This window comes from Zootoca vivipara, chromosome 17 (assembly GCF_963506605.1).
Source record: "Zootoca vivipara chromosome 17, rZooViv1.1, whole genome shotgun sequence".
NCBI lineage: Eukaryota > Metazoa > Chordata > Lepidosauria > Squamata > Lacertidae > Zootoca > Zootoca vivipara.
Genome location: NC_083292.1, coordinates 34,551,292 through 34,669,497, shown reverse-complemented (window position 1 = coordinate 34,669,497; position 118,206 = coordinate 34,551,292). Strand labels below are relative to the sequence as shown.

Below are 118,206 nucleotides of genomic sequence, written 5' to 3'. Positions count from 1 at the left end.
AGCTGAGAGCCAGCTGTAAGTTAGCTGTGAGGTTGTTGTTGTTGTTTTTTGGGGGGGGATAAAACTATGGCTCTCCAAATGTTGGCCAGAAAGGAATGTGGCCCTCAGATTACAGCATGTAGTTCTCCGTTTGTGGCACCTCGACATCAAACGGATGACAAAGTAGCACACCCCACGCGCAAAAATCTGCTTGTGTTTAAGACACAACAGAAGTTCTCTCTTTTTAGTCCGCAACACTGGGTGAAGCCACCCGCTTTTTCCTCTTTCTGCCACCTGCCTCTCTCTCCCGCTTTCATTCCAAGGAAGCCCTGAAACAATACAAGAACAACACACATTAGGCGGGGGGGGGTGCTTCGGGTTCCCTGTCCCTGCATTAAAGGTGCAGGAGCCCTCCTAAAATTAAAAGCTGGCCACCTTCAGGCAGACCATTGATAAAGCCAAGAGAATCCTAATCTAGGCTCAAGCAAGAGTTGTTAACCGCCCAACCCACCAAAGAAGAGTAGCTTCTTGGTCCAGTATACCTGAAGGAGCAGCAAGAAAGCCAGAAGACGCATCGTGGCTAAAGAAGAGGTTACCCTTGCTTCAGCCTTGAAAGAGGCCACCGCCACGGAGAATTATGAAAGAGAGGAGCTTGATGCCAGTCGCAAGGCCACTAAGCCACAGATAGAAGTTGCGCATGCCATGGACGAGCTAGAGGCTACTCCGAGCCAGAGCCCAGTCCGTGGGGTCGAGTCGGTGCGTCAGGCCTGCACAGTGCACAGAGATCGCCGAGGCAGTTGCCCAGGTTGTGGCGGAAACCATGAAAGGAAGAGTTGTCGTTTCAGGGATGCTATCTGCCGGACGTGCGGAAAGACGGGTCACATCGCCAGGGTCTGTAGATCGGCGGCGTCGGGAGCGACAGGAGCACCTAGACTGGAGCATCGCAGACCGCCCACAGCAACTCGTTTTCTAAAGGACTGCCACTACGTAACGGAGATCAACGGGAGGGCCGTGCAGTTTCCAGCGCAAGGCAAGGCACACGTCAAGGTGAAGATTGAGGGTCAGCAGTGCGACATGGAGGTGGACTCCGGATCCGCATTCACCATCGTGTCGGACCAGACCGCGAAGACATTCTTCCCCAGGGGTAAGTTGCCCCCTCTGGAGCCCTTTCCGGCAACCTTGCAGTCGTACTCAGCAGGCCGCATCCATGTTATGGGAATGTGTGCCGTGAGAGTACAGTTCCGGGACAAACAGGCTGTACTCAAACTGGTGATTGCGAAGGGCAGTCGCCCCAGTCTCCTGGGCACTGACTGGTTCCCTGCCCTGGGACTGAGTATCTCAGGGCTTAATTCAATCCAAACCTGCCCTGAGATGAGTGAGGTATTATGCAAGGAATTTGCTGGTCTCTTTAATGGAAAACTGGGTTGTTATAAAGGGCCCCCAGTTGACTTCGAGTTGGACCCCGGGGTGGCTCCAATCCGACTCAAACCAAGGCGAGTGCCATTTGCACTGCAACCCAAGATCGAGGCAGAGCTGGATAAATTGGTCAAGCAGGGAGTTCTCTCACCCGTGGACTCTGCTAAGTGGGAGACTCCAATCGTCACACCCCTTAAAGCAAATGGGGAAGTCAGGATATGTGCAGATTACAAATGTACTATCAATAAGGCACTCAGGGGAAACTCATACCCCATTCCAGTCGTATCACATCTGTTGGCTAAACTGGCTGGGGGCAAGGTGTTCGCCAAAATTGACCTGGCACAAGCTTACCAACAGCTGCCAGTAACCCCACAATCAGCGGAAGCACAGACTATTGTCACACATAAAGGGGCGTTCAGAGTTAACAGATTACAGTTCGGAGTTTGTGTGGCCCCAGGGATTTTTCAAGGGCTCATGGAACGCCTGTTAAGAGGTCTGCCGGGGGTCTTGCCATTTTTTGATGATGTTTTGATTGCTGGAAAAGACCCACAGGAACTGGTTGCGCGTGTCCGTGCAGTGTTGCTCAAGTTCAAGGAGGTGGGGTTGCAACTGAAAAAAGAAAAATGCAGTTTTGGGGTGCCAACTGTGGATTTCTTGGGGTTTAAAATTGATGCATCAGGCATCCACCCCACAGATGCTAAGATTAAGGCCATCATCGAGGCACCACGACCACAGAACAAGACGGAGTTGCAGTCATTCCTGGGACTTATTAACTTTTATCATTCGTTCTTACCCCAGAAAGCTTCGGTAGCTGAACCATTACATAGACTATTGCAGAAAAAGAATGTGTGGCGATGGGGGCGGGAGCAGCAGAAGGCTTTTGACTCCTTGCGAGGAATGCTGAGTAGCAGGAGCGTCCTTGCTCATTATGATGAGTCAAAGCCGCTGGTCCTGGCATGTGATGCCTCTCAATACGGTCTGGGGGCTGTGCTGAGTCATAGGGAACCGGATGGGTCGGAAAAGCCCATCTCTTTCTATTCCCGTACGTTGTCGCCCACAGAGCGCAACTATGCTCAAATTGATAAAGAGGCACTGGCTATTGTGTCCGGAATCAAAAGGTTCTATGATTATTTGTACGGTCGCCATTTCTCCATTGAAACGGACCACAAACCACTGTTAGGGTTGTTCAACCCAAACAAACAAACACCACAAATTCTCTCCCCCAGAATGTTGCGTTGGTCAATATTCCTGAATGGGTTCCAGTACACCTTGACCCATGTGCCGGGGAAACAGTTGTGCCATGCTGATGCGCTGAGTCGATTGCCCCTTCCTGGCGGGAGCAATGAGGATCCTGCTCCGGCGGAGCACATTATGATGCTAGAAACACTTCCGGGGGCTCCTGTAACAGCTACGGATATAGCTGAGAAAACTAGGAAAGATGCTGTTCTCTCCCGTGTGCTCACTTGGGTGGGGAGGGGGTGGCCAGGTGGTCCGCATGAAGAAAAATTCAGGCCTTATGCGACAAGGCAGCACGAATTGTCCATGCATAAGGGTTGTCTCCTATGGGGAGATAGGGTGATAATCCCAGCACCACTGAGAAACAGGGTTCTTGAGACGCTTCACATGGGACACCCGGGAATGGTCAGGATGAAGTCGCTAGCCCGATGTTATGTGTGGTGGCCTGGAATGGACCAGAACATAGAACAATGGGTACGAACATGCAAGGCATGCCAAGAGGTGCGGCCAGAAGTGGCCAGAGCACCAGTCCACTGGTGGGAGCAGTCCAGGACTCCCTGGAGCCAGCTGCACATAGATTTTGCTGGGCCATTCCAAGGGAAGGTCTTTTTGGTTATCGTTGATGCATATTCCAAATGGTTAGAAGTGGCAATGGTCCCTAGCATGGCATCAGCTGCCGTAATCAAGGTGTTGAGGCAGCTGTTTGCTACCCACGGGTTACCTGAGACCATTGTATCAGATAATGGGGCAGCTTTTGTATCCCAAGAATTCAGGGCATTCTTGGCTGATAACTTTATAAGAGGGGTCACATCCGCGCCCTTTCACCCATCCTCCAATGGGCAGGCTGAGCGCATGGTAAGAACAGCCAAAGAATCCATTGCGCGCTTAATGGAGGGTAACTGGTGGGCTCGCATTGTGCGAATGTTATTTTTGCAGCATGCGACGCCGTGTACTGCGACGGGCAAGTCGCCAGCCGAGCTGCTCTTAGGTAGAAGACTGGTAACGGTGCTGGATTATGTCCACCCAGATAAAATGCCAAACCGTAATTCAAGAGCAACCCCCCAGGCTGAGACTGACACAACAAGGTATCTCGCCCCTGAAGATCTGGTCTGGGTGAGGAACTATTCACGAGGTCCGCGGTGGGTGGCCGGTGTGATCACCCGGGCTAGTGGACCTGTGTCCTATTATGTGACCTTGGAAAATGGGCAAGTTTGGAAGAGACATATAGATCAGCTGAGGCGCCGGGCGCTCAGCAGGGAGGAGTCAGATAATTCATCCCTGGCTAATGACGCACAGCTGCAAGACCAGAGTGAAAATGGTCCAGAGGTACAGTCACCAGGGGCTTCAGCAAATGAACCAGGGTCTGCTAGTCCTCATGATGACGAGGTACAGGTCGGGGACCCTGAGATGTCTGGGACTCCATCTGTTCCTGATGAAACCCCTATAGCAGCCCCTCCACCACAGGTAACACCCAATCCAGAACCTGCAACACCTGTTGTCAGGAGATCAGGTAGAAGTTGTAGGACCCCACAGTACCTGAGGGATTACGTCTGCTGTGCTCACTAGGGGGGGAGGGGTGTTGTGTACTGAGTCAAAGGATTTTATATCTGTACTACTATTGTATGTATTTGCATTAAGGTAAAGTAACTGCCTTTTGGTTCCAGAAGGTACAGCTACTATTGGTTCATTTAAGCTGCTGTATTTGGATCCTCTGTCTTATTGGTTTCCTCCAAAAGGCAGCACTGTGATTGCTTGATATTGTTCCCTCCAAAATGTATCCCTTCCTAGCTAGTCCCCTGTCCCTATAAATGTAGCTTTCCTCTCCTCAGTCTTCAGTCTTGTTCACTTTAATAAAGAGCTGTTACTAGAGAACTGTCTCCAGCATGTTTTGTCAAGAGAGCTGAAATCACAAACCCCACGTCACAACAGTCTCCACCCCCATCGTTCAACCCAGACACTGAGGTCCAGCACCGAGGGCCTTCTGGGGGTTCCCTCGCTGCGAGAAGCCAAGTTACAGGGAACCAGGCAGAGGGCCTTCTCAGTAGTGGCTCCCGCCCTGTGGAACGCCCTCCCACCAGATGTCAAAGAGATAAACATCTGCCAGACTTACAGAAGACATCTGAAGGCAGCCCTGTTTAGGGAAGCTTTTAATATTTAACAGACCATTATATTTTAATATTTTGTTGGAAGCCGCCCAGAGTGGCTGGGGAAACCCAGCCAGATGGGCAGGGTATAAATAATAAATTATTATTATTATTATTATTATTATTATTATTATTATTATTATAGCTGAAAAATTATTGGATCTGGCTGAGACAGCAAAGGAGAATAATCTTTACTAACATTTGTTAAGGATTGGAAATTTCTTGTGGAAAGACAAAATGAACTTGTAATATTGAAGATTGGGGGGGAAATACTGGTTTATTGAAGATGGAATGGTTGGATTTTAAAGACTGAATATTATATGTAGCTGCAGGACAGAGAGCCGGAAGTCCTTTTACTCTTTTCTATATTTTTGTAGTTATTCCTTTCTTTCCCCTTTTCTCTCCCTTTCTCTTTTTTCCTGGTCTCTCCATTTCTTGCCTTTTCTCCTTTCTGAATTTGTTCCTTTTTTAGCCCAAGTAGCTGTCTTATCGTAGTATATTCTAAAAAATATATACTTGGTGATGGGTATGTATTTTTGGATATCTATGAACGAGCCTCAGTAAATAAGTTAATTTAAAAGCAGGAAAAGGGGGAGGAGAAAAGAAAAAGAGTTGTTCACAACCTGAGGAGAAGATGGCTGGATGCCAGCAGTCCCTCAGGACAGATCCTGGCAACGAGATCGGGTTCCTGCTTCTACCGGCCTCAATCTCTGGGGACCCCCCATGAAACTGCATAAGAGGGAGATGCTAAACCACACCTAGTCCCCTGCCTCACCGCTCAAGCTTGCCATCCACATTCTCATCCGGTGAGTTGCTTTTAGCTCCTTTTATTTTTCATCGCTTTATCTGAAACGGCTATGCATCCTCACTTTCACATCCGTCCATACTTATCAACTGGCCACAATGGGCTTACTTTTGCTCTCTGTGATGCTTTCTAGATTGTTTCCACCGCCGCCTCAGCCTTCCCCAAACTCCTTCCCCAGCAGCTCTTTTAGTTATGCAAGCTCAAACGGAGCCTCCTTGTGCAGGGGCAGTCTACCACAGAAGGCCTGCTTCTGGGGGATGAACAGCAGGGAGGAAGGGCTGCCGCCTTCAGGCCTCGCTTTAGAATGCCTCTGTTAGAAACAGGATGCTGAACTGGGCAAATCCTTGGTTTGATCCAGAAAGGCAATATGGCAGTAACTCGCAACCAAGACTTGACTGGAGCCAGTCACTATACTGGGCCCATCTCATGCCGAGGCAAAATTAGGGGATCACGGCCGGTTCGGTTGCGCTGGGTGCAGCATGGTTTTCTCAAAAACATGTCATGCCAGGTGGATCTCATTTTTGAAAGAGTTACAAGCTTGGTGGATCAGGGGAATGCTGCGGACATATCGTATCTTGATTTCAGTAAGGCTTTTGACAAAGCCCCCCATGATATTCTTGTAGAGAAGCTGGTCAAATGCGGGCTGGACAAGGTAACTGTTAGGTGGATTTGAGCTGGTTGGCTGACCGAACCCAAAGAGTGCTCACTAATGGTTCCCCATCATCCTGGGGGGGAAGTGACAAGCGGGGAGACACAGCTTGGACCAGATGGCCTTTGGGGTCCCTTCCAACCCTACAATTCTATGATTCTATGAACCTGGAATCGTCTGCATGCAAAGCAGATGCTCAACAGCCAGCCAGCCGGTTGCCTGCAGTGAATGACAATCGCCTCCAGCCAGGGCCGAATTTAGGTTTGATGAGGCCCTAAGCTACTGGGACGCGGGTGGCACTGTGGGTTAAACCACAGAGCCTAGGGCTTGCCGATCAGAAGGTTGACGGTTCGAATCCCCACGACGGGGTCAGCTCCCATTGCTCGGTCCCAGCCCCTGCCAACCAACAGTTCGAAAGCACGTCAAAGTGCAAGTAGATAAATAGGTACCGCTCTAGCGGGAAGGTAAACGGCGTTTCCGTGCGCTGCTCTGGTTCGCCAGAAGCAGCTTAGTCATGCTGGCCACATGACCTGGAAGCTGTACGCCGGCTCCCTCGGCCAATAAAGCGTGATGAGCACCGCAACCCCAGAGTTGGTCACGACTGGACCTAATGGTCAGGGGTCCCTTTACCTTTACCTTTAAGCTACTGGAGGTAATGGGGCCCTTTATATATCCAGCTATCCTTTGTCAACAACAAATTGTCGCTGTTTTTTGTGTTGAATATATGCAATATGGTAATTTATGAACCTAACAGGTATCTAAAGCCATTTGCACATAACAAAATATGTATTTTATTGACGTGATTGATATAGAAATGAGCAAGCCAGTGATATTTCAGGGAGCAGGCTAGCAGGCGGGGCCCATGACTTACATCATAGGAGCCTACACAACACAAAACACAGTTGCTGTATGTAGGTTTTGTTTTATTTGTTTTTTATCTTATATTTTGGAAATGTACATCCAGGTGTTTTTTTCCCCTTTACATTTTTTGTGGCCCCCAAGAGAGTGGGGCCCTAAGCCAGGCATCCCCAAACTACCACCCTCCAGATGTTTTGGCCTACAACTCCCATGATCCCTAGCTAACAGGGATCATCAGGGATTATGGGGATTGTAGTCCAAAACATCTGGAGGGCCGAAATCTGGGGGTGCCTGCCCTGAGCTATAGCTTGTTTAGTTTATACATAAATCTGCCACTGCCTCCAGCCAACCGGCCCTCTTTTCCCAGCCGTAACAGGAGATGGCAGGGATCAAACCGGGAGCCTTCTGCACTCAAAGCAGGTGCTCTGCCAGGGAGTCGCAGCCGTCTCCCCTTATTTCTGGCTGGGAGCAAGCCCTTCCTGGAAGAGGAGGCTTTTCCTCTTGAGATATCCACACAGATTCCAGATGTGCAGCTCAGAGGTCTCACACCCACGCACCCCTGCATGTTAAGATGTCAAGCTCTGAATTTTGCCCATGGCTATCAGAAGCTGGCAATCCCCCAGCCTCCAATCTCTAGGCCAGCCAACGCCTTTTCCACATTACAACATCTCTTTGTGAGTCATAGAGTCCAGCTAAATCAATCCAGATCCTTCATTCGTATTCAGGTTTTAGGAGACAGGATCCAGAAGGAAACTGGGCTCCTGTTTCTTGACCTTTCGGAAAGAGCTCACTAACTCGGTCTGGGGCTGCTTGGCGTAACGTCCTAGATTCCAGAGGCCGCCGTTGCTAACTTTTCTTTCTGCCTCCTGTGCCTCTGAAGAGCAAAACGAACATGTGAACAGGCAAAAGCTTTTGCCTGACACAGAGATAAAATAATGGAGGGTGAGAAGTGTCCGCAGGTGACATTTCTGCACTGTTGCTAAAAGGCACGGTCAGGGGAGAAGTTGGCAGCAATCTTTGCAATCAGGGAGTGTACTCTGTCCATGCTCCGCGGCACTGTTCTCCTGTATCATTTATTAATTGATATTTTATTGAAATGTAAATTCAAATATAAAGCAGTAAAGTGATACAAAAAGAACAAAACACAGAACTGTGTAAAGGGGAGGGGAAGTGTTATGTGAATATATACAAAAAATTGATATTATCATCCCAATACTCATAGAAATATTAATAGCCTACTGCATTTTGTATACATTCGTTTCAAATATTGCTGTATTTATCCAAGCAGAGTCTACTTCTGTAAGCAGTCTGTTCCTAGATTGCAAGTGTTATCATATGATCGATCCACTGATTAAAGGATATATTGCCTTTACTCTTCTAGTTCTTCAATATCAACCTCTTGGCTACCATTAGAGCGCATAAAATCCATTTTTGTTGTCCAGTCGTTAACTTCCATATAGTAGGCATATACCTTCTCCTGCATCTTTTAAAGCTTCGAATACAGCTGATTCACCCGCGGGCCTGTCAGCTTGGCAATGAGAGATGCCGTACTACGTGAAAATCCCAGTAACTCTTAAAACAAGGGTCTCCAAAAGAGGCACCCATGAGGTGTCCCTTCCAGTGCCCACAATACCTTTCAGCCCCTCCCTTGGCAGCGAGGGAGGTTCCTTTTTTTTCTTCCCTCACAAAGTCTCTAGAACTCTAAAGGAGGAAGCTGAGAGGGCAAAGCTCTTTCCGACTTCCTCTTTGAGATATTCAGGCTTCTTAGGGGACTCAGATTAATTCAGCTGCGCCCTACTTTTGGGAACTGTGAAGGGTGCACTTTGTGGACACTTTCTTTCTGTCTCACAGTATGTTAGACCCTCCAAGTGTCCCTATTTCCCAGGGTCTGCAGTCCCAGATTTACAGAAGCCGTCCCGGTTTCTGATTCCATCCCACCCAGAATGTCCCACTTTTCCTTAGGACGCCCCTATTTTCATCGGAGAAATGTAGGAGGGTATGGAGTTATGCGAGCCAAGGAGATAAGTAACTATACAACCTTTAGACGACATCGGAAGTACGGGGAAGTTTTGGGTTGTTGTTTTTTAAAGTTTGATGTCTTATTGTGTTTTTATATATGTTGGAAGCTGCCCACAGTGGTTGGCGCAACCCGGACAGATAGGCAGGGTGTCAACAACAACAACAACAACAACAACAGAATAGGACGTTCCTATTTTCATCGGAGAAATGTTGGGAGGGGGGGTGTAGTGACCAGAATTGGTGAAGCTCACATCACTCTTTCCAGAACCCAAATGTGCACCGTCACTAATCAAAATATCTACATGGGCTCCAGCTTACTTTCCAGGTTTGTGGGAGATAACGGGTATTTCTATTTGTTATTCTTTGAATAAAATAATAATAATAAATCCAAATAGGGCCCGAAAGGTTGGCAACCCCTGCCTTAAAAGGCACAGGAGCACCACATGCACGCACACCGAGTCTGGATGCTGGCAACCTTAACCTTTAACACACCATTCTCTCGGATCTATTTGCTAGCATGAACTCATGCAAATGGTTGCATCACCTCGAACAGGATCTCAGCCCCACCTTGGTCACAGCTAACTGGATTTGAATTCAAGCTGCCTGCCGAATTCACAGATGGGTTCGGCCCTCTGGTGGCTTCCATGCCTGGTTAACCACAAAGCAGCCGTTTCAACACTGTGTTTGTTTTAGAGTTTATGTGATTCGTTGTTCCTCTCGGCTGATGAAGCGAAGCCTTGGCAACGGAGATCGATGCTAGGGAGGCCATGGGAACAGGTGGAAAACTTTGCCAGATGATGCGCCGAGCATCATGTGCCGGTGCTTAAAGCTGTAGAACAGGGGTCAGCAAACTTTTTCAGCAGGGGGCCGGTCCACTGTCCCTCAGACCTTGTGGGGGGCCGGACTATATTTCGAAAAAAAATATGAATGAATTCCTATGCCCCACAAATAACCCAGAGATGCATTTTTTAAAAAAGGACACATTCTACTCATGTAAAAACACCAGGGAGGCCCCACAAATAACCCAGAGATGCATTTTAAATAAAAGGACACATTCTACTCATGTAAAAACATGCTGATTCCCGGACCGTCCACGGGCCGGATTTAGAAGGAGATTGGGCCACATCCGGCCCCTGGGCCTTAGTTTGGGGACCCCTGCTGTAGAATCTGTGTCCCACCAAACCGGCAGGTGGGGTGTAGTTTAGGGACAAAGCACCCCAGCAAATATTTCACAAGCATCTGCTTATGAAGAACATAAGAGGAGCCTGCTGGATCAGGCCAGTGGCCCATCTAGTCGAGCATCCTGTTCTCTCTCTGGCCTTCCAAATATACCTTGATGGGAAGCTTACAAGCCCGACCTGAGCACAAGAGCGCTCTCCTCTCCTTTGGTTTCCAGGAGGTAGTCAGAAACTTACTGCCTCCAGTTGTGGAGGCAAAGCGTAGCTGTCAAGGGCACCTCTATCCAGTGGCGGATTTACGTAAAAGCTAAACAAGCTATAGCTAGGGCCCCACTCTCTTGGGGGCCCCAAAAAAATTAAAAGGAAAAAAACCCCCTGGACGTACATTTCCAAAATATAAGATTAAAAAACAAATAAAATAAAACCTACATACAGTTTTAAAACCTTATACATGTGATTACAAGTGACCTTTGAAGTTCAACTACTGTAGAAACCAATACACAAAGCTTGCTGATTATGCCTGAACATTTCTCCCTCCTTTTTTTTTTAAGGAAAGGGGGGGGGGGAGAAATTGTCTGGTGTGTCCAGCATAGTTCATTAGTTTGTTTTGCCAATCTCCTTCATCTTCTTTGGCAGTGGCATCTTCCTTCTATAGGGATGGGATGGTCTTGGCCTGGCGTCCATTCTCAAATGCAGGAACAAAGTCTTTTGCATGGTATGCAAATAAAATAAATTGTTATCAACATCATCGTTATCATGATCCTGGACTAAAGGGGCCCATGGGACTAATCCAGCAAGCTCTTCTTTTGCTCTGATGTTCTTATATCTCAATAACATAAGAACAGCCCATCGAGCCCAGCATCCTGTTCTCACATTGGCCAGCCAAATGCCCCAATCACAGGCTTGTAGAGTTGGAAGGGACCCCGAGGGTCATCTAGTCTAACCCCCTGCAATGCAGGAATCTTTTGCCCAATGTGGGGCTCGAACCCATTACTCTGGGATTAAGAGTCTCACGCTCTACCGACTGAGCTGTCCCAGGTATCAGAAGCCCGAAAGCAGAACCTGAGCGCGACAAGCAACTCTCCGGTCTTGCAATTCCCACCGAATTTGACAGCCCCCATGACTAGTCGCCATCAATAGCCCTCTCTATGAATTTGTGGGATCCTCTTCAAAAGCCATCTGAGCTGGTGGCTGTTGCTGTGGGCAGAGTTTATTCATGAAGGATAGAAGGAGAGGTCTCTGCCCCAAGGAGCTTACAGTTGAAATTTTCACGGAGATGGAGGAGGACAAAGCAGGAGCATCTCCTATTCCAGTGTGGGCTATTGGCTTCCCCCTGCCTCTCTCCGAATATCTGTAGTTCTCCAGCAGGGTCTTCGTACATTATCCTCTACCTAAGGGACTGAAGATTTATTTTGGCAATTCCTGCATGTACAACAGGGGGTGGTTAATCCGGGTTTTTTTTCCAGTTTGGCCCCCGACATCCTGTGCCAATTGAGTATGATCAGCACTCACTCAGATGTTTCGGCATCCTTTCCCCGTCAATTTTACTTCCCCCAAACATGTTCATTCATTTATTTGTAATTTCCATAAACATTGGGGTTCCCTCGGGGTCCGGTGCTCTCTCCCTCATGCATGTGGGTGGCTCCCAAAAGCGGCACCGTCCACAGATTTGAGGTGATTAGTGAAGGAAATGCTCTGCCCTTTGGATCCGCTGAGAGTTCCAGAAGCTATTAGTTAATTTGTTTTAAAGGTTAATGAATGGAGGAAACTGCCGGAGAGGGGAGAGTCTAATCCATAGAGGGAGAGGTGAATGCATATATATCCACTACAATAAATGCTTCAGGGGAAAGTGCTTCTGTTCAGGCTGCCAGCCAGGCCAGCCACACCCATTCTGCAGCTATTGAGCATGCGCACCCCTTATCTGGCCCTCCTGGGTTCCTTTCTCGCTCCCTCCAAGCTTGCTGATATAGCCCCCTCATTACCGGGGGATGCCATTCAGGCTGCGTAAGGATCCAGGTTCAGAGAGCAAATTCACTATTCAAAAGGGTTGGGGATCCTATTTCAGCCTAAGAGCCAACTTCCCTTTTGAGAAACCTCCCAGGGGCCACATACCAGAGGTGGGTGGGGCCGGGTTGGGTGTCAAAAGTGGGCGGAGTGATGGGTGTAAATTTTCACTTTGGGCACTAAGCTAGTTTCTCTACGCTCATTCACAAATCCCTCTCCGTATTCTCCATTTAGGGAAGCCAGTGGTGTTATCAGAGTTCAAGGATATGGCCCAAGAGCCACATTCCCTTCTGGGAAACATTTCGGGGGCCGCGGGTCAGTGGTGGGCGGGGCAACAAATGTGACAAGGGCAAGCTAGCAATAAATCACACAGTGTAAGTGAAGGTAACTCTTTATTTGAGGAAACCGGGCCTAGTAAGCACAGCAATTCTATTTCAGTAGGTTTTGCCCCTATTAGGCAGTTGCAGAGACTAAAGGCCCCCTCCTTCCCACAGCTGCCTAAGCCTCCTCCTCATAGGCATCAACTTCCAGATAGGAAAATAAGGGATCAGCGGCGGTGCGGCACCGGAAGTCGCTTCTCCGCATGTCCAGACATGCGCAGAAGCGACTTCCGGTGCCTGGCTGCCCGTGTCCGCATGTCTGGGCACCAGAAATCGCTTCTGCGCAGAGGTGATTTCCAGCCGGGAGCCAGGACATGGCCGCTGCCACCGCTGGCAGGAGCTGCTAATCCGGGGGATTTATGGGATATTTTTCAATTCAGGAGACCAGCGGGAAACGGATTTAAATCCGGGGGTTTCCTGCGAAAAACAGGAGACTTGACAGCTATGCTCCTCCTTTCTCAGGTTACCCCCAAGCAATCTGAGACTGTGCCTGCACAAAGCTAACTTCTTCTCCACCCTTTTCATGCCTTTTCTGGTTCTGGGAGACCAGAGAAGAGGGAGACCAGAGTTTGTTGCAGCATGAGAGGGAGGCTAGCCTGACTTCACCAGCCTGACTCGTCTCTGCCTCTTGGCCTTCCTACTCTCCAGCTTCTGCTTCTGCCTCTGCTTCTGGACATCTCTCTGCCACAGATTCTCCCTGCTCACTAAATCCTGTTACCTCTTCCGCTTCCAACACCTCCTCCTCCCTGTCTTCTCCCTCTTCGCCCTCTGACCGCGCACCGTTGTCCCATCACCCATTTCCAGGCTCCGAGCTTCCTTCCCTCGGGGGTCCTCCCATCACTGCCTCCCACCATTCCTCTGCGACCAACTGGTCCATGACAAAATGTAAAAATTGCCACTGTACAGCAGGCTAGCTTCCACACACACACACAAACAAATGCTCACACATCCCTCCTCTCTGTTCTCCATCCAGACAAGTAAAAGGCATGGGCAGAGATTAAGGGCACATTCTGAGCAGGCAAAAATATTCAAGGTGCAAAACAGGGCCAATGAGGGACGTGGCCTCGGGAGAGTCTTGTGGGCCAGATAGAGAGGGCTGGCGGGCCACACGTCACCCGTGGAACACAGGTTCCCCACCCCTGGCATGTACAGTACGGCGGAGTACATCAGACGATTAGGGCTGCCTCGCCTGCCAACTCGAATGCTACGAGCTGCAGATCTAAAGTGCTGGGAGTGGGAAGCGCCAAAAACACGCTGGGGCCGGGTGTGTTCGCCCAGGGCTGGCCAGCCGTTCCCAGGGAAATCTCTGCCGGTGCTAATGGAGCCCTTATCAGCTTGTTTCCGCCCTCCTTAATTGCAGAGTTATTCGCTGCTGCTTCTAATGTGTGCTTGCTTGCAAGATCTCTTGTTACGTATATGCACTGTCTTCTGCTTTGCAGGATGAGCTTCCCATGCTCTCACCCAGGGCGAACGCTGTATAATCAAAGGCTTTATGGCCTGAGCTGCCCCACAGGTTGAAATCAAGAATCCAAGGGCTCTTCTCCTGTTCCTGGGTTGGCCTAGATAGGCCTTTCATAGCTTCCAACATTTCTCTGGTGAGAATAGGGGCGTCCTAAGGGAAAGCGGACCCAGGTGGCACTGTGGTTAAACCACTGAGCCTAGGGCTTGCTGATCAGAAGGTCGGCGGTTCGAATCCCTGTGACGGGGTGAGCTCCCGTTGCTCGGTCCCAGCTCCTGCCAACCTAGCAGTTCGAAAGCACGTCAAAATGCAAGTAGATAAATAGGAACCGCTACAGCGGGAAGGTAAACGGCGTTTCCATGTGCTGCTCTGGTTTGCCAGAAGCGGCTTTGTCATGCTGGCCACATGACCTGGAAGCTATACGCCGGCTCCCTCGGCCAATAATGCGAGATGAGCGCGCAACCCCAGAGTCGGTCACGACTGGACCTAATGGTCAGGGGTCCCTTTACCTTTAAGGGAAAGCGGGCTCAAATCAGAAACCTGGACAACGTCTGTAAATCCAGGACCATCCCTGGAAAATAGGGACACTTGGAGGGTCTGCTCTTGTGCTCCTTCAGTAGGAAGGGCAGGATATAAATCTATTGAAGAAATGAACAAACCCTGACTTCCCTGCTTTCTCCTTTTCAGATCCTGAATGGACATGGAGACGCCCCTGGAGAAAGCCCTGGCGACACTCGTGTACACCTTCCACAAATATTCAGGGAAAGAAGGGGATAAGTTCACCCTGAGCAAGGGAGAGCTAAAGGAGCTGGTGAAGAAGGAGTTGGCACTCGGAGAGGTCAGTGGCCAGGGGGATCGGGTGAGGTGGGGGGGAATGGTGGCCCCAAAACACAACACGAGGTTGGAAAACCAGCTTTCCACCTTCAAGATGGGCATCTTCCATCAGGACCACGGCTGAGTGGCAGAGCGTCTGCCTTGCATGCAAAATGTCCCGGGTTCGAGTCCTGACATCTCCTGGTAGAACTGGGAAAGTCTCCCAGTCTGAAACCCTGGAGAGCCACTGACAGTCAGTGGCAAGGGGACAGACCCTGATACACATCCTTGGAGGGGACAGGGAGGTGCAGGGCCGTCTCAAGCCGGTCGGGCACCCTGGCGCCGTGGCGCAGAGATCGCTCTGGCGCCCCCGCCCTGGTGGGCGGGCACAGCGCACAGCACGGCTTCCATGCGGCTTCGCCGTGCAGCGCCCTCCTGCCGGCCCGGCGCCCCGCGCCACCGAAACTACTCCTAGAGCCGGGCCTGGGTGCAGCAAGTCAAAATGTGGGGTTTGCTCATGGGACAAACAGTGGGGAGTGGGGAGTTTGGATAAGTCTTTCCTTCCTTTCCCCATCTTTCCCTTACTTTCACTTTATGCCTCAGTTTCCTTCCAGGTGACTGACTTTCCCTTTGCTGCCTCCTCCCTCCCTCTCTCCCTTCTTTTAGGGCCATATCCCAGCTCAGTCTTGATCAGAGTAAACTCGTGAAAATGAATGAGCCTGATGTACCGGTAATATATGTCAGTGAATGGCAATGGATCTAACTCTGAGTACAGCTTAGGTCCCATTCGCACCATATATTTAAAGCACAATGATACCTCTTTAAACAGTCATGGCTTCCCCCAAATAATTCTGGGAGCTGTGGTTTGTTAAAGGTGCCAAGAGTTGTTCGGAAGCCCCAATTCCCCTCACAGAGCTACAACTTCCAGAGTGGTTTAACAACCAATCCTGCTTCCCAGGATCTCTGGGAACTGTAGCTCTGTAGCGGGAAATAGCCATCATCTCATAACAACTCTCAGCACCCTTAACAAACTACAGCTCCCATAATTCTTTGGGGAAAGTCGTGACTATTTAAAGTATTTGAGAGCTTTAAATGTATCACGTGAATACGGCCTCAGTTGGATGCAACCCTTAAGTTTTGAAAGAGAGTTAAATTTGTGGGGGGGGGGTTTCCAGTGCCCCTCATAATCAGACATGAACCCCAATCTCTCCCTTCTCTCTCTCTTTCCTTTGCCCCCTTTTCCCTTGCAGAAGATGAAGGAAGGCGGAATTGACAAGCTGATGGGGACCCTGGACAAGAACAAGGATGATGAGATTGACTTCAAGGAGTACACGGGCTTCCTGTCGGCCCTCTGCATGACCTACAACGATTTCTTCCAGCAGGATTCAAAATAAAGGAGCGGGTGGGGTAAATCTCCAGCACTTGGTGCCCTGCATCACCCAGAGCCCATGCGGCAACTTTAAATAAAGGCCTCAACCTCCAGAAACTGGTTCAGCCTTTTAGTCCTGAGGGTTGATTGTTTGTAGCCACATGGAACATGGATCCTTTGGAGAAGGCAGGCAGGATCAGTCCGGAGGCTATAACTCAGGCACCCCCAAACTTCGGCCCTCCAGATGTTTTGGACTACAATTCCCATCTTCCCTGACCACTGGTCCTGTAAGCTAGGGATCATGGGAGTTGTAGGCCAAAACATCTGGAGGGCCGCAGTTTGGGGGTGCCTGTATTAACTTGTGGCCCTCCAGATGTAGTTGGACTCCAACTCCCATCACCCCTGACCATTGATGATGCCACCTTTATAACTCTGTAAGTGGCATTTAATATGTGGTCCCTGATTGGTTGGGATAGGTGTCTTCACCGGAGATGGAGGAAGCTGGTGCCCTCCAGATGTTGACCATCAACCTTGACCATTAGCCATGCTAGCAGGGATCCAGCAACATCTGGAGGGCTGCAGATTCCCCACCTGGGTTTTAGATGCAGAAGGTTCCCCCGGGTTCAGTCCCCAGGATCTCCAGGTAAGGAGAGACTCCTGTTTAAAGCCCTTGAAAGCCACTGCTGAGCTGTGTTGACAATGGGCCAACGCTCAGATTTGATATTAGGCAGCTGCTGTGACCTTAGCAAGCACACGCACAAATTGCCAACTCGAAAATGGAAGAGTTGACAAGCGGCCCCGCGGTAATGGAATGTCTCTCTAAATGATAAACCATCACTGCGAGAACAGTCCCTGTTTAGATGACGGTGGTGTGGCGCATGATCAACCCCTCGCAAGATGCTTCAAAGTCTTTTCTATATAAGGAAACATGACTCTGTAGATGAGGCAGGCAGGAAGTTCCGCAGAGGCAGGCAGGAAGTGCAGTGCTTCCTTCCACCACTAGGCGGCAATGCCCACTAGAAACCCAGCTGAGCTACAATCTCAGTGCCCTTTCCTTTGAGACAAAAGTCAGATCTGTGTTTAAAACAGCGGTAAGTCCCAATTGGTTCCACAGGGCTTACTCCAAAGTAAGTGAACCTAGGATTTTCTGAAGCGAGAGGGGCCAATCTATGAATAATCATGTTTATTTATTTATCGCGCAAAGATAAATAAATAAGCAGCACAAACTAAGCCTATTTATTTATTTTTATATGTATATTCCACCTTACCTCCGAGATGCTCAAGGTGGCATACACCCCCATTTTAAGGCAAAACCACGAGTCGATGTGGTAATGTGGAGAATGGAAGATAACCCTGGGGAATTGAGAAACTGAGCGTAACTGAAATGGGCAAGATTCGCCCATCCTTAGCTAGTGCTGGAGGAGAGTCAGGTTCCCACAATGCCTGGAGGGGCTCAGGCTCTCTCCAGTCCTGGCTAGAGAACGTGTCCTTTTGTAACCAAAGGTTTCCTGTTGCACCTGGAGCAAACAGAGAACAGAGAAGCCCTCGGAGGCCTGATCTCATTCATGCATGCTCATGTTGCCTATTCATTTCTAAAGCAGGTTGATGTGGACTCAAGGCCCAGTGTTTGCTCAGCTCAGGAGCTGGGCTCTGTTCCGGGTGAAAGGAAAGAGATCCAGTATCTGGGGTGGGGTGAATTCACCGACGAATATGCAAATGGCTGGTTGATTTAAACATATATATATATATATATATATATATATATATATATATATATATATATATAAAAACAAACCAATGGACTGCAGAAGGCAGCAACCAGCAGCTTCCAGCCTGCGGAAGTACCCACATCCAGCCTGCAGAACTACCCATCAATCCCACTGCCTGAGGCAGCCCCTTGTGCTACCTAAGGTTAGGGCCGGCCATATCAAAGTTTGCAGAACTACCCCAAAACACATATTTAGGCTGGAAAAAGAAAACCTTACGTGGAAGGGACCCCTGTCCAACGAGGGCAGAACGTGCTCCGTGGCTGCAGGATGTTATGGGGAAGGGGTGTGGCCCAGTGCAGGAGCAGAAGGTCACAGGATCGATCCCCAGTGGCATCTCCAGGAAGGGTTGGGAGAGACTCCCCGTCTGAATTCCTGGAGAAACCACTGTCTGTGTGCAGGTGTACCAATGATCTGACTTGGTGTCAGGGAGATTCCTATGTTGGCTCGCCTGGGATGGAAGAGAACTGAAAAACCAGGGAAGCAGGGAGGGAGAACGGAATGGAGTTTCCTGAAAGAGGTTGCGGCTTGTTAGCTACAACCCTCAGCGGGAACACACTGCAACCTTTCCTTGTGGGTTGCATCTGTTTCAGATGCGTTCAAATGTGCTCACAATCCTCTGGGCGGTTTTGGGAGGAAGTGAATGCGTTCCAAACGGTACCATGTCTTTCCAAGCCATTTTGCAAGGCTGCTCTAGCCGTGGTGTGTGGTCCTTGCCTGGGCTGCAATGCATGCATTTTACAGGAGGGAAAGGGGGGGAAACACCACCCATTACTTTTTAATTGGCAATGCAGGGTGAGGCAGGAGGCTCCTGTGGAGAAAATGAAAACTGGAACACAGAGGGCCAAAATAAACAAATAAAGCAGCAGCAATTTTGCAGGGCATAATTTAGCCCGGAACCCTTGATCTGGTAATGAAGGCATTGCACAATTTGCAGTGAGGGGGCTGGCCCATTAGGGGGAAAGGGGGTACTTGCCCCACCAGCCTCGACCTGCCCGAGTCTGCAGCTGCCTTCCTTCCTTCTTACAACTGCTTCCTCCTCCTTAGTCTCAGGGTTCCACCTCAACAGGGAGGAGGAGGATGGGGACAAAAGTAGGATTAGTGGGCTCTGCCTGTCATCGGCTCTGGCGCCACCTACTGTCAGGCTCCCTGCCTTCTGCCCTACCAGTCAATCCCCACCATCACAGGAGCATCTCAGTTTTGATTGGTGGATAGGCTGGTCACATGCTGTGTCCTGTACTGCAAGGAGGGGGGGGACTTTATCAGCTTGAGGCCCGCCTTCCCTTCTTGGCAATGCTTCAGGGACCACACACCAGTGTGGAGCAACAAGTGCCAACTTTTTTAAAAAAACCAATACATTTTATTAAATTTCTACAATTTTCACAAAAAAAATCAATATATAATATTTTTTATTTTGTTTGGTCGACTTCCCATTCCATTTTCCATGATGTTTTTAAAAGTCTACCCCTTTGTGGTATCTTCCTTTTTTTATATCATAGCTATAATTCTTTCTGTTGCTCATTGTTCGAATCCTGATTGCGAATTCATCATATTATAATATTTATTTAAATAGTCCAAAAATAATCAAATTTATCTTTGTACAGTAAGCTAGTTTACATACACAAACACACACACAAACTTATTCCCCCAACTGGGGAAGTATAGGGACATTACCAGAGAGCAAGGACACGTTCCAGCAAGGCAAAAACATTCAAGGAGCGTGTCGAGCAAGGGCAGTGAGGGGCGTGGCCTGGAGAAAGGGGGTGTGGCTAGGGAAAATTCCGAGAGCCAGGCAGAGAAGCTGGAGGGCCACTTTGGTCCACTCCTGCTCCATTTAAACAGCCGTATCTGATCTACCTTAAGGGTAAAGGTACCCCTGGCCATTAGGTCCATTCATGAACGACTCTGGAGTTGTGGCGCTCATCTCGCTTTACTGGCCGAGGGAGCCAGCGTTTGTCCACAGACAGCTTCCGGGTCATGTGGCCAGCATGACAAAGTTGCTTCTGGCGAAGCAGAGCAGCGCACGGGAAACGCCGTTTACCTTCCTGCCAGATCGGTCCCTACTTATCTACTTGCACTTTGACGTGCTTTCAAACTGCTAGGTTGGCAGGAGCTGGGACCGAGCAATGGGAGCTCACCCCGTTGCGGGGATTCAAACCGCCGACCTTCTGATCGGCAAGCCCTAGGCTCTGTGGTTTAACCCACAGCGCCACCCGCGTCCCTAAGGATAAGGAACCTTAAGGATAAGGAACTCCAAAAGGGAGAAGCGATTGCCCGTCTGCAAGTAACCAAACACCCGTGCGCAGGTGATATCACCCATCACCGTCTTCTCCACGAGGCTGACACGTCCCAGATTCCTGTTTAAATTATAGTTATCATTTTAAAATTGGCACCAGTACGTACACGTTAGCAAATCGACTCACATGCAAACCAGTATCCTTTTATTCCAAACACACACGCGCGCGCGCGCGCACACACACACACACACACCCTGTCCTATATGTGAAAGCCCAGAGAGAAAGTATCGGAGAATCCGAAGGGACTTTGCTAGCTAGGGAGAGCGAGTGGTCTGTGTGTCAACAAGGGCGGGGAACAGGGAGTAGGTAACAGGGTAGCGCTGTAGTTTGCTCAGAGTGCTGAGAGCTGTTTGGAGACCCTTGGCAAACGACAGTTCCCAACAATAGGAAAGTTGCACGCATATATTCATTAGTTCCGTTTCCAGCCCTGCCCACCTCTGGCAGGTCACTCGGAAGGGAATGTGGTCCCTTGTGTGAAAATGAGAGGCGTCCAAGCAGATCTCCTTGGAAAGGCCAAACACTCATTTATCACTCTACTGGTACAACTGGTTTTGTAGGAAGGAGGAAGAGGGTACCCCGTAAATATAAGGATGGGTGTGGCGGAGCAGTGAGTCTTGCTGTAAGTCTTTGCCTGTTGCCATTCTTTGAAAAGGTAATTTCCATGCAGAAAGTTAGAAGAAAAAACAGTCACATAAAAATATTCCTATATGCATAAAGATGTGAAGTGTCGTCACGCTCAGTTATTTACATGGCTGCCAATAGAGGGGCGGGGTGGGGGAATAGGCGAGGGGGTGAGTTAGATATCAAGGGAGGGTGGTTCATCAGGTGTGGGGAAAGTGGAAAGGGGAAGGCTGGGCAGAGACAGCAGCCCCTAATATATAGATGTATGTATGTATGTATGTATGTATGTATGTATGTATGTATGTATGTATGTATACACACATGTTCTTTCAAAATCATCGGGGGATCCAGCTGTGTGTTTAAGGGCCCGTCAAATCTCAGTTTGATTTGAAGGACGAACGGACGAACACGGAGGCGAAACTGAGGCACAAGAGCAAGAGCAAAACGAAGGACCGAACGAACACCTGGAGGGGAAACTGAGGCACAGAGGAAAAAGAAGGCAGAAAGAAGGGTGGAAGGGAAAGAAGGAAGCTCACCTGGAAGGGAAACCGAGGCACAGAGCAAAGAGATAAAGACTGCGTAAGGAAATAAATGCCAAGTTTCTAGCCCTCTGGGTGGAATTTGGGAAAAGGTCTCTCTTCCCTCCCCCCCCTCTCTCTACATCTGGGAAGTGTTGGTGGGTTCTGGAACGTGGGAAAGAGTTAATACAGCAAATAAAGGTGGAGTTTGAAATACGCAGAAAGTTTTGGGATAGGGGGGCGTTGTTCCTCTGTACATCCAATCAGCTGCCTCCTGGGACAGCCTAGGCTCCGCCTCTGCCTATTAAGTCCAGGCTGCCCGCAGCTGTGGGCTACCACTTCCCCCATCTCTTCCTGCCACTCAGCACTGGACCATCTTGCTTCTGGTAAGTCTTGAATGCTGCTGGTTCCTCCATTTCATTTCCATCATCTCCTGAGCTTTTGCAGAAGACTTCCCCGCTCCCTGGGCCAGATGTGTGGCTGCTTTGCTCCAGATGTGCCCTCCCTCCCCATTCCTGGTCCTCCTGGTCTTTTCTTCCTTAGGGAGAGTCCAGAGACCATTTCAGAGATGTGATTTCCTCCCCCCCCCCCAAAAAACCCTAGGAATAGGTTGGAAAAGGTCGAACCTTTTAATATCCTTTCTGCCCTATCCGAAAGATCCTTTTGCCTTAGCCCCCCCCCCCCTCGTTCTTAACAGAGATCCGATAGGTCTACTCAGAAGTAAGCCCCCTTGAGTTCAGCGAGGTTTGCATACTCCTTGGTAAGTAAAGGACAGCAACTTAGCAGCGCGAGCCTATAGGGTCTCCTCGGAAGTAAGACCGCATAGGATGGCAGCGTAATTCTTACCGGAGCCCACGCAGAAGTTAAGTTCCCATTTTGTTCTGTAGGGCATCCTCCCAAGTTAAACGTGCAATTGATTATATATTGATATTGTTGCTATTTATTAACGGTATTTCGTCCCTTTGAGCTCAGTGAGTCACCCTCCCAAGTTAAGGGTGCAATCGTTTGTTTATTTAATAATAATAATAATAATAGTAATAATGTTCCTCCTTCTCCATTCAAATATTGGATGCCCTTTCGTTTTAAACCTCTTTCTTAAAAACCTTATCAATGCAGTACTACTCTTCATTTAGTAGTCACTTTCTGCAAAGAGAGAGCGAGCTTGAAAGCGACTTAACCAGAAGCCAAAATGCAAACAGGGTAATCCGGAGTTAGAACAGCTCTAGAATTCAACGCCTCTCTCTGTCTCTCCTCTCTCTCCTCTCCCCACCCGCCGGTTTGAGACTTAAATTGCAATAAAGGCGGTGCCTCTGGGCATACGCAGAGCGCTTGTCCTCTCGCCGCCGAACTACGGCAGCGAGCGCGTCGCTCTTTGCGCTTAACGAGCCGCTCCCTGTAAATGGAAACTTTCATTCCCTCTGCTTTACTCCCATATTGGGCAAGATGGGTTTTTTCCACGGCTGCAGGGAGGGAGCGGGTGGGCGTTGTGCTCCCCACCCGAGGAATTTTGCAACCCTTAGAGAACTAGGAGGGAGGCGCCCAGAGTCCAAACGGGAACGGCTTGGAGCCTGACGCATGAAGGCTGTGTACTGCAAGAGCGCAGGAAAGCGGAAGGATGTTTGGGGAGGGAGGGGGGTGTTGGGCGATGGAAATAGGGAATTGGCCAAGGGTGGGGCACCACACGCCCCCCCCCATTGCTTGCTTAGCTTGTGCCGCTTGCAAACTTTTGTGCAGCAACCCTGCGCTACACGCCCTCCTGGCCTCTGGTGGGGAGGCGTGATAATGCACAGAGCCCCAGTAATTTCGTTGCTACTTTATGTGTAAAGCGTTTGCATCCTACGTTTAAAGCGCTCTCTCTCTCATGCCGCTTTTAACTTCCCTCGAACTTGCATCCCGTAAACTGTAGTTCTTTCAGGAAGCTGAAAGTCCCATGAAAACAGCCCTGTATAGGAGAGCTTTTCAATCTTCAATCTTTTATTATGAAGGCAATCCTGTATTGGGAAGTGGTTTTTTTTAAAATGTTTAATATTTTATTATGTTTTTATATATGTTGGAAGCTGCCCAGAGTGGCTGGGGAACCCATTCCGATGGCTGGGGTACAAATTAATAATGATGATGATAAATTACCTGCAGTTCCCAGGGTGCCCGGGGGGAAAGCCATGGAATAAGAGTGTTTTAGATGGGCGTGATTATGTGTCATCCTCTAGAACAGGGATGGGACAATATGTGACCTTCCAGGGATGGAACAACTACAGCTCCCATCAGCCAATGGCCAAAGGTGAGGAGAGCTATAGTCCAGCAGCATCCTGAAGAGCCCGCAGGTTAGTGGTTGGACCACAACTCCCATCATCCTTGGCCACTTCTTGTGCCAGGCAGGGCTGATGGGAGCTGTAGTTCTGTAGAGCACCAGATTGCTCCCCCATTGCTCTCATTTCCCCAGGCAACTGGTCCCTATGCAATTTGCTCAAGGGTGAGGCAGCACACCTGTGGGGCGGGGCGGGGCCTTGCCCTCCCTCTCTCCACAAATCTGGCTGTCGAGCACATGTCATCGGGGCCTCGCGCGGCTTTCATTTGCTACTGCGTTGGGACAGGGGCCCTCCCAGATGATGGCGCTGGGGGTGCCCCAAACAAAGGGAGCAAAAAGGATTTCATGCGCTGTTTGCTATCGCACCTGTAGATAAAGTTGTGATCTTTTCCCACACAGTATGCTTTCTCACCCTCACTGAAGAGGCCAAGTAAGATAACCACCACCTAAAAAACCCCATCTAGAAACCACTGCTGTTCTCATATAAACCATGACGGATTCAGGGTGGGTTGTTGGTCCTTAAGATGGTGCAAAAATGAGAACTTTGCAGTACTAGGTCTTGAAACTGTGGTGGCTGTTTCTGCCCACCATAGTTTTTGTGGCACAGCTTGTAGGTTCAATCCCCGACTTGGAGAGAAGTCTGCCTGAAACTCTGAAGAGCTGCTGCCGGTCAGTGTAGACAGTAGTGCGCTAGATGGATCACTGCTCTGACTCAATATACGCAGCTTCCTCTGTTTCCAGTTAAGTCAGAACTTAATCCGGAACCATGAGGACTGGAATCTTACTTTATTTTTAGGGGAAGGCCCACAGGCAGCTCAGTGAGAGAGTCGCTGCCTTGATGTGGGTTGGGGACGAGGGAGTGTTCCCCTCCTTTCATCGCTCAGCTTGTAGCACGTCCTAGGTGGAGATTGAAACTGGGACCTTGTGCATAGAAAGCAGACGCTCTTATCACTGAGCTACAAGTCCACCCTTCACCTCTTCTTTCAGATGGGCTAGCCTTTTTAAAAAAAGTATTATAAAGCGATTTATTATATTAATACTTTTTTTAAGCATTATAAAAGCATTGGGAAACTCTCCCACAGATTGTGAGGAGAGGCAACCAGGTGACATCACAGATGCTAGCCAATAGGCACCCTACATGAATACCCTTCCCAGTTTAAACCAAACCACATTGCAAGCTTGTAGAACAAGTCCCCACCACCACCAGCAATTGCCTTGGGCAAAGCAATTGCCTTATTTTTGCAGTGAATGTGGTGCTACTAGACTGACCTCCGTGCCCCACCCCCCCGCCCATACCTTCATCCCCTTAAGTGAGAATCGGTTGTCTTTAAATATTTTCTTCCCAGCCCCGATTTCCACGTTCCTTGATTCTGCCTGGCTTAGAAGAGCGACACAGGCTTCTTCCTAGCCTGGATGGAGGGTAGTGTACAGAGAAAGCTGCCTGGTGTACAAGGGCAAAATCCACATTTGTCACGTCAGCCGCTTTTGCCTGTGGCCCCCGGAAGGCTGCCCGGCCCTCGGGCTGAAGAAAAGTTGCCCGGCCCTGTTTTACATTAACAAGCGCAACTCGAACCCGCGTCTGCAGCTCTTTAGACTTGTTCTCTGCCGCTCATGCAGACGCAGTGATGCTTATGGGATTCAATCCATACAGCCTCTTGAACTCTCCCCCCTTCTCTCTTGCCTCTTTTCAGATCTCTTGCCATGGCAGCACCTCTTGACCAAGCTATTGGCATGCTGGTTGTGACCTTCCACAGATATGCCGGCAAGGATGGCGATAAGAACACTCTATCCAAGAAGGAATTGAAGGAGCTGATACAGAAGGAGCTCACCATTGGACCGGTGAGAACTGAGGATGGGGGAAAGGACCAAATATGCTCAAGAGTTCCTCTTTGAGGACAAAGGAAGCTGCGGGTACACCGGGTCACACCCTGTCTCTCGCTCTCTCTTCCCTCCACCAAAGAAAAAGCTCTGGGTGGGGTAGATCAAGCAGTATGACCTATAGGTGAAACTCGGAAAATTAGAATATCGTCGAAAAGTGCATTTTTTTCAGTAATGCAACTTATCTTTTCTTTTTTTACTACAAATGCTTTCTTTTGGAAATTCCACAGTAATAAAACAAATAGTTACAACAATACAAAAATAAGCATCGCTATTACATTTCATTCATTACATTCCATTTATAATTGACCCGCCTAACGACAAATAATGACAATGACAACAAATAAAGGCTTGACATATCTTGCTTTGCATGTCATGCATCTATCTCATATATTGGTTTCACCTTTTAAGTTGTGTTACTGAAATAAATGCACTTTTCGACGATATTCTAATTTTTTGACTTTCACCTGTATATCCCCCACTGACACAAAACGGCTTGCCCCAGGTGCTTTTCTCCCAGGGGGGGGGACACCCACCCACCCTAGACCTTTCCCCACAAGTGGATAAGCATCTGGGGGGATGGGGAGAGAGAGTGGGGGGATACGAATGGGTGGGAAGTGGGTGGGTGGTGGGTAAAGCAGTCCCTTTAAGACCCAGCAGTCTTCCGCTTTGGGCTAAATCTTCAAGAGAGGAGCTTTTCAGTTAAAATTCCATCGAATGATCAGGAAGCCACGTAGACGAATCTGTCACACGATGGCCTCAGGAAAGGAGACAGTTAGGTGCCAGGGCAAGGTCTTAATCCCAAAAGGAGGATATAAAGAACGCCTTCTGTGCATGTACAGAGTGAGGCTCAGAGAGCATTAAAGGAGGAACAAGGCGCCACCAATGGCATCCCCCACCTGCGATAAAAATAATGCTATTATTAATACTAAACCTCGCCTCCGCCCACGAATTTCCAGAAAATCGCCTCAAATGTTGAAATGGAAAGCAAAGGCCTTGTTCCACTGAGCATTCAAATTCATGATTTTGTTGTCTATTCCAGAAACTGCAGGACGCAGAGATACAGGGATTGATGAAAGATTTGGACCGCAATGGGGACCAACTGGTGAACTTCCAGGAATATGTCACTTTCCTGGCTGCCCTGGCAATGATTTACAACGAAGCTTTGAATTCGTAAATGTACACCCCGGTGGGGCAAGGTGTCGTGGTTCGGGATTATACCTCTGTAGGTGGTTTCACGTCCAATAAAAATTTAAGTTTTGTAAAGTTTGGCTCTGCATCCCATGACTTTTACCAAAGAGATCCCTTGGTGTGTGAACAGGTTAATCTCAAGTTCTACGCATTCAGCTTTATGTGCTTGGCAAAAAAGGAAAGGGGGGAAAAGGAAATTAAAAAGTGGACTGGTTTCGGGGGGGACACACATTCCCACCCATCATTGCACAGAGTGTTTTGACTATATGCTTTGCCCTCACAGAGCTGAATTTCCCAGAATTTCGTGAGGAAGAGGTATTGATTGCTAAACAACACACACACTCTGAGGGGAATAACGGGTCTCGGCACCCCTAACAACAGCTCCCAGAATCCTTTGGGGGAAGCCATGACTGTTTAAATGTATAGTGTGAATGTGGCCTAAAAGCAGCGTCGCCAATGTTTTTAGAACAGCAGGCATATCTGGATTTTTGAGGGAAGTGCTATGGGCGTCAGTCACAAAATGGCTGTTGGAGAGAGGAGTGGCATAAGTAAAAATGGCTGCCATTTTTACAAACTGTGGGGTGTGTGTGTGTCCTATATTCACGAGGTGGTCCAAACTGGCAGAAGCTGTCCAGAGTTTCAGGCCAGCAACAATTCCCATACCTACCTGAAGATGTGGCTGAGACCTTCAGCATTGGCGCTCTAGTCACACACACCAACATTTTTTGGATGAAAATAGGCACTTTCTATTCCATTATTATTATTAACTATTCATACCCTGCCCTTCTGACTGGGTTGCCCCAACCACTCTGGGCGGATTCCAACATGTAGAAAACATTAAAAGAAAACCTTCCCTATACAGGGCTGCCTTTAGATGGCTATGGGGTTCGAAAATAGGGACGCCCTAAGGGAAAATGGGACATTCCAGGATCAAATCAGAAACCGGGACGGCTTCTGTAAAGCCGGGACCGTCCCTGGAAAATAGGGAACCTTGGAAGGTCCGTAGTCAGCACAATTGCAGCAGCATGTTTTGCGATTTAAAAAAGACGATTCACACAAGAGCGCTGAACAGAAACCAAACAGTCGTTCCACAAAAGCAGTGTGCATGTTAAAAATAGATGAAGGGGCTAAAGAAGCAAGCAAAAGGGGGTGGGATTTGGGAGTAGGAAGTGAGAGTGAGTTGTAAAGTCGGATTGGCAAGCAGAGTGAGCAGGGGTTCGTAGCCCCAAGTCTCTCTCACACACACACACAGCCCAACCAGACCAGAAGCAGAAGCCCCTTTAAAGAACATCAAGAATAAATTTGCTAGGTGGGATTCTGAAAGCCCTTTTGGGTGGGGGACGACACAGAACATGGAGCCAGCCCAGACTGCTGGGCCGATCTGCTTCAGTCTTGTCCACATTGTCCGGCAACAGCTCTACAGTTTCAGACAGGGGCATTCCCATTCCTACCCCAAGATGCCAGAGACCTATGACCTTTGGTATGGGCAGCAGGTGCTCTCTGCCACTGACCTGGTTCGCTTCCTAGGTATAGATCCTTTTCAACAGCAGCTTGTGACACACCACCCTGCCTTCCGCAGCTAAGCGGAGGCGCCATATTCAGTCTCTCTCTGAACGCAGTGGCAATTGCCGGAGGGCGACAGCAGGGAGCGCTACTGCCTCCCGTCTCTGCTTCTGAGCCAGGAGCGGATCTACTATGAAAGCAATGAGGTTTAAGCTTCAGAGTGCCTCATCCCAGAGAGGCCCCAGAAGCAAATTTAGTCCATGTTGCTTAGCATTTTGCGGTTTAGTACACACAATTTGAGTCACGCGATTTATCTTTTGCAGCATGTATTTCAAGAATCCCCAAGTTTGAGAGTCAGTGGTACAGATGTGGTAGAATCATAGAATCATAGAATCATAGAATCATAGAGTTGGAAGAGACCACAAGGGCCATCCAGTCCAACCCCCTGCCAAGCAGGAAACACCATCAAAGCATTCCTGACAGATGGCTGTCAAGCCTCTGCTTAAAGACCTCCAAAGAAGGAGACTCCACCACACGCCTTGGCAGCAAATTCCACTGCCGAACAGCTCTTACTGTCAGGAAGTTCTTCCTAATGTTTAGGTGGAATTTTCTTTCTTGTAGTTTGAATCCGTTGCTCCGTGTCCGCTTCTCTGGAGCAGCAGAAAACAACCTTTCTCCCTCCTCTATATGACATCCTTTTATATATTTGAACATGGTTATCATATCACCCCTTAACCTTCTCTTCTCCAGGCTAAACATACCCAGCTCCCTAAGCCGTTCCTCATAAGGCATCGTTTCCAGGCCTTTGACCATTTTGGTTGCCCTCTTCTGGACACGTTCCAGCTTATCAGTATCCTTCTTGAACTGTGGTGCCCAGAACTGGACACAGTACTCCAGGTGAGGTCTGACCAGAGCAGAATACAGTGGTACTATTACTTCCCTTGATCTAGATGCTATACTCCTATTGATGCAGCCCAGAATTGCATTGGCTTTTTTAGCTGCTGCATCACACTGCTGACTCATGTCAAGTTTGTGGTCTACCAAGACTCCTAGATCCTTTTCACATGTACTGCTCTCAAGCCAGGTGTCTCCCATCCTGTATTTGTGCCTTTCATTTTTTTTGCCCAAGTGTAGTACTTTACATTTCTCCTTGTTAAAATTCATCTTGTTTGCTTTGGCCCAGTTGTCTAATCTGTTAAGGTCATTCTGAAGTGTGATCCTGTCCTCTGGGGTGTTAGCCACCCCTCCCAATTTGGTGTCATCTGCAAACTTGCTCAGGATGCCCTCAAGCCCATCATCCAAGTCATTGATAAAGATGTTGAACAAGACTGGGCCCAAGACAGAACCCTGTGGCACCCCACTAGTCACTACTCTCCAGGATGAGGAGGAGCCATTGATGAGCACCCTTTGGGTTCGGTCAGTAAGCCAGTTACAAATCCACTGAATGGTAGCATTGTCTAGCCCACATTTTACCAGCTTCTTTACAAGAATATCATGGGGCACCTTGTCAAAGGCCTTGCTGAAATCAAGATAGGCTACATCCACAGCGTTCCCTTCATCTACCAGGCTTGTAATTCTGTCAAAAAATGAGATCAGATTAGTCTGACATGACTTATTTTTCAGGAACCCATGCTGACTTTTAGTGATCACAGAGTTTCTTTCTAGGTGCTCACAGACTGTTTGCTTAATGATCTGCTCTAGAATCTTTCCTGGTATTGATGTCAGGCTGACTGGGCGGTAATTGTTTGGGTCCTCTCTTTTCCCCTTTTTGAAAATAGGGACAACATTTGCCCTCCTCCAGTCTGCTGGAACTTCGCCTGTTCTCCAGGAATTTTCAAAGATTATTGCCAGTGGTTCTGAAATCACCTCTGCCAGTTCTTTTAATACTCTTGGATGTAGTTCATCTGGCCCTGGAGACTTGAATACATCTAAACTAGCCAAGTATTCTTGTACTACCTCCTTACTTATTCTGGGCTGTGTTTCCCCTGCTGAATCATCTGCTCCATATTCTTCAGGTCGGGCATTGTTTTCTTTCTTGGAGAAGACTGAGGCAAAGAAGGCATTGAGGAGTTCTGCCCTTTCTCTGTCCCCTGTTTGCACTTCACCATCTTCTCCTCTGAGTGACCCCACTGTTTCCTTGTTTTTCCTTTTGCTACGGACATACCCATAAAAGCCCTTTTTGTTGCTTTTAACCTCTCTAGCGAGCCTGAGTTCATTCTGTGCTTTAGCTTTTCTGACTTTGTCTCTACACGTGCTGGCTATATGTTTGAATTCCTCTCTGGAGATTTCCCCCCTTTTCCATTTTTTGTACATATCCCTTTTAAATCTTAACTCAGTCAAAAGTTCTTTAGATAGCCAGCCTGACTTCTTTAGGCACCTTCCATGTTTCCGTCTCATTGGTATTGCCTGAAGTTGTGCTTTTAATATCTCCCTTTTAACAAACTCCCAACCATCATAACCTCCCTTCCCTTTTAGTATTACTGTCCATGGGATTTCACCCAGCGTTTCCCTAAGTTTTCTGAAGTTGGCTTTCTTAAAGTCTAGAATTTGGACCTTAGTATGCTTGGTTGCTCCTTTCCGCTGGATAATAAACTCCAGAAGAGCATGGTCACTCCCACCTAATGATCCTGCCACTTCTACCCCACTAACCAAGTCATCACTATTGGTTAGGTAAAGAAGAAAGCGATTACCCAGACCCCGTTGCTGGTTGTGAAGGGGCCCCCGTAACAGTTTGAGCTTCGGGGACCCATAAATGTTGGTCCGCCACTGTTCTGAGCTTTCCAGGGGAATCTGGTTGGGCTTTGTGGGGAAAAATGGACTAGGTGGACCATCTATGTCAGAGCCCTTCTCAAGGAGTACCACTCATGGGACTGACCCCTTACTCACCTAGTTAAAAGTGCACTCGGACTTTCACCTGCCAGGTAAGGTTGTCAACACGATGGGGTGGAGGGGGATTTTGCAGGTGTACTAATTTTATGCCACCACAAGGTGGCACTCTGGCTGCATAATTCTCCCGGCAGGTGTCAATCGCAAGTGTTGTAGTCTTACAAAAATCTCAGATGTGGCGCTTTCTGCTATTTATCTATTGAATGGGAAGTTAGTCCTTGAGTGCAAAGGCATGAGTGAGCAAGTGAACGTGGTTACAACACAGGCCACTTGCCTGATCATCAGCTCAGGCTTTCTGAGTGCTGGTGCAATTCAGCATATCTTCGGAGTCCTCACATGATCATAGGGACATTTTCATCCGAGGAATGTTGGAGGGCATGCAAATCTTTTACAGGCCTTTCAGGGAACGCTCCGTATCAAATATTAAGCCAAGCAATGCTCAGAAACTGGAAGAGGCCAAAAGGGAACAGGGTAGCAAGGAGGCCAAGCAGCCACACCTTAGCTTAAAGCTTGTTACTACCTAGTCTTGCTTCTGGAAAGTTATGGTCGCTTTGTTTCCAGGTAAACGATCTTGCTTCATATAGCTAAACCAAGTGCAAAGAAAGCTCTTGGCCAATGCAAAATCCGGGGAGGAATAAGGTGATCGGTGACCACTAGGTCAGGATGTTCTGCCTCCAGAATCGGAGACAGTGATCTGCCTCAGAATACCTGTTGCTCAGAGTCGCAAGTGGAAAGAGTTGCCATTGTGTTTGGGTTCGCATTGGGGTATCTAGTTGGCCAACTGAACAGCTGCATACTAAAATCAAGGGCAGAGGAGTCGCTGAAAGCTCTGTGCTGCTGTTTAACTATGGAATTCACTCCACAAATGCCAATAACGGGCATGAACTTAGATGTTTTTTTGAAGACTGGGCAAATTCTTGGAGGATATGGCTAGGAATGGCTACTAGCTACCTCCACGGTCAGAGCAGGGCCAGCCCACCCATGAGGCAAGGTGTGCCAGTCGCCCCAGGCAATAGATCTGGCATCCGAGGAGCCCACTGCTGCCCCCTCGTCTCTGGCTGCGGAAGCGGTGGCGGCCAAGAGCTGACATATTCTGTTTTGCTTCAAGCCACCTGGGCTGCCCCTGGGTCAGAGACGCTGTGCTTCCGAATACCAACGGCTGGAAATCGCAGGAGGGGAGGCTGCTTTCGCGCTCTGGTGCCCCATTGAGGCCCCTGGTTGGCCCCTGAGAGAATAGGGATGCAGGACTAGACGGGCCAGCGGCCTGATCCGGCAGTACTTCCCTTAGTCAATTCGTGTGCCCAGGAATCCCACCCAAAATCCCATGAAACCGGTCCGGAGAACTTTGCACCGGTTTTATTCTTTCACCGAGACCACGTAGCAAGTGGCTTCTGAAAACCAGGGGCCGGATGGGCTCCCAAAGTTCCTTGCAGGCTTTGCAGAAGTGTTTGGGCAGCTGCTCTGGAAAAAAGCGGACCCGAGGCTGGGACAGCCCCCCACCCTGATCTGGCAGGACGAACCTGCCGCCCGGAAACCCACACAAAATCAGTGACGGAACGTTGTTATAATTAACATATATTTTAAAAAATAATAATAAAATCACTCTGGTTTATCTCTTCCACAGTGGGGGCGGAGGGGAAGGGAAGGTGAGGTATGGGCTGAGCCCCACCCACATTCTCCGGTGAGCTCCCCCCCTCCGCCCCAAACTCAAGCACAGAAGCCAGACCTCATGACAGATAAGGATGCAAAGTTACAAGTGCTTTACAAGAGAACCCGCCCCCCTTCTACCTCTCCCCAACATGTACACGGCAGCTCAGGAGGAGGGCTGGGGGGGGGGGGGCAGGAGAGAAGGGCAGTTATGTACATAATTGCTTTTTCTTTAAAATAATTTCTTTAAAAAACATGATTAGACCAAAAAGAGAGAGAGAAACCGAGAACGTAACCCCCCCCCCCCAATGCTCTGCACGCTACGAAAGTCTCTATAGCTATCGGGTGCAGGTACGAAATATACACAGGAATAAACTTGGGGAAACGAAATGGCTGGAATTAATTTTGAGGGAGGGGGCAGACACTTGCCTTGGATTCACATGAATGCGAGCGCCCCCCAACACCCCGATTCAAGGGAACTGGAACACTAACACCTAGATCACATACGTTCTCTCCCGCTTTGGGGAGGATGCTGAAAACTCTCCTGGTCTGCCCCCCGCCTCTAAACAGTGCAGAAGCTTCTTCCCTGCCCCCCCCCGGGGGGGACAACCCCTGCCCCGGTCCCCTATAACCTGGGATTGCAAGTGCTCGTTGCAAAGTCCGGTCCCAGAGCACCCTAGGAGGCGTTTAAGCTTGGATGGGGGGACGGTGAGACTGCAGTTGGGGGTGGAAAGGCAGGGTGGGCAAACACCATCTCCGCTTTCCCCAGCCCCTCTTGCCCAGTGACTCTGGTTTTTTAGGAAAGCAAAAAAGTTGTCCTTTTGTTTTTCCGTGGCTCAAGAGGGTCCACCTCGCAGGGGAGGTGCTTCTCGGCGCTGCGCCCCTCTCCCTTCCTTCACTGGAGTCGGTCGGTGCGGAAAGAATCCTCGACGGCCGGGTCGGTCAGCAGGGCGTAGGGGTCGCTCAGCATGTTGAGTCCGTCCAAAGTGAGCGGCTCGATCCTCAGGTCCTCATCCAGACCCAGGGAGGAGGAGTCCATTTCAAAGCCCGGCATGCCCGCCAGGACGGTGGCAATCTCCCTGGAGATCCCAGGTGGGGAGTCTCCTAGAGGAAGGAAGGATTGGAGAGCAAAAAGAGATGATCAGACACGGAGAAGTTTCTTCTTCACACGGTGCATAGTTAAATTATGGAATTCTACGTGGGGCTACCTTTGAAGGCGAATCAGAAACTACAACTAATCCAGAATGCGGCAGCTGGACTCATGACTCGGAGCGCTCGCCAGGACAGTATAACACTGGTCCTGAAGGATCTACACTGATTCCTAGTATGTTTCCGAGCACAATTCTAAGCGTTGGTGCTGACTTTTAAAGCCCTAAACGGCCTCGGCCCAGTAAACCTGAAGGAGCGTCTCCACCCCCATCGTTCAGCCCGGACAATGAGGTCCAGCTCCGAGGGTCTTCTGGCGGTTCCCTCCCTGCAAGAAGTGTAGTTACAGGGAAGCAGGCAAAGAGCCTTCTCGGTAGTGGCACCCGCCCGGTGGAATGCCCCTCCCATTAGATGTCAAGGAGGTAAATAACTAAACAACTTTTAGAAGACATCTGAAGGCAGCCCTGTTTAGGGAAGTTTTTAATGTTCAATGTTTTATATTTTCATATGTGTTGGAAGCCGCCCAGAGTGGCTGGGGCAACTGAGATGGGCAGGGTACAAGTAATAAAATCATTAGACAAATTCAGCTATCAAAGGCTACTATAATTTGTGTTACACTTCATTCCATTTCGCCAGGCAAAAACGTTTCTCTTCCACCAGGCCTTGGGCTGATTCTACAGTCTTTTAAATGTGGCTGGTGTGTGTCTGTGTGGTGCTATTCTGTTTTGTGGTTTTATCCTGCATTTTTATCTTGTGAACCACCACAAGATCTTCAGATGAAGGGTGGCACAGAAATTTAATAAATCAATTAAAATCAATTAAAATGACCGCAATGGCTATGCTCTGCCTCCGCAGTTACCAGAGCCGGCCCAAGAAATGAAGTGAGGTAGTTGTTTCAGACGGCGGATCTGGAAAAATGTCTCTTCACTCTTACTTTTACTGCCCGGAAATATTAAGCTACCTGTCAATACATTTTCCCCACCCCACCCTGAGGTGGGTTTCGCTTCCTCCTCCCCGCTCTCTCCCGTTACCTGTGAGAATGATGTTGGGTATGGGGCCGTGGCGGTTCGAGTTGCTCAGGTTCTGGCGGTTGAGCAGGTGGGGGTCGTGCGTGCTACTGCTGCTGCTACTGCTGCTGGTGGTGTTCGTGGTCCCACTGCCTGACAAGCCCATGTTGTCGCCTTGTGAGTAATTTAAGGCACCCAGGTCATCTGAGAAGGCGTTGCTGTTGAACGCGAAGCCTCCGCTCATGTTGTCCACGTAGCCGTATTGATCGAACTGTGGAAAGGAAGGCTGGAGTGGGCCTGGGCCGGTTTTGGTGCTACATTGCGGGGGGACGGGGACGGGCTGTGCACACAAACACACACACACCTGAGGCAGGCAAGCCCAGAAAACCACCCCTCGCTTCACCTGCTTAGTATGGGAAGATAGGAAGAAGCTGCCTTATGAATTGGCTGGAATCAAGGAGTTGCCAGTGCTTGAGGTGTGCAATTTTAGGAGCCACCTTATTTCTGTTTACGAGTTGTTTTGAGCTGCTTTTAATACAGTGGTACCTCATGTTGTGAACATGAAAAGGCCACCACATGAAGCATTGCACCTGCGCATGCGTGTGATGCAATGTGGCGCTTCTGCGCATGTGCAAAGAGACCCCTGGCAGGAGACCCCTGGCAGAGACACATGCCCAACTGGCATGTTCCCTGTTTCCTGGGCGATTGGAGCATCCGAGCCTTCCTCAGCCCCTGGACTTCCAGTGATTGATGTGGGAGTACATCAACACACTCTTAGCATTTGCAGATACTTGCACAGTTGCGTAACAGACCACAGCAACTCAGCATTCTGGCTAAGCTAGTTTATTTACACATAAACGGACACGGAGCACGGAACATGGCTCCCCCTCTCTCTCTAGTATCATCCAGCAGAGAGAGAGAGAGAACAAAGGAACAACAGTTCCACTTAGGAACACAGTAAGACAAACATCCTGTCTATGTCACTTCCACTCTGTGGAATGAAGACACATACAGTCATATGATACACAATAAACCTACGACTGCACACGGGGAATGAATCTCCCAACATGCGTGCAGGTCACAGACGTGCCAAACCCGGAAGTAACCTGTTCCGGGACTTCCAGGTTCGGCGCGTCCGTAACCTGAAAAGATGCAACATGAAGCGGACGTATCCTGAGGTATGACCGTATTGTGTTTTATTGCTGCAACCTGCCCTGGTGAAGGAATAAGTCTATAACTCCCGGGCGCATAAGGGAGGCGACACCAAGTACTCACGTTGCCCAGGCCGAAGTCACCCAGCTGTTGGCTGAACTGGTTCTGCAGCATAGAATTGGACTGGTAATGCATTGGGTAGGGGCACTGGGACTGCAGGTGCTGGTGCTGTTGTTGGTGCTGGTGTTGGTGCTGGTGCTGGGCAGGCTGGCGTCCCTGCTGAGAGGCCGGCCCTTGCGGCTGGTGGAGGGACTTCTGGTTCTGCGGGAGGAGCATCCCCGGCTGGCTGTAGGGGTACGGGGGCAGCCTCTGGTCGGCCGGCAGCTTGCTGGTGTCCAACGGCACCCCCTGGAGAGGGAAGAGAGGCGTTCCAGTCCTGTTAAGAGAGAGTCTGCAGCCGCAAGGGGAAGGAGGGAAGGGGCTTCCCTACGCTGCTGCCCGCCGCCTCCCCACAGCCAAGCTCAAGCTCTGGCCGACTCTTGAGGCAGCAGGATGCAGAGGGTTCAGTGGTGGGAGAGTTCAGAGGTCAACTCCCCCCCCCCCAAAAAAAGAGCAGACTGTACCAATTCAGACTGCAGGCTGGGAACGGAACCTTTTAATGTTCCCTCAAAAAGAGAGTCACTCCCTGCAATTCTAAAGACAAGCTGTTCTGGGTCAGGCCAAAGGAGGTCGACTAGTCCAGCATCCTGCTTGCACAGCAACCCAATGGATGCCTCAAGGGGAAGTCCGCAAACAGGAGCTGAGCGCAACAGTAGTTCTCCCCTGGCTGCTAATTCCTGCACAGCCATCAGAACCAGCAGCTATGCAGACAACAAAGCTCCTCCATGAATCTGCTTCAAAAATCACTACACAGCTCTTTTTATCCTTTCTTTCGTGTTCTTTTCTCCCCCCTTTTGCCTTTTTCCTCTCCCTCTCTTTTCCCTTTCTTCTTCTTTCTTTTCTTCCCTTTTAAGATTTTAAAAGCATTTCTTTTATTTCGGTGTGTTTACTGGTTTGCATTGGGCCTGAGTTTCTGGAAATCTCTGGACATGTATTAATAAAAATAGATATTTGCCACACACACGAAGTGTTTTTTTGTTTAAAGTAACTACACAGCTCCATGTAGGAAACGCTTCGCGGAGCTAAGATTCAATGTCTTCCTGGTTAATAAGAAGTCACAATGTCTTCTTGTATTTTGCAAAACTGCCACAGGGGGAGGTTGGCAATTATATGCAACTCTCTGTCTGCTTTATAAAAGATCCCTGTGGGGGGGGGGAATCTGTTGGAGGTTTAGTCACACCTACTGAGTTTGTATGCTTTTTTGCTGTTTAATCATGAAAACCATGTTACTGCACACATCTCCTTATTTGCGCTGTTGCCTGGGGAGTAACTAAATTCGTGGCTCAACTCTTGAACGGTTCCTGCCGCCCCCGCCCCCCCGCCCCTTCCTGTTTTGCTATGGCTTATAGCTAAACAAAACTATTCCTGCATGAATACGCAGGCTGAGGGAGCATATCTATTTTATTTTATTTTAACGCAGAGAATTTTGTGTTACCCAGAGGAATGGTTCGCTCTTACCCGCAAGCCTGAAATGGTACAGCCCACTCAGGAGTCTAGTGCAGCGTTTCTCAACCACTGTTCCGCAGCACACTAGTGTGCCGCGAGACGCTGGCTGGTGTGCCGCGACGTGCGGCGACGAAAAGGGCGATTTGCATTGTCACGTGCCTGGCGGCCGCCAATAGACAGCACTGACCCGCCCAAAAGCAATATTTCTCCTCCTCTTTCCCAAAGCTCAGTGCTAACGAGCCTGGCGGCCGCCAATACACAATACTGACCCGACCGGAAAGCAGCAATTGGCAAGTGTTTCTTACAGTCATAATTATAATATAGGGCGGCACAGAGTTAAATTTTTTAACTTTTTTAATGGTGGTGTGCCTCGTGATTTTTTTCACGGAACAAGTGTGCCGTGGCCCAAAAAAGGTTGAGAAACACTGGTCTAGTGGAAGACTGGATTAAAGGAAAAGGAAGGAAAGGGAGAGATCGAGAGCTCCACCTAGTGGGCATATATTGAGGTAAAAAGTACTGCTGCTTTTTACAGTCCATTTTCTACAGCGGGGTCCCCAAACTAAGGCCCGGGGGCCGGAAGTGGCCCAATCGCCTTCTAAATCCGGCCCACGGACAGTCAGGGAATCAACATGTTATTACATGAGTAGAATGTGTCCTTTTATTTAAAATGCATCTCTGGGTTATTTGTGGGGCATAGGAATTCATTCATTTCCCCCCCAAAATACAGTGGCCCTTCGACTTACGAATTACTCAACATCCATAGGTTTCGACTTACGAACGGGACAAATGGTCGCACGCTTACATATTTTTCTACATCCGAACAGAAACCGTTGGTGGCTTTAAATGCGGTTTTTTCGACTTACGAATTTTTCCGAATACTTTTTTTCCTATGCGAAGCCGCGTTTCGACTTCTGAACTTTTCGAACTACGAATGTGCATTCGGAACGGATTAAGTTCGTAAGTCGAGGGACCACTGTATAGTCCGGCCCCCCACAAGGTCTGAGGGACAGTGGACTGGCCCCCTGCTGAAAAGGTTTGCTGACCCCTGTTCTACATCCTGCCATTCTCCCCACCAAGGACCTCAAGGTGGTACCCAGGTCCTGTTTGCAACTTCCCTGTTGGCCAGGCTTGGCATTGCCATTTGGGCAGGCTTGGCAATGGTCAAGGGCCTTAAGGGCTGTGGGAGGGACCCTCACCACTACCCACTAGGCCCATCTCTGTTAATTTCATAGCTCTAAAGTCAGGGTAGGGCTGGGCCCTGCGCTAGGTGCGAGGGGGGCATGGATGGCACTGTGCCAAGCCACTGCCCACCCCCACCCACCCCGCTGGAAGTCTGGCTCCTGGTTGGCCACTCTGAGAACAGGATGCTGGGCTTGATGGGCTCTGGGGTCTGATCCTGCAGAGCTGTTCTTACGAGTAACAGCAAGTGCCTTCCTGCCCTGCCTCTGGGCTCCCTGATTGGCCACTCTGAGAACAGGATACTGGAATAGACGCGTGTTTGGGTCTGATCCTGCAGGGTTGCACTTACGTCTCCTACAAGGAGCCCTCAAATAGTCTCCGGCCAGGCCGAGAGACCCAGGTGGGTGAAGTGAGGAGATGGAAGAGATGTTCATTTAGCCCACCAATCAGAGAAATGTCTGATTTTGTTACAAACTGGCTATGCAAGGAGGTTCCCAAGGCATATGCCCTGGGGGACGGGAGTCCTAATAATGTCACCTCGGGTTTTTTCCCATCTTTTACATTCCCGAGGCCTGCGTACATTTCTCAGAGAGGAAACTGGCTGCTTGCTGCTTGCCCAAAAGCATTGCATTCTCCTTGGCCGCCTTTTTAAACCAATCTCTTCCTTCGTTGGCTCAAGTGAACAGCTGGCACCATCTCAAAGGGAAAGGGCACCAGCACCAAAGAGGAAAGGCTGCCTCCCAAACCCAGAGAGATGGCCACAACTCTCCAGGAGAAATGACGGGGGCTTTGCCCTGCTCCTTACGGACAAGAGATGAGGTCATTGAAGTCAGAGACTGGGAGAGAATCACACATGCACAGGGCCTGAACAGTCTCCAGCAGATGGGAACAAGCTGAGATGAGATGGAGCGGGGGGGGGGGGGGACACGACAATGGAAAAGAAACAAATTAAAAGTCATTCTTCAAAAAGGCAGAGGCCGAAAGTGAGCGCCCGAGAGCGCCCCGTGCGTACCTGCGTGATGGAGGACAATGTGGGTGACATAGTTGGCGAAAACTGTTTTGGGTGCGGCCTTCTCGAGTCTCCGCCCATTGGGAGGGTCAAGGGGCTGAGTGGGACCCGGCGGCGGGGCGAGGCGTTCAAGGGGGCGTAGGAGGAGGCGGGGGCAGAGGAAGCGGAGGGAGGGGAGCCGCCATAGCTGGGCTGCTGCTGCTGCTGCAGGGCGGGGTTCCCGGAGCCGGGCTGCCCCGATTGGCTGCCGAGCGAGGAGGGGAGGGAGGGGTTGCTGAGGGAGGACGAGAGCGAGGGGTTGCTGAGGGAGGAGGGCAGGGACTGGTTGCTCATGGAGGAGGGGATGGAGGAGCTGCTGGGGGAAGAGCGGAGCGAGGGGTTGCTGAGGGAGCCCTGCAGCGAGGGGTTGCTAAGCGAGGACTGGATGCACGGGTTACTGAGGGAACTCTGCATAGATGAGCACAGCCCTGTTGGGACAAAAAGAAAGAACAGAACGAAATAAATAAATGTGGGGGGGGGGAGGAGAGAGGAAATGGAGAGAGACACACACAGGCCCGGTTCACACCCGACGCTGAGCAGGTTCCCGGAAGGACGGTTGCAGCCAAGGTGCCCCCACTCGGTCTGCCTGCTACCGCATGGCCCTGGTTTAGCTTGGCATGGAGTTTGAACCCTGAGGCAAGATAAACCACAAGCTCGGGTTTGGAGGATGTGCTAAGACCATGGGTAGGCAAACTAAGGCCCGGGGGCCGGATCCGGCCCAATTGCCTTCTCAATCCAGCCCGCGGATGGTCCGGAAATCAGCATGTTTTTACATGAGTAGAATGTGTCCTTTTATTTAAAATGCATCTCTGGGTTATTTGTGGGGCATAGGAATTCGTTCATTTTTATTTTCAAAATATAGTCCGGCCCCCCACAAGGTCTGAGGGACAGCGTACTGGCCCCCTGCTGGAAAAGTTTGCTGACTCCTGGCTAAGACAAACCATGGTGTACTGCAAACCTGTGTGTTCCCAGAGTGATGGTTGCAGCTACGGGATCCTGATCACCCCACACGGTCATGTTGCTGCTGTACGACCCAGGACTAAACCACCGTTTAGCTTGGTGTTAGATCTGAACCCGGAAGCAAGATAAACCATGAGCCCTGGTTGGCACAATGTGCTAAACCAAACCATGGTGCACTGCAGACAAGTAGGTTCCCGGAATGACAATTGCGCTCCCACCCAGTCTTGCTGCTCAGGTACGATCCAGGACTAAACCATGATTTAGATTACCGTTAGGTCCAAACCCAGAAGAAAGAAAAACCATGAGCCCAGGATTGGGCAACATGCCAAGCCAAACCATGGCTTCCTTTAGAGGAGGAGGACCAAGGGAGCAGCAAAGCAGTTGCGTTCTTCACTCTGAGCATCTTTGCTCTGGGAACCCGCACATCCACCAAACCGTAGCAAGCCACGGTTTAGCTCAGCGTTAGGTGTGACCCACGTCTCCCTCGCACACTCAACACACACACAATTACCCATGGAGAACATGGATCCCCCTGCCCTGTGTGGGGCAATCGTGGACCGGGGTGGGGGGTGGGGGGGCAATGGGAGCACACGGATGGAGGTGAGAACAGAAAAATGGCATGGACACACACTCCCAACCACATGGGCCTCAGAAAGGAGTGGAAGGAAGACCCTCAATTCCCAAAGTTGGGCAAGGGGGCTGGGAGTTGATACATGGCCACCACCCGAATGGGAGGGGAGAGGAAACCCCCAGCTTATGCTAAAGTTCTCAGGTTCAGAACCATGTCATAGATTCAGGTGCCAGGCAAATGGGGAAGACTGGAAACCCTGGAAAGTTGCTGCCAGAGCAAATGGCACTGGGCTAATGACACTAAAGGAAACCCGTTAGTGAACATGCCCAACTTGGGTTCATTCATTTCAACAGGCCAGGTTTAACTAACAGATCCCACTAGTGGAAGCCCGCCCAAGGACTTAGGCTAGTGCAACAGGACTTCCCCACTCTCTTCCCTGTTGCCCCCACCACAATAGGCTTGTGTGTGTAGAACCCACATGGGAGGAGGAGAGGGAAGACTGCTCTGCTAGCACAAGCAATCTCTGCTTGCCTGGTGGAACAATCTCCTTGGCGCTATGCTGAATTCCTCCCAATGGGCTTGTTCTGAGCAGGGCTTGCCTAAGACAACCCAGAGCAGACCTACTGAAATGGATGAACCTGGTGGCGGGCCCCCCAAATGTTGTGGGACTCCACTTCCCATCAGCCCCAGCCAGCAGGGGCCAAAGGTCGAGGATGAAGGGAGGTGTGGGCCAGGAAAATCTGGAGGGCATCAGGTTGGCAGGGCAGTCGATCTACCGATCAGTCAATCGACTAAACACTGCAGCCCCAGCGGCCCTGGAGGAAAGCCATCTCTCCCTCTTGCCCATCAGCGGAATGGGTGGGGCAGTGGGCCATGCTCCAGCAAAGGACGAATCAGAGACTCGCTCTTAAGCTCCCAATTGTTTTGGGACACAGGGGTGTGCTTTGGTGAAAACATCCCCCCACATCCGGCCTACAGACCAGACATTTTCTGTCCTTTCAGCTCCGCCATACCCACGGCTTGGTGGTTTGAGGAAGGGCCAATTGTGGGGCTACCCTGTGGTTCTGCCCACTGTTTGGCTACACACACACACACACACACACACACACACCCCAAGGCTCCCCCCTCCCACCGCCACAGCGCTTCTCCTGAGTTCCCTGGCTGGGCTCCTCTGTGCACGGTCAAGGTGTCACCTGGGGAGTCGTAGCCAGGGCCAAGCCCCATGCTGCCGCTGATGCCCAGGTGTGTCATGGTGTTGGCCAGGTTGCCGGTGCTGCTGCCGCCACTCAGGCTAGGGTAGGCAGACTCCTCCGGGTCCAGCGGCGTGGGCAGCGGGGAGGGGAAGTGGAGGTTGGTGAGGTCCGGGAGGGAGCCCCCCGTGTTCAGGGCGGTGGGGATCAGAGGCAGGTTCGCAGGCTGGTCTGGGGACGGGAAGATGCTGAAAGAGACAGGCAGAGGGAGAGATGTCATTCTAGTGAGGACTCAAGACTTCAAATGGGTTTACACACAGAGAGCGTAATGCATCACTTCAAAATGCAGGTTGGCAGAATCACATTTTTAATGCAATTCTCAATTTAAATTTTTTTTAAAAAATCCCTGCAGTTAGAAAATGTGCACAAAACCTCTCCCCACCCCGCACGTGCATCCTTTCTAGCTGTAGGGAGTTGTGCTTTGCTATTTTAACATGGGGAGGTAATATTCCTTTAAAAAACAGTTTTCCCTGCCACAGCAGTACATCCTGTGCTACCAATTTGTTCTGCTGAAAGAACAGAATTACATGTTCATCATCATTATTGTTATAGGCCTAAATATCCAGCCCGCTGCAAATCCTCAACCTACCATTTAAAAGGGTAAGTTAGACACAGATGGATCTATATTTATATATTAATGTATTTCCCACAACGCAAAATTATAAAATATCAGGGTGGTGTGCAATGGCCAGAAACAAACTTTGTTATAAGAATAAAAAGGTCTTCGAAAGAGATGCCTGAGAGTCAAAAGCGAGGGTTGCTCGTCATCTCTCTGCTGGAAGGCCGTTCCCTAGCATGGGACTGGTGACCCTAAATGTCTGATTTCTGCTTGAGGCTGGAACTTGGGGACCGAGCCGGGATAGAAATCTGTGCTGATACTTACTGGATCCCAGGCACCTCGCAGGACCTTGGACGGGCAGACGATGAGGAGAGCTGAGAGAGGGAAAGAGGAAGGTGGAGTCAACTGAAAATCAACATACAGTGGTACCTCGACTTACGAACGACTCGACAACCGAATTTTTCGACTTACGAATGGGGGTAATGGCCGCACACTTACGAATGTCTCGACATCCGGGGAAAAACCGTGGCGGTTTTAGATAGGGATTTTTCGACTTGCGAATTTTTCCGTTTCCAATGCATTCCTATGGGAAATCACGTTTCCAATGGCGTTTTTCGACTTACGAATTTTTCGACTTACGAAGGTGCCTTCGGAACGGATTAAATTCGTAAGTCGAGGCACCACTGTACAGATTTGGGGAACTTCTGGCCCACTGGCCACATGGGGTTCCATTGCCTATGTGATCAAGGAATGCCAAATCATATAAAATAAGTGTCTGGGGGCTGCAGCCTCTGTCTGAATCTCAAACTAAGCACAATTCACCTACTTTTTTGGTGTCCCAGGGCTTCAGCAACTGCTTGCTGTCGTCCAGGAGACTCTCCTCAATGGAAGGCACATGGAAAGGAAACACTGGAAGAGAGGAATATCACAGAATCGTAGAATTGGAAGGATCACCACGAGGATCACCTAGGCCCAGGGTTTCCCAAACTTGGGTCTCCAGCTGTTTCGGGACTACAACTCCCATCATCCCTGACCACTGGTCCTGCTAGCTAGGGGTGATGGGAATTGTAGTCCAAAAACAGTTTGGGACCCAGTTTTGGGAAACCCTGATCCAGTCCAATCCCCCGCAAATGCCGGAATCTTTCACCCAACATAGGGCCCAAACCCATGAGATTAAGAGTTGAGCTATCCCTTGGGGTCAGGTGGAGACAAGACAGGTGGTCAGGCCAGTTGCGGCTCCTCCCCTTCTGCCGCTCTGAAGGGGGTGGAGCCTGGGAAAGCCACACCCCTGGGGCGTTGAGAGGCAAGGCTGCAAGGAACGGCCGCTTCCCCAGCTGGGTCAACACCATGTCTCCCAGCATGCCCTGATTGAGCACAAAGACCACCAGGGCATGATGGGAGATGTAGTTTCAATGCCAGGAAAAGGTCACGGCGGTGTCAGTTGAAAAGGGGGGGGGCACCGTGTTGATTCTAAGGAAGCGCCGATGCTCTTTTTTTGGCAAAGGCACCCAAGTCGGCTTAAACTTTTCCACCATGGCTGCCACTCTGTTGCAGCCGTGTGTGATTTTATTTCATAATTTCTTGCATTTATATCCCGCCTTTTTCTTCAGGGAGCTCAGGTAGGTGTTCGTGGTTCTGACCCCACCTGTCCTCACTTGATCCCCACAAAAACCCTGTGAGGTAGCTGAGGTGGAGAGATAGCAATTGGCCTGAGGTAGCCCAGCAAGCTTTGTAGGATTTGAACTATGGTCTCTTCCAGGTCATAGTCTTAACTGCTACGCCGTTGCTGACTCACCAGTCAGCCTGGGAATATTCAGTGCCCTTGCTTGTGGGGGGTGGGGGTAGACAAACCCTTTTCCTAATCACCATGAGAACAGGCAACCCAGCACCCCAAACGTATAGGCCAGCCTTTTTGGCAAGAGACTCCCCTTTCTCGGAATAGCATACGGGGCCTAAAAAATTCACCAGGCAAGGGAAGTGGGGGGAGACAAGCAAGGAGACAGTGGTTACCTTTACTATCCATGTCGTTATCCAAGTAACCTGGGTGCGGGAGGGAGAAAGGGGGCGCAGAATAAGATCAGTGACAAGTTAAAACAGACTTTCAGCCCCCTTAACAAACTAACAGCTCCCAGAATCCTTTGGGGGAAGCCATGACTGTTCAGTGGGGCAGCATAGTGCTTTAAATGTATAGTGGGAACAGAGCCAAGTCTCCCTGGCTAGTCTGCTAATCAGCACATTAAAAAAATAAAATAAAAATCAAGGAGATTGGATGGCACAAAATTGGAGGACGTCCAAAGTCATTCCCATCCTTTCCTCTGACCCATCCACTCCTTGATGGGAGGGAAGAGGCGACCTCCCCCCACAGAGGAAAAGGGCCACTCACCGCTCTTGCGATTTGGAGGAGGGGCGCCCTGGGAGGGCCCCAGGTACGTGTCCTGCGGATTGGGGTTCATCACGCTCGTGTGCAGGGCGGAATCAGAATTTGTTCTGCTTTGCAAGGGCAGAGGGGAGACAAACATTATTATTATTTATTATTATTATTATTATTATTATTAATAATAATAATAATACCCTGCCCAATCTGGCTGGGTTTCCCCAGCCACTCTGGGCGGCTCACAACAGAATACCAAACATTAAAAACTTCCCTAAACAGGGCTGCCTTCAGATGCCTTCTAAAAGTCCATACAGTTGTTTATTTCCTTGACATCTGATGGGAGGGTGTTCCACAGGGTGGGTGCCACTACCGAGAAGGCCCTCCACCTGGTTCCCTGTAACCTCACTTCTCGCAGTGAGGGAACCGCCAGAAGGCCCTCGGAGCTGGACCTCAGTGTCCGGGCAGAAAGATGGGGGTGGAGACGCTCCTTCAGGTATACTGGGCTGAGGCCCTTTAAGGGCTTTAAAGGTCAGCACCAACACTTTGAATTGTGCTCAGAAACGTACTGGGGACCAATGTAGGTATTTCAGGACCGGTGTACAGTAAATGGGATAGTATTAAGAACAGCACGGAGGGAAGTCAAATGTACAACAAACTGGAAATCTGGAATTTATAGGTCAAGATTTTAAAGCTCAAAAAAAAAAAAGTGACACATAATAGAAAAAAGGGCAAATGCGTGAAATCTATAGAATTGCCAAAGCTGCAACAAGATGTTGAATGATTGTGTAAAAGTGTCATTATTGTTTCACTGTACCTTTAAGAGTCAGGAAAGATCTAGTGATTGGAGTTCTGCAGCTGTGGAGCAGCTCGACAGGTGTTGCTGTGAAGCTGATGATGCAGCCTCTGTGCTGGGCGATTTCCCAGTGTGCTCTTGGTGGGTGGTTTGGTTGTGTGGGTGTTTTGTGTAAGCCTAATTTAATTTTTGTTATTTTTACTTTCTCCATTAAACCAAGCATTTGTTTAAGCCTTGGGTATGACTCTATGTGTAAGTCCCTCAGCCAGCTTCTGCTGATGCAACTCAATTGCTTCTAACCCTAACACAAGAATGCAGGAGGTTGCTGTGGAAACAAGGGGGCAGGTGGGGCACAGGCAAGCTTGATAAACTCATACTGTAGCTCAGGCATCCTCCAGATGTTTTGGCCTACAACTCCCATGATCCCTAGCTAACAGGACCAGTGGTCGGGGAAGATGGGAATTGTAGTCCAAAACATCTGGAGGGCCGAAGTTTGGGGATGCCTGCTGTAGCTGTTCCTTTGACCCACAACCACACACCACCAGGGGCAGTCTCTCCAGGGGGAGTCTCTCAGCGCACACAACAAACTGATTTCCCAGGATTCCTTGCGAGGGAAGCCATGACTTGTCAAAGTGGTGACATAGGGTTTTTTAAATGTATAGTAGTGAGAAGGGTTATTATTATTATTATTATTATTATTATTATTATTATTATTAGGCTATGCATTTTGTGGTTTTATGTTGCAAAGCGCCCTGTGACATTTGGAAGAAGAGTGGCATGTACATTTAAATAAGTAAGTAAGTAAATGTGCAGGTACGATATTTCTGAAATTATGAATTACTTTGACTTTACTGAATGGTATTAGTTGTTTTGCTGAATTTTCTGCTGTTTGCTTTATTTATATGCTACTGTGTTTGCCATTTTCGTTGCTTTATAATGCAACCGTGCTGGCTGTGAGCCGCTTTGGGCTCAACATTTTGTTGTTGGAAAAGCGGAAGATAACTATTAAATCAAATCAAAAGCTGGGGCTGCGCACACATAATTCTTTTCCCTGAAGCTCCTGGGCAACACTGTGATCCATACTGGGGTCTCCGTGGGGTGGGGAGGGCACCCCATGTTTAGCAGGAGGGGCTGGATCTGCCTGCGGCGGGACCAGTTCTCTTCCATGTCCTATCCTATGCACCGCCTTTTCGAGGGCTTTGCGTCTTCCGTGCTCCTCATAAGCACCCAGATCAGAGGCAAAGATGCGGTGGGAGACCCAGGGCGGTGGGGATGGGAGAGAAGGAAGAGCCATTGCCAATTAAGAAAGCACTCAGAGACCCAGACAAGGCACAGCTTGTCCGTCGGCTGGCAGGGGGAGGAGGAGTGGGCAAGGGGAAAACAGCCGCTGCCTTGCCAGGCTCCCCGCTTCCACGAGCTTCCCAGAGTTTTTTAACTGTGCTTTTGGGACCCGGGGCTGGGAGAAGGGCGAGGGAGGGAGTGACGTCACGGGGGAAGAATCCGTGTCGCTCCCCGGGGGAAAACAACGGGGGCATTGTTGGCCGAGCCCAGCAGAGCTGCGTGCAACCAGCCAGAAGCCATTCCCTTGTCTACTGAAGCAAAAACCGGACTTTTTATATATTTGGGGGGGGGGGCAGCAGCAAAAGATGGTTCTTCTGGGCCAGGATCTCTCACGCAAATAGGGAACATGGGGGGAGGGGAGGCGAGGTAAAATAAAAGCTATCCCTGTGAGGTAAGGGATGTGCGGAGGCAGGAAAATCCTTGCGCTGAAAAAAAGGGGTTGTTTCAAAATAAAAACTGGAAATCTTGGACTAAAAAAAAACCTCCTGGAAAAATTGGGGGGGGGCAAAATGATGCAGAAGATGAAATTAAAAGTCAGGGTAATAAATGGATAGCTTATGTTTTTGTAAGACAGATATGAAACTACTTTAAAGCTTTGCAAAGAGTAAGGCTTGCCCTACACCATTAAAACACAACATTGAAAACAGCTAAAAGCCATTTACAATCACAAAAACGAGTCCCAGTAATATACACCTCAAGGGTCAAAAGCTGGGGGAAAGAGGTGGGTCTTCTGCAACCTTTGGAAGCTCAATAATAACTTCTGCCAGCAGCGAGTTCCACAGCTTAGGGGCCACCACAGAGTAAGCCCTTCTCCTGGACCACCACCAACCTGAGCTACTGAGGGCAGAGGAGTGCGAACAACAGCACACACACAAACACACACACCCTGCCAAACTCAAAACCTGAGAGGGTCTGTAGAGAAGGAGGTGGCCTTACAAGAATTTGGGACTTGTCATTTACGACTTCAAACGATAACGTGCGCATCTTGAATTGGGCCCGGAAACAAACTGGCCACAGGTACAGCTGCTTTAAAACAGCCGGTCTCTGCATTTTCGACGGGCTGAAGTTTCCGAGCTGCCTTCGAGGGCAGCCCCATGTAAAGCACATTGAAACAATACAATCTCAATGTTGCCAAAGCACAGAATACAGTGGCCAAGGCATCCCTTGAATGCATATTTATGAATAAAAAGTGAACGGTGAGAGTTGTTGAAGCTTGGACATTTCTTCCCTGCCTTAAGACTAGCCTTCTTCGATGGCTACGGCAGCAGACGATACCATAACAAATTTGTTCCCTAAGCCCCCCCCCCCAACAAGACATGACGCCTCCTTTCCTTCTGTACTCAAGACCACACACGTAGAGCCCAGTTAGCAAGAACCCGCCGCGGATTAAAAGGGGGAAGGAAATACGGAATCCAAAAAGTGGCTCACCTGTTGAGTGCTGCCGGCAGCCTGAATAAGTGTCCTTTCTCCATCGGAAAGTTCCCCCAGGGCATTGTCCTTCACAATGGGGTGGGGAAAAAGCAGCTGGATTACTTCTAGGGGACTAGAAACTTGGCAGGGGGAAGTAAATAGAGGAATGTGGGGATTCTTAGGGCCCCCTATTCCCCCCCCCAGAGCTACAATTCCCAGAGCGGTTCAGCGATCAATCTCTCTTCAGAGGGAATTCTGGGAATTGTCACTCTGGGAGGGGAATGGGGGCAAGGAGGCGTCTCCTAACAATTACTGATTACAGTTCCCACAATTCCTTGAGGGGAGCCATGACTGTTTGAAGTAGGATCACAGTGCTTTCTGCGGAAGGCTACCCCAAACACCCCTCTCCTTTGCTCTAATTACCCATAATGCTCTTGAATAGAAAAACAAGCCAGGGAATCCTCTCTGGTCATCCAAAATGGGAGTCCCTTGGCATCATTAATACCCAAACATACAGGTGAAACTCGGAAAATTAGAATATCGTCGAAAAGTGCATTTATTTCAGTAATGCAACTTGTTATTTTTTTTCTTTTAATTTTTACAAATGCTTTCTTTTGGAAGTTCCACAGTAATAAAACAAATAGTTACAATCATACAAAAATAAACATCACTATTACATTTCATTAATTCCACTCCATTTATAATTGACCCGCCTAACGACAAATAATTACAATTACAACAAATAAAGGCTTGACATATCTTGCTTTGCATGTCATGCATCTATCTCATATATTGGTTTCGCCTTTTGAGTTGCAATACTGAAATAAATGCACTTTTCGACAATATTCTAATTTTCCGAGTTACACCTGTACTTCCTGCTTACTCAACAGAACGGCAGGGGAAACTGTCCCTTCCCACCCCAGGAAAACTGGGAGAGGTATGCATGTGTTTTTAATACGTGAAATTGACTACCAAACCTCCCTACGTAAGGAGGGGAGGACACATGACCAGCAGTCTTACAGTTTCACTTGGAGGTAGCCTGCCTCCCATCCACATTGCCAGCACATGCTCAGAGAGACTGTGGAGGAGGTGCTCTCTCTCAAGTAAGGCTTTCTCAGAGAGCTGTATGACATTTGACACAGCCTCCTGCTACAGGGACAACATCAGAGGAGGAAAGAGATTTTGAAAGTCCCTTCCTGTCTTAGGCAAAAAAAGGGCCCCATTCCACCGAGGCAGCGAGAATGAGGCAGAGAAATTCGGAGGCGAGAAAATAACGGTCTGCACCACTTCAGACCACAAGGAGGGAAAGTTTCTGGGGAATGTCCCCCCCCCCCTTTTAAAATGTAAATACAGTACATTTCTGCAGGTTGGAAACAAGCCTGCTATAGTTAGCTGGACTTGTGATGGCTTGGGATCCTGTCCAACAAAGGCCACATTCACACCAGACATTTAAAGCACTATGGCACCGCTTTAAACAGTCACCAAAGAATTCTGGGAGCTGTAGTTTGTTCAGGGTGCTGTTAGGAGACCCCTGTTCCCCTCCCAGAGCTACAATCCCCATGGTAGTTAAACAACCATTCTCTCTTCCCTGGGTAACTCTGGGAGGGGAATGAGGTCTCCTAACAATTCTCAGCACCCTGAGCAAACTACAGCTCCCAGAACTCTTTATGGGAAGCCGTGACTGCTTGAAACAGTATCAAAGCACTTTGAATATTTGGGGTGAATACGGCCATATTCTGCTCAGAGTAGCCCACTGAAATTAATGGGCCTAAGTTACACATGACCATTAATTTCAGCAAATCTACTGCAAGTAGGCCTAACATTGGACACCACCCTTTTGAGCAGGGGAGATCGTACAGAATGGTACCCTCACACCTGCCATCTCTAGTAGGTCAAGCTGAGCAGGAGAGTAACTTGTGCAGGGGCACCCAATGAGCTTTGAGAATTGACCCCAAGTCTCCCTGCCAACAGTGGCCTTCCAGAGGTTGCTGGACTACAACTCCCAGCATTCCTGATCATTGGCCAAGCTGGCTGAAGATCATGGGCCCTGGAGTCCAACAACATCTGGCTCCCCATCCCTGCATTTAATGTGTGATCCCTGATTGTTTGGGGCATCCGCTAGGCAGGAGCTCATTTGCCATGTTGGCTGCAGGGGATGATGGGAGCCAAGAGTCTGACAACTCCCGGAGGACATCACTTTGGCTACTTCCCTCTACCCCCCAACCCCCAATATTAGCTGCGCCTCTCCTCTTCCATGCAAGAAGATGCTGTGATCTCTTAAGGGAGCTTAAGGCCAGGAGTTATGGACTGCAACCCCTCTGGGGGTTGTAAACTACAGTTCCCATCATCCTTGCCCACCGACCATGCTGACTGGGGCCGATGTGGGCTGAAGTCTGACAGCATCTGGCCGAGAAGAAAATGGAGATTCCCGAAGTGGGCAGGGGGAAAAGCCACTTCAAACCTCACTCAAGAGACGGCGCGAGCTTTACCTCCTCCAGCTGGGTTCGGCCGGCGGAGAAATGTAAGCGGGGCTGTAGGGGGAGCTGTCGATGTGAGCAGGAGGTTAAGGAAGATGTCAGCTCTGAGATTTGGAGGGGAGGGAGTTTGCTGCTATTAGCACAAGACTCCACAGATGGAGTGGAGCAGCGATTTATTATTTTTGGGTTCGATTTCCGTTAATGCTCTTTAACCCCCAGTGCTGAGATGAATCAAAGCAGGGAAAGTAATGGGCGGGGACACCTGTGGCGCAGAAGACGTGGGAGGCCAAAAGGATATCTGGCGCATGTAGCGGCGGAGCGGAGACATCATCCTCCGGGGATCCCGCTGCACCCGTTCCACCAAACCGTGGTGCCGTGTGCCGCGGGCAGAGTCCAGCGGCGAATGGAGGGGACCCTGGAAGGAAACAAGGAGGGGAGGAGAACATAAGAGGGGCCTGGCTGCTGGATCCCACCTAGTCCAGCAGCGACCTGTCCGCACGGTGGCCGACCAGATACCTGTGGGGAACAAGACCTGAGCATGTGTCACGGTGGCCGGAGTGGACTACTTCAGAGTAACGACGCCACGCAGCTCTGCATTTTATTCTTTTATTGGTGCTGCGTATTTACAGTGCTCAAGTCATTGCTATTTACACGGAGTGATGTGGTCAGTCGGTTTCAGAACCTCCTAATGGCTTTTGGCGCGTCTTTCTCCAACACAAAAGCTTTGGCAGACCCATCCTCTTGCCCCTCCTCTTCCTGCGTAATTCTGGAGTTGGGGGGATGGGTCTTCCCCCCTTGCTTGCCCCTTCCTGTCCCACCTGGGACCCTGGCTCCACTACCTTGCCTGAGCCTCGGACACGACTTCCTGCTTCCCCACTGGAATCGGAACTCTCCCTGCTTTCCCCTTTGCTCGGGGACGGGCTTGAACTCAGGAGGGGAGGGACTTCGCGATATCCCCTGTCCCTCACATCCACCCCCCTCCCAAGCTCTCCTTCACCCCTCCCCAGGCCCCCCCCATGTGTCGGTGACGACTGGAAGCCTAAGAACTCAGTGCTCTCCGAGCCCGTTGGTGTGAATACCTCCCCCCAGTCCTGCGAGCCCCCCCCTTCCGCCTGGGAGGACGGGAATCCCAACAAGTCCGTGGCGTCAGAGCTGGTGGGGGTAAAAACGTTCTGCCAATCTGCTCCTTCCTCTGACTGGGTGGATCTCGGTGACACCCATACCTCATCCTCTGGTTCCTCAAACTCCGCTTCCCAGCGCCATGGTGAGCTGCTCTCCCGTGCCTCCTCCTCCTCCCCCTCCCTTTCCATGTGCCAGGGCTTGGGTCTGTGGGGAAAGAGGGCGTGAAATTCTTCCACCAAGAATTCCTCCTGTATCTGCGTGGCTGGGACCCATTCATTCTGGGACGGTGGAGCATCCTCCCATGCCATGAGGTACTCCAGTCCCCCCACCCCCCACCTTGAATCCAGGATGGCCGTGGCCTCATTGAGTTGCTCCCTGCCTTCCCTCTCCCCCCCTCCCTCGGGGGTTTGTTCGCTGTCTCGGAGCCTGCTGCTTTCCCTGTACGGCGACAGCAGCGATCTATGAAACACTGGATGCACCCTCATGTCCTCTGGCAGTGCCAGCCTGTATGCCACCGGGTTGACCTGTTGCGTGACCGTGAAGGGGCCCAGCCTTTTGGGTGCCAGCTTTTTGCACCTCCCTCTGGTGGGAAGGCCCTCCGAGGACAACCACACCTTGTCCCCCACCCTGATGACCTCCCCTAGTCGCCTGTGGCGATCTGCCCCCTTTTTGTACGCTTCCTTGGCCCTCTCCAAGTGTTCTCTGAGCTGCTGGTGCACCGTCTCCAGTTCCTCTGCCCAATCCTCAGCCTGTGGGCCCTCCTCCTCCTCCTCCCCCTCCCTCTCTGGGAAAGATCTGAGGTCGCGCCCGTAATTGGCCTTAAAGGGCGACACCCCTGTGGAGACGTGCACTGCATTGTTGTAGGCAAATTCTGCTAGTGGCAGGCGATCCACCCAGTCCGTTTGCCTCTGGCTGACGTAGCATCTCAGGTACTGCTGCAGAATGGCGTTGACCCTCTCCGCTTGTCCGTTGGTCTGCGGGTGTCTAGCCGTCGACAAGCTGACCTCCACCTGCAGGAGGTTCATGAGCCGCCGCCAGAACCTGGAAACAAATTGGCGGCCACGATCCGAAATAACCCTTAAAGGTAATCCATGCAGTCTGAAAACGTGATCAACAAACAGTTTGGCTGTCTCTTCTGCAGAGACTGCCCTGGCACACGGTATAAAGTGGCACATTTTGGACATGAGGTCCACCACCACCAACACTGCGGTCTTACCCCGGGAAGAAGGCAGATCTGTGATGAAGTCCATGGACACCACTTCCCACGGCCTGTGTGGCGTGGCTAAGGGCTCCAGCAACCCTGGTGGCGCTGCTCTGACCACCTTTGCCCGCTGGCAGGTGTCACAGCCCCGTACATAGTCTCGAACATCTTCCCTCACCCCTGGCCACCAGAAGTGTCTCATGACTAGGTGAGTGGTCTTGTCCCTTCCAAAATGCCCCGCCGTTGGGTTGTCGTGCATCTGTTTGAGGACCGTACGTCTGAGCTGGGTGGTGGGCAGGTACAGTGCACCCTTGTAGAAAAGCAGCCCTCTGCGTTCTGCAAAGTCTTTTGCCTGCTCCCTCCCCCCTCTCAGTTCTCTGAAGATGCGGTTGGCAAATTCATCCGCTGCCGTCAGTGCTGTGAGTTCTGCCTCGCTCACCACTGCTGCTCCGCAGGACCATGCCGACGGGGGGAAAATGTGCCTTGGGGCTGGTGGCTCCTCCTCCTCCATGTACTCTGGCTTGCGGGAGAGGGCATCCGCCCTGACGTTCTGCTCTCCCGGGATGTAGTGTATGGAGAAGTTGAAGTTCGAGAAGAACTCTGCCCACCGTATCTGCCGCTGGTTGAGCACCCTGGCAGTTCTCCAGAACTCCAGGTTCTTGTGGTCTGTGCACACCTGGATGGGGTGCTTGGCGCCCACCAGGAAGTGTCTCCAGTGCTGGAACGCCGCGTGGATCGCCAGAAGTTCCCGATCAAAAACTGTGTAGTTCCGCTCTGGCTGGGTCAGCTTCCTGGAGAAGAAGGCACAGGGTCTCCACTCTCTGTTGGCGTCCAGTTGCAACAAAATGGCGCCCACAGCTTTATCAGAGGCATCTGTCTCAATGCGTAGGGGCGCGTCCTGAACCACGTGGAACAGGTTCTGGTCTGAGGCGAACACCCTCTTGAGGCTTTCGAACGCTGCTTGCGCCTCTGGTGTCCACCGGAACTTCTGCTTGCCTCTCAGGCAGTCAGTGATGGGAGCCGTAACTCGAGAGAAGTTCTTGATGAACTTCCTGTAGAAGTTGGCGAAGCCTAGTAGGCGTTGGGCATCTTTGCGCGTCCTGGGGCTGTGCCAGTCCAGGATGGCCTGCACCTTGTCCTTGTCCATCGCTAGCCCCTTGTCTGACAGCTTGTAGCCCAGGAAGTCCACCTCCTTGGTGTGAAACTTGCACTTCTCCAGCTTCACATACAGGTGGTTCTCCTTCAGGCGCTGTAACACCTCCCTGACGTCCTTCACGTGCTGCACTGGGTCGTTGGAATAAATAAGGATGTCATCCAGAAAGACCAAGCATTTCCTGAAGAGGAGGGACCCCAGGACGTGGTGCATGAAGGCCTGGAAGCATGCTGAGCCCCCTTGCAAACCGAAGGGCATCACCAGATATTCAAAAGAGCCCAGAGGCGTGAACATCGTGGTTTTCCATTCATCGCCTTCCCGGATCCTGATTAAGTTGTACGCCCCCCTCAGGTCTAGCTTGGTGAAAATCTTACCCCTGCGTGCCGCTGTCAGGAGATCATCCACTCTGGGCATGGGGAAAGCCACTGGCTCTGTCACCGAATTCAGCCGTCTAAAATCCACCACAAGACGGCGCTGTTGCGTGTCTTTCTTGTCCACCCAGAAGACTGGGCTGCCCCCTGCTGCCTTGCTTTCTCTGATGAACCCCCGCTTGAGGTTCTTGTCGATGAAAGCGCGCAGATCCTCCAGTTCCTGGTCTGACATGGCGTACAGCTTGGCTGGGGGTATAGTTGCCCCTGGCACCAGGTTGATCTGGCAGTCAAAAGGCCTGTGCGGGGGTAGGTGGTCGGACTCCGCTTCGCTGAAGACCTCCTGCAGGTCCCAGTACGGCTTGGGTATCGCCTCACCCCCTTTGACGTGCATGGTGGCCACCGTGGCTATCGGAGGCCCCTCCCCTGGTTGGTGCTGCATGCAATGTTCCAGGCAAAAGTCCGATCCAAAAGTGATGCATCTCTGGTGCCAACTGATGGAGGGGTCGTGGCGCGCCAGCCAGCTCATGCCCAAGACGATGGGGGGGTCTGAGATGGTGGTGACGTTGAATGCCAGTGTCTCTGAGTGCCTCCCCACCGTCATTCTCATGGGGGGGGTTTCCCCCCGTCATTCTCATGGGGGGGGTGATGGCCCCTCCCAGCAGCTCTCTGCCGTCAATGGTTGCCACGTGCAGAGGAAAATCCAGCTGCAGAAGCTGGATCTGGTGCTCTTCTGCAAAGTTTCTCGAGAAGAAGTTCGCTGACGCCCCACTGTCAATTAGGGCGAGGACTGTCAGGGGATAGCCATTTGGAAGCGTGAGCGTCACTTCTAGAACCACTCCTGCTCTGGGAGGGGTGGGCTGGCTCTGCTCCTCTCTGTGCGGGTGGGTGGGCTGGGGCTGTTGTCTGCTGACTGTGCCTGGCTGCCGCCCCTTGTCTCCTGCAGCCAGGCTTTCCCGTTTCCCTGCTGTGGTGCTGCTTCAGTGGGGGAGGGCACAACCGTTCCCGCCTTTCCTTGCCACTCCCTGCGATGTGGGCAGTCTCTGACGAGATGCTGGGGGGAGTTGCAGAGAAAGCAATTCCCACCCCTTCCCTCCTTGCGTCTTGGCGCCGCTGGGGTTTGAAAAGCCCGCGCGCGCGCGCTATCAATCTGCATGGGTTCCTGGTCCTGACTGGCCCCAGGCGTGGCTTGAAAGGGCTGTTGGGGGAGTGGCTTCTCCTGCGACCGTGGGAACCAAGCCCGCTTTGCGCGCGTTGCTTGCTTGTCGCTCCACCGGGATTCCTGTCTCACCCCCACCGCCAGAGCCGCTTTGCTCAGCTGATCCATATTACTGGGCTTTGGACCTCTCGAGAGCTCATCCTTCACCTCCTCATGCAACCCCAAGTAGAACGCCGCTTGCATTGGGGGGGACCCCAGTTCCCACCCCAATCTGTGCACCAGCATGGTGAATTTCGCCCAATACGCGCGAACTGTCATATTTCCTTGGCGTAAATTATGAAGTTCCTCCTTAGTCTGGTCCATATGACTATCGGACGAATACATCGTTTTCAAACCTTCTAGAAATAGTTTGACATTCTTCATGCAAGGATTCCTTGTTGCAATTAACGGTCTTAGCCACTCCCTGGCTGCCCCGGTAAGGTGCTCCACAATAAACGCTACTCTGTGCTCATCATCAGGGAACTCATCGTGGTGCAGCTCAAGAGCATACACAATCTCAGTCTCAAAGCCCTGAAATTCCTTCGGGTCTCCATTGAACTTGCTAACTAGGGTCCCAGCTCTCCTTCCTGGCAGCACTTGGACTTGGGGTGCCCCTCCCGCCTTGTTTTTCTCTGCATCCAGCTTGTTTTGGAGGTCTACCGCCACCGCCCTTAATTGCTGCTCTTTTTCCTGAAGCTCTCTCACCTGTTCCGCAAGTTGTAGCCGGTCGTCCTGGACCTTCTTAGTCTCCTCTTTAGCTGCCTTCAATTCTCCCTGCGCCTGCAGCGACAGCTGCTGCAGTTCTAGCTGGGCTTGCTCAGCGATCTGCCGCCACTTCTCCGCCTCTGACACGCTCATCCCGGCAACTCCAAAGTAGCCCAAAAATGATTAGGAGGTTGCTGTCACGGTGGCCGGAGTGGACTACTTCAGAGTAACGACGCCACGCAGCTCTGCATTTTATTCTTTTATTGGTGCTGCGTATTTACAGTGCTCAAGTCATTGCTATTTACACGGAGTGATGTGGTCAGTCGGTTTCAGAACCTCCTAATGGCTTTTGGCGCGTCTTTCTCCAACACAAAAGCTTTGGCAGACCCATCCTCTTGCCCCTCCTCTTCCTGCGTAATTCTGGAGTTGGGGGGATGGGTCTTCCCCCCTTGCTTGCCCCTTCCTGTCCCACCTGGGACCCTGGCTCCACTACCTTGCCTGAGCCTCGGACACGACTTCCTGCTTCCCCACTGGAATCGGAACTCTCCCTGCTTTCCCCTTTGCTCGGGGACGGGCTTGAACTCAGGAGGGGAGGGACTTCGCGATATCCCCTGTCCCTCACAGCATGGAAGCAACTCTGCCCCTCCTGTGGCTTCCAGCAGTTGGGATTCAGAAGCATTACAGCCACCATGGCTAGCAGCCATTGACAGCTCTCTATCTCCCCTCCGTAAATTTGTCCAATCCTCTTTTAAAGGCATCCGAGGGGTTTCAGAATCAGGATCTCCAGAGGAGAAATGGGGAAACACAGGTATGGGACACTGCATCATAGGAGCCAATTCCTAGGGGCCAAGGGGCCTTTGCCCCCCCCATAAAATATTTGAGGGGGCTGCCAACCCCCCCAAAAAGTTGACGGGGTTGCAGTTCAAATAGGTGTGCATGCGCTGCATCATGTGATTGATTATGCGGGACTTACCTGTCCCCCAATATTTAATTCAAGTTGGCACTCCTGCATTGCATTACTTCAAAAGCGGGCGTTCAAATGAAGAGGCCAAAAGTTCATCTATATCTTTTATCTATCTATATATCAGCATGGTATAATTTTGTGACGTTTGTTAATGGTATACAGAAACGTGGGTGGTCTCCATCTCAAGCATTTAAGCAGATTTGGATGATTTGAATCCTATCCATGTTCAAGCATCCTTTATAACGTTCTCAATTTTCTTACCCCTTATATCCTGAAAAGGGAGGGGAAATGGGAAGGGGGGGTTATGATTCAGATGTTTGTCTGATGCACTTACAGGTGAAACTCGGAAAATTAGAATACCGTCGAAAAGTGCACTTATTTCAGTAATGCAACTTATTATTATTATTTTATTTTAACTGTTACAAATGCTTTCTTTTGGAAGTTCCACAGTAATAAAACAAATAGTTACAATAATACAAAAATAAACATCGCTATTACATTTCATTAATTCCATTCCATTTATAATTGACCCGCCTAACAACAAATAATTTAAAATTACAAGGAATAAAGGCTTGACATATCTTGCTTTGCATGTCATGCATCTATCTCATATATTGGTTTCACCTTTTAAGTTGCGTTACTGAAATAAATGCACTTTTCGACGATATTCTAATTTTCCAAGTTTCACCTTTATATGAGTAGATCCCTAAACGAAAATATTCAGCATATGCTTGCCCGGAAAAATGACTTCAATCCACATTCTATTTGTTGTAATTATGTTTTGTTTTCCTGTATGCTAAAAATCAATTAAAAACGTATTCTAAAAATGGTGCCCGGATTCAGGCTCCGCTCTTAGTGCCATTGAGAAAAGAGAAAAAGGATAGACATAAACGGCTGGGGGTATATGGCAACAGGCCGTGGACACAGAGCACCTTTGCCTTGCATGCAGGGTTCAATCCCTGAGTTCTCCAGGCAGGGTTGAGACTCGGGAGAGGCTCTATCCCTGAAACTCTGAAGGACTGATGCCAGTAGCTGGAGACAATACTGAGTTAGTTGGTCTGTCTTAATATAAAAGCAAGTCCCTACATTCAGGTTCTTAGACGTTCTGATCAGCATTGTAAGATGTAAGATCACTTAATCTCCCCAACCCCCATAGTTATAATTCGTGGGTTGCCATCTGATTTTATTTTGATCTTAATCTGATTTGAAGCTGTATTTTAATTGTTTTGTTTGACTTTGTTTTAAACGTGTTATATATTTTGATGTTAGCTGGCCAGGGAGGGCGGGGTATAAATCAAATTATTATTATTATTATTATTATTATTATTATTATTATTATTATTATTATTGGCATATGCTCAGCCACACACCCCTGCCCATTCTAATAGCACCTCCCATTTAACACCCCTGTTTTCTGGAGTGTAGAGTGTGCTCCTAGACTAGACAGAGGGGAAAGTTAAGCGAGAACAATACCATCCCACACACACGCAACGGTGGGTGGCCCAACCTTTCGAGAGGGACTCATCAGGGGAAAACCCCACATGCCCACACAACTAGGCACAAGCCAACCCTCTTTCCGATTTACAATGTTTATCAGCCTGCTCTTAGAGGGCTGGCATGTCAAAAACTAAATGCTAGCGCCTCGGAATCTCAAATATTTCCCAACCCCCACCCACCTCAGTCCTGATCCAAAGCAAGAGACTGTTCCCTATAGCCTGGAGGGCGGGGGGAATCACGTTCACACACAGACTCAGGGTTAATCAACCCCCCCCCCAAAAAAAAGCCTTCTTTACCACCACCACCCCACTTCTGCTGGGGACACCACAGAAAAATCAGATCCACTTCACAGCGGGGTTGTGTAGTGCAACTGTCTGAGCCACTAATTCAACAGATCCAGCTCAGAGATGGGGAAAACATCCCCTGTTAGGTTTCCAACTGGCCCCCTGGCTATTCAAGAGCACAGGAGAGCTTTCAGGGGTGGGGTGGGGGAGGGCAGACAGACCCAATTCAGCCCTCATTTATCACATTGTGGAAACAGAACCAAGTTCAGGAAAGAAGCCTCTGCCAGAGAAAGGAGCAGCCCAGGACCTTTGCAAGTCCTGGGTCCCCAGTTACCTGAAACTCAGAGGTGCCGCTCCCAATCTGGTTGACGTTGGGTAAAGAGCCGCCATAGTACGGGCCTCGACTATGTGCCAAACGCAGCTTCTGGGCCTGGAGCTAAATCGGTGGTTCAAGCAAGAAAAAGAAAAGCCATTTCAGTGACAGAACATTTATTTATTCCTATTCAGCAAGGTTTATATACCACTTAATCAATAGATAGATAGATAGACAGATATCATAGATACACATGCACTCGCCAACCCCCTGCCATTCCCCCCCCCATGAGGAGGCACTATGCATCCTCCAATGGGAGAGATGAACTCTGGCTTCATGCAAATCCAGGATTATGATGCGATACTACAGATACTACAGATCCTCCAATGAGGCCTGTGCGATGACAGCCTTGCGTTTTTATGCACATAGGAAGATAGAACCTTCCAATCTCTATCTTCCTAAGTGCATAAAAACGCAAGGCTGTCATCACACAGGCCTCATTGGAGGATCTGTAGTATCGCATCACAATCCTGGATTTGCATGATTGTGCAAATCCTTCCAATCTCTATGTAAAACATTCACGTGTTTCAATCTGCTTTTTGCTTTTCCTTATCGCTGGTCTTAATTTTTAAAAAATGTTTTAAACAGCTGTGTTTAACTACTGTCTTTATGGAGTGTTTAACTACTGTCTTTACTTACAGTTTTATTCTTTTTGTAAACCACTTTTAGGGTTTTCTTTTTTTAACAATTAAACAGCATGCCTAAAATTTTATAAGCTAAATAAAAATAAATAAATTGATTTCAAACGGGCGATAAAAATGAAGTCCATAAAGCCAGCAGGTGCCGCAACTTCCCTGGAGAATTAAACCCCTCCCTGCACTAGAACCGGGCCTTGGGGGCCTCGTCTAAGCTGCCTCCACCCCTCGATAACACACACACACACACAAGAATCTAGGAAGAAATCTACTGGAAGAGACCAAGGGCCCATCGAGTCCAACATCCTGTTCTCGCAGTGGCCCTGCAATGAGAGCCCCTTCAGCGTGGCGCAGTAAAATGTGGGCAGCCAGGGCAATAGTTTAAGCCTGCATTTGTTTCCATCTCTTCTTTAAAGCCCTCTAATCTTGCAACTGCAGTCTTGTTCCCCCAACCTCCGCTCTGCAAATTCTAGTAATATGAGTGGGGAGAAATCTCTCCAATTTCCCTTAGGATAGCCGAGCACGAGTCAAGTAAGTTCCATGGTGGTGGGTGTGTTGAAACCACTTGCTGGAAACCCCAAGAGGGGAGAGTTGCTCTTGTGCCCGGGTCCTGCTTGTGACCTCTTCCCCCCCCCCCAGGATATGGTGTCTGGCTAGTGTAAGAACCAGTGTTCGAAATTCCCCGGTCGCCAGGCGCGTTTTGTGACTGGGAATGGTCTACTTGCAACCAATTTGAAATGTCTTGCTACAGGTACTGCAACCGACATCTCCACCACCTGGCTGCGCGCTGCAGCGCAAGAGTAAAATTGCTGGCATGCAAGTCAGGTGGCTGATGACTCAAGAGTTAAATTGCCACCCGGTGCTGTGCAAGAGTGTAAGATAAGTATGTATTGTGATTTTGGCTACCACAGATTCATTCCTTGGTTGAATTCGAAGAAACATTGCCCTGTTTACATTTGTAAACAGTGGTGCCTCGCAAGATGAAATTAATTTGTTCCGGGATTCGTTTTGTATTGCGAAAATTAACTCTTGCGGTTTTCCAATTTAAACAAATCAAAGCAAAAAAAAAAAAGCAAAAAAATGCATCTTGCGAAGCACGGCCATAGGAAAATTCGTCTTGAGAGTCAACAAAAAGATCGCAAAACGCTTTCATCTTGCAGGTTTTTCGTTGCGCGAGGCATTCGTCTTGCAAGGTGCCATTGTAGTTTCCAGCTGGCAACTGCGATTAAAAATATGGCATTAAAAATGTGTCACCGGTGTGGATTGTGTATTTGTTCACGCGGTTTTTTTGGGGGGGGGGCGGAAATTACAGTAATTGCTGGAATGTGCAATTGAATTGTTAAAAAATCTGGGGGGGGGGAATTGTGACTGGACATTCTGTTGCATTGACTGTAACCCTGGTTTAAGGTGCCATTTGGCAAATAGCTTATACAGGTGAAACTCGGAAAATTAGAGTATCATCAAAAAGTGAATTTATTTCAGTAATGCAACTTAAAAGGTGAAACCAATATATGAGATAGATGCATGACATGCAAAGCAAGATATGTCAAGCCTTTATTTGTTGCAATTGTAATTAATTGCCGTTAGGTAGGTCAATTATAAATTGAATGTAATTAATGAAATGTAATAGCGATGTTTATTTTTGTATGATTGCAACTACCCATATATTCTGGCGTATTAAGACGACTGGGCGTATAAGACGACCCCCAACTTTTCCAGTTAAAATAGAGAGTATGGGATATACTCGCCGTATAAGAAATATAACGCGGCGTATAAGACGACCCCCGACTTTTGAGAAGATTTTCCTGGGTTAAAAAATAGTCTTATACGCAGGAATATACTGTATTTGTTTTATTACTGTGGAATTTCCAAAAGAAAGCATTTGTAAAAATAAAAATAATAAATAATAAGTTGCATTACTGAATTAAATGCACTTTTCGGCGATATTCTAATTTTCCGAGTTTCACCTGTATATCTGAGTTTCTAACACTGGTAAGAACAGGATGCTGGGCTAGATGGGCCATCGATCTGATCCAGCAGGCTCTTCTTATGTGGCCTTCCACACCTCTCTCTCTGGTCCTCAGGCCACACCCCTCATCACCAGCCCTGTTTCGCACCTGCCTTGAGTTTGGCCTGGCTGGGCTGTGTCCTAGAACTCGGACCATGCCTCTCACTGGCATGAAGGCATGGAGGGGTGTGCAAGAAACTAGACTATTATCATCAACATGGCTGTCCACTTTTGCCTCTGGTCCTGCTTCCCACTCAGCCAATACATGGAGGACACAGACTTTATAAGAAAGCAGAGGGAGCCTTCTGAGAGCATGGAGTGTCTCATTCCTGCCTCTTCTCCTCCCTCTCCAAACTTATCATGCTGACCATCTAACCGTCCCCTCCACATTTCCCAACTTTCACCATCACATTCCATCACCCAGACAGCCCAGAGTGCTTGCAGGACAGTCTACAGAAAGTTGACAGGTCCTATGCAAAGGCGGCCCTCAATCTGCATAATTTAGAGTAAGCACAAAGTTTGATTTTGGGGTTGTGGGGGGAGGAAAAGGAACATCAGAAGGACACACAGATCTTTTACCACTCGTAGGGCAAGCCATGGTATAGATCTCAGGCAGTAACAAAGAAAGGAACGGAATCCATTGGAAGAAAGGTGATTTAACTGGTGCTCTTATTCATTATTACTCGCCATGCAGAGTTCTTCAGGAGGCTTCCATGTTTTTAAGAAGCTAAGAGGGGTGGCTCTCCAGATGTTGCTGGACTACAACAGGGATGCTGGGAGTTGTAGTGCAGTCACATCCGGAGGGCCAGGGTATTCCCCCACGCCTGGCATAAAGCTACACTGGAAGATTGGGGGATTTGCGAGAGAAGCCATGAAGTAAACTACACGGCAGACACAATAATAAAAAGTCAGCAGCAAACACATGCCGTCGACAGCCAGCAAAATGATCACAAATCAAAATACCTGGAAGAAAAGAGGTACAGTATATTCCTGCGTATAAGATTACTTTTTAACCCAGGACAATCTTCTCAAAAGTCGGGGGGTCGTCTTATACGCCGGGTCGTATTTCTTATACGGTGAGTATATCCCAAACTCTATATTTTAACTGGATAAGTTGGGGGTCGTCTTATACGCCCAGTCATCTTATATGCTGGAATATACGGTATTTCTGCCTGGGGCTGAAATAAGTGTTAAGGATGGTGCCACAGTGCATCTCACTGGGAAGTGTGTGCCAAAACTGAACAGACTCCCACCCCGCACCCCACCCCCTGTTGCCACTCTCCAAACCTCCCTCTCATTAAAAGAAAATGGGCTGGACAATATAAGGGAGGAAAGGAGGGGGCAGCTAGTAGCTAAATGGAGCCCGAATGCCCAGGAGCAGTATACCTCTGAGTGAGCAGATGGCACAGAGACACTGCACAGGGGCTCGCCAGTACTTTCATACAAGCTACAGGTGAAACTCAGAAAAGTAGAATATCGTCAAAAAGTGCATTTATTTCAGTAATGCAACTTAAAAGGCGGAACCAATATATGAGATAGATGCATGACATGCAAAGCAAGATATGTCAAGCCTTTATTTGTTGTAATTGTCATCATTTGTCGTTAGGCGGGTCAATTATAAATGGAATGTAACTAATGAAATGTAATAGCGATGTTTTGTTGTTGTTTAGTCATTTAGTCGTGTCCGACTCTTCGTGACCCCCTGGACCAGAGCACGCCAGGCACTCCTGTCTTCCACTGCCTCCCGCAGTTTGGTCAAACTCATGTTCGTAGCTTCGAGAACACTGTCCAACCATCTCATCCTCTGTCGTCCCCTTCTCCTTGTGCCCTAATAGCGGTGTTTATTTTTGTATGATTGGAACTATTTGCTTTATTACTGTGGAATTTCCAAAAGAAAGCATTTTTAAAAATTAAAAATAATAAGTTGCATTACTGAAATAAATGCACTTTTTGACGATATTCTAATTTTCCGAGTTTCACCTGTAGATGAACCCTTGTTCCGACCCAGCTTTACATTTATTGTTGAATCATCAAGTTGGAAGGAGTCCTGGCTGAAGGTCATCCATTCTAACCCGCCACCAATGCAAGGAATCTGCTGTTGCAACATTCCCAACAGGTGGGCCAGCTTCCCAATACCATCAGAAGTTGGGGACCTCCTCCATACGTTGTGGGGACTGCAGCTCCCAACAGCCTCCAGTCAGCATGGGCACAGACAGAATCATTGAACTGTACAGTTGGAAAGGACTGGCCCAACCCCCTGCAATGCAGGAATCTTTTGCCTGATGTGGGGCTCGAACCCATCGCCCTGGGATTAAGAGTCTCATGCTCTACCAACTGAGCTATCCCATATACGATCAGGGTGACCTGATGCTTTGAGCTATGATTCCTGACAGCCTTAACCAGCACTTGCTTCTCCCGCTGCCAGAACCTGAAACAGAGACTCATAATTGGCCCATTGTAGTCAAGGAAGCATATACGGGGAGCTGGCACACCTCAAGTTATCCTGGATCCAGGCCATATTGGGCTTTAAAGCAAGAGTGGGACTTTGTGGCTTTCCAGGTCTGGTTGGACTACAGCTCCTATCAGCACCAACCACTGGTCCTGCTGGCTGGGGGTGATGGAAGCTGGAAGATCATGGATTTCCCCATCTCCGCTTTAAAGCTAAAAGGCAGCCCTTTAAAACGCAATACCAGTAACTAGGGCCACTTCGTCGCTATTGATGATATGCAGGTAACATTTAGGATCGCCTTCCACTTCTGCAAGAATGGAAATAATCTCCCGTTTACTCTCCTGGAGTTTTTATCAGAGTGTATAAAGGTACCCACCAGAGGAGAGGTGCTGGGGAGGCTCGTGCCAGTCAGAATTGCACCCTCCAACCAGGAAGCCTTGCTTCAAATTTGCAGGCTCAGCTAAAAGGGGGGGGGGGCTACACTGTCCACAAAGGGAAATGGAACATATAAACATAGGAAGCTGTCCAAAGCCAGGTCAGGTCTTTGGTCAGTGTATATCAGTACAGCGGCACCTTGGTTCTCAAACTGAATCCATTCCGGGAGTCCGTTTGGCACCCGAAATGGTTTGAAAACCACCAAGTTGCGGCTTCCGATTGGCTGCAGGAACTTCCTGCACTCATTTGGACGCCGCGGAAGCCGTGTCAGAGTTTGGCTTCCGAAAAAATATTCTCAAACCGGAACACTCACTTCCAGGTTTGTGGCGTCCGGGAGCCGATTTGTTCGGGAACCAAGCCGTTCGGGAACCAAGGTACCACTGTATTGTCTATGCAAAGGGCAGGGAACCTCAGTCCCAGGCACAGGATGCGGCCTTCCAGGCTTCTCTCTCCAGCCCTCAAGACTTTCCCTAAAGGGGTCTCCTCCCCTTGCCACACCCCCTCCCCACACGCCACGCCCCTCTGCCACACAGACCCTCCGCCAGCGGATTTGCCCTGCAGTAACACCTCTTCTTTGCCTGGCTGGAGGATTCCGTTTTGGGGGCTGCAACCTTGGTTTAAGGAGCCACTTGGCCCCTAGCTTATATATCTTGAATTTCTAACATTGCCCCAGCATCTCCAGGTAGAAATGACTCCGGCCTGAAACCGCGGTCAGTCGCTGCCAGTCAGTGTTGGAAGGAGAACCCGAGATCTTCCAGGGGTCATTGTTGGAGCAGCCAACTGCCCTCATTCCCTGCCAGTGCAGCCAATGGTCAAGGATGCTGACAGTGGGAGTTTTAGTCTAGCAATGTTAGGTGCATCTCTAGATAGCTAGATGGAGCAATGGTCTGGGTCAATACAAAGCAGCTCTTTGGATCACACTATATATCCCACGAAGCAGGTCCAGGTTAGTGCCTAAGAGCCTGCGCTTATGTGGTCGAAGTTCTCTGCACGTCACGGTGCAACATTGAACTGACTCGCAAATCCACCTCTCACCCAACAAGAGGGAGGCAAATCTGAACTAGTTAACTGGCATCTGGCCCGTTTTGCCGCAGGGTGGGTTTGCTTTTGGAGCCCTGAGGATGGATCTCTGCTTCGTTTTATCTACCTAGGGGATCCTGCGTATCACAAGCCTTTCTGGAAGGACTGGTTTGAGGGGAAACACCTGAGCCCGTCCCCTCGAGGTATAGAATTCGCAGCCTAACCAACCTGCCGGCCTGCCGCGGGTGAAAATTAACCAGCCGTTTCTTGCGCAAACAGGGGAGCGCATCAACAACGCCCCAAAGCACTGAGGTGACGTCACCCATCTTTTCCAATCGGGACGTGTGGTGGCAGACACAGGAGTTGGATTCCACGGAAGGGAGAATTCGTGTTCTTTGTAAAAATAAAGTCACTAGACCTCATGACTGCACAGAGATATCTAAAGGGGTGCCAAGGAGCAAAACTGGAAAGAGGTCTAAAGATTCCCAGCTATCCACATCCTTCTTAAGGGAATACGCCAAGTTCTAGGCAAAAGAGAGCAAAGGAAAAGGTAAAGGGGCCCCTGACCATTAGGTCCAGTCGTGACCGACTCTGGGGTTGCGGCGCTCATCTTGCTTTATTGGCCGAGGGAGCCGGCGTACCGCTTCCAGGTCATGTGGCCAGCATGACTAAGCCGCTTCTGGCAAACCAGAGCAGCGCACGGAAACACGGTTAACCTTCCTTCCGGAGCGGCACCTATTTATCTACTTTGACGTGCTTTCAAACTGCTAGGTGGGCAGGAGCTAGGACCGAGCAACGGGAGCTCACCCCTTCGTGGGGATTCGAACCGCCAACCTTCTGATCGGCAAGCCCTAGGATCTGTGGTTTAACCCACAGCACCACCTGTGCCCCTAAAAGAGAGCAAAGGGCTGAGTAAATATTGCCAGCTACAAGTTTCTGGGCACTGAGGGTTTCGTTTGTTCAAGTGCAAAAGGGACCCACGATCAAGGCAGGCTTCTAAACCGTACCTTGCTTGGTCACCTTGGATGAATACACAGCCAATGGAGAACTTTCATAACCTTGGGAGATAGTTGGGTTTCTTCAGGCAACTGATTTGGCACCAGCGACTAGGTGGACCAGTCAGCGCTGTTCCAGGCTACTAACTTCTGCAGATATATTTGCAAGTCTAGTTCAGGAAGGCTGGAACTATGGATTAGACAAATTTATGGATAGCAGGGCTATTGATGGCTGCTAGCCAGGATAACTGTGCTCTGCCTCCACAGTTGGAGGTAGCAATGCTTCTGAATACCAGTTGCTGGAAACCACAGGAGGGGAGGGGGCTCTTGTCCTCAAATCCTGCTTCTGGGCTTCCCATCAGGACATCTGGTTGGCCTCTGAGAGAATGCTGGATGATGGACCAGCAGACTCTTCTTATGTTCTTATGCATTCTCAACAACTTTGCTTCGGGGCATTTTAAGTATGGAAGCCTTCATCTTTTTTTCCCTATTTGTGGATTGCTAGGCATGCAAAAAGGTCCGAGATGATGAAAGGGGATTGGATGAGCAGAGGAGCAGCTGTTGATATCTCAAAGACCTTGGCAGAAGCCAACATACGTCTGCTGTTCCTTAGGGGGAAAGGACATCTCTTCCATGTCAAAGTTTACCGATTCACCCTCCCTTCCCCATGACACATGCACACTTTCAGAGAATCGTAGAGTTGGAAGGGACCCCAAGGGTAATCGAGTCCATCTTCCTGCAATGTCTCGACTAAAGCATCCATCAGACGGCCATCCAACCTCTGCTTAAAAATCTCCAAGGAAGGAGAGCCCACCACCTCCCGAGGGAGTCCATTCAACTGTCAGAAAGTGCTTCCTGGTGTTTAGCTGGAATCTCCTTTGTTGTAACTTGAAGCCATCGGTTTGGGTCCTACCCTCTGGAGTGGAAGAAAATAAGCTTTCTCCATCTTCCATGTGGCAGCCCTTGAGATATTTGAAGATGGCTATCATATCTCCCCTCAGTCTCATCTTTACCAGGCTAAACAAACCCAATTCCCTCAACCGTTCCTCATAAGGCTTGGTTTCCAGACCCTTGATCATCTTGGTCACCCTCCTCTGCACACGTTTCAGCTTGTCAATCACACCATTTCGATTCACACAAATGTGGTTCAGCAGAAGTCAAACAAACTTCGCATATATGTGGGATGTCATTATGAAAAAGAGTGGGCTGAATCCAATTAATTTCCACTCAGGGAAAACCAACTGAAATCAATGGAGTGAAGTTAGTCATGTCTATTCACGTCTTAATTTCAGTGGCCTTACTCTAAGCAGATGTAATGTTGGATACAACCCTATGTAAATTATAACAAGCTCCCACATAACGGGGAAAACAATCCATGTAAATTAATTCTCAGCTGTCTGGACAGCTCAGGCTCATTTCTCCTCCTGACCTGTCCAGTGACATTCTCAGTGGATCCTCCAACCTAGTGGCCCAACACTGGGAAGTCACCCAAAGTCGACAGGATGAAGACTCCTGGGAATTGTAGTTTGCTAAAGGTGCCAAGAGTCATTAGGAGACACTCCCCATTTCCCTCCCAGAGCTACAATTCCCACAATTCCCTGGGAACAGGGACTGATTGTTGACCCACTTTGGAAATTGTAGCTCAGAATTCTTGATAAACTACAGCTCCCAGGATCCTTTGTGGGAAGCCATGGCTGTTTAAAGTGGTATCGTAGTGTTTTAAATGTATGCTGCAGGTGTGGCCTTGGTGACACGGGCTTGATCTAACATGACAAGCCTTCGCTGGAAACAGAGAAGCACTTCCTGAGTGCCACTCTCAAGTTCCCAAATCTGTACAGATCCTAGGGTGCGTAATACACATGCAAGGTAGACTCCTGGCACAGAAATCCACCAGGGCTCCAGCCTGACCCAACCTTGGCAAGTGATACCAACTCAACTCGCCAAGACAGCGGCATCCAATGTGCCCCTCCACCCCCGTCAAGGCCAGGCCGCTGTTTTTGCGTTTTCTCATCCTTTGCCCAATCTAATTTTAACCATCTCCGGGGAGCAGACTTTCCCCCTCTTTCCCGTGGGAGATTGTTCCAGATCTGCGGAACGAAAAGAAGAGGGGGGGACCTGCCCAACATTTTGCCTCGAGCACTACAGAAGCCAGAGAGAAGATGACAACTTTATCAGCATATTCCCCAAGCATCATTCAAGGCAAAACTCTTTTTTTTTAAAGCCAATTGTCGAAATAATGTTTCCTAGCTGGTTATGTATCTCCAGGTGTTCACCACATTTCACAGCCCTAATCATGATCAGGGAGAGAATCACGCAGGAAGAGATATGAATGAACCAACGACCTCAGCAAGTCTGTCAGGACAGCCTCATTCCTCCCTGGAAACCCCAAAACAATGGTAGGAGGAATCTCAAGCAAGAGGATTTCTGTTAGAGAGGGGATGGAAGAACCTGCCGCCCTGATATTGCTGGACTACAACTCCCATCAGTACTGCCTGTCGGCCATACTGGGTGGGGCTGATGAGGCAGTTTCCAGAAGACCAGAGAGTCTGCACTCAACGTATAAGAGCCAATTTTGACATGTTCAGCCTAGGATATTCAGTTGTTAAAATATTGAGAGATTTATGAGTAACACAGAGATACTGGCATCAAGTCCCCTTTCTGCCAGCGAGGCCTGAAGCTTGTTCTCACTATGCTGCTTAGATCTGACGACCTCATCCCTCCGTGAATGGCAATTTATGGTTAATACACCTGTGCACACTTTATATCCCAAGTGCCCTCTCTGTCCATGTTGGATAGACCAGTTTGCCCTATCCAAGGGAAGGGACATCTGCTTTGCAGGTTCAATCTCTGGCATCTCCAAGTAGGACTGGAAGAGAACTCTGTTTGAAATCCTGGGCAGCTGCTACCAGGCAGGGTAGTCAATACTAAGCAAGATTTATCAATGGTCTGATTCAGTAGATGGCAGCTTCCTATGTACCAGTCTGTGAGGAAGATTTGCACTGATGCTCATCAAAATCTGTAGCCGATTTCAGCAGTTAAGCATTCTGTACTGTTAAACACAGCGGTTTCCCCATCTAGCCCACCTACCCTATTACAGTACATCCCTCCCCAGATTCTTCCTCTATGGAGTGCTCCATGCCATTACCCAATCAGGCCAAACTCTACCTATTCTCTCCTCCTCCCTCACCCTTGCTTTTCCTTATGTGAGTGTTTCAATAACCCCCCCCCCCTTCCCTAAACAGCGTGCCTCCACAATTGGTCTCATCAGTTCTAACATTGATCTTGGGGAAAATGGGAACCCTCAGCCCTGAGAATACTACTCTTCCACAATTCCCCTACACTGTGTTAGCCCACTAATGACACCCACCTCAAATACAGTAGGCCATACCCCTAGATAAGGTCCCTCCATGACCTGATTCATTCACAACCCACTCTCAAGCCATTGCTCTCCTACAGACAGTTCCACCCTCATTTACATCCTAAGCCAGCAGTTTCCAAACATTTCATCCCAGCAGACCACTTAAAAATGGCTCAGGGTCTCAGCAGACCACTTAATGGCTTTCTTGCGTGTTGTGGCAATTGTAATGTGCTATGCTGGATGCTGGATGATTCCTTAATAGTATTTCTTACAAATTTTATCATATTGCAATTTGAATTCCACAGAACTCCATCGATCGGGCAATGAACTGGAGATTCCACAGAATTCAAATTGTAATGCAAGAGAATACACTATAAGAAATATAGTGGGTAACCTTCCAGGGGGTGGGTAGGTTGCATGCAGTTGGTGGAGTGTGTGAACTGAGGCAAGGAGTCTGGTGCAGGGGTTAGACTAAGACTTGGGAGACCAGGGTGTGAATCCCCACTTGGCCATGAAGCTCACTGTGTAATTTTGGGCCAGTCACTGCCTCTCCGCCTAACCTACCGGTAACTCACAGGGTTATTGTGGAGGAAGAGACCCACGCAGGCCTCCCTGAGATCCTTATTTATCTATTAGAAAATACTGGTAGATAAATAAGACAGCACCCAACACACTCTGTTCTCCAATTCACATCCTTACAGCCACCACCATCTCCCCCAAGGCGCTTCCATGACCTCCTCTCAGCACCCCCTCCCTTTATGACCCCCATGACCCCCAAAAAAGCCCCCCCACCTCTCCCTTTCACCCATTTACACACTTCCACCCCAACTCTTCAACCAAGAGACCCAATGTCATTACCACCACCCTCCTATCTCACACACCCATCTTCAACTGAGGGTGCCCCCCATGACCTCACACCCGCCTAGTCCAATCCACGCTCTCCAACTCTGCCATTGGCTCCCCACCACCCCGGTTCCCCCCTCGCCCCATCTTCACACCCATCCTTAACTGATGCTGCACCCCAGGACCTCAACCAATCCACGCCCTCCCCTTCCCAAGTCGGTGCCCCGTCATTGGCTCCCTTCCCACCCCGTTCTCTCCCCCCCCCAAGACCGGATGTCGCTTCCCCCGTATATCTGCCCCTCACCGGAAGTCGGTTCCCCCATTCCTCCGCAGCGCCCCCTCAGGGACGGACCGGCCGAGGGGCAGGCGGGCAGGGAGGCGGCCTTTTGCCCTCACATTCCCCGCCCCCCGTTCCGTTCTCCCTCCTCGTCCTCCTTACCCGTGTGGTGCCCAGCTCCATCATCACCTCCTCGAAGGCCGCCGTCTCCTCGGCCTGCCGCTGCTTCTGCAGCGCGATCTTCTCGCTGAACTTGCGGGGGTTGGACGCCGCGGCGGCGGCTGCCGCGGCCGACGCACCCACGACGCCCCCCGCGGCCGCAGCGCCGCCCGACGACGAGGAGGAGGAGCCCGGTCCGGCTCCCGCAGCCGCCGCCGCCGCGGCCCCGGAGCCCGATGCCGCCATCTTGGTCCTCCGCCGCCGCCTCCTCCGCCTCCTCCTCCTCACAACCCTCCCTGGCCCGTGAGAGGAGCGGCGGGGCCGCGGCCTTCCCTCCCTCTCTGCGCTCGGCCGCGGGGCACGACGGGAGAGCGAGTTTGTTTACTTGCCTCACCGACATGGGGCGCGCGCGGCCGAGGAAAGGCGGCGAGACTACGGTTCCCGGCGCGCCCCTCGCGGGCGATGGAAGGGGTGAGAACGCTCCGCCGCAAGGGACGACGGGAAGTGGAGTCCTTTCGGCCATAAGGCGCCGGCCCAAACAGGGGCAGCGGGAACTACCTCTCCCGCCATGCGCCGCGCGGACTCGGCTTTGGGTGCCCCCGCCCCTCCTGAGGAGATTGGCGCATACTTTAATTTGGTGCGGGGTTAGAAACGTAATGATATTGATTTTAGAAGCTCCTTTGGGCCGATTTAGAAGCTCCTTTGGGCATGTAAGTGCTGTATAAATTATTATCACAGATTACATTTGTGAGGTCAATTTCAAAGAAATGACGCGGGCGTGCCGCTGAGCATGTGCAAAGTGCGTTTTTCTTAAATAATTGGTTTTCTTTTTTCACTTCTGTATACCCATCTAACGAAACAAGTCCCAAACAACAAGTAGAGACTTATAGACACAGGCTGCAATCGGTGTTCGAAATTCCGCAGGCGGGTTTCGCTACTGGCACGGATCCAGTTGCAATTACATGAAGATTTTTGGGCGCCGGGTTGGCGACCACAGTGTAAAAACCTCTGCCTTTGTCCATAGTTAATTCAATTTCCATTGTGTGTGCTGCTTTTTCTTGCATGTTGGGACAAATGAAATGTAAGAGTAAGCTATAGTCAAGCATTGTCGCATTGTAAGGGACCCCAGGGTCATCTAGTCCATCCCCATAGCAAATAAACATTCCGTTGTGTCAACTGTAACCTAGAGCTAAGGTGCGATTTGGTGCCTAGCTTATATATCCGAGTTTCTAACACTGGCTGCAGTTCTAGACACTTGACTTACCTAAATCCACAGGTGGGCAATACCTATATTAGGACCAACCAGTGTCACAAGCTTTTTTAATTTTTTATTTAAAAAACCAGAAAAGTACAACATCCAGCTTCAGAACTACAGTGGTACCTTAATTTGTTCTGGAGGTCCGTTCTTAACCTGAAACTGTTCTTAACCTGAAGCACCACTTTAGCTAATGGGGCCTCCTGCTGCTGCCGCTCCTCCACTGTGCGATTTCTGTTCTCACCCTGAAGCAAACTTCTTAACCCGAGGTACTATTTCTGGGTTAGCCTGTAACCTGAAGCGTTTGTAACCTGAGGTACCACTGTATCGCCAAGTGCGGGTTTTGGAGTTAGCCTTTTTTTGAGTTTTTGGGGTGGCTCACAAATATTACTTTAAAGCTGGCATTGCCAACAAGGTGAGCTCCAGGTGTTGCCAAACTACAACGCTTACCCCTGAAGATCTTGGTGGGCGCTGATGGAAGTTGTAGTCTCACATCACAATGGCATTGTGGCTGTTATTCTGTATCACTTGTGGATACATATACAGTAGATACGTATAAATATAAGGCAGAGAGAAATGGAAATGTCAAAATTCCACCTACGTTGCAAACCACATCACCCTTAGGCACTATTGCTTTCTGTTCCTTCATCAGAGATGCCTTCAACAAGTGTAAAGTGATGCATTTTGGCACAAAAAACTTGTACTTTTCTGTACAAGAGGTAAGATCAGATTTCAAGGACAGGCAAACACACTTTGAGATAGGAAGCAGGGCCAGTGAGGGGCATGGCTTGGGAAGAGGGGGTGTGGCCTGGGAAATATTCCAAGGGCCAGATAGAAAGGCTCGGAGGGCCACCCTTGGCTCACTGGGCCTGGGGTTCCCCACCCAGCAGAACTTTATATAAAGGAGGGGGAGGAGGAACCTCGCAGAAACGTGCTTGCAAACAGCATTAAAGGATTAAAAATCAGAGGGGATTTCGCTCAAAGGGAAGCTGGAAAACGAGCAGATTGCAAAGGCAAAGGGGATCAGCACAGATCCTGCTTGCAGAGGCGAGAGCAGCCGAAAAGCCAGGGACGGCAGGAACAGCATCTGCCCCAAGGCCAGGACGCGCCAGAGAGTACACGAACTGGAACATTGCAAGCCAAACAAGGCACGTATCTGATTGTGCGGCAGACGACCTAGGAAAGTGCAGGAGGAGGACAGGACGGCCCGTGCAGAGGAGCAGCAGCCAGGACATGCTGCCAAAACCCTTCCTTGGCAATTTGGAAAACTCCCAGGGAAGTTTGGGGGCTGGTCACCGTCTCCAAGCTTAAGTCTACCATGCAGGATTGTTGTGAAGAGGAAAGTGAGCACCCTGAAGACAGTGGCCACAGTGGGGGCATAGCCATCTCACTCAATGGCTATGCCCCCACTCCCAAAATGAGATAGATTTTCATCATAGCAAAAAAATAGTAATACTTTGTTCTACCATTCTTTGGGAAGGTGATCAGGAACAAGGAGCTCAGCTGAGTTCTGAAGCGCCACCTCAGGGGCCCTGTTCAATTTCCTTCGGGCTGGAGCCTAAACATATTTCCCAAAATCTTAAGGACTGGGAACTTCACCTCTTTGTGTGTGTGTTTTTAACGAAACAGAAAGCCACAACACAAGCGGATGGCGCGGTGTTCAGAGATGCCCAGTTCTACACCCAAAATGAATTCCACATTCACCCCTGCGTAACAAGGGTTGGATCCAGCTAAGTGGACCTATAGCATTTTATCTAATGTGAGTCCTACCCAGAGTAGTCCCACTGAAATTAGTAGACATGACCAAGGCACCATCTGTACTATACCACTGTCATGGCTTCCACCAAAGAATCCTGGGAATTGTAGTTTGCTGCGGGTGCTGAGTGTTTTTAGGGCTGCATTTCCCAGAGTGGTTCAACACTTCCCAGGAAACCCACAGAATTGTAACACGGGAATAGGTTCTCCTAACACTTATAGCAAAATACAGTACGGTGCCCAATTTTTTTGGGGGGGGGAGCCCTGACTTTAAAGTGACATGACACTGCTTTAAACTTTTTAAAAGCAGAGGTTGGATTGCCATCTGTCATGGATGATTTAGCTGAGATTCCTACATCGCAGAGGGTTGGACTAGATGACCCATGGGGTCCCTTCAGATTCTACGATCTAACACACATGGTCAAGCCCATTAATTTGACTTGCTCCAAGTAGGATTACCATTGGATACAAGCCTTCAGTTTCTTCCCTAGAAGAGATTTTAGCACCACCAACCCGCTCACTCCTTTACAGGCCGTTCTGCTTTCTCACTACCAAGTCCATGGACTCAACAGAAATTTCACAGAAGAAAGCTGTGTTTTAATGAAGGCAGCATGGGAGAAACAGACACACTGTGGGTGGAGTAAAAAGCCTTTTCTTTGGGCCGCTCCATTCCCATCTCATTAAGCAATTTGGCACGGTCAGACCCATCCGTGTTTTCATCTGGCGAGAAAGGAATGCAAGGGAGCATTTATTCCAAGGGCTCCGTGCGAAGGAAGGATTCCGCTTGCCCGCCGCCCACATCCTTTCATCAAGACCCTCTGCGTAGAAAAATCCCAAAAACTGCCGCAAAGAAAGAACGTCAAAGCAGCCAACTGGTGGTGCTTGGCCAATGGCAAAACGGAGAAGGCAAAATAATTGCTGCAAGCCACCCAACCCATCCCATTCTTCACAGGTCAAACCCAACCAAAGAGCCAGCCTTGTTGGATAGCGTAAATGCGGCTTTGGAAACGGCATCTTGGCAGAACCACAGCATCCTTGGAAACTTAAAATGGGGATTCCTTCCCCGGGAGATTGGTCAACCCATCTTATTTATTCTGAGTATTTGTATTCCGTTCTTCAGCCAGAAAGGCTCCCCGAGTGGCTTGTGTTCAACCAGTTATAACAAAACAGTCCTGCCCTGCAGGCTTAACATTTTTAAACAAAACAAGAATTATCAAACTTGGGCACCAATTCTTAAACAGTTGTTCTCATGAAGGCCAGCTTCTACTGTTGAAGGCTAGGAGGTGCCTGGTGCAGCTGCTCTTTTGGGAAAGCTGATGGGACGAACTCTCCTCAGCTCTCCTGAATCATGGAATTGTAAAGTTGGAAAGGGACCCCCAAGGGTCATCTAGTCCAACCCCCTGCAATGTAGAAATTTTTCGCCCAATGTGGGACTCAAACCCATGATGCTGAGATTAAAAATCCCATGGAGCAAGCTTCTGCTCTGGAGGACTGGACTTCAGCCAACGTTCAAGTTACAAGAAAGGAGATTCTGACTAAACAGGAAGGGCTGACACTAAGAGCTGTTTGACAGTGGAATAGACTCCCGTGAACAGTGTTCGAAACTCCCATTGTTCTAGGCGCATTTTGCGACAGGGAATGTCATCAGCATAAGCCGTTTCTGAGCTCTGGACACAGTACTGCGCCTGAGATTTCAGATTAAAACTGCATGGTGGAAGGGGAGGACTTTTTTCTGCCTCCCCACTTCTAGCTACTCTCTGAAGACTGGAGAAGAGACCCTCTTAAGAATATTAGGGGGTGGGCAGGGGAAGGACTAGACCAGGCATGTCCAAAGTCCATTTCGAGGGCCTAATCCGGCCCCCGTGGCAGTATATCTCACGCATGTTCACTTCATCAAATCTGGCCGTCTTTGGAAAAAGTTTGGGCACCCCTGGACTAGACCATATGAAAAATGAACATGCTTTAGCTACAGTTCATTCATTTTCAGCTTTGTATTCTTGTTATAAAAAAGTGCCTAGATATTCCAGGTTTAAGGTGCCATTTAGCTCCTAGCTTTCGTTTCTCAGTTTCTGTCACTGCCCATGAGAGGTTGTGGACTCCTTGGAGGTTTCTAAGCAGAGGTTGGATGGCCATCTGTCCTGGATGCTTTAGTTGATATTCCTGCATCCCAGGGGGTTGGACTAGATGACCCTTGGGGGTACCTTCCAACTCTATGATTCCGAGATTTGATGCTCTACTGACTGAAGGGAGAGGAGACCTGATGGAGCCGGCCTGTCATCTTCGCCAAAAAATAGCCACAGGGAAGGGAGGGCATTTTCAAGGCATATACGAGACATCCGTTTCTCATTCTCACCCTTCCAAAATCCCTTGCAGTGCTGTGCACATGGGAAGGAGGGTCCAGAGCGGTGGATATTTTGGGGGGGGAAACGGGACGGCGACTGCTATACGCCAAGTTAAGAAACTGTATGCGGAACCTCCGTTTAAAAACCGCTCTGGATGTCGAAGCTGCTTTCGTTTCCACCCGCCGCCCCCGAGTATTTTCCAGCCAGCAAAAACGGCTTGGGTCGTGGGCGTCTCAAGTGCCCGCCAGCCTCCGAGAGACAGGAAACGGTTTAAAAACAAAAGCTGCTCAAGTCAACAAGCAATCGGTACCGAGCATTCGCAAACGCCTTAATGCAATCAAGGGAGGTGGTCTGATCACTGAAGTTCCACTTTTAAAATGAAAACATAACCTATTTTATGCCTGGGGAAATTTGTTCCGAGTTCAACGTCTCAGTTGTTTTTTGTCTGTAGTCATCTCAACTGGACCCTGCAAAGGCCTGTGGCTGCAGCTCCACACTTGTGGTAATTCCAGAGCTTGGGGCCCTTACACTAGCCCAGAAACGACCCGGTTCTGAAATTCAACAGGGGCGGACCCCTATGGAAATTTACAGTTGCTGGCTAACATAATCATAGACCACCACCACCCCACCCCACCCAGGTATGCCAACCCAATGCAATGCAAGAGTCTTTTGCCCAATTTCTCATGCACCAAACATAGGTCTATGTTCTGTTTACATCAGGCCCATGAGTTTAACCTCCTGTTAATACAGGAACAGGGAACCTGCAGTTCGCAAGGTCTTGCTGGATACAACACCCGTCATCCCCGACTAGAACTGACGTAAGTTGCAGTGCAAAAACTTGCATGGATCAAAGATTCCTCATCCCTGATTAACAGAACAAGATTCACAGACACACAACCAACGTTCTGCACTTTGGCCTGGCAAAATGCTTCTGCGCAACTCAAAAATATAGACGCCAGCAGGTTGATTCTAAAACATGTCAGTTTAATGAAAGATACCTCCTAGATGATTCTCTCTGCATCAAGCAAGCTTACAGCAGATTCACGAACACAGCTATTTTACATTTGTCTCTCTCAGCCTCACATGCTTCAATGGAAGAGAATCATTTCCCCAATAAAAGCTGTGTCTGCGTCAGTTGATCCACAACACTCGTTTTGCACAACTTTCACTTGAGCAAAATCCACAGAATTGCCCCACCCCACCCCGGGCAGGTGAGAAAAAAAAACCTTTGGCACTTAAGACAGGAATTGCAAGAGTCGCCCCCCCCAAAAAAAAACAACACCAAAGGTGGCCCCGAAATGTTCCCCTGCAAAGTGCTTGGCTGGTCAAGGAAAGGAGGCAACCAAAATGTAAAAAGTGTTTGACTCACTCAACCCAACCAACCACACGGTACAAAACACACACACACACACACACTACGGTTGGTGAGCCCTTTTGAAACAGTCAAGGCACCAACATTTTAAGGCAAGACGGTTAACAAGCTGTGGAGGTGGCAGAGAGGTATTTTGGCACCAGAAAACCAGATTTGTTTTTGTTTTTAAAAGATACACACACTGATTTGTGAAACATGGCAAAGGGTTGCATACAGCAAGAGTCCTGGGTACATTAACTTTGCGGTATCAACCACACCAGAAAGGGTGTTGTTGTGCAAGGAAACGCATAAGGAGGGGTGGTGACCACTCAGTTGCTCGAAAGACCATGCGACCAGCCGGTGCAACGATATTCCAATCGCACAACAGTTGTGTTGTTATTCCCCCAGGGCACAGCATTCGAACTCTCCCCCCTTGCTCCAGCATGCAGAGGACGACAGATAAAGCCAGACTGCCCGTTTCAGAGACCTGCTTAAATTCTTAAAACCCAGGGAAGGATTATCAAGCCGCCACCCCCACGCCAAATTTGGCCATGGTTATATTTTCATAGCTATGTACTCACAAGAGGGTGTGAGCACTTAACACCCCACCAGACCACTCTGACCTTGCGCCCAACTGCAGTTGCCCCAGGCAAGCAGGACTAGAGCACAGCCTGAGATTGTGGGAGCAGTCAGAGGGCAGGTCTAAAACAGCGTTCCTATTTTCAGAGGAAGGGGGTAGAATCTTTAAAAAGGAGATAAGCCTGTCTATCTCAAGTTTTGGACCTGGGTTCTAACGTATAGGAACCCCACAGCAGGGGGAAATCCACAGAGTAGGATGAATTCTGGAGGGGATAACATAACAGGAATAGCGTGTGTGTGTTGTCGCCCTCTCCATGTCACCGGACTGTCTCTGTTTTCTGCTATTTTTGCCTCTGAATGGAGAGCGTTGGGGATGTCTGTTAAAATTATTGCTTGCCTGCCTTGGGTTCAACCTCCTCCCTCGAGTTTCTGAAAGTCAAAGCCCTGCGCGGTTTGGGTCCGAAGGGATCCGTGAGTGAACTTAGGACACAGATCGAGGGCATCTCTTCACCCACCCAACCATACCCATGCTCCTCCTCCTCCTCCTCAGATCTTGATGAACAGGATGCTGGTGACGAGTGCAAAACCTGCCAGGAGGACAATGACTTTGAGGATGCGCTGCTCAGAGGAGTTGAGCTCGTGGGGCAGGATCTCCAGGAAGGTGATGTACACAAAGGTGCCGGTGGCCAGGCCCTCGAGGACGCAGCGTGACAGCTGGTGGAGGGCTGCCACGGGGGTCTCCGTCAGCACCACGCCCAGCCCGATGCCCAGGGGGGACATGATGGCGAAGAGGACAAGGCAGGCCGCCACCACGCGGGGGCGTAGCCGCCCCTGCAGGAGCTTGAGGCTGAGGCTGAAGGCGATGACGCCCTTGTGGATCAGCAGGGCCAGGCAGATCTCCAGCGCCTGGGCCCCCTCCTCCTGCAGCCCCACAGCCAGCCCCTCGAAGACGGAGTGCAGCGAGAGGGCCAGGAGGAGGACGACCGAGCGGATGGCCGAGTGGGCGTTGAAGTCTACGTGGACGTGGGGGCGGTCCCGGCCGTGCTGGTGCAACAGCGGCCCGTCAGGCCAGCTGTGGTCCTGGATGGAGGCAGAGGGGTTCGCGGCCGAGCCAAGGAGGGCCTGGTTCTCTTCCAGGGATCCCGCCGGGTCTTTGTAGGCCAGGACGATCTGCTCCAGGACCAGGACTAGGAAGAAGCCCATGGCCAAGATGAACTCTTGCAGGGGGAAATGGAGCTGTGGAAAGGAAGGGATAGGTGTGAGCACGGAGTTGGAGGCATAGGTTTGCTATGGGGGACACTTACTTGCATGCCAAACATTCAAAGTACAGCGATAACTTACAGTGCCCTAGAAGAAAATGTGATGAAAATTATGTATAGATGGTATCTAACACCAACTAAGCTTGCAAAAATGTATAGAGCAAGAAATAAGGAGTGTTGGAAATGTAAAGAAAAAGAAGGGAGTTTCTATCATATGTGGTGGACTTGCAGAGAGGTAAAAGCTTACTGGGAAATGATATATAATGAGTTAAAGAAAATGTATAAAAACACCTTTGTTTTAAAAAAACGGAAGCCTTTATGTTGGATATAGTGGGGGAAGAGATACCAAAGGGAGATCAAAACTGTTTATGTAACTGTTTTTAATCTGTGATATTTTAATGTATTTTGCTATTTGTTGGAAGCCGCCCAGAGTGGTGGGGGAAACCCAGCCAGATGGGCGGGATATAAATAATAATAATAATAGAAAAACAGCACCATAAATCAATATATCGCGATGTTTAGCCGGTGATATGAAGTTGAAAACCAGGTATCACCCAGCCCTAACAAACAGTAAAAGACTCAGCGTTTTTGATGAGTAAACGCAATATAAATCCTTTTCATAATAGACAAATAACTGGTGGCAAAATCTGGGCCTTCGCTCACCGTGACTCTCAAGTTGTTGAAGGCCTCATTAATACCGGCCAGGTAATCAGGGATCAAGTCCAGGAGACACGTAGCCAGGAAGACACCTCCAGCGAAACAGCTCACCAGGCTTAAAACCTTCCTTCGGGAATCTGTTGAGAGAGCAAGAAGCATCAGAGCAGGATATAGGAGAGAGGAAAAGATACCGGGGTTGGGGGCGAGTGGGAAGAATAATATTTTAGTGCTGGTCTGAAATCGCCAAGCCTAGCCTTGCTTCATATCGGGCTACGGAAAGCCGCAGGCAACAGCTATCTGACAAGGCTATGCTTTTTAAAACAGTATCAGGAGACTCTTAATCTCAGGGTCATGGATTCAAGCCCCATGTTGGGACAAAAAGATTCCTAAATTGCAGGGGGCTTGTCTAGATTGCCCTTGCGGTCCCTTCCAACTCTACAAATCTATGATGGCTTCCCCAAAGAATCTTGGGAAGCGTAGTTTGTTAAGGGAGAGCCGATAGGGGACACCCCTAATTCCCCACCCAGAACTACAGTTCCAAGTTCCCCGGGAAGAGGGATCGATTGTGAAAACGCTGTGGGAAGTGTTGGTCCGTAAGGGGAATAAGGAAGTCTCCTAAGAACACTCGGCACCCTTAACAAACTACACTTCCCAGGGTTCTTCAGAGGGAGCCATGACTGTTTAAAGAGATTTAAAGGGCTAAAGGTGTGGCCTTAGCAGTACTAATTATTATTATTATTTATTGTGAAAATAAAAAAAGTTGCCCCAGGCACCCTGGGCAGCATCCAACAAATTAAAACACAGAAGGAATAATTAGGATGTATAAAGCGGAAGTGCCAGTCCCCAAGCCTAAGAATTGCAAAACAGCTGGGGGAAAGAGCTGTAGCCGAGCGGCAGAGCCCAAGGTTCAATCCCCGGGAACTCCAGATATGGTTGAGAAAGACTCCCTGGCTAAAACCCACAATACTGAGCTAAATGGAGCCATGCTCTAGCGCAGGCATAGGCAAACTCGGCCCTCCAGATGTTTGGGGACTACAACTCCCATCATCCCTAGCTAACAAGACCAGTGGTCAGGGATGATGGGAATTGTAGTCCCAAAAACATCAGGAGGGCCGAGTTTGCCTATGCCTGCTCTAGCGTAATATAAGACAGCTTCTTCTGTTGATATTTAAAACCAGCCATTTGCTCAGAACCCATGAGGACCAGGAACTTTATTTCCAAGGAGAGGGCCATAGGTCAGTGATGGAGCGCTTGCAAGAGTCTCTCGGTTCCATCCCCAGCTAAAGGGCCGTGGAGATTTGTGCCCCAGGCTTTTTAGACTTGTGTACTATCTGAAAACAAAGGGACGCATTGGTTCCCAGGTGTGAAATATATTGGCATTATTTTCAGCTCTCCTACCCCACTATGGCTGCTAAACTACTCTGGGAACTTTAGCTCCGGGAGGGGAACAGCGGGCTCCTTAGAACGCTCAGCTCCCGTAACAAATTGCAACTCCCAGAATTCTTTGGGGGAAGCCATGACTGTTTAAAGCGGCTTCATGGCGCTTTCAATGTATGGCCTGAGGAAGAAGCTGAGAGGCAGTGGACAGGTTTTAAGTACTGAGGTCCAGCTCCGAGGGCCTTCTGGCAGTTCCCTCCCAGCGAGAAACGAGGTTACAGGGAACCAGGCAGAGGGCCTTCTCGGCGGTGGCGCCCGCCCTGTGGAACGCCCTCCCATCAGATGTCAAGGAAACAAACAACTATCTGATTTTTAGAAGACATCTGAAGGCAACCCTGTTTAGGGAAGTTTTTAATGTCTGATGTTTTATTGTGCTTTTAATTCTGTTGGGAGCCGCCCAAGTGTCTGGGGGGCCCGGCCAGATGGACGGAATATAAATAATATTTTTATTATTATTATTATTACTATTAAAGGCAGGCAGATGTTGTTTGGCTGGCTGGGGTAAGAGGAAGGTTAGCACAGCAGTGCCCCCAAAGTGTAGAAAATCGCCTACTGTACAAAGGTAAGATTTGCATTCACTGCTCCCCACACTGTTGCCTCTGGCTCCACCCACCATTGATAGGTGGCCCCTGCAAGGTCGCCCAGAAAGAAATGCGGCCCTCGGATTACAAGAAGACCTCTCCATGCCTTAACTAGCCATGGGGGGGGGTCATTCCTACATCCCACACGCTACTGAAACAGGAGTCCGCAAAGGCTAATTCACCATCCTGTTACCTGAGGAGCTGGTTGTGGCTCCCGGCCGCCGGAAGACCCACAGAGGAAGGAACCCACACAAGAGGGTGACCACCAGCAGCAGAGCCAAAGAGCCCAGCTTCACCTCCAAACCCGTGGCGGAGCGGAGAGCCACCACATGGGCGTAAGGCTCCCACACCATCTCTTCCAGCTGCGTCTCGGGCCTCAACTCGGCGGCCATCGCTCCGGTGCAGGGCTTCCGAGCCAACTCCAGGCTGTGCCCACAAAGCCCTTGTGCTTAACCACCGTGCAAGTCAGCGGAGGGATCCCTCAAGCTGCTACCATCATCTTCATTCCCCGCCGGTTTTTGGACACCCCCGAGGGATTTGGGTTCAGGAGGTGTCGTCCTGCAAGGAGGAAGAAAAGACAGTGAAGTGGCGCTAGGAACCAAACTGAGCTGGGATTGAACGCATTGGCAGGGGGGGAAGCAGTTTCAAGGGGCACCAGCAGGGAACAGAAACACTCATTTTGAAAGCCATTGCTGTTGTAATAATAATAATAATAATAATAATAATAATAATAATAATAATAAATAATAATAATCCACCCTTCACCCTAAGGGGCCAGGGTGGGTCACAACAGTTAAAACACAATGTGAAAACAGTTCAAAACAGGGGCACTCAAACTTTTTGGGGTCACTGCCCCCCTTGGTTCCATAAACTCACCCCCAGCGCTCCCTGCCCTGCACAAAAAGCATTATTCAGAATAGCGGTTTCCACAACCCACTAAGGAAGATAAGAGCACAATAAAACTTGAAACAGGAACAATTACTTGCACAATTACTGTACTCAAAAGCCAGTTACAACTATTTTGTTAATCAATTCAACCAAACTGATGATCCAGTGATACCAGCTTTGCAAAGTCTTCAGCTGCCCCTCTGCGTCCCCCTTGCCTCTTAGCACCCCCCCACTAGGTAATCCCACCACTGGTTTAAAACAACTGACGACACAGAAACAAGGTGGGTCCTAAAAATAGGAGCTGTGTGGTGTGACAACCAAAGTTTTATTTCCTCCCCACTCCAGGAGCATCACAGGCACTGAGGAAAGCGGCCTTGCACCAAGTCAGGCCATGGTTCTATCTAGCTCAGTAATGTCTCCACTGACAGGCAGCAGCTCTCCAGGGGTTCAGGCAACAGGACATTTTTTTTAAAGAAGGAAAAAAGTGGAAAGGATTTTAGAGGGGCACAAAAACTATTTGACCTCATGGCATTGTTGCAGGGCAGTCAGAAAATTACGGTAGAATATTGTCGAAAGGTGCATTTATTTCAGTTACGCAACTTAAAAGGTGAAACCAATACATGAGATAGATGCATGACATGCAAAGCAAGATATGTCAAGCCTTTATTTGTTGTAATTGTAAATATGAAATGTAATAGCGATGTTTATTTTTGTATTACTGTAACTATTTGTTTTATTACTATGGAATTTCCAAAAGAAAGCATTTGTAAAAATTAAAAGAAAATTAAAAAATAACAAGTTGCATTACTGAAATAAATGCACTTTTCGACGATATTCTAATTTTCCGAGTTTCGTGTGTGTGTGTGCACACCATTTTGGGAGGGGGTGGTCATGAAAAACTCATGGGGCACAAGACATGCATCTCTTTTTCATGGCCTCTTGACACTTGAGGTGTCTATTGTTAAGGTACACCCTATCCTTGCAATTGTTGTCAATGTTTGTATCTTAAACCGTGCTGAACCACCCTGGAACCTAAGGGTGAAGGGCGGTTGCCAAATCCAATTCTTAATACTGTAAATAATAAGTCACCCCTAAAGGTAAAAGGTAAAGGGACCCCTGACCATTAGGTCCAGTCATGACCGACTCTGGGGTTGCGCGCTCATCTCGCATTATTGGCCGAGAGAGCCGGTGTACAGCTTCCAGGTCATGTGGCCAGCATGACAAAGCCGCTTCTGGCAAACCAGAGCAGCACATGGAAACGCCGTTTACCTTCCTATTTATAAATATACTTACCTATTTATCTACTTGCATTTTGACGTGCTTTCGAACTGCTAGGTTGGCAGGAGCTGGGACCAAGCAACGGGAGCTCACCCCGTCACAGGGATTCGAACCGCCAACCTTCTGATCAGCAAGCCCTAGGCTCAGTGGTTTAACCACAGCGCCACCTGGGTCCCTTACACCCCTACACTACACCAAAACAGCCCTCCAAGAGGAATTGTGTTGAGATTCTTAACCAGCGCAAGACAATGGAGATACGTTCAACAAAGTCCTGCCCAGAGAAGCCCTGTTGAAATTTATTTCCTTATTGCAATTATCTCCCCACCTTTTTTCTCCGAGGAGCTCAAGGTAGCCGACATGGTTCTCCCAGCTCCTCATTTAATCCCAACAGCCCTGTGAGGTAGGTTGGGCTGAGAGGCAGAGACTGGCCCAAGCAAGCCACGTGGCCGACTTTGGGGGATTTGAACCCTGGTCGACTCTACAAATCTCTGAGCTGTATCCTACACTTCCTTATTAGCAGCTGTGACTGCTTAAAACAATTTTTATTTCGTTTTCTTTTCTGTAACTCATTAGTTGTTACTGGAATTCAATTGGAAAAAAGAAAAGATGTCAAGCTGAACTGATGACCCCCCCCAGCTCTAGAGTTGCTCTCTGTAAAAAAACAAACCATGCTTTTAAAATTAGCCATCTCCCACCATCAACAGGCATTCCAGGAAAGAAAATGGATTCCCCTTTTCCCCTTCTGCTGTCCACAATGGGGGGGGGGTACTAAAAACTAAAAACCCAAACAACAGGGGGAGGAGGGAGAGAGATCTTTTTCCAGCGTCTCCCTTGCTGGCACTAGAAAGGGCAGATTATGGATCAGCAGATCCTAAACCGTATTCTGGGAACTTCCTGGCCTCTGTTGCTGTAAGTGAGTCATGAGGCCGACATATTCCGGTAATGTTTCTCCTGCCCAAACGGGGGGGGGGGGGGAGCAGCTTTCGGACTCCGAGATGCGTTGACTGCTGCTACTGCTGCAAAAGTTGCACAGCGCCAGGACTCTGGCCGGTTCAAGAGGACAGCAGAGCCCCCCCAGGGAACCCAGTTCCCCCGGGAAACGGTGTCTCGGAAAGAGAGTCTCCTGCCTACAAACTGGGGAGAACAGGGAACTTTTCCAGAGGTCAGATGCAACAGTCCCGTGTCAATAAAGAAAGCAGCCAGCCTCCCAAACTAACCCTTCTCTGGATTTTTTTACAATGCAGTGCTCCATCCAGCCTAGACAAGTGTACAAAAAGGCACACACTAAACTAATAATAAATACCTTTATTGTCAATGTGCAACCTGTGTGCAATGAAATTAACCGACCCCCCCCCCCACAAACATTCAATCTCATTGCACTCTGTGTGCTTGTCACACAACACACCAACCCCAAAAGTCAGTTGCACTACAGTATATTATTTTCCGTTTAGCAGCCTAATAGCCCACGGATAGAAACTGCTTTTCAGCCTGTTGGTATGACTGATTATACTTCTTTTTCTCCTGCCCGAGGGTAGAAGATTACAGTGGTACCTCGACTTATGAAGACGATCCGTTCGGCGGCACTCTTCATAAGTCGAAGTCTTCGGTTGTCAAAGCGCCTGTTCTGCGCATGCGCGATTTTGCGCTTGTGCGGAACACGCGCAACAACAAGACTTCTGGGTTTGCCGACTTCGGAAGTCGAAACCTTCGGAAGTCGAGTCATTCGGATGTCGAGGTACCACTGTAAAGAGGTGCTGGCCGGGGTGTGAATCGTACATCATACATACAATAGAATATGCTTGTTCGTATGTAATGCTTCTAAGATATATTTGCATACAGTGCTTTTAAAGTTTCTCAAATATCTCAAATTCTATTCTCTGCTGTATTAAATGTGCATTCTGGAACTGAACCCCTTTGTAATATTTTGAAATCTTTACAACATTTTATTTTCCTGTTAATTATGCTGCTTTGTGGGTGTACGGTATATATAGGACGTTCTTCAGTAATGTTCTATTCTGGATTGTTTCGTTTGATGTTTCAATGTGTTGTAAAACCACTTTGAGAGTTTTCCTTTAAGATATAAAGCAGCATAGAAATGAAATAGCAGCAGCAGCAACAATACCATATTGGCCTGAATATAAGCCTCACTTTTTTTCCCCTAAATTCCGACCATGAAAAGTTTAAGTGTGGCTTAAATTTGCGACCTTACAAAAATTGGCTTTTACAATATTGCTGCTGAAACAGACATAAGGTAAAATGGAACGGGTGTGAGTGCCTGCGGAATTTTAAGGGAGCGGCTTATATTTGGGTATTATCCCTTTTTTTTCCTTTAATTTTAAAGGTGCTGCTTATATTCTGGCCAATACGGTAATAATACAGTATTAAATTATGGAGACCCGCCCTGGGACCTTAGGGTGAAGGGCAGGTAGTAAATCAAATTCCAGAGAGGCCAGTTAGCTGAATCTGGCTCAGTGATAGCCAGAGTGGTGTAGTGGTTAGAGTGCGGGATTATGACCTGGGAGACCAGGGTTCGAATCCCCACTTGGCCATGAAGCTCACAGGGTAATCTTGGAGAGGCTAGTCACTGCCTCACAAGGTTGTTGTGCATATTGAAGGAGGAGAGGGGGAGCCAGGCATGCCACTTTGAGCTCCTTGGAAGAAAAAGTAGGATATAAATGCAATTAATAATCATAAGCACCAGAGGGTCTACTTGGAGTATAATTATACACCACTCACTATCAGCAATGCATCACACACACCACTGTTAATATTGCATAAGAAAAATAATGCATTAAACCAAAGAAAATGTGTTGCTTTCTAGAAAACACTTAGAGGAGTTTTTGTTTACGATGAAGAAGTATATAAATTAATTGCATTAATTTGCAAGGCCCTTAACAACTTGGGTTCAGGGTTCCTCAAGGACCTCCCTGGTTCCTTATATCTCTACCTGATCCGAGTGGGGATTCGAACCCAGGTTTTTCCCAGGTTAGGCCCAGCAAACTAACCACCACATTGAAATGTTATACTTCTGGTGCTTAACTTTTTATTCCAGGAGAGATTTTAAACCATTTCTGATTTTTACGGTTCGTTTTTAAACAGGCTTGCTCATTATTGTCTTTGCTGAACTTGATGTACCCCTTCAGAGGGAATTGCGATAAAGCGGTATGTGTATAAATTGTCAACATAGCATAAATAAACAAACAAACCCTGTTAAGTAAATAATAATAAGTGCATTTACTAGTAAAAATACAATATTCCAAACAAGCATTATATCAAGGGAAATGACTTGCAAAGTGTGCATTGTCAGGCAAAGATTTTATACAAAAATAATAATAATTCAAACTAAAATGTTGGTGAGTTAATATAAGGACCTAAAAAATAATATCCCAAACTGAAATGGAAATGTAGAGCTGTGAATTTAAGATTGGAAAAACAAATACTGAAATTGCCAGATTCACTTTTTCCTCATCTCTTATCAGCTGTCTGGCTGCACAGACCACAGTCATCAAAAGAGGAAGGGGGAAAGTTACTGTAATTCTGCCTCGAGTCTAAGCCAACCTTACCAACAATTCAGGTGTTTTGGACCACAACTTCCCACCATCCCTGACCATGCGTGTTGGCTGAGCAAGTAACAACAACTACTACTACTATTATTATTATTATTATTATTATTATTATTATTATTATTATTTATACCCTGCCCATCTGGCTGGGTTTCCCCAGCCACTCTGGGCGGCTTCCAACAGAACATTAAAATACAATAATCTATTAAACATTAAAAGCTTCCCTAAACAGGGCTGCCTTCGGATGTCTCCTAAAAGTCTGGTAGTTGTTTTTCTCATTGACATCTGCTGGGAAGGCGTTCCACAGGACGGGTGCCACTACTGAGAAGGCCCTCTGCCTGGTTCCCTGTAACTTGGTTTCTCGCAGTGAGGGAGCCGCCAGAAGGGCCTCGGAGCTGGACCTCAGTGTCCGGGCAGGACGATGGGGGTGGAGACGCTCCTTCAGGTATACAGGGCCTCTGAGGGCTTTAAAGGTCAGCACCAACACTTTGAATTGTGCTCAGAAACACACTGGGAGCCAATGGAGGTCGTTTCAAGACCGGTGTTACATGGTCTTGGCGGCCGCTCCCAGTCACCAGTCTAGCTGCCGCATTCTGGATTAGTTGTAGTTTCCGGGTCACCTTCAAAGGTAGCCCCACGTAGAGCCCCACATACCGGTAGATAACCCTGCCACTGCATTTAGCATTTATGGACTGTAGTCCAAATAAATGGAAACGTGATCCAAACTGGGGCAGATCCTTTCCAACAAGCCAGCATGCATGATGCTTGGCCAGATTCTGCCAGGTGTGGGGCAGAGGTGCACAGCACTAATTCCCAGAGTGGTTTAACAATCAATCCTTCTTCAGCAAAAGTCATTGTGGTGCAGTGGTTAGAGCAGCACACTAGGACCGTCACTGCCTCTCAACCAAACCTACCTCACAGGGCTGTTGTGGGTAGTAGAGGAGGAGAACCATGTACTCCTTGGGGGGAGGGGAGGAAAGTGGGACATAAATGCAATAGAGAAATAAATTGGGAATTGTAGCTCCGGGGGGGGGGGTCCTCCTACCAACTCTCAGCCCCCTTAGGTCAGGGTTTCCCCTAAAAAATCCTGGGAGCTGTAGTTTAAGGGTGCTAAGAGTTGCTAAGAGATCTCTATTCCTTCCCATACTGTACTTGCAATTCCCAGAGAGGTTTCCTGATCAATCCCTCTTCCCAGAGTACTCTGAAAACTGTAGCTCTATGAAGGGGAAAGGAGGGTGTCCTAAAAACTCGCATCACCTTTAGCAAACTACAGCTCCCAGGATTCCTTGGGGGAAGCCATGGCTGCTTAAAGCAGCATCAAAGTGCTTTGAATGTGCAGTATGAGTGCGACCTAAATCCTGAATTTAACGGATTGAAATTAGTACAGTGGTACCTCGTGTTACGTACGTATGTTACGAATGTTTCGGGTTACGTGCTCCACTAACCCGGAAGTAGATGCCCCTTGTTGCGAACTTTGCCCCATGATGCGAGCGGAAATTGCGCTCCGGCGGCGTGGCAGCAGCGGGAGGCGCCATTAGCGAAAGCAGTTTCAAGCAGTTTCCGGTTATGAATGAACCTCTGGAACGGATTAACTACGTAACACGAGGTATCACTATAATCTCTTCTTATTTCGGCAGGTATATCCCAAAGTCAGATAGAGCTAGATGCAAGAAAGGCTGAAGATCTCAGTATGCTTCGTGGCTGAGATATATTAATCGCCAAATGGCACCTTAAACCCAGATTATGGTTGCCACAGCAGAATGTCTAGGTGCATTTTTTCGAAATATTGTTATTGTTACGGTATTATTCGTTTCATTTCTATGCCACTTTATATTTTAAAGGAAAAAAATCTCAAAGCCATTCACAACACATTAAAACATCAAATAAAACCAATCCAGAATAAAATGATCCTGGGAACTGTAGTTTACCCCTTACGGAGCTGTGATTCCCAGTACCCAGTACCCTTAACGACAGTTCACAAGGAGTACAGCCATTAATGGACCAAACATATGTCATGTCTAGTAATATCAAGGAGTCTAACTCAAAGCAGGGCTAACACTGAATACAGTACAGGCTTTATAAGGATTAATTGAATTTTAGACTAAAATTTGGTGTGTATACACACATACCTGGGAGTAAGCCCCATTGAATTCAACAGGCTTTACTTCAAAGTACATGTTTGAAAGAGAAAGGCCTGTAGCTCAACGGTAGAGCAGCTACTTTGTACACAGTAGGTCTCAGGTTAAATCCCCAGCTCAATTCTGTTACAGCTAGGAAAGGCTCCCTTCCTAAAACCCTGGAGAACTGCTGCCAGTCCGTGTTGGACAATACTGAGCTAGATAGACCAATGGCCATATTAAGACTGCTTCTTATACTCCTATTTTGTACCATGAGGACTGGAATCTTACAATTATTTTTAAGGGAGGGGGATAGTTCTGTACGCTTGGCATCAAGTCCCAATTCCAACCCAGGTAGAGCGGGGGAAAGGCTCCTTCCCTGAAACCCTGGAGAGCCCGCTGCCAGTCAGAGCAGACAATACAGAGCTAAATGGGCCGGTGCAAGATGGGGCGATGCAGAAATCTTACACAACTACCATCATCAACCACCCCCCAAAAATAGGAGGCTAAGGGGCAGAGACCTGTCTATAGACCCGTATCTCGCCAGCCTCTGGAAGCGGAAAACTCTGCCCGGGCAGCCCCCGAAGTCCCGCTCCAGCCCTCTCGGCCTTGCTCCGCGACGCTCAACTCACCTCCTCCGGCCCCGTCGCCTCCCAACTCAACACAAGCTCCGTGGGAGTCGGGACGTTCCAAAAGGCGGGGCGATGAAAACAAGAGAAGTCCACCACCACCACCGCTCGGCCAATGGGAACGTCGGCCCAGGCGGCCGTGTCACAGGAACATTCGAAAGGGCGGGGCGCGGAAGAGGAAAAGGAGCCCGGTCGGCCAATGGGAGCCCCGGTGACGCTTCTCCGGTGTCTGGGCGTTCGAAAGTGGGCGGGGGGGGGAGAAGAGGTCCTGTGTAGCGCTCTTCTCAACCAACGGGAACTTGAGGAAGGCGGGCAGAGCCATATGATTTGAGCCAATGAGAAGGAGGCAAGCGTTGGCTTTCAAGTTTTCCCTTTCCCGGACAACAACAACAACAACAACAACAACAATTATTATTATTATTTATACCCCACCCATCTGGCTGGGTTGGCGGCTTCCAACAGAATATTAAAATAAAATAATCTATTAAACATTAAAAGCTTCCCTAAACAGGGCTGCCTTCAGGTGTCTTCTAAAAGTCTGGTTTTTGTTTTGTTTTGCTATACATTCACATAAAGTAATCTACAGTATATATCCATATCTAAATCTATATCTAGCATAGCTGCCAAGTATTCCCTTTTCTCGCGAGGAAGCCTATTCAGCATAAGGGAATTTCCCTTTAAAAAAGGGAGAACTTGGCAGCTATGATATCTAGTTTGATCCAGTGCTCCTCCTCAGAGTAGACCCATTGAAGCTAATGTACACGACTGACTTAGGCTGAATGGGTCTACTCAGAGCAGGACTAGCATTAGATACACACGTGGCAATAATGGCAATACTCAGCTATATATACACAATTGTCATACTAAGGCAGTTTCCTATTTGCTAAGTTCCATAAGGACTAGAATCTTAATTTTTAATTTTTAATTTTTAATTTTTAATTTTTAAGGGAAGGGTGCCAGTCAGTGTAGACAATATTGAGGTATTGTATATATTTTATATTTCCACTAACATGAGTTTGCTCAAATTGCGGGACGGTGCCAGACAGGAGTGCCTGGCGTGCTCTGCTCCATGGGGTCACAAAGAGTCAGACACGACTAAACGACTTAACAACAACAATTTTACATTTCCACTTTACGGCGCCTTGCACTTTAAGATTAAGATAAAATAATTGGGCAGATGTGATTGGGCTGATGGGAGTTGTAGTTCTAAACACCTGGAGAGCAAAAGGTTGGCAAAAACTGGCATAAAGTAGGAGTGGTGCCTTTCCAACCAAGGCCCCATCTGCACTATAAATTTAAACCAGCATCATACCACTTTAAACAGCCATGGCTTTCTCCAGAGAATCTTGGGAAATGTAGTTTGTTAAGATGAGAGTTGTTAGGAAGCCCCCTCTTCCCCTCTCAGAGCTACAGTTCCCAGAGCGCCCCCCCCCCGGGGAAAGGGGTTGATTGTGAAACCACACTCAAGAGTAGACCGCCTGAAACGCTCTCGACAGCCATCTGCCCAAGCTGGTATCCTGAGATCATCCTCTGAGGCCCTTCTTATGTGCCTCCTCCACGAGAGCGCCATAGGTTGACAACATGATATCGGGGCCTTTTCTGCAGTGGCTCCACGTTTGCCGAATGCTCCCCCCCAGGAAAGTTTGCCTGGCACCTTCATAATACACCTCTAGGTGCCAGGCAAAAATGTTTCTCTTCAGCCAGGCCTTTGGCTGATTGACATCTTATGCCCTTTTCAATGTGCTTTGGGAGCTGGGATTATTTGTTCAGTTTTGTTCTTATTTTTGTTATGTATTTCCTGTTTTTTTTTAATATTGCGGTTTTATGTTGTGATCCTGAGAGCTACGGATAAAGGGTGGTAAATGAATAAATAATAAAATGCAGGGAGTTTCAAAGTGCAGGTGCTGCCACACTAAAATATTGATTTCTTAGCAGCGCAGGAAGGGATATTATGTGGCTCCTGGCAAGCCTAACTTAGGACCATTGATTTCAAGAGGTCTGCCCTGAATAGAAATGAATGGGCTGCAGTCCCAGATTTCTGGCAACCTTATTTACTCAGAAGCAAACACTACCAAATTCAAGGGGATTTGTCATTTTAATTACATTTCAAACACACGGCTTCTGTAGTTAATCCCTCACAGAACTGCAATTTCCAGCAACCTTAGCATACTACAGTTCCCAGTGTTATTACGAGGAGTGCTTTCAATGAGCACAACCTGAATAAATGTGATCAGGATTTCGCCTTGTTTTCTTTTCTTTTAAAAGGCACACACTCCGGGCCACACGGTGAAGAGTTCTCCTCCTCCAATTGAGCTCTTCCTGAACAGGTGAATTTGTGTACCTGACCCCTTTTAATTGGTTTAAGGCCTGGGGGTGGGCCTTGGCAAGGCAGTTCCAGGATGCCAGGATCCTGTACGGAAGAAGAAGAAGGCGGAAGAAATACTACCTTGCTTGAGGCAGGCTGGCTGCAAGTCTGCAGGTCGGTTACAGGCAGCGGGGCACACAGAGAGATATTTGAAGCAGGCAGGAGCAAGGTAAGAGGTTGGGGGGGGGGAAGAGGCGAGGACTCCCGAGCAGGAGATCAATTGATAACGCAGCTTAAATTTCAGCACAGGCTAATCCACTGCAGAAAATTCCACCGGACAGTCATGCTTTTCAAGGCGAACAAACCAGTGGTTAAGCGAACTTTTTGTAGGCTTAAAGCTCATGGCTGTGCAAGCTGGTCTGTCAGGGCAGAGACTGTCCCACCAACCTCAGTGCCCCCCTGCTTTCTGACTGAAACCCTAGAGAGGGTAGTTACAGGTAGGTAGCCGTGTTGGCCTGACATAGTCAAAACAAAAAATAAAATAAGAAATTCCTTCCAGTAGCACCTTTCCTTCCAGTAGCACCTTAGAGACCAACTAAGTTTGTCATAGGTATGAGCTTTCGTGTGCATGCACACTTCTTCAGATACACTGAAACAGAAGTCACCAGACCCTTATATATAGACAGAGGGTGGGGAGGGGTATTACTCAGAAGGGTGGTGGAAATGGGTGATTGGCTGATAGGAGTGGTAAACCTGTTGATGACTGTTAACGACTGCAATTGGTCTTGCAGGAAAAAGCAAGGGGTGAAATGGCTAAAGAAAGCTTTATCATGTATAATGAGATAAGAATCCGATGTCTTTATTCAGACCAGGTCTCTCCATGGTTTTAAGCTTGGTAATGAGTTGCAATTCAGCAACTTCTCTTTCCAGTCTGTTTCTGAAATTTTTCTGTAATAAGACAGCTACTTTGAGATGTTGTATAGAATGTCCTGGGAGATTGAAGTGTTCTCCTACTGGTTTCTCTGTCTTGTGATTCCTGATGTCAGATTTATGTCCATTTATCCTTTGGCGTAGGGTTTGGCCTGTTTGTCCAATATAGAGAGCTGAAGGGCACTGTTGGCATTTGATGGCATACACAATGTTAGAAGATGAGCAATTAAATAGTCCTGAGATGGTATGTTGGATGTTGTTGGGGCCAGTGATGGTGTTGTCCGGGTGTATGTGGCAGCAAAGTTGGCATCTGGGTTTATTGCAGGCTCTGGTACCAGTGTCCATGTTAAGTCTGGTGGTGATTTTATTGCGGGTGAGGAGTTGTTTAAGATTGAGTGGCTGTCTGTAGGCAATGAAAGGTCTTCCTCCCAGAGCTTGAGAAAGAGAACATTGTCTAGGAGAGGTTGTAGATCTCTGATGATGCGCTGCGCTGTACTGATGATGCACTGCTACCTAGAGAGGGTAGCTTGCCTAAGGCTACCAAACAAGGTCAGGATTTGAACCAGGGACTTTGCAGATTTCTCAGCCACTAACATGCTGTCTGCTCATCTCAGGCCATGGAATCCAACAACCCTACTCTCCCAGATGTCCTCCTCTTCGAAGGGCAGGAAGGGTTGGTGCCCAGCGGCGCCTTCTCTGCAGCAATGTCCAAACCCAGCTTCTCACTTCAAGACCACGCCTATGGGCGAGTTTCAGAAAAAGTTTACGAGGCCTGGGCAGCCGGTGGAATGCTGGTGAGTCAGGGCAAACTACATGGATAAAAATGTTTTATTTGTCTGTTTGTAAAGGGGACAGGGAACCCCTGTATTGCAGGGGCTGGACTAGATGGCCCTTGGGGGCCCCCAGGGGGTCACTGCCAGCTCTAAAAAGGTAAAGGCAAAAGACCCCTTAAGTCCAGCCGCGGACGACTCTGGGGTTGTTGTGCTCATCTCACTTTACTGGCTGTGGGAGCCAGCGTTTCCGGGTCATGTGGCCAAAGCCGCTTCTGGCGAACCAGAGCAGCGCACGGAAACGCCATTTACCTTCCCGCCAGAGCAGCACCTATTTATCTACTCGCACTTTGATGTGCTTTCGAACTGCTAGGTTGGCAGGAGCAGGGACTGAGCAACGGGAGCTCACCCCATCGCGGGGATTCGAACCGTCGACCTTCTGATCGGCAAGCCCTAGGCTCTGTGGTTTAGACCACAGCGCCACCCGCATCCCCTATAATTCTAACCTTCATGGCCATTTTTCTAAAAATGGAAAGAAGCAGAAGTCCCAGCAGAGGAAGAACAGATACCAGCTTACAGAATATGCAGAAATGGTGAAACTTAACGGAAGAATAAGAAATCAATATAACCACATATATAACTAGATATATAACTATATATAACACTCTCTCTCTCTATATATATATATACTATATGTATATAACTATACATATTATATATACATAGTATATATATATATATATATATATATATATATATATATATGTATAATTATATATTACATAGTATAACTATATACTATGTCCATGGGGTCACTAAACGACTAAACAACAACATATACATACATACATATATATATATATATATATATATATATATATATATATATATACACACACCTATATATTACTATATACGGTATATTAATATATATATAGCTATATATATAATATATGTATATAACTATATATATTTAACTATATATATAGAGAGAGAGAGATGGTTTATTGAATAGTTACAGATAAATTGTAAACAGATAAAAACATTGTCAGGGCTATTGTAATAAACCTGCAGTTTCATAAGAGTGCATATTTAAAGAAGATGAATAAATGAGCAAATTTAAGTTAATTTGGATATGCAGAAGATGTAATAAATTTAAGGGACCACAGAAAGAGGGGGAAGGAAGTCAAGTTTTGAAATGTCAAAATGATGGTAAAATTAGTGAAATGTATCAACTTGAAAAGTATAAATAAAAAATTTAACTAAAACCTAGAAAAATTCTAACCTTCATGGGAGATAGGGCTACTGATGGCTACCAACCACAGTTGGAGGCCGCAGTGCTTCTGAATACCAGTTGCTGGAAGCCGCAGGAGGGGAGAGGGATCTTGGGTTCGAATCCTGCTTGTGGTTTACCATTGGGTTGGCCACTGTGAGAACAGTGGTGCTGGACTCGATGGGCCCCTTTGCCCTGATCCAACAGGCTCTGCTTATGTTCCAACTTCAGAGCTGTGATGGACAGGCCAGGCGACAGACAGCTGGGTGGCCTCAATCATCTGTCAGGAGTTGGCCGATGGGAATCATAGAATTGGAAGGGACAGCAAGGGTTGCCAACCCCTGCAATGCAGGAATCCTATGCCCAATGTGGGGCAGTTCTACTGACTGAGCTTTCTCAGGTGTGTGGGGGGGGGGAATGGGGAGGATAGAGCTCCCCACCCCTGGTTGAAATTTCTCGTTCAAACATCCCTCCTGACACCCCCAAGGGAGACAGATACACACAAGCACTCCAAAGCAGGTACTAGCAACCCAACCCCTTTCGTGCTGCAGGGTCGTCCGAGTAGCAGCGACACAGAAGATCTTTTGCAATTCCTGATTAACCCAAACGACATCTACGAATCGAGGAGCCCTGTCGCCTCGCCAGAGAGTGACAGCGGGATCTCAGACGATCCCCACGCGGACCCCCCTGTGCAGAGTGAGCTCGGCCCCCCGGACTTATCGGCCACCGTCATCTATGAGGTTATTTGTGACATGGGTATGGTGGAGGAGGCGACCGGGCCTGATCCTGTCTTCTCCAACCCCTTAGGTAAGTGTGCAGGATTCTATCATTTACTGCATTGCGTTACATTCTTTCCCCGCCCTTTCCCCAAGGAGCTAAAGATGGCGTTCATTGGCTCTCCTCCTCTTCCTCATTTAATGCCCATAGCAACCCTGCGGGGTAGGTTAGGCTGAGAAGTGGCAACTGGCCCAAGATCACAGCCGGTGAGCTTCATGGACAGGTCGTGATTCGAACCCTGGTCTCCCGGGTCCTAGTCTGACGCTCTAACCGCTACACCACACTGCTGTATTCAAGAAATTCAAGGAGGATGAAGCTATATCAATGGCTGCTAGCCACGGTGGCTGTGTTCCACCTCTGCTCTTCGGTGGCTATGTTCCACCTCTGCCAGTTGCCAGGAATTACAACTGGGGAGAGTTTTTGATGGGCTCAGGTCCCGATTTATTTATTTCATTAAAAAATGATATACCGCTCGACTGTGAAAGGGAAACCTCAAAGGGGTTCGCAAAATAATTAAACAATGAAATTAGTACTCAAGAAAACCGATTTAAAACAATTTAACATAATTAAAATCAACAATAAGCTAAAAAACCAGGTGAAAACACATGTCAGTGTTCTGCATGTCCAGAAAGGCTGGCCTGAACAATGTTTTTAGCAGGCACTGAAAAGAGTACAGCAAAGAAGGCACCAGGCAAAGTGCTGGTGCTGCCACACTGAAAGATTGATTTCTTATAAAGACGGAATGAGTATTATGAGAGTGAATCCTGACAAGACAGAAGTACTGTTTGTGGGGGACAAGGAGGCGGGCAGGTGTGAAGGACTCCCTGGTCCTGAATAGGGTAACTGTGCCCCTGAAAGACCAGGTGCGCAGCCTGGGAGTCATTTTGGACTCACAGCTGTCCATGGAGGTGCAGGTCAATTCTGTGTCCAGGGCAGCTGTCTATCAGCTCCATCTGGTACGCAGGCTGAGACCCTACCTGCCCGCGAACTGTCTCACCAGAGTGGTGCATGCTCTGGTTATCTCCCGCTTGGACTACTGCAATGCGCTCTATGTGGGGCTACCTTTGCAGGCGACCCGGAAACTACAATTAATCCAGAATGCAGCAGCTAGACTGGTGACTGGGAACAGCTGACAAGACCACATAACACCGGTCTTGAAAGACCTGCATTGGCTCCCAGTACGTTTCCGAGCACAATTCAAAGTGTTGGTGCTGACCTTTAAAGCCCTAAACGGCCTCAGTCCAGTATACCTGAAGGAGCGTCTCCACCCCCATCGTTCTGCCCGGACACTGAGGTCCAGTGCTGAGGGCCTTCTGGTGGTTCCCTCATTGCGAGAAGCAAAGCTACAGGGAACCAGGCAGAGGGCCTTCTCAGTAGTGGCACCCGCCCTGTGGAACACCCTCCCATCAGAGGTGATAAACAACTACCTGACATTTAGAAAATACCTAAAGGCAGCCCTGTTTGGGGCAAAGCGTTAGAGGTATTTAGACTAGGTCCGTCTGCCAAACTTGTCCCCTTTCTGACTGGCCCCGGGCCTCTTTCGTTCCTCCCCACCAGAAAACTGGACACCTCCAGCAACACTCCCTGAGGCCTGTGTTATGAGCGAAGTGTCACTCGAGCTCTTGGAGAATGTTACCAGATCCAACGTGGAAGACATTCCTATGCCCCAGGTAAGTAATAGCGGAACTGATCTTCTGGGGTGTCCTGTCCAGGGCCCAATTTGCACTATGCGTGCAAAGCTGTTTCATCCCACTTTAAACAGTCGTGCTTTTCCCCCAAAGAACATTGGGAAGTGTAGTTTGTTAAGGGTGCTGTGAGTTGTTAAGAGGCTCCTCACATCTACAATTCCCTGATTGTTAAACCACACTGGAGGGAATAGGAGTCTCCTAACAACTCTCATCACCCTTAACAAACTACACTTCCCAATATTCTTTGGGGGAAACCGTGATTGTTTAAAGTGGGATGATACAGGTGAAACTCGGAAAATTAGAATATCGTCAAAAAGTGCATTTATTTCAGTAATGCAACTTATTATTTTTTTATTTTATTTTTTTACAAATGCTTTCTTTTGGAAATTCCACAGTAATAAAACAAATAGTTGCAATAATACAAAAATAAACATCGCTATTACATTTCATTAATTACATTCCATTTATAATTCACCCACCTAAAGACAAATAATTACAATTACAACAAATAAAGGCTTGACATATCTTGCTTTGCATATCATGCATCTATCTCATATATTGGTTTCACCTTTTAAATTGCTTTACTGAAATAAATGCACTTTTTGACGATATTCTAATTTTCCGAGTTTCAACTGTACAGCTTTGCATGTATAGTGTGGATGGAGCTCTGGTCTGGCCTGGCCTTCCAGAGGCGCATGTGGAAAAAAAATGCAGGTTAGGTGTTTCAGCACCACAGACAGCTCCAAGAGACATACTTGGCTCCCACAAAGGCTAGAAGTAGACAGAGGCCTTTTGAGCCACTTCCTCCCATCCACCTCTCCTAGGCTGTACCCACATGGCTTTCAGCACCGCAGACAGCTCTGAGTGAGCCACTTGGCTCTCACAAAGGAAAGAGGTGGCCTGAGGCCTTTTGAGTACCTTTCTCCCTTTGTGAGAGGTACCATATTCCTCCAGACTGGCACATCTTCTGGGCTCTCACCCAGACCTATGAGGTTGATTGGGAGGCAGACGGTTCCTCAGGCCTAGGGGGAATCACCTGCAAGGGTCCTGGATGTGACCACACGGGTCCTGGGGCCCATGGGATCTGGTCCAGAGGGCCTTGATCTGGCAGCCATGGGCTTAATGGGGCTCAGGTCTCCAACATCAGGTTTGGAGTCAGATATCTGCCATGGCTCCTTAGCTGGCAACTCTGCAGCCTCTGACTCACTGCTAGACTCTACTAGACTCTGCAAAATGCCAGCTGTCGCACACAGATGATGTCATATCAAGGGACAAGAGTGGATGTATGACAGCACAAGCATTGTTGAGAGCCATGAGCATACTAGAAGTTTTTATAGGGCTCGGGGACTGTTACATGACAGCTCTTATTCAGCTTCCATATTCGGCTAGTTGGCTCCTTCCTTTTGCCACAGGGGGGCGCTAGCACATAGCCCGCTACCTCCCTCTAACCACCACCACCAGTTTAGCAGGGATAGCAGAATGGAGCCTGACCCCTATTCATAACTCCTAAATCACGCAAGGCCTGTTGATGAGTCCTGTGCTGTTTCCACATTGACACCCAAAATGCCATCATGGCACACTCTGCACATGCTTAGGGGCCCTCTTTTCCGGCCAATCCAGACAGCAGACGAGAATCCTGGCTGATGAGGCAATAGGGCCCCATTTGTGAAACGAAGCAGGTCCCCAAAGAAGTATCTCCCCAAGAGAGGGTGATTTGCAAAGTGGTGGCCACAAGGCAGCTAACACTCTCTTCCTCTGCGGCGGGGCAGGATCCTTTCGAGTCACTGCGGCTCCAGGGCCTCTACTTGACAGAGGAGGAGAAGCGGCTCCTGAGCGAGGAAGGGGTCTTGTTGTGCTCTGACCTCCCCCTCACCAAGGTACGTGGCTGGAGAAGCCAGCAGAGACATTTCCCCCATCCCAGAAGGAATGGAAACCAGTCGTGATGTGCACGGATTTCATCCAGTGTGGTAGCTTTCATTGGGTTATTTTTTATTTTTTTAAAAAATAATAATAAGTGCATGTGGCTTTTATCTCTTTTTAATGCTACATTAAGATTTCTTTAGCCACCAGGCACTGTCACCCATTGGGACTGGGGAGTGGAAGGCATGGAGACTCCCGGGAGGCAGGGCTAGAATCAATGAGAGGCGGAGCCAAGCAATGGGAGTCTTGTCCCCATCCTCCTCCCTGACAAGTGTCTAAAATGTGAAAACCACAAAATCTGAGCTCAAAGGTGCACTAAGAATCGTGCAAAGTTCTACCCCAAATTTTATTTATTTGTTGCATTTATATCCCGTCATTTTCCTCCAAGGAGCTCGGTGGCGGTGTGTACCTGGTTCTCCCCCCTCCTCATTAAATTTCCACAACAAACCTGAGAGGTATGTTAGGCCAATGGGCGGTAGCTGGGCCCAAGGTCACACCCAGCCAGGTTCATGGCCGAGTGGGGATTTGAACCCTGGTCTCTCCCCGGTCCAAGTCTGACATTCTAACCGCCATGACACACTGGCTCACCCAGTCACCCCACTTAACTCATGTTTGCCCAGCAATGACTTTCAGGTGTAGTTCAGGGACATATAGATAGATTACTGAAAGATCAAAAGTAATGTGTATACAATTGTAAGTGTAAAATAAGACATGAAAAGGGGAGGGGGAAGGAAAAGGAAAAAGAGAGAGATAACACCTATACAAAACAAAAACAGAACTTATTGATATTACTAGATTGTTATTGTAGTTACCTTACATTTAACCTAGGACTCAGCTACATTAGTAAAAAAAAAAAAAAACCAGCGTTTGGAATGCATTATAAAAATGCAACACCAGGTGGCGCTGGAGAGTAAAAAACATTTGCGGTTTTCCATAGTGTTTTTTTCTTTTGTTATAACAATTTAGTTTCTGACTTATTTATAATGGGGGTTTTCCTGTGTGTAGATCCAACCCTAATACAATGTTTATAGAAATGGATTCCAAACATCATTACATTTGTCTATGTGTATATGAAATATGTTCATGTGCTGTGAGTATGTACATACCTTCTATCCCAGGCATCCCCAAACTTCGGCCCTCCAGATGTTTTGGACTACAATTCCCATCATGCCTGACCACTGGTCCTGTTGGCTAGGGATCATGGGAGCTGTAGGCCAAAACATCTGGAGGGCCGCAGTTTGGGGATGCCTATTCTATCCAATCGTTGAAGGGAGCTGCAGATTTATTTTCCCAGTTCATCAATACCTGTCCTTTTGGCTGCAGTATGGGTGCGGAGAGTCCATTCATATTGTCCCTTTGTTAGGTTCCACGTATTGGGTATATAATTCAAAAGCATATTTTCCTCAGCAAATAGTTTGGGGATTTCTGAACTATATTCTGTGACCTTCAAGCTCGCGCCAAAGCTCTGTGAGCACCTAAAAGGTTCTCTTGCCCCTCACCTTCTTCAACAGGCGGAGGAACGGATCCTGAAAAAAGTGCGGAGGAAAATCCGGAACAAGCAGTCGGCGCAGGACAGCCGACGACGCAAGAAAGAATATATTGATGGGCTGGAGAGCCGGTGAGAGCAGGGTCTGTGGCTTGGGGATCCATGTCCATTTTGCATCCCAGATTCCCCTTCCTGTACTCCCAGCCACTCAGGAAATTCGCACACGAAAACAAAGTTCACCACAGCCAATCAAAGACAGCCACCCCCAACCTCTCTCACCACCAAAGGAATACAAGTGAATACAGTGGTACCTCTGGTTACGAACTTAATTCGTTCCGGAGGTCCGTTCTTAACCTGAAATCGCTCTTAGCCTGAGGTACCACTTTAGCTTTTCTGTTCTCATCCTGAAGTAAAGTTTTTAAACCGGTTTAAACTCGCTTTACGCAGGGCTGCCCCTGAAGCTGACCCAGAAACTCCAGCGGGTGCAGAATGCCGCGGCGAGGCTCCTTACGGGGTCCCTGCCGTGGGATCGCATTCATCCAGTGCTTTACCAGCTGCACTGGCTCCCGGTAGAGTACAGGATCAGATTTAAGGTGCTGGTTTTGACCTTTAAAAAGCCCTATGCGGCTTGGGACCCTCGTACCTATCAGACCGCCTCTCCTGGTATGCCCCGCGGAGGACCTTAAGGTCCACAAATAACAACATTTTGGAGATCTCGAGCCATAAGGTGGCTAGATTGGTCTCAACGAGGGCCCAGGGCCTTTTCAGTATTGGCCCCGACTTGGTGGAATGCTCTCTCACAGGAGACCAGGACCCTGCAGGATTTGACATCTTTCCGCAGGGCCTGCAAGACAGAGCTGTTCCGCCTGGCCTTTGGGCTGGACCCAGTCTGACCCCTATGTTTTTCCTCCCTTATGGTTTTGATTTGGGCCATTTTAAAATGAGGTTGCATTTAAAAGAAAAAAAATCTAAATTGTATTTTAATCTGCATTTTAATCAATTGTTTTTCTTTCTTTTACGTTTTATTGTAATTTTATTGATGTCAGCCGCCCTGAGCCCTGTTCTCACCGGGGAGGGCGGGGAATAAATAAATAACAATTATTATTATTATTATTATTATTATTATTACTACTACTACTACTACTACTTCTGGGTTAGCAGAGTCTGTAACCCGAAGTGTTTGTAATCCAAGGTGTTTGTAATCGGAGGTACCACTGTAGTAAAGAGAACCCACACAAGTGACGCTGACACAAAACCCCACACATACACTAAGTAGAATAGAAGCATTGCCACCCAACCCCACCCCACTCACCATTTCCCCCCTCCACCTCTTCCCCCCCTTTTCTTCCTAACGTAACACTAATGTCTCAGCAAATGAACTGATCTGTAGAAAATGTAACTTGAAAAGAGAGACATTGCACATACTTTTGTAAACCAAGAAATCTTTAATAAAAATAAATTTCTCTAAAGTCTGCAATGTGGTTCTCCAGCCGGGTTAACAAAAACCCATATGCTGGTACTAGCACAACATGTGCCTATAAAGACAGCCGGCACTACCTTGAGGCAGAGTGAGGCCATGGCCTTAGGCAGCTAATTTTGGGTGACATGGAAGGGCATCAAATCCTTCATCCTCTCCATCCCATCTTTACATCTCTGCAAATGCATTTAACATGATCCCTGATAGGCTGGGACATGTGTCTAGGTCAGGGATAATGGGACTTGTGGTTCTCCGGAGGTTGCTGGACTCCAGCTCCCATTATCCCTGGCCATTGGCTATGTTTTGCTGAGACTTGTGGGAGGTGAGGTTCAACGACGTTGGGAGAATCTTCTCCACCATGAAAGGTGCCTATTGGCTAGCATCCGTGACATCACCAACTCACCTCTCTTTGCAATCCGTGGCACAGTTTCCCAGTGCGTGAGAGCTGTTTGGTTGTGTGTGTTTTACAAAAATATGATAAAATACAAATGTATAGATGAGGAAATGTAACCGCTTTCCCCCTTGTTCCTTCTTCGGTAGGGTGGCAGCTTGTTCCGTGCAGAACCAGGAACTGCGGAAGAAAGTACAGGAACTAGAGACCCACAACATGTAAGTCTGTCACTGCCCTGCTGAAAGCAAGGTCCTTCCTTTTGCCACCAGCGGGCAAGAGGATAGTGTCCATTGGGAAAGTTGCACTCGAAAGTCAATTGGCAGAAGACCAGTAAATGCATTTCTGTTTATAAAAGGCGCAAAGCATCATTGGCATTTTATATCTGAGTTTGTGAACCCTTCTCACAAGCCAAGGGCCACATTTCCTTATGCACAACCTTCCAGGGGCCACATGCCAGTTTTTGGGGCGCCAGAGGCAAAAGTAGGTGGAGAAATGTAAAGGTTAGTCACACACAGCTCTTTCCTCCAGGCAAGTAAGTAGTAAGAGGCATTGTCAGAGTTCAAGAGTAGCAAAAACGCTGCTGGGGGAAAAAAAGGGTTGACTGCCTCTGGATGGGAAGGTTCCATTTAGCCAGCAGCAATAGACAATAGACCTGTCTATTCTGCAATGATTTCACACACAGCATGTGGCAAACATTCCGGCTCCAGATCTGGACATGGGGAACTCAAACACATTTCTTCTTACAGGTCCCTGCTGGGTCAGCTTCAGAAGCTACAAGGACTCATTAAACAGACGTCCACAAAGGCAGCCCAGACCAGCACTTGCCTCGTGGTAAATGGGGGGGGGGCGAGAGAGAGAGCAAAGTGGGGGTGGTCATGAGTGGCGATAAAACTCAACAGCGGCAAAATCATTTTTCAAAAGAGAACTGCAGTGGATGTGCAGATTTGGAGTGATGAATCTTGGAGGGGGTGTCAAAAATTCTGGGGGAGAGAGAGAATACAGGGGTGGGAGGCCCTTTTCAGTGTTCCCCCTCCCTGGAGTGGTTTAAAAAGGGGGGGAACCAACCCCTCTTCTCCCCAGGGAACTCTAAGAATTGTTGCTCTGGGAGGGGAATGGAGGTGGGGTGTCTCCTTAACCGCTCTTAGCCCCCTTAACGAAATGACAGCTCCCAGAATCCTTTGGGGGAAGCCATGACTGCTCAAGGTGGCTTTATAAAGGCGTGGTTCGGTTTGAATGTGGCTTTGTCGAGACAGGATCCCCAAGGCCTGTCTTGTATTTACACGTATGCTGTTGTTGTTTAGTTGTTTATTCGTGTCCGACTCTTCGTTACCCCCATGGACCAGAGCATGACAGGCACTCCTGTCTTCCACTGCCTCCCACAGTTTGGTCAAACTCATGTTGGTAGCCTCGAGAACACTGTCCAACCATCTTGTCCTCTGTCATCCCCTTCTCCTTGTGCCCTCAATCTTTCCCAACATCAGGGTCTTTTCCAGGGAGTCTTCTCTTCTCATGAGGTGGCCAGAGTGGTGGAGCCTCAGCTTCAGGATCTGTCCTTCCAGTGAGCACTCAGGGCTGATTTCCTTAAGAATAGATAGGTTTGATCTTCTTGCAGTCCATGGGACTCTCAAGAGTCTCCTCCAGCACCATAATTCAAAAGCATCAATTCTTCGACGATCAGCCTTCTTTATGGTCCAGCTCTCACTTCCATACATCACTACTGGGAAAACCATAGCTTTAACTATACGGACCTTTGTCGGCAAGGTGATGTCTCTGCTTTTTAAGATGCTGCCTAGATTTGTCATTGCTTTTCTCCCAAGAAGCAGGCGTCTTTTAATTTCGTGACTGCTTTCCCTATCTGCAGTGATCATGGAACCCAAGAAAGTAAAATCTCTCACTGCCTCCATTTCTTCCCCTTCTATTTGCCAGGAGGTGATGGGACAGTTATAGTTACAGTTACACTTATAGACGGGTCTTTATTGTAAATTGGTTTTAATGTTTATGTTGTGTCCTGGAGTTGCTTCGGGTCACTTTGGCGAGGGAAGCAAGTAATCGTTATGAATGAATTTGATGGTGACGATCGCTCAGTTTACCCTCCAGATGCACTCCATCTCCCAGCAGCAACAGCTCCCAGCATGGGCAGTGGTGAGGCATGATGGGAGCTGTAGTCCAATAACAGCCACCTAGAAGGCCAAAGGCTATGTATCCCTGCTTTTACACCCATGTGGCTTCTTCAGCGCTTAAATTGACCTTCTCTCCTTCTGCTTCCAGATCCTCATCTTCTCCCTTGGGCTTCTCATCCTGCCCAACTGCAGCTCCTTCCTTGGGGGGACCCAGGTTAGCCGGGCTGACTACAAGCCGTCTGGAGGTAACCATTGGGAAGGGGGCAAAGTGGGATGGGGGTGTCAGAGAGAGGAAGAACGTGTATATGTGTGTGTGTGTGTGTGTGTGTGTGTGTGTGTGTGTGTGTGTGTGTGTGAAGAGAGGACAGAGATGATCATCGGGGTCCCTTCCAACTCCACAATTCTATGATTCTTCTTCTTCTTTGGCGATCACTCGTAGCCGAGTTAGATTGTCTTCCATAAACACGGTTTTAACAATGAGTTCGTAAGTGACTGTGGAGGCCAATTCTGGACCCGCACGTCCCTCCACAGTGGGGACATTGGTTCCCGGGCGGGAGTAATCCAACTCAATGGTGTAGTGTTGGAAAATGTCAATCACTTCTTCTACCTAGGCAATCTATGATTCTATGGTGTCTCTGATAAGATAGGGTAAAAAGGTAAAGGACCCCTGGGCAGTTAAGTCCAGTCAAAGGCGACTATGGGGTTGCGGCGCTCATCTCACTTTCAGGCCAAGGGAGCCAGAGTTTGCCCGCAGACAGCTTTCCAGGTCATGTGGCCGGCATGACTAAACTGCTTCTGGTGCAACGGGACACCGTGACAGAAGCCAGAGTGCACGGAAACACCTTTTACCTTCCCACCACAGTGGTACCTATTTATCTACTGTTTTAGGATTGCTAGGTTGGCAGGAGCTGGGACAGAGCAACAGAAGCTCACTCCGTTGCGGGGATTCAAACCACCGACAAGCCCAATTGGCAAGCCCAAGAGGCTCAGTGGTTTAGACTCCTAACACACTTTTTTTTCATCTCCTTTAGTGATTTCCCGACACATCTTGACCAAGGGCAGCTTTTCTGATCCGGACGAGTCTCCCACCACCCGCAGCCCAGAATCGCCCCGGGTTCAAATGGAAGAGGACCCCGGCGCCAGCGACTGGGACCCAGCAGCCGCCGGTAACCCTGACACCATCAGGGAGACCATGATTGCCAACACGTCTGATCCAGGGTCACCGAGCGAGGTCAAGGAAGCTAATGCCAGGAAGCCCAAGCCAGAGAAAGACCCTACAAAGCAAATGCACGCAGACGAGATGTAGCAAAGACTGGGGATTGGCTCCACCAGGCAGAAGTCACAGCAGGGCATCCAAGAATCCATCTTGGCGCTGTTTTCTGGGACACACTATCCCGTTTCATGATCCAGACGGGATCCCCTCCAGGATGGCACAAGCAGCCTAAGATCTCTAGCAGGGGAACAGATTTTGAGGAAGCTCCCTGGCTGTTCTAGGGAGGGCTAGAATTAGGGACTTTTCATGCCAGTTTTGGCTGAGCCCCCGGGATGTACGGGGAAGCAATCCAGGAGAGCCACAGAGCATGCGCAGAGTGGATTCCCACTCCCCTCTTCTTGCCAAGTTAAATGCAACAAGCACAGGATCAGAGAAGTTGCCGCGTGGAGTTTAGGAGCATCTGTGAGCCCCGCAGGGTGTCTATCCTCTCTCTCTTTCTTAAAACATTGGAGATTTGGAGCGTGGCGTTTTAGGAAGGACAGGGCTGGAAGAAGAGGGCGCTGCGTTCTGCTGTTGGTTCTCCCATGTTCTTGTGCCTTTAAACTGGGGATAGGGCGCTGTTTTCGGCCAAAGGGAGACACAGTGCCCTGTGAGTAATCCTTTGGGGGCTGCATGCCAATGATACGTGCAACCGGAGGCAAGAATCAAGAATCGGTGCAGTGCAGCAATGATGCATGCAAATCACCCCCAATCCAGGCAAACCAGAGGGCTTCTGTTATGTACTGAGCTGAATCATAGAACAATAGGATCCAGAATCAGCAGTCTGATTGGTCCGCAGGAGCCACCCAATCCAACTCCAGGTGGAAGTGAATCCGCAACCTGATTGGCCTGCAGGAGCAGCCAATCAGGCTGCTGGCAGAAGTCAATCCACAAACTGATTGGCCCACAGGTGTAGCCCTGAAGTAGCCAATCACTCAAAGCCCATTGTGTAAATAATGTATATAAGCAGATGGTTTTGGGAAAAGGGCATTCTTCTCTTCTTCTCCTTGATGACTACGGGCTGAATAAAGAGCATGAAATTCACTTTTGACTCTGAGTATATTTCAGCTTCATTGCTGCTTGATGGTTTCCTATAGGCCATATCTGTCAAGTTCTCCCCCTTTTTAAGGGAAATTCCCTTATGCTGAATAGGCTTCCTCGCGAGAAAAGGGAAAACTTGACAGCTATGCTAGAGGCATCTGGTTGGCCACTGTGAGAACAGGATGCTGGACTAGTTGGCAAGATCTAGTAGGCCTCTTCTGATGTTCTTATGTTATGTTCTTAAGCAGGGGGCAGCAAACTTTTTCACTGTCCCTCTGACCTTGTGGGTGGCTAGACTATTTTTTTGGGGGGGGGGGTGAACGAATTCCTATGCCCCACAAATAACCCAGAGATGCATTTTAAATAAAAGCGCACATTCTACTCATGTAAAAACACGCTGATTCCCGGACCGTCCACGGGTTGGATTTAGACGGTAATTGGGCTGGATCCGGCCCCCGGGTCTTAGTTTGCCTACCCATGTTCTTAAGTCTACCCAGACAACTCAGCACTAAGGTGGTGGTGGTTGTTTTTTGGAGAGGGGGGGGGGAGAGAACAGGGTGGATGAAAGAGGATGGCAGACGAAGCCTGAGTCAAAGATGAAGTCATATCCCAGGAGAATATTGTGGAAGGCACTCAAAAGGATGTGGCAAGACAAATAAGAGACAATCTCTGTTTTTTAGGCGGCGGCAGGTGAACAGGAGTGCAGAATGTCTGGTTTACAGAATCATCTCCCACTCTTGAAATGAGCTCATCCCTTTCCAGTGAGCCAAACGTATATTACTGAACCACTCGGGGAGCCCTCGCCAATTTCTGATGCTCAGGCCTTGGCCCCAGAGGACAAATCATAGAATCGTCGAGTTGGGAGGGACCCCAAGGGTCATCTAGTCCAACCCCCTGCACTGCAGGAATCTCGGCTAAAGCGTCCATGATAGGTGGCCATCCAACCTCTGCTTAAAAACCTCCAAGGAAGGAGAGTCCACAGCCTCCCGAGGGAGACCCTTCCACTGTCAAACTGCTCTTACTGTCAGAAAGCTCTTCCTGATGTTTAGCCGGTATCAGGAGTCCAGGTTCCCAGCTTGATAACGCAGTAAGCATAGCTAATTAAAAAGGAGGATTTCTTGCAAAAACAAACAGATAGCTCTGGACGGCTCTAACAAAGCCTCCGGCATCATCACTCAAGATGACCCTTCTGAAGACTCCCTCTGGCTTCTCTAGCAGATATTGAACTTACGACCCTTACTTCTCTTGTTTTGCTTCCTGTCTAACAACCCTCCCATTCGCCGACTTCTCAGACTTATTGGAGCAGCTCCAACTTCTTCTGGCTTTGAGAGGCTGCCTCTGAGTTTATTTGCACCAGATTGTGCTTCCGGCAAACTTTGGCTGTGTTCTAGCCTGCTCTCAGCTACTGCTTTATCAGCCTGCCTGTCAAGGTCAGAAAGAGCCGAAGTCTGCAGCTGCTGGCTCTCCCCTGCCTGACTAACATCAAGGCCTCTCTGTTCCTGGCTGCTTTCTGCCGTTGGCTGCAAACCTTCGCTGGGAGCTGGCTCATTCCTGACAGCTGGAATCTCCTTTCTTGCAACTTGAAGCCACTGGTTCGAGTCCTACACTCCGGAGCAAGAGAAAACAACCTTATTTCCTCTTCCATGGGGCAGTCCTTGAGATTTGAAGATAGCTATACTATCTCCTTTCAGTCTCATCTTTTCCAGGCTAAACATGCACAGCTCCCTCCAGAGCCAATATTTCTGGCCCACAGTCCCCATCCACTCCCACCTCTTCCCAAAACTACCCTCCTTCTCCACCCATCTTCCTTCGTATCCTCCTTGAATGTTTTTGCCCGGCTGGGGAGATAAGAACCAAAAGAAATTCCTGATAGATGAGGCCAGCTTCCTGTTCTCTCAGCGGCCACCCAGGTGCCCCAAAGGGAAGCCTACAATCAGGATTCGAACCCAAGATCCCTCTCCCCTCCTGAGGTTTCCAACAACTGGCATTCAGAAGCATTACTGCCCCCAACCGTGGAGGCAGATCAGAGCCATCGTGGCTAGTGGTCCTTGATAACCTTTTCCACAAATTTGTCCAATCCTCCTCCACAGCCATCTAAATTGGTGGTTATCCCTGCCTCCTGTGGCAGGGAGTTCCATAGCTTAACTATGGGGCTGTGTGAAGAAGGACTTTCTATTACCCATCCTGAATCTCGGAGATAGGTGTGAGTTGTCTGTAGAAACTAGCTGTATTCAAATGGATCACCGAGGCATGTGGCTCTTAGGAAAGTTGTCCAGGAGGGAATGTCCCCCCCCCCCCCAGCTGAAAAAGCTTCTTATCCATTTTCAGACACACACACCAATCTGGCTCAGCACTGGTTTCTCCTTGCGAGGAACTCTCTCGTACTCGTGTGTGTGTGTGTGCTCTGACAAGCAGGGTTGCCATCTTATAAGCCAGCCGCTGCTCCTCTGCTCCCACCGTGTTAAAAAAAAAAAAACCCATGTGAGCTCCATGCCTGTGATCAGCTTCGGCCCAGCCTCTATTAAAGACACAGGAGCAAACCAGTCAGGTTTACTTCCTGGTCAGTTGGCAACTCTGCAGAGACGCCGCAACGTTGTCTTCATGCAAATAAAATCGATAACAAAGCTTGATTGATTCTTTCGGGCTGTGTTTCCATTTTACAATGTGTACTCACCTGCCCCCGCCCCCTGGTTTATTGCAGAAGTTTCTTGACGCATCTCCCCCTCCTCGCCCCCACAACGACATCACCATTGTGCTGCCATATCGTGTAATTGTCGTATAGATCTGACGGGTCCTTATTATCTCACGAAGACAAATGTCAAGCATGGCAGGCAATAATAAAAAGCTGCTTGCGCCTGACGTCTTGCATCGCTTGCTCCCAAACTCTTGGCCGAGAGAGGCGTAGGAGTCCTCATTAGTTGCGGCTGCAAAGGACTTGACTCATTTTCAAGATCAGGGTGGAGGAGGAATCGATCAAATCTCTCCACTACGAGGACATTGATCCATGAGCCCCACATTTGTGGCGGAACATTTTAATGAGGGTGGAAGTGGCGATGGGTGATCTCATTCAGGGGGTGGATCTCCTGACAACCTGTTCAGGAAGATCCAGGGTAGGGGGCAGAAATCTGATCTGGCTCGCGAATCTTGACTCATTCACGCTTTCCGAAACAGTGTGCAAACAGAAACACAGCCGTCCTTCAAAATCTGAATTTTGTAGTGCCATCCTCCAGCCGAGTCAGGTATACAAAGAAGCATATACTGGAGTAAAGCGTGCCTAAGAATGCATATAATACTGAAAACAGGATACAGAAACACGTTATATTGCAGAAAACTGCCTAGTGGAAATTTCTGTGCATTTGGCAAGATTGCATGCAGAACGAATGTGTATATTAGGAGAAATTTGCACTAAAAGGTCAATTTTTTTTAAGAACAGGGACAACGAGGTCAGTGACAGAGGTCCTGAGAGGTTGAAATGTTCCAAAACCGGCATTGGAATGTTGACATTTCTGAGGTCAGATCCACTTGTCCATTTCTCCTGTTGCGTACAGACCATCCTCTTTGCTCTGTTGAGGAGGCAGAAGGTGGTTCATGGCAGGGGAGGGCATCAATCTCATTGTATGCCAAGGGGGGGGGAATGAACCTTTGCCCCTATGGATGACATGCTGAGATCTGGTAACCGTGTTGCCAGAGTTGGCCCAAGGACAGAGTTGCCCAGTCCAACCCCCTGAAAGGCAGGAATGTCAACTGAAGCATCCATGACAGATGGCCATCCAACCTCTGCTTAGAAACCTCCAAGGAGGGAGAGTCCACAACATCTGGAGGGCTGCAGGTTCCCCCATCCTTGGTTTATAAGGAAATTTCCGTACAATATTAAAAATGCCAAAGGCAACATAACAACAACCGAGTTAGAGAAATTGCAGACCAACACGTGGTGGGTGGAAATATAAATTCGATTATAACCAAGAACCAAATCAAACCATTTCATCATCAAAGCAATTAAAAAACAGTTATTAAAACAAACAAACAAACAAATCCTTTTGGCCAGTTAAAATCCTATAGAGAGATGGGGAAGTTGCAGCCCTCCAGATGTTGCTGGAATATCAGCCCTCGCCAGTATGACCCAATCGTCAGGGATGATGGGATTTGTAGTCCGTGGGGAGGACCCCATGAGTTTGAATGTCCACTGCATCTTTCCTCAAAGGGCATCTGGAACAAGTGTGTCTTCAGTGCCCATTCAGAAGCCTGCGTGGAAGGAGCCATCTGCACTCCTGGGGGAGGGAATTCCATATCTGCGGAGCCACCACCAAGGAGGCCCTCTCTTTTCATTCCTAGCTGCAGGGGGTGCTCTAGAGAGCTACCCAGCCTGCAGCAGCAGAGCTGAAGGTCCTGTAATCTGGATGAATTTCCTGCTTCTGGCAGGATGTGATTAATCCTAATCCTCTGGAGGAATCCATGATTATGGTTTTGTCCATCCCTTATGTAACCACCCACATGTCAGAAGCCTGCCCTTGGCAGAGGGAGGCAGAGTAAATAGGTCAGGGAACAGTGTGTGAGGAATGGGGGGTGGGGGACAACAGAACGACTCGTAGAAATGAGGCAAGATTTACTTAGAGGTGATGGTAGTTGGGGGGGTTGTTGTTGTTAAATTAATCTCCCTACCTACACCAACAAAAAATACTTTAAAACAATGACCTACTGGATTTCATATAAACAGGGTGGGGAAAACTTCTGTGGATTTTAAAAAAACAGACAATAGCATAAACCAATGGCTTTCAGAAATACTAAATCCTATAAAGCCGGCAGGATTTGCTCAGTCCAGGCCTTTTCTTTGGGACATTTACATAGACTCATAGAATTGTAGAGTTGGAAGGGATTCCAAAGTTCATTTAGTGTTAGTCCAACCTCCTGCAAAGCAGGAATCACAGCTAAATTCCAGAACATCATAAATTCTCCTGCCTGCCCCTCTAATATGTCCTATAAAACATCCTTGCTTGGACCTGCGCTTTCAGGATTTTGGATCATTACGTAGGGAAAAGACAGCCATGTGCCATTTTTTTGCCATATCAACTGCCAAATTGATAGTGGCACTAAACCATCTCAGTTATTCTGACGATCTGCATCCTTGCTTCCTGGCCCAAAGCTAGCAGTCATTTTGCCATCTTTTGCTCCTCCTTTCACACACCTGCAAGCAAGCGAGGCAGAAATTCAACAGGTCAGGCTTTCCACCTCCACAGCACAGAGTCACACTGATTAATGAAGTGTCCCCACTTGCATTTCCGCCTGCCAGGCAGCCTTTAAAAGACACTGGTCCTGCTGTGAAAGGACAAAGCTAACAACCGTTTTTTTTTCCTTTTCCCATCTCACAAAACAAAACAAAACCACCAGGAGAGTTGCTGATCAACCTTCTTGTGCCTTGAACAAGTGGCTTGATGTGTCCAGAGAGCAAGATTTCAGAGCATTGAAACAGATCTGATGGTTGAACATATGGTACTTGCTTCCTGCCAGAGTGCTTGTGGTTCTCTCAGAGACGAGGCCCTCCCAAGCCAGCTTTTAAGACACAAAGTGAAGATGAATTCAATTCATTAAAAGGATAATGAACTTAACAACACTCTAGAGCCTGGCACAGCAAGTCCAGTAGAAACAATTCCAAACAATTTAAAACAGAGAAAGCAACAGCAAAATCAATAGCAGAGCCACAACAGCAACTTTTAACTCGGGGTTGAAGAGCCTCAGGCGCTGTGGTGGGGCAAATGTGTCCCCCCCCCCAAAAAAATCCTTTTAATCAGGCCTTGGGGACTCTCCTAGATCAAACCTGCTTCACATACTCCTCAGGTGTTTTTTTTGCTGCCTGGACTTTATCCTTGAACTGTGACAACGGCACTTGTATACCCTCCAACATTTCTCCGATGAAAACTGGGACGTCCCATTCCATAATGATAATTTTACTCTTTATACCCCACACATCTTACTAGGTTGCCTGAGCCACTCTGGGTGGCTTCCAACATATATAAAAATATAATAAAACATTAAGCTTTTTTTAAAAGCTTCCCTATACAGGATTGCCTTCAGACGGCTCGGGGGTCGGATAACTCCATACCCTCCAACATTTCTCCAATGAAAATAGGGACATCCTAAGGACACCCCACTTTTTGACCCTGGCCCATCCCACCACAAACATGCAGCCCCCCCCGAATGTTTTCCATGAGGAAAATGTGGCCTTCATGCTGCGGAAAGTTACCCCAGCCCTCCTTGAACTAGGAGGGATTTTCAAGGCCTGCTGAAAAGTGGGTGAGGAAGGGGCTGAGATGCCCATCTCTCTCGCAGGACAGAATTTCAATAGTACAGGATCCATCGGAAAGGGCGGCCTGTTTTTCTCTGTGCCCCAAACTCCTGTAGTTAAGTCACTGATGGGTAAATTGACAAGCTTAACTGGCAGAACAACAGACTGGTTCATTTAATATGGCAATTAACTTGACAGAGGGTCAAACTGGCTCATTTAACATGGCAACCTTAACTGGCAAAAGGCAGGAGCTTGATCCCTGATTTCCACCTCCCTCCCAGTAACACTGCTTACTTTGCTTCGAAAGAGAGAGAGAGAGAGAGAGAGAGAGAGAGAGAGAGAGAGAGAGAGAGAGAGAGAGAGAGAGAGAGAGTGAAGCCTTGGAACATCTTTAAATGTTTTCTGAAGAAAGCAAAGATCAAATTGTCAAAAAGATAAATGGATAGAGATTAACGTACAAGGCAAGGGAGTTTAGCCAGAGGGAAACTTAAGGCAGAGCAGGAGGGGGGGGGAGCAGGACAGGTAGGTGAATGGATGACAAACAGATCTTCTCTTTTCTTGCCTTTTAATTGCTGCTTCAGAGACAGAAACCAACCAGTGAGCTGCTTGGGGCAGCATACATTCTCACCCCTACCTGGAAATGCCATTTGGGATTGAACCTGAAACCTTCTACATATAAAAAACAGTGGCTCTGGCACTGACCCACGGCCCTTTCCTTAAGAATTAAAGAAGGATATAGATAAGCTGGAAGGTGTGCAGAGGAGGGTAACCAAGATTGGCCAAAAATCTGGAAACCAAGCCTTATGAGGAACTGTTGAAGGAGCTGGGCATGTTTAGCCTGGAAAAGAGGAGACTGAGAGGAGATATGAGAGCCGTCTTCAAATATCTCAAGGGCTGTCCCATGGAAGATGGAGCAAGCTTGTTTTCTCCTGCTCTGGAGGGTAGGACTTGAACCAATGGCCTCCAGGTACAACAAAGGAGATTCCAACTAAACAGGAGAAAAAACTTTCTGACAACTTTGACAGTGGAATGGACTCCCTCGGGAGGTGGTGGGCTCTCAAAGGATGACAGATGGTTGGATGGCCATCTGTCATGGATGCTTTAGCTGAGGGTAGGACTAAATGACCCTCTGGCTCCCTTCCAACTCTACAATTCTATGACTCTAAGTTCTAGTCCTCATGGTTCTGAATAAAGGGCTGATTTACAGAGGGACATAGGTAGTTGCTTCATACTGAAGTAGACCATTGATCCATCTAGCTCAGAATTACCTACGCTGACTGGCAGCAGCTCTCCAAGGCTTCAGACAAGGGGCCTCTCCTAGCTCTAGCTAAGGATTGAACCCAGGCCCTTTTGTATGCCATGCAAGTGTTCTAGATGTTCGGCATAGGGAGGGAGGGAGAATGAAGACAGATAAACAAGCCCATGATTTCGAAGCGCTTTTGGACACAGTGACGCTCTCACCATACTTACACGCAATGATTAATTCTAATAATAACAGGACAGAATAATAGCAGATCATTAGGCTCAGAGATGCTCAGGGAGGCACATCAGAATCAACGGTTATTGGGCGGGGGAACGAGCTAATTCCCAGCCCATTCTGCTCCCAGCAAAGCGCTGGGCCCCCGGCCAAGATGATGGATGAGGCTCTCTGCTCGATCTAATGCCTCCCGCCGCTTGCCAAAATTGCAATTTGCAGAGTAAAACCTCTGATAAATAGTCAGCCAGAGGCCCCCTCCCTGCCGCTTAAGCACCCCACGCACCCACCCACCCATGGGGGCTGCCAACAGCAATTTTGCACCCAGCTGTGTGCCTAGCTCTCTTCCCCACACCCACCCACCACTTCCACATGCCTCCCCCCATCCTGTGGGGACACAGGCTGGTGGGGGGGGGGCACCTCACTCCCCTCTCTTCCCAAGACACCCACCCCCATCTCTGCCTGCCTCGCCAGCCAGAGGGAAACTGACAGGC

The 118,206-nt window shown here is 48.8% G+C and overlaps 6 protein-coding genes across 10 annotated transcripts in view; 4 read left to right on the top strand and 2 right to left on the bottom strand.

Moving 5' to 3' along the window:
* The first annotated feature begins 5,547 nt into the window (after positions 1 to 5,547).
* LOC118076050 (protein S100-A5) lies at positions 5,548 to 16,443 on the top strand. Of its 2 annotated transcripts, none has more exons than XM_035098559.2 (3): positions 5,548 to 5,581; positions 14,815 to 14,965; positions 16,191 to 16,443. In XM_035098559.2, exons 2-3 carry the CDS (start codon positions 14,822 to 14,824, stop codon positions 16,332 to 16,334), a joined length of 288 nt encoding a protein of 95 aa, XP_034954450.1. In that variant the 5' UTR covers positions 5,548 to 5,581; positions 14,815 to 14,821; the 3' UTR covers positions 16,335 to 16,443. The 2 variants fall into 2 exon arrangements, with proteins under 2 accessions (XP_034954450.1, XP_034954449.1); XM_035098558.2 differs by lacking the exon at positions 5,548 to 5,581 and adding an exon at positions 13,917 to 14,263.
* A 5,345-nt stretch (positions 16,444 to 21,788) lies between these two features.
* Positions 21,789 to 26,960, top strand: LOC118076446 (protein S100-A6). Its single transcript, XM_035099206.2, has 3 exons — positions 21,789 to 21,897; positions 25,508 to 25,655; positions 26,737 to 26,960. Exons 2-3 carry the CDS (start codon positions 25,518 to 25,520, stop codon positions 26,869 to 26,871), a joined length of 273 nt encoding a protein of 90 aa, XP_034955097.1. The 5' UTR covers positions 21,789 to 21,897; positions 25,508 to 25,517; the 3' UTR covers positions 26,872 to 26,960.
* Positions 26,961 to 32,831: 5,871 nt separating this feature from the next.
* CRTC2 (CREB regulated transcription coactivator 2) lies at positions 32,832 to 73,131 on the bottom strand. Of its 2 annotated transcripts, none has more exons than XM_035098512.2 (14): positions 72,841 to 73,131; positions 60,620 to 60,721; positions 52,092 to 52,208; positions 51,806 to 51,867; positions 49,335 to 49,403; positions 45,782 to 45,888; positions 45,409 to 45,438; positions 44,225 to 44,307; positions 43,723 to 43,772; positions 42,783 to 43,027; positions 40,023 to 40,486; positions 36,350 to 36,634; positions 35,099 to 35,345; positions 32,832 to 34,025 (listed from the first exon to the last, which is right to left on the bottom strand). In XM_035098512.2, exons 1-14 carry the CDS (start codon positions 73,081 to 73,083, stop codon positions 33,817 to 33,819), a joined length of 2,313 nt encoding a protein of 770 aa, XP_034954403.2. In that variant the 5' UTR covers positions 73,084 to 73,131; the 3' UTR covers positions 32,832 to 33,816. The 2 variants fall into 2 exon arrangements, with proteins under 2 accessions (XP_034954403.2, XP_034954405.2); XM_035098514.2 differs by having other exon boundaries at positions 45,782 to 45,885; positions 72,841 to 73,106.
* A 6,021-nt stretch (positions 73,132 to 79,152) lies between these two features.
* SLC39A1 (solute carrier family 39 member 1) lies at positions 79,153 to 92,649 on the bottom strand. 2 transcript variants are annotated; one of them, XM_035099050.2, is made up of 4 exons: positions 92,532 to 92,649; positions 84,247 to 84,611; positions 82,042 to 82,172; positions 79,153 to 81,355 (listed from the first exon to the last, which is right to left on the bottom strand). In XM_035099050.2, the coding sequence occupies exons 2-4, from the start codon at positions 84,443 to 84,445 to the stop codon at positions 80,666 to 80,668; spliced, it is 1,020 nt and encodes a 339-aa protein (XP_034954941.1). In that variant the 5' UTR covers positions 84,446 to 84,611; positions 92,532 to 92,649; the 3' UTR covers positions 79,153 to 80,665. The 2 variants fall into 2 exon arrangements, with proteins under 2 accessions (XP_034954941.1, XP_034954942.1); XM_035099051.1 differs by having other exon boundaries at positions 92,421 to 92,550.
* Positions 92,650 to 94,839: 2,190 nt separating this feature from the next.
* CREB3L4 (cAMP responsive element binding protein 3 like 4) lies at positions 94,840 to 110,259 on the top strand. 2 transcript variants are annotated; one of them, XM_035099385.2, is made up of 10 exons: positions 94,840 to 95,062; positions 96,378 to 96,557; positions 98,358 to 98,613; positions 100,141 to 100,253; positions 102,041 to 102,148; positions 103,703 to 103,809; positions 105,695 to 105,763; positions 106,292 to 106,376; positions 107,814 to 107,910; positions 108,697 to 110,259. In XM_035099385.2, exons 1-10 carry the CDS (start codon positions 94,928 to 94,930, stop codon positions 108,969 to 108,971), a joined length of 1,425 nt encoding a protein of 474 aa, XP_034955276.2. In that variant the 5' UTR covers positions 94,840 to 94,927; the 3' UTR covers positions 108,972 to 110,259. The 2 variants fall into 2 exon arrangements, with proteins under 2 accessions (XP_034955276.2, XP_060125426.1); XM_060269443.1 differs by having other exon boundaries at positions 94,959 to 95,007.
* Positions 110,260 to 118,170: 7,911 nt separating this feature from the next.
* LOC118076113 (cocaine- and amphetamine-regulated transcript protein) overlaps positions 118,171 to 118,206 on the top strand; it is a 5,473-nt gene continuing 5,437 nt past the window's right edge. Inside the window, exon 1 of the mRNA XM_035098669.2 lies at positions 118,171 to 118,206. This exon is cut by the window's right edge and continues 340 nt beyond it. The gene's annotated coding sequence lies outside the window, so the exon portion shown is untranslated.

Coding starts and splice junctions, on each gene's coding strand:
- LOC118076446 (XM_035099206.2), top strand. CDS start 25,518: ATGGCAGCACCTCTTGACCAAGCTATTGGCATGCTGGTTGTGACCTTC. Junction 25,656..26,736: donor AGGAGCTCACCATTGGACCG/GTGAGAACTGAG, acceptor TGTCTATTCCAG/AAACTGCAGGACGCAGAGAT.
- SLC39A1 (XM_035099050.2), bottom strand. CDS start 84,445: ATGGCCGCCGAGTTGAGGCCCGAGACGCAGCTGGAAGAGATGGTGTGG. Junction 82,173..84,246: donor AGCCACAACCAGCTCCTCAG/GTAACAGGATGG, acceptor CTCTCTCAACAG/ATTCCCGAAGGAAGGTTTTA. Junction 81,356..82,041: donor TCAACAACTTGAGAGTCACG/GTGAGCGAAGGC, acceptor TCCTTTCCACAG/CTCCATTTCCCCCTGCAAGA.
- LOC118076050 (XM_035098559.2), top strand. CDS start 14,822: ATGGACATGGAGACGCCCCTGGAGAAAGCCCTGGCGACACTCGTGTAC. Junction 14,966..16,190: donor AGGAGTTGGCACTCGGAGAG/GTCAGTGGCCAG, acceptor TTTCCCTTGCAG/AAGATGAAGGAAGGCGGAAT.
- CRTC2 (XM_035098512.2), bottom strand. CDS start 73,083: ATGGCGGCATCGGGCTCCGGGGCCGCGGCGGCGGCGGCTGCGGGAGCC. Junction 43,028..43,722: donor TGCGAGGTGCCTGGGATCCA/GTAAGTATCAGC, acceptor TGTCTCTTTCAG/CATCTTCCCGTCCCCAGACC. Junction 36,635..40,022: donor CATTGTCCTCCATCACGCAG/GTACGCACGGGG, acceptor TTCCCTCTCCAG/GGGGTGCCGTTGGACACCAG.
- CREB3L4 (XM_035099385.2), top strand. CDS start 94,928: ATGCCAGGATCCTGTACGGAAGAAGAAGAAGGCGGAAGAAATACTACC. Junction 96,558..98,357: donor GGGCAGCCGGTGGAATGCTG/GTGAGTCAGGGC, acceptor TTCGTGCTGCAG/GGTCGTCCGAGTAGCAGCGA. Junction 107,911..108,696: donor TGACTACAAGCCGTCTGGAG/GTAACCATTGGG, acceptor CATCTCCTTTAG/TGATTTCCCGACACATCTTG.